Source organism: Balaenoptera musculus, chromosome 7, assembly GCF_009873245.2.
Source record: "Balaenoptera musculus isolate JJ_BM4_2016_0621 chromosome 7, mBalMus1.pri.v3, whole genome shotgun sequence".
NCBI lineage: Eukaryota > Metazoa > Chordata > Mammalia > Artiodactyla > Balaenopteridae > Balaenoptera > Balaenoptera musculus.
In genome coordinates this window covers 5004527-5147966 of record NC_045791.1, presented here as the reverse complement: position 1 = coordinate 5147966, position 143440 = coordinate 5004527, and the positions used below count along the sequence as shown (strand labels likewise).

Here is a 143440-nt window from a genome sequence, read left to right as displayed (position 1 = left end):
CAATGTGTTCCAGTACGAGTGGCCACAAGCATGGACTTTGGTTTGGGTGCAATTCTGAATCCTTCACTCAGTAGTTACTGATCTGAGGCAAGTGAGTTAACCTCCCTAAACTTTCATTCTTTTTTAATCTGCAAAATGGGCGTACAAGTGGTATTGGACTTTTAGGGTGTCTTGAGGGTTAAGTGAGGTTAGGGTCTCAGCTCAGGCTGGTGAACGTCAGCTGCTGTCCCCACAATACTCCTTGCTGTGGCCCCTTTTCTCTTGGGGAACCTGGAATGAGGGAAAGGACTGAGTGGCCATTGAACGGGGTTCTGGGAGAGGCTGAAACCTCCTTTACTTTGCTGTGTCCCAGAGCCCCATTTCTGCCATCAAATAATTAAAAGAGTGGTTTGCAAACTGTTTCTGAAACTATTTTTCAAATCGTGCCCTAAGCTTCCATGAAGATCCTGTGGGGAATACCTTGGGGGCAAGAGGGTGTAGGGTGGGCTCTTCTACCCTTCCCCTTAACAGGGGCTACTTTGCTTCTGTAAATGCTATCAGATATTGGGTTCCACAGAAGATTTCTTTAAAATACATGACACACTGTTAAAAAAGTGTGAACATGAACATTTGTATAATAAAATTTGGTAAAACGTTTGGACACCAGTGTATTAAAAAGACTTCATCATTATCACCGTTTTAAACTGATAGGAACAGATACTACACTTGATCTTAGCCAAGAAGCAGAGAAGTGATCATCAACATTTAAAAAATGAAATTATATAGAAGGCTTCCACAGGCCAGGCCGTCTTCTAAATTCTGGGGACATAAAAGGGCATGAAAACATGGTCCCTGCCATCAAGGAGAGTAACTAGCAAACTTTCATAAAAATTGCTTTCACTCACATCTGTGTGTTTATCAAAGCCCATGGGGGTTGCAGATGAGGAAACGGGGGCTGAGCTTCCAGAAAGTGTCAACACCGTTAACCAGCAGGACTCAGCTCTGCCTTACCCCACCCCCTTCTTCCCACCTGAAGTCTTACAACCACTCCTACAGGTTATAATGTCAGTGGACTTGAGAAAAGCAAGAAAATACACCAAAATAGTAATACTGGTTGTTGTTTTTTTTTTTTTAATTTTTATTTATTTATTTATTTATTTATTTATTTTTGGCTGTGTTGGGTCTTCGTTTCTGTGCGAGGGCTTTCTCTCGTTGCGGCAAGCGGGGACCACTCTTCATCGCGGTGCGCGGGCCTCTCACTATCGCGGCCTCTCTTGTTGTGGAGCACAGGCTCCAGACGCGCAGGCTCAGTAGTTGTGGCTCACGGGCCTAGTTGCTCCGCGGCATGTGGGATCTTCCCAGACCAGGGCTCGAACCCGTGTCCCCCGCAATGGCAGGCAGATTCTCAACCACTGCGCCACCAGGGAAGCCCTGGTTGTTTTTTAATAGAGGAATTTTGTGTGATTTATATTTTCTTCCTTATACTTTTCTGGGTTTTCAAATTTCCTCTAAAGTATTATATATTACTTCCATTTTGATGCTTGTATTATTTTTATGATGAGAAAAAGGCCTTTAAAAATTATTGAAAAGTAACAGAACCGTTTGTATTCTGAGGTGATGCTGCCTGTCTTGATAGAACATGGATGTGATTTAATTTTTTCCCCTTTAGAAAAGAGTTTCATCATTTCATGGGAAGGTAAAGGGAGTTATAACTTAAAAACAGCAATACACGCTTCCCCTCCCGATCATGTTATTCTATCAGAGAAGCAGAGTAAAACCAGCTGGATTTATCAGGGTACCTCCTGGAGACACCCACTGAATGAAGATTCAAGAAATGCACCTGAATGTGGATCAAATATGCACTCCCTCCAATGTGTTGGGAAGGTTATCTGACTCTGGCACTGCAATCTGACAAAAGTGTTAAAATCTTATCTCAGCTGCTGACTTTCAGCAAGTCATTTAACCTTTCTCATCTGCAAAATGGGAATGATGACACTTTCCTGGCCGGGCTGTTGTGAGGCTAATGGTCTGGTATGTAGCTTGCTTCGTCTGGTCCTGACATATAGCAGAAGCTCAACCATGATGGTGATTTTTCTGTGATTCCCTGGAGGCAGTCCCCAAAGGCAGAGAGCTCACTGTGGCTTCCCTTGTTTCTCCTGCTCTGGTGTGGCTCACCCCCCAGGGTAGCTGCCACAGCTGCTGGGGGAGGCACCTGGATACTCCTCATCCTGAGTGTCACAAGGGGGTCTGAAGATGCCTGATAAGGGGCCAAGGGAGGGGAGTCAGAGTGAGGGAAAAGGAAGGGTATACAACTGCAATTGTATAACTATAAAAGACAGTATAAATGCATAGTTTTCTCTCTTCCTTCTCCTCTCCTCTCTCTTCTTCATACATGCCTCACTCCTCAGTACTCCGTGGAGAAGAGGGCTTAAGGCAGCCGGCCTCAGCACTTCTCCGGGAAGTCCAGCTAAAAGGCAGCGTTCTTCTGGGTCTCAGGTTAAATCCTGGGCTCAGCTCTGCTCATCTCCTCCCATGGGCACATGGGTCCTTGGCCCTGCCTGCCAGGGATTGGGGCATCTGGACTGCCCACCCTGCTCTGGCCAAAGGCACGAGGGAGTGGGTGCTAGTCATTGGGCTGAATGTCTAGCACCCACTCAACACAGCAGTGAGAGCAGCATGAGGTGAGCGAGCCCGGGAGGCAGGCGCGATGGGTGTGGGGAGGAGTTTGCATGGGGGCGGAGGGGGCAATGGCCACCTGTGATCATCTGCCTTGCAATCATGACCCGTATACATGCATCTCATCTAACCTTCAATAACCACCCGGGAGAGAGGCCCTCGTACCATCTTACAGAGGAAGGAACGCTCTGGACACTCCCCCTGGCGCTGGGCAGTTGGGGGCGGGGCTAGGAGGTGGTTCTTGGGGGGAGGGGGGCTCCACCCCAGGGCGTGGCTGGTATGTTCAGGCCCCTCCCACATCCTCGCCCTCGATTAGGAACCAAGGGGCTGGCGTGGGGCCTGGGCGTACTTGGACTTACTCGCACTGTCGCGGTGAGCGTCCAGGAGAGTGAGCTAAAGCCTTCTTCTTCCCAGCCCCGCCCACCTCGCCCCACTGACCCCCCCCCCCCCCCCCCCCCCGCTTGAGCAGGGTGCTGGGCTGAAGTGGGGCTGCGCTGCAGAGGCGGCGGCCTGGGCGCTGACCCTCTGTCTGCCTTCTGTTTGTCCTGTCCGGTCCCTCCAGGCTTTGATTTGGACGCAAACACCCCTGCTGGTTACAGATGCGTTATCAGCAGCAACACCTTGGTGTGACTTCTTTATCAGATCTTTTTTTTCCCCAGACTGAGGATTGTACTACAGAATAGAATAAACCTTTGGGAGGATTTGAAGGCAGGCGAAGATACTCTTGCAAAGACGCCGTCACCCTTAACAGTCTTCAGCGTAGGAAAATACATCTGTGATAACCATCGCCATGTTTAGGCTGCACTGCGCCCACCCTGGAGCCGGCTGCCTCTGTTGCAGTGATGGCTTTGCCTCTTCCTAGCTGTGGGCGAGGCCTTAGCCTTCCTGCATCTCAGTCAGCTGCAAAGTGGGGATATTAATAATACCTGCCTCCTAGGGGCCTGGTGAGCAGTGCCTTGTGTGCATTAAGTGCTCAATTATAAGAATAACAATAACTAGTATCTACATGTCAATTTGCAGAATACAAAACGCCTTTACATGATCTCTCTTGAGTTACAAACAGCTCTGGAAGTAGTGTTGACTCCCATTTTACAGATGAAGAACCTGAGGCTCAGAGAGATTAAGAGCCTGGATCTCTGTGACCTAGCTTTTAAGTGGAGGAGGCAGGACGCAAACCCAAGATAGTGATTCTACATCTGCAGAGTCTTAAAAGGCCTCAGGCTTTGAGGGTCGCTGGACTTAGCACTGATGCTTGAAAAATAATGTGGCCTCTCTGTGCCTCGGTTTTCCCACCTGTAAAATGGGGCTGCTGCTGTGGGTCTGCAGAGTTGCAGGCAGAAGATGTCTGCAGTGGAGGGCGATGGTCATCATTACACAGCCTCATGGGTCCAGTGGGCCTGGTGGACTTCTCTGCTATTGCTGTTATGTCTGGCTTATCCTGTGTGTCTACAGAAGGAGAGCAGAGACCTTGAAGGCTGGGAGTGGGTCAAGAAAAGATAAAACACTGCTCCAGCCTATTATCTCAGCTTCAGATATCGACATTGGCAGACTTTTCTGTGCTTGTGGAGGAAAAGCACTGAAACTCCTGCCAAGAGCAAAAACTGATTTGCCCACATGCCGTCCAGCCCTCTGATCTGTGTCCTTGGAGACAAAATAAGGAAACTACCTCTTTGATTCAAAGCTATTTTTATCTGCCTGTGAGCAGTGCTTATGGCGCATTATGCATTTCATAGGGAAGGGGGCTACTGGCGGTGGAGATAACCATAGCCTTTGGCCCAGCCCTATAGATGAGTCCCTTTTGTCTCCTTCAGTAGTGCAGGAGGGGCCAGGTTTGGGTCTCAAGCCGATGGCGGCGGAGAAATGGTGTCTGCACTTCTGCCTGGCTGGTGAAGGAGGCAAAGTTGTCTTGAGTGCATCCTGTCCCCAGGATCTTGCGTGGCCTCAGCCTGAAGCGGCTTGAAGCAGGATTTTGGTTCCCTGGCCACAGACTGAAGTCAGGCTGTGAGAGCGCTGAATCCTCGCCGCAAGACCAGTGGCCGGTGACAAGGCCCTGGCCCGTCAGCTTTGTAGAAATGAATTTCCACATAGAGACGGAAAGTAGTGGAACAAGTGAAGTGTTTATTAGGAGGAAAAAGTGTATGTGTGAATAGACTCACACGGGCGGGCTCAGAGAGAAAGTCACGCCCTCGTGGTAGTTTGAATCGCTTTTATGGGGCATTTCTTCTGGGTTTCCTCTGGTCAATCATCTTGCTTTGCCTGGTTCTGAGTCCATATTTGGTACATCTCAGGGTCCTCCCCTGTGCGCATGTGCATCTCTTAGCCATGACGGATTCCAACGAAGAGGCCTATGGGTAGGTTGACATCACCTACTATGGGATGGCACCCCTTTTTGAGCCCTGAGGAGCCTTTCTGTGCATGTGTAGACAGGAAGGTCTCTTTGGCCTCAAGAGTGAGGTATATGTGGTCTCTTTATCTCTTATCTGGGCAGGACTCAGCTCCTCTCTGCCCCTGCTCTTATCTTTACCTTGGAGCATCTGGTCCACAGGGGACAGACTCCAGCTGCGCAGCATGGGGCCCGTCTACGTCCTGCCTCACCCAGGAGTGTGTGCTGTGGAGCAGGGGCCCCAACCTCTGGGCTGCAGACTGGTACCGGTCCGCGGCCTGTTAGGAACCAGGCCGCACAACAGGAGGAGAGCAGGGGGCGAGCGAGCGAAGCTTCATCTGCCGCTCTCCATCACTTCCCATCACTGGTATTACCGCCTGAACCATCGCTGGCATTACCACCTGAACCATCCTCACCCCCGCAGCATCCATGGAAAAACTGTCTTCCACGAAACTGGTCCCTGGTGGGGACCACTGCTGTGGAGCAAGGAAGTCCTGAGTGGGTGCCCACGTCTGCTCTGTGGGCTCTCCTCTCCTGCCTTCCCATCCCTGGCCCCAGCACCCAGCTATTGGTCTATGTCGGCTCGCCCTGCCTGCCATCAGGATCCAGCTGGACGCTGACTACTGATCTTCAGTTCACCCCCAGCTTTGGTCAGAGGTTATCCCCTATCAGCCCTGCCTGCAACTTTTCTGGGAAGGGGGAGATTCAGGCTGTAGGGGTGCACATTTTGCTGGGCCTTGAGTGGTCAGTAAGACTAGGGTAACCACAAAGGAGAAGGAGGGAATTTATGGCTGGGGGAAGACTGCTCGTAAAAACCTGGAGTTGGACTTCAGTGTAGCAGGATAACCTTAGAGGTATTACACAAGCTCTTTGTACCAGACTCCCCCAGAAGTGACTGCTTCCTGTGTGCCTTGGCTCCAGCGCACAGAGGCAGGTACAGTCTGGAACTTAGTGTGACGGTTAATTTTATACGTCTGCTTGATTGGGCCGCACGGTGCCCAGACGTTTGGTCAACCATTCTTTTGGGTGTGTCTGTGAGGGAGTTGAAATTAACATTTGAATTGGTAGACTGAGGAAAGCAGCTTGCTCTCCCCCGTGTGGCTCGGCCTCAGCAATCAGCTGAGGACCTGAATAGCACAAAAATGTAAATGCCTTCTGCCAGACTGCCTTGAGCTGGGACATCAGTTCATCCAGCCTTTGGACTCAAATGGAAACACTAGCTCTTTCTAGGCCTCAAGCCTGTTGGCGTTTGGACTGGAACTGCACCATCAGCGCTCCTGGGTCTGCAGCTCGCTAATGTCACATCTTGGGACTTGTTGGCTTCCGTAATCACACGGACTGATTCCTTAGCAATTTCTTTATACACACGCACACACACCCTATTGGTTTGTTTTCTGGAGAACACCAACTCATATACCAAGAGTCACAGTGTGATTTCAAAATATTCCCCTAAAACACATAGCAGAGACACAGTCTTGCAAGCCTAGGTTTTTTTTTTTTTTAAATTTATCTATTTTTATATTTTTATTTTTGGCTGTGTTGGGTCTTTGTTTCTGTGCGAGGGCTTTCTCTAGTTGTGGCAAGCGGGGGCCACTCTTCATTGCGGTGCGCGGGCCTCTCACTATCGTGGCCTCTCCCGTTGCGGAGCACAGGCTCCAGATGTGCAGGCTCAGTAGTTGTGGCTCACGGGTCCAGCTGCTCCGCGGTATGTGGGATCTTCCCAGACCAGGGCTCGAACCCGTGTCCCCTGCATTAGCAGGCAGATTCTCAACCACTGCGCCACCAGGGAAGCCCCAAGCCTAGGTTTTTAATAGTTAAGAGCCTGGCTTTTTGAAAGAGAAGGACTCAGCACATGAAGTTTATAGCATAAAGATAGGGTTGGGAAGCTTGTAAAAGCAGATTTCCCATCCTGAGGGGGTCATGTTTGGTAGAAGGAAGATGACCAGAGGGGTGTGGATGGAGCCCAGAGGGTGGGAGTCCCTGGGAAGGGCAAGTGCCCTGCCCCCTCCATGTCTGAGCTGGGAGGGGGTGTTGATAGAATGCACTGGGTTATTGAATGTGGGGGTCAAGGGCTGGGTGATGTGTGCCTGACCCTTCCTGGGGAGAAGGGGTACAGAATTCTGAGCTGAATGAACATTTACCCAATTGTCTGCTCAATTTTTTTTTCGGGACCCTGAGAGTTGCCCCTACAAATGTTGACTTTTGAGCTCCTAAATAAAAATCAATTTGCTTATTGAGTTTCTCTCAGCTCCTCTCCCTGCCTCCAATCCTCCACCCCAAGTTATGCCAGTGTGGAGCTGCCACCCTTTAAACATGTCTAATAGTGTGTCCGTTAGGGTGCTTTTGATCATGAGCAGCAGGAAAAGCAGTTCAAACTAGTTGAAACAATAGAGAGACTCCTTTGACTAGCTCAAATGAAAGTCCAGACTAGAGTGGGCTTCAGGTAAGTCTTGCTCCAGTCGCTCGGCAGTGTCACAAGGCCCATTTCCCCATACTGCCTTCCACAGTGCCAGATTTAACAAATGAGTGCTTCATATCCGCTCCCAAGATGGCAGACTGTAGCTTATTGAACGACTTGAGTCTTCTCACGTCCAGCCAGAAGGAGCCTTGGTTCTGGTGCTCACAGCCATTAGTTCCTGCCAGGACCAGCAGTGACACTAGCCCATCTCCATCCCAGTGACCGGATGCAGGAACTGGCTCAGCCCAGGAGGCCAGCTCCGAGCTTGGAGGCTGCAGAGGTGCTGCTTCCCTGAGACCCCATGGGTGGCTGGGTGGGATTAGTGCTGTTGGGAAGGGGGAGGGGGAGTAGTGCTGAGGGGGCAGCAACAAGTGTTCTCAACAAATGGGATCTTGCATTTTCATGTTTTATCAAAATTCATTTTTGCTACCAAGCTTGCAGTTTTCTCCTAATTGGTAAGGAATCTATCATCTGAGCAGAAATGGCTAAATTCTTACCTGTCAAGCGGGAGTTAGTAAGGTTCTCTCTTTACCTGTGGTTGAGGGAGGGCAGGCTACCGAATCACGTGTCCTGGCTGCACCCACACTGGCCTTGCTCTGCTCACCTGTGGAAGGAGTCGGGGGTCCCTGCTTTGCGAGGTCCTTGTGAGGACGAGCGGCACGTCTCTCAGCATGCGTCCTGCCCCGTGCCGAGGCAGTGGTGAGGGAAACTCTCTCGGGATACGCTATCGGTTCATACAGCTGCCCATGAGGCTGCTCCCTGCGAAGTGCTGTGTGGGTCTTGGTGACAGACGGATGGCAGATGCAGAGGGTAGAAGGGAGGAGGGGGCACAGGGGGCAGAGACTGTCGGCCAGGACGCTGTGAGCACCGGCTGGAGGGGAGGGGCCCCGTGAGGGCCCCAGCGTCATCCGCTAACCGCCCGCCCCTCTTGATGAGAACTTGATGGCCCGTCTTCAGCTCACCATCCAATTGAACAGGAGGCACTGAAGGTGGACATGCCTCCACGTGGTCACTCCTGGCGTGGCGTGGCCAGGGGTCCTGACACTGAAGGCGCCCTGCTTGCTGCAGGAGGGGTGATCTGCAGTGCTCAGTCCAGGGCTGGCCCTGGCGTCTCTGCCCCTCAGGCCTTCCAGGTGACCCGTCAGTGCAGACACGTGGAGGCTGCGGGGTCCTCGGGCACTCAGAGCCACTGCAGTGTGACGGGGATGGGCCCAGGCCCCCACCAGCCCCACAGACAGATCTGGGCTTGCAGGTGGAGGTGCTCTTGACCTAGATGTTGACATTAACCTGGCCTCCATTTTCTCATCTACCTGTAAGAATGATCCTGTAACAAGAGATTAACACGGGGCTTTTCGGTCAGTTCCGGTTGAGACCCCCAAATGCAGAGGACAAGTGCATGGTGAGTGTCCCACGTTTGAAAGTAGGGCCAGTAGATACACGGTGGGACCTGCACCGGCAGTGGCAGCCAGGGCTTCCAGGCCTTAGACAAACACCCGCGGGGCCTGGGCGCCGCTCTCAGCCTCCCGGCTGGGGGCCCTGCTGCCTTGGACCTGTTTTCTCTGTCTGTGCCGGCTTCCTCGGTGACCTCGCCAGGCCCGTGTGCTCAGGCCCCGGGTGTGTCTCCAGCCCGGCCTCTCCTCGGCTCTGGACAGGGATACCCGCTCCTGAACTCCAGACCACCATCCTCCCTGTCTCGGGACGGCAGCCCTAGCCCTCCAGCTGCTCAGGCCGAGCGCCCCAGGGCTGTCCTGGCCTCACTTTCTCTCTCACATCACTTTCAATGAACTAGAAAATCCATTTGGCTCGATCGACCTTGAAAACATGTCCTGCTGTGACCCTCTCTCACCGCTTGCATTTCCTCCTCCGGGACCCAAGTTCACCTGGGTTACCGTGCTGGTCCCCAGCTGGTCTCCACATCCACATCCTCATTCCCCAGACTGCCTGCGATCCTTTCACAATGGACGACGCGAGACGCCTCTCCTCTGCTCAGAGACTCGCCCCCCACTCCTCCTCTCTCCTCCTCTCTCCGAGGCCTGTGTTATCTGGCCACGCAGGACCTGGTTAACCTCAACACCTACCTCTCGCCCCTGTCCCACTTCATTCTGTCGACACTGGCCTCCTTGTTTGCTTGGTGTGTGCCAGGCCTGATGTGCCCCAGGGCCTTTGCACTGCCCCAGAATGCTTTCCTCCATGGTCCACCGTCTCACCTTCCCCAAGCCCTTGCTCCAGCATCACCTTCCCCCTGAGGCCCACCCTGAGGCTCATGTTTAAAGTGGCAGTTCCCTCTCCACTGCGGTCTCACTCTGCACCCTCTCTCTGGAGTTTCCTTCACAGGACAGTGGCATTCTAATGCTGTGCCATCTGCTGCACTATTGTGTGTCTCATTATTATTATTTTTAGGTTTGGAGATCTTTATTATGCAAAAAGGTAGTTTGGGGATTGTAACTGACTGTTTTATTTATTTAGTTAGTTATTTAGTTATTTAGTTAGTTAGTTATTGGAGTAGAGTTGATTTACAATGTTGTGTTCGTTTCAGGTGTGCAGCAAGGTGAATCAGATATACACATATGTCTTCTTTTTCAGATTCTTTTCCTGTTCAGGTTATTACAGAATATTGAGTACAGTTCCCTATGCTATATGGTAGGTTCTTGTTGGTTATCTATTTTATGTACAGTAGTCTATTGTGTGTCTTTTTATCTCCTCCAGCAGAAGGGCCGCCCCACGAGGGCAGGGATTCTTGTCTGTTTCATTCACTGAGGTATCCCTGGTCCCCACAGTGGTGACTGGCACAATGTAAATGCTCAAAAAGTACCTGGAGAAAGAATGGGCACCCTCTTGACTTTAAAGGGTTGAGTGTGAAGGTACGAGAGGAAGTTTCCTTTGGGGAAAGCGGTTGGCCTGCTGTAGGGGAGGGGTCGCTCCACATCGTCTCGAGCAGGCCAGAGGGGCTTCAGGAAGACCCTGAGCCTTTGATAGGTGCCCCCAGGAGGGGGCCACATTAGCCACTTGGCTAAGTCAGGCCTAAACTGACACCAAGTGGAAGGCTGCCTGGGGAGGGTGGCGGGCAAGGACGCACCGCAGGCCGTGTTTCCATGCACTGACGTGCCCGAGCCTGGGACATTCGTCCAGAGGGGCCAGCGAAGGGAGAGCTGGGCTCTCAGGTGAGGTCAGCTATGCCTGGAGGGGCTCTTCAGGGATCTCCGAGGCTCCGGGGACACCCCTCCAGTGAGGTGGGGCCTGACATTTCCCGTGCAGAGAGGACCCTGCAGGGAGTCCTGCCTCTGAGCCCCCTGGGGAGAAGGGGCAGCTCTCACCAAGCAAGGGTCTCTGACTGCGACTTAATGGGGCACATCATCGTGGAAGGAATGCTGTTTTGGACTAAAAGAGATAGGAAGACGTTTTATTATATCAGCAAGATCCGGAGACTTACAAGACCCACTTGAACTTTCATCTAAGGGAGTAGGGCTTGGGGCGGGAGACGCAGGTCTGAGGGGCAGTGAGAGAAGGGTGAAGATGCTGCTTCCTGGCTCCTGTTACAGCCGGGCCAGAGCCCTGCATCTCCCTGAAGCAAGATGCCAGGCTGCACTCCAGGGGCACCCTGCAAGTCGGTGAGGCTAGTTGTGCCCGCCTTGGTCCACACTCTGCCTCTGGCTGTGTGGGAAGTTGAAGACCCCACGGCAGGAGGGTTGCTGTGTGCTGTGCCTACCGCCCCCAAAGGGGAGCAGTGGGGGAAGGGTGCCCCTCTTCCCCCAAGCAAGAGGGAGAAGGTTTCGGGGGAGGCACTGGATTGTAGGGAACGCGAGGTCTGGAGTCTGACTGTGGTTGGTGTACGAGGACCAACTAGGTGATGCTGCAGTAAGGAACACCCCCAAAGCTCACAGCTTCACCCCACGATGCTTCTTGCCATTCATACTCCTTGCCCAGCATGGGCTGGTGGAGGTTTCTGGTCACATAGTCACTCAGCGACCCTCCATCAGCTTTTATGTGTTCTCCTACGATTGCCCTGGCTGAAGGAAAAGATGTGGCGAGTTGTGCATTGGACCTTAACGCTTTCTCCTGGGAGTGACACAGCTAGCTCACAGCCGTCCCCATGTCGTCGTCCAAAGTGAATCGTGTGACCACGACTTTGAGGAGGAGCGTGGGGGTGGGCCTGGAGATGGAAGATTGCCGTGTGCCTATCTGGGGACCAGCACCAGTGACCCCCACTGCTGGGAAGGCCCAAAGGCAGGAGGCTATTAGGGATTTGCCAGGTGGAGGGCACGGAGCCTGAAGGAAACACGGTCCCCTTCCACCAACGGGGGGATGAAGGGTGGGTGCCCAGCACCAGTGAGGGTGGCCTTGAAGGAGACCAAGGGCCCCAGCAGAGGGGCTGAGAGCAGCCGGCCCAGGAGGGCATTGCCTGTGCCAGGATTCCAGCCAGCGGCCACTGAGGAACCTGCAAACTGTCCAAGGGAGTCAGTCAGCTTCCCCAGCTGGGCCCATCCAGTCGACTTTTCCTATCACTGTGTCCCCAGTCCCACTCCCCGAGACCACCCTCCAGAGCCCTGGAGCTGCCCTAAACAGCAGCCAGCAGCGGGGGCGGCTGGAGTGAAAAGGGCAGGAAGTTGCAGGCCAGGCACCCACTTCCACGGCAGGGCCAGGCCAGGGCAGGCCTGAGCTGGTGGAAGGAAGAAGCTTTACCTGGGCGAGAGCTCAGGCTTCCAATATTAAAATGGATTCCATGGAATTTGGGGACTACTGGCCCGGCCTGGTCTTCTGTTATCCTGGAGAGGCTGAGAGGCTAGGGGACCCACCCCAGAGTCCTTCCCGAGGGCAGAGAGGACAAACTCGTGGCGAGATTGGGGGGCACGGCAGGAGAAGGAGCAGGTTACCCACCCTCTGAGGCAAATGGTCGCATCCAAACCAGGGGAAACACCGTCTACGCGTGGCCCGTCTCTCAGAGCGCCCTGGCTCGGGGCGACACGCGTGAGTGAGAAAGGGCTCCCTTCGCATGTGCTGTGTAGGCGGTCGGGCTGCAGCTCCCGATGGCCAGGCGGCTCTTGCGAGGGCCGCTCCAGGTACCGCGGAACAGCTTGCCCCCAGCCCCCCACGGCCCCCAGCTCCTGAGATCCCCAGGCCTCCCCGCCCTCCCCGCCTCCCTTTCTCTCCCTCTGTGCCCAGGCCCTGGCCTGGGGTCTCGGGTCCTGCTGAGAGGACAGACGTTCTCACGCTGTGGGCCCAGGGCTGTGCAGGGGAAGGGCTGGAGTCTGGGGAGTTGGGGTGGGGAGTGACCCACCAAGGAGCGAGCTGGGGAAGGGAGGAGGGGGTGGCCTGGGCAGGAGAAGGACTGAAGCCCTCAGGGCTGCGGGAGTGGGTGTAAGCATCAGGCTGGGTGGGGTTGCTGGCTGTGGGCAGGGGGTGCTGAGGACGGCTGGGGCCTGGGCTGAGATTTCCTCCTGCAGCTTCTCCCCGTGGTCAGAGGGTGCTGCGTGTCCAAATCCCTGTCCCCGCGGAGCCTGTGCTCCAGGGATGGGAGGCAGATTGGGAACAGATGCTAGCAGGTGACACCCGCTATGGAGGTCAGGGGAGCAGGGAAAGAGTTGGGGGGACCATGGAGGCCAGAGGAGGCCTCACTGACAAGTGGAGGTTTGAGCCAAGTTTCCAGGGCATGGGGGTAGGGGGGCAAGGCCCCGCCTGGGAGGCAGAAGGCAAGGCTGCAGCCGGTGTGTTCTGGGCGCACGGGAGCCGTGGCTGCTGTGGCCTGAGGGGCGTGGGGGCCGGTCCCGTGGTCCTGATGTTGGCTGTTGCCCTGTGTGAAGTGGGGGCCCTTGTAGGTTTTGAGCAGAGGGTGGCGGGACCTGATGTAGATTTTAACAGGTTCATTCCACCTCTGGGTCAAGCAGACCTCCGAGGTGGGCCGGGGTGAGGGAGGGGAACCAGCCGAGGCTCCTGCAATCCTGCAGTGAGAGCACAGCTGCCCCGGGCCAGGTGGGGTGGCGGGGACAGTGAAAGATGGCGATTCTGGATGTGTTTTGGAAGATAAGCCAAGAGGGATGAGGAAAAGGAAATGCATGGGCACGTCCCCAAGGTGTTGGTCTAAGCGGGTGCGAGGACGGGCGTGCCGTTCAGTGAATGGGGGCTGGCGTGCAGTAGGTGTCGGGGACAGGTGACCGAGAGTCTAGTCTTGGACGTGACCGTCAGGGCTCCTGCTCTGCATCAGGAGGAGGGGGTTGGATGGCCGAGGCCTTGTGTTTAGGGGCGAGGTCTGCAGCTCAGTGCGAACCTGGCGGCCCTTGCTGTGGCGCTGGTATTTCAAACCCTGGTGAGGGAGGCATCCCTACGGAAGTGGCATGAGATGTGCTCCAAAACCGAGGCTCTGGGCATCTGCCCACAGGCTGGAGGAGAGCTGAGAACAGCAAAGGAGGCTGAGAAGAAGCAGCCTGGAGCTGGTGTCGGGCAGGTGGCTCGGGAGGGTCTGGCGGGGTGAACGCGGGGGGATGCGAGGGTCAGAGCCCGGCCTAGGCCCAGGAGACCGGCAGCATCTCTCTGGGAGGGGGGGTTGCGTCCCCTGCAGCCCCAAAGGGCTGGAACAACCCCCTGTCAGCCAAAGACAGAGACCTCGGGTAGAGCAGGGTCCCCCGGGGGAACCGCCGAAGCAGTGACTTGGGACAAATGGGGAAGACCCTGTAGGCTCCGCTGTCTGCCGGGTGGGCCAGGCGGCGGAGTTCAGGCAGTCCTTCTGAGCCGGCTCTGGGCTAGGAAACAGGTGCCGGGGGCCGGGGGCCGGGGGCTGCCGTCAGCGCTGGGAGGGGCGGGAGCAGAAGGGCCGTGTCTGGGTCGGGCGAAGCCCGCTGCCTCCCCACCTGTTTCACAGATGACGAAACTGAGGCTGGGAGGCTGTGTGATTTGCTGTGGTCACACTGCCAAGTGCAGGCTTGGGCTCCAAGACCGGGAATCTTCCCACTGCTGGCGCCCACCCCCCCCCGTCTCCTCAGAAAAGCAACAAACGGCAAAGCAACTTGCAGAAGATCGCAGATGGTCTGAGGCCATTTAGACAAGGTTTAAAATGTGCCAAACAGTGCTCGGTACTGCTTAGGGATGTAACATCCCCTGAGTGGGACGATAAACCCCAACGCAGGAGAGCGGGTGGGCAGCGGTCCACGCCAGCGGACCGGAGGCCTTTGTATTCTAAGCTGGGTGGTGTTGCCAAAGTTCGGCCTCTGTACCCCGGTGCCGGATGAAACCTCGGAGGCAGAGTTTAGGGTGAAGTAGAAAGAAAGAGCTTTACCGCTTTGCCAGGCAAAGGGAGCCACAGCCTCAAGACTGCGTCTCACCCTGAGAGGTTAGTGAGGAGTCTTAGCACGTTTGAAGAGCAGCGCATGCCCACCTCGTGGACGTTCTTCTGATTGGCTGGTGGTGAGGTCATCGGGAGTCAGCGTCATTAACCTTCTGGTTCCAACCGGTCTGGGGTCTACGTGCGTGGGGGCAGCATGCAGTTAACTTCTCCCACCTGATGGGGGTTTCAGTATCTGCAAAACAGCTCAAAGGACATGACTCAGAATATTATCTATAGTCCTTGAGGAAGAACTAAAGATACTTGACTTTGTTTAGTGGCTAAAGTATTATTTTGTCTTCCTTTACTGTTTACCTTTCTGTATTTTCTCACTTCTCTGATTAAATTTATTCTTTTTTTAAAAAATAGATCTTTATTGGAGTATAATTGCTTCACAATACTGTGTTGGTTTCTGCTGTACAACAAAGTGAATCAGCTATATGTATACATATATCCCCATATCCCCTCCCTCTTGAGCCTCCCTCCCACCCTCCTTATCCCACCCCTCTAGGTGATCGCAAAGGACCAAGCTGAACTCCCTGTGCTATGCTGCTTCTCCCCACTAACTATTTTACATTTGGTAGTATATATATGTCCATGCCACTCTCTCACTTCGCCCTAGCTTCACCCTCCCCCCGCTGTGTCCTCAAGTCCATTCTCTATGTCTACGTCTTTATTCCTGCCCTGCGACTAGGTTCATCGATACAATTTTTGTTTTTTTAGATTCCATTCTGACTTACTTCACTCTGTATGACAGACTCTAGGTCCATCCACCTCACTACAAATAACTCAATTTCGTTTCTTCTTATGGCTGAGTAATATTCCATTGTATATATGTGCCACATCTTCTTTGTCCATTCATCTGTCGATGGACATTTAGGTTGGTTCCATGTCCTGGTTATTGTAAATAGTGCTGCAGTGAACATTGGGGTACATGTCTCTCTTTGAATTATGGTTTTCTCAGGGTATATGCTCTGTAGTGGGATTGCTGGGTCACATGGTAGTTCTATTTTTAGTTTTTTGAGGAACCTCCATACTGTTCTCCATAGTGGTTGTATCAATTTACATTCCCACCAACAGTGCTGGAGGGTTCCTTTTTCACCACACCCTCTCCAGCATTTATTGTTTCTAGATTTTTGATGATGGCCATTCTGACTGGTGTGAGGTGATAGCTCATTGTAGTTTTGGTTTGCGTTTCTCTAATAATTAGTGATGTTGAGCATCTTTTCATGTGCCTCTTGGCCATCTGTATGTCTCCTTTGGTGAAATGTCTATTTAGGTCTTCTGCCCATTTTTAAATTGAATTGTTTGTTTTTTTGATATTGAGCTGCATGAGATGCTTGTAAATTTTGGAGATTAATCCTTTGTCAGCTGCTTCATTTGCAAATATTTTCTCCCATTCTGAGGGTTGTCTTTTCATCTTATTTATGGTTTCCTTTGCTGTGCAAAAGCTTTTAAGTTTCATTAGGTCACATTTGTTTATTTTTGTCTTTATTTCCATTACTCTAGGAAAGATCAAAAGAGATCTTGCTGTGGTTTATGTCAAAGAGTGTTTTTCCTATATTTTCCTCTAAGAGTTTTATAGTGTCTGGTCTTACATTTAGGTCTTTAATCCATTTGGAGTTTATTTTTATGTATGGTGTTAGGTAGTGTTCTAATTTCATTCTTTTACATGTAGCTGTCCAGTTTTCCCAGCACCACTTACTGAAGAGGCTGTCTTTTCTCCATTGTATGTTCTTGCCTCCTTTGTCATAAATTAGGTGACCATATGTGTGGGGGTTTATCTCTGGGTTTTCTATCCTGTATATTGATCTATATTTCTGTTTTTGTGCCACTACCATACTGTCTTGATTACTGTAGCTTTGTAGTATTGTTTGAAGTTGGGGAGCCTGATTCCTCCAGCTCTGCTTTTCTTTCTCAAGATTGCTTTGGGCTATTTGGGGTCTTTTGTGTTTCCATACAAATTGTAAATTTTTTTGTTCTAATTCTGTGAAGAATGCTATTGATAGTTTGATAGGGATTGTGTTGAATCTGTAGACTGCTTTGGGTAGTATAGTCATTTTCACAATGTTGATTCTTCCAATCCAAGAGCATGGTATATTTCTCCATCTGTTTATGTCATCTTTGATTTCTTTCATCAGTGTTTTATAGTTTTCTGAGTACAAGTCTTTCTCCTCCTTAGGTAGGTTTATTCCTAGGTATTTTATTCTTTTTGTTGCAATGGTAAATGGGATTGTTTCCTTAATTTTTCTTTCTGATTTCTTGTTGTTAGTGTATAGGAATGCCAGGGATTTCTGTGCATTAATTTTGTATCCTGCAACCTTACCAAATTCATTGATTATTTCTAGTAGTTTTCTGGTGGCATCTTTAGGATTCTGTATGTATAGTATCATGTCATCTGCAAACACTGACAGTTTTACTTCTTCTTTTCCAATTTGTAGTCCTTTTATTTCTTTTTTTCTCTGATTGCCGTGTCCAGGACTCCCAAAACTATGTTGAATAAGAGTGGCGAGAGCGGATATCCTTGTCTTGTTCCTGATCTTGCAGGAAATGCTTTCAGTTTTTCACCATTGAGTATGATATTTGCTGTGGGTTTGTCATATACGGCCTTTATTATGTTGTGGTAGGTTTCCTCTATGCCCATTTTCTGGAGAGTTTTTATCATAAATGGGTGTTGAATTTTGTCAAAGGCTTTTTCATCTATTGAGATGATCATATGGTTTTTATTCCTTAATGTGTAAATATGGTGTATCACATTGATTGATTTGCGTATATTGAAGAATCCTTGCATCCCTGGGATAAATCCCACTTGATCACGGTGTATGATCCTTTTAATATGTTGTTGGACTCTGTTTGTTAGAATTTTGTTCAGGATTTTTGCATCTGTGTTCATCAGTGATATTGGTCTATAATTTTCTTTTTTTTGTGATATCTTTTTCTGGTTTTGGTATCAGGGTGATGGTGGCTTCATAGAATGAATTTGGGAGTGTTCCTCCCTCTGCAATGTTTTGGAAGAGTCTGAGAATGATAGGTGTTAGTTCTTCTCTAAATGTTTGATAGAATTCACCTGTGAAGCCATCTGGTCCTGGACTTTTGTTTGTTGGAAGATTTTTAATTATGGTTTCAATTTCATTACTTGTGATATGTCTGTTTATATTTTCTAATTCTTCCTATTTCAGTCTTGGAAAACTGTACCTTTCCAAGAATTTGTCCATTTCTTCATGGTTGTCCATTTTATTGGCATATAGTTGTTTATAGTAGTCTCTTATAATCCTTTGTATTTCTGTGGTGTCAGTTGTGATTTCTCCTTTTTCCTTTCTAATTTTATTGATTTGGGTCCTCTCCCTTTTTTTCTTGATGAGTCTGGCTAAGGGTTTATCAATTTTGTTTATCTTCTCAAAGAACAAGCTTTTAGTTTTATTGATCTTTGCTATTGTTTTCTTTGTTTCTTTTTCATTTATTGCTGCTCAATCTTTTTGATTTCTTTCCTTCTACTGACTTTGGGTTTTCTTTGTTCTTCTTTCTCTAGTTGCTTTAGGTGTAGGGTTAGGTTGTTTATTTGAGATTTTTTCTTGTTTCTTGAGGTGAGATTGAATTGCTATAAACTTCCCTCTTAGAACTGCTTTTGCTGCATCCCATAGGTTTTTGGGTCATTGTGTTTTCATTATCATTTGTTTCTATGTATTTTTAAATTTCTTCTTTGATTTCTTCAGTGATCTCTTGGTTATTTAGCCTTCATATATTTGTGGTTTTTACTCCTGTAATTGATTTCCAATCTCATAGCATTGTGGTCAGAAAAGATGCTTGATACAATTTCAATTTTCTTAAATTTTCTGAGGCTTGATTTGTGACCCAAGATGTGATCTATCCTGGAGAATGTTCTGTGTGCACTTGAGAAGAAAGTGTATTCTGCCACTTTTTGGTAGAATGTTCTATAAATATCATTTAAATCTATCTGGCCTATCATGTTATTTAAAGCTTGTGTTTCCTTATTTATTTTCTGTTTGGATGATCTGTCCATTGGTGTAAGTGGGGTGTTAAAGTCCCCTACTATTATTGTGTAACTGTTGATTTCCCCTTTCATGGTTGTTAGCATTTGCTTTATGTATTGAGGTGTGCCTATGTTGGGTGCATAAATATTTATAATTGTTATATCTTCTTTTTGGATTGATCCCTTGATCATTATGTTGTGTCCTACCTTATCTCTTGTAACAGTCTTTATTTTAAAGTCTATTTTATCTGAAACAAGTATTGCTACTCCAGCTTTCTTTTGATTTCTGTTTGCATGGAATATCTTTTTCCATCCCTTCACTTTCAGTCTGTGTGTCCCTAGGTCTGAAGTGGGCCTCTTGTAGGCAACATACATATGGGTCTTATTTTTGTATACATTTAGCCAGTCTGTGTCTTTTGGTTGGGGCATTTAATCCATTTACTTTTAAGGTTATTATCAATGTGTATGTTCCTATTAGCATTTCTTAATTGTTTTGTGTGTCTTTTTCTTCTCTTGTGTTTCCCACTTAGAGAATTCCTTTAGCATTTGTTGTAAAGCTTGTTTGGTGGTGTTGAATTCTCTTAGCTTTTGCTTGTCTGAAAAGCTTTTGATTTCTCTGTCAAATCTGAATGAGATCCTTGCTAGGTAGAGTAATCTTGGTTGTAGGTTTTTCTCTTTCATTACTTTAAGTATATGTTGCCACTCCCTTCTGGCCTGAAGAGTTTCTGCTGAAAAATCAGCTGATAACCTTATGGGGATTCCTTTGTATGTTATTTTTTGTTTTTCCCTTGCTGCTTTTAATATTTTTTCTTTGAATTTAATTTTTTTAGTTTGATTAATATATGTGTTGGTGTGTTTCTCCAGGGTTTATCCTGTATGGGACTCTGCACTTCCTCAACTTGGGTGACTATTTCCTTTCCCATGTTAGGGAAATTTTCCACTGTAATCTCTTCAAATATTTTCTCAGACCCTTTCTTTTCCTCTTCTTCTTCTGGGCCCCCTATAATTTGAATATTGGTGCATTTAGTATTGTCCCAGAGGTCTCTGAGATTGTCTTCAATTCTTTTCATTCTTTTTTCTTTATTCTGCTCCTCAGCAGTTATTTCCACCATTTTGTCTTCCAGCTCACTTATTCGTTCTTCTGCCTCGGTTATTCTGTTATTGATTCCTTCTAGTATATTTTTCATTTCAGTTATTTTGTTGTTCGTATCTGTTTGTTTGTTCTTTAGTTCTTCCAGATCTTTGTTAAACATTTCTTGTATTTTCTCAGTCCATGCCTCCATTCTATTTCTGAGATTCTGGATCATTTTTACTATCATTACTCTGAATTCTTCTTCAGGTAGATTGCCTATTTCCTCTTCATTTACTTGGTCTTGTAGTTTTTTACCTTGCTCCTTCATCTGTGACATATTTTTTCCCCCCCTTTTTTTTTATGAGTGGGATTGTGTTGCTGTCTTACTGGTTGTGTGGCCTGAGGCTTCCAACACTGCAGTTTGTATGCTGTTGGGTAGAGCTGGGCTGAGGTGAGAACCTCCAGGAGACCTCACTCTGTTGAATATTCCTTGGGGTCTTAGGTTCTCTGTTGATCCAGTGGTTCGGACTCAGAGCTCCCACCACCAGATCTTCAGCTTGATCCATGCAGGGTGGATAAAAAAAAAAAGGAGAACAATAACAAAGTAAAAAATAAAATTAGACTAGGAAACTAACAGCTATGTTAGAAAAAATATAAAAATAAAAATATAGATGAAACAACACAACAACAGGAAGTTTAAATTTATACTTTGACTAAAGTTTTTCTACAGACAATAGGCAGGTGGAGGACATGAGTGGGGGTCTATTTTGGGAAGGCCTCATACGTTACAGTGGTGCAGACACAGGTGCTGTCATGCTGTTCTTTTCCTTTTCTTAGGTCTGAATTGTGTCTGAGTAAGTGAAGGGAGGCTGACTCAGGTCCTCCTTGTGACCTGCCTCCTCAGCAGTCCAACCAGGACCAGGCACCAAGGAGGGGAAGGAACTGTGAGCCCTTCCTGGCTGCTTGCTGGGGGTGGGTGGGAGGGCTGGGCCTCTTCAGAACTACCTTCCATGGTCGGGGGTGAGCCTTCCACCAGGGCACAGCCAGGCTCATGTTACCTGACTCATGCTCTCTCTGGTCATAGGCAGCTGTCCCTTCCCCACGGTGGCCTCTCCTTCCCTTCTCAGCACCAGGGAAAGGACCCCTTTGCCCTTTGAGATCCAGGTGCTCCAAGTGGCCTGCGTGTTCCACTGTATGAGTGCTGCGCCTTTATTGGGGACCTGCTATGTGTCTTGTCTGCTTGTGGCACAGAGGCCAGGGCTGCACTGGAGCTGCCGCAGAATGACACCCAGGAGCCAGTGGTCACATTTTTAGAAATTTTGAGAGCTGGTCACCAAACTGTGGGTAGCTTGAAATTGACCATGGGGAATATTTACACCGTGAGAATTGGTTCTTGCCACACCTCAGGGATTTTCCCCATTTACTTTAGAGAGCTGGCTGTTAAACCTCTACCAGCACAGCCCCATGGAGCTCCCACTGTGAGCCTTCCAGAACTTGGTCCCAAGTTTCAGAGCCCAGCTGTCCACTCATACTCCCTCAGGCGTCCAGAGGTCCCTGAGGCCTGCCTGGCTGCAGTGTAGGGTCCCTCCTATGCTCTGCCCGGCAGTCACATTCCAAGCATGTAGAATAAGTGTGGGCCCCTGAATTTCACAGGCTGGAGGTCCCTTCTGTCTGGGCCTGGCCAACCTGGAGAAGCGACTTAGCCTCTGGAGCTGCAGTTTCTCCCTGGTTACACGATGTTAACGCCACCTACACATAACCCCCACTCGGGAGGCATGTGCAGCTCCAGGAACCCCGTGGGTCTCCAGCAGTGACAGCCTCCAGTGGTGGGGCTGGTGGGGATGGTGGGGCTTGTCTGGGAACTTCCAGCAGAGTTACTTTGAGATGTCTCTCCCCCTCTCTTCTCCATTCAGTGCCACTGGTGTACCAACGGATACACGAAGTACAAGAACTCAACCTGCTAGACCCCTTGCTGATGGAAAGAACCAGCTCTCATGTCATCCTGGCACGGGGGGTGTGCAGTGAGGGAGCAGGTGTGTTCTTAGGGGTTCTAGGAGTGTTGGCCTGAAGAGCAAGAGCATGGGCTGGGGATCGTAGGTTCTGCATGGGTGTTGCGCATGTGTGCATCTGCGCATGGGAGGCCCCAGATTTCCATGTAACAAATCTGTCGAATTCTGGCCCCACTGGCAAATGGAGAACATGGTTGGTTCAATAGGTCCTAAACCCAAAGCTGCCTCTCTCTCCGGTCCAGTCCTCACAGAGTCTCAGTGCTGGACATCCAGTGGGGACCTCACACTGGCCAAGTGGCTGAATGACTGTCTTAAGGACTCCAGTTGTTATGAACTGAATTGTGTGTCCCCTCCCTCCCCCCCACTCATACGTTGAAACCCTAGACCTCAATGTGACTGTATTTGCAGATAGGGCATAAGGATGGGGCCCTGATCCCATAGGACTGGTTTCCTTACAAGAAGAGGAAGAGACACCAGCCGCCCCCTCCCACCCCCCCGCTCTCTGCACACACAGAAAAGGGCATGTGAGGACACAGCAAGAAGGCAGCCATCTGCAAGCCAGGAAGAGGGTCTCACCAGGCACCAACCCTGATGGTACCTCCATCTTGGACTTCCAGCCTCCAGGCTGTGAGATAGGGCTTTTGTTTAAACCACCCAGCCTGTGGTGTTTGCTATGGCAGCTGAGCGGACTAAGACAGGGGATATTACTCCCTTTTATTGAGGACCATGGGCTTTTCAGACATTATTCACACACATTATTTATTTATCTTTGCATGATTTACATGCATTATTTCACTTAGATTATCCCCATTTTACAAATGAGGTGAGGTGAAGTGACTTGTCCAAAGTCACAGACAGTAGGGTCAGAATTTGAGCAAAGGAGGCTGTCACCTGCCCAACACCACACCATTCTTGGGGTCCCCACATGAAGCCCCTTGGGTCTGGGCACCTGGCCCCTGCAGCCTGCAGTGCTGTGACCTGAGGCGACCCTGCCCATGAATGGGGCCAGGGCTACTCATTCTTTGGTGCACTGGAAATTAGGCTCAAGACTAAACCTCTGGAAAGTGGGGCTCCCTGTGCAGCGCCCTGGCAGTTTGATGGATGAAAAACATTTCAACTTTTCCTGTAAAAATGTCTGTTGTGCAAAGATAAGGTAATTCTAGCACCTGCAGCGGCGACTTCTTAACTAGTTCATGCAAGAATGATGTGCTCATTTATAGCCTTGGAGCTGGGTGCAGCATGGCCCCGATCAACAGCTGGGGTGATGCCAGCCTGGCCAGCACCAGTCCGGACCCAAAGGCAGCACGGGAGGGGCAGGGCCATTGTCTGTCCAGGGCTGCCCTCTGGTGCCACATGCTCTGGCTGTCTGCAGAGAATCCAGACTTCAGAACTGGAGGGCTTAAAAGGGGACACATGCTCACCTTGGAGGTCAGGGGTTTGAGTGTGACACTGGGGCCTGGGGCCTGGGGCTGGTGGGGCCTTCCCTGCCCTGTGACCTCAGGCAGCTCTTTTCATCCATGTGATGGGAGGAAGGGTGAAATGAGCTCAGCATTTTGGGGGCCCTGGAGCCCCATCCAGCTGCCAGCTGGGGAGGGGCTGTCCCCTGAGTGAGCACAGCCAGCATGGGTGCACAGGGCAGAGTCTTCACCTGTCGACCTTCATGCCCTCCTCAGAGGTTGCCCCCTGCACCCTGGCAAAGGTGGGGTGGTGGGCAAGTCATCCCCTTATTTGGCCAGGAGAGGACCCCAATTTCCAGTAGAAGGTGCCTCAGGGACCACCAGTTGGAAGGGGAAGGTCTGATGGGGAGCTTGTGCTCAGCCTCTGGTCTGACCCCCTTTGCAATTCCTACCAGGTGTGGCCCCTCCCTCTGCCCTGGACAGGCCACACTCTCTTCATCTCCTTTGTTAACGCCTTGCTCCCCCTCACCCCTCCCTACCCGGACCGGGAGCCCCGAGACCTGAGGATGATGGGTCACCTCGGGGTGCCCAAGGCATCATAGGGGCTGGACCTGGGAGACACTGCAGCCCCACTCCACCCTCCCTCTTCTCGCCCCAACATTCTGGGTTCTCGAGCTCCAAAGGGCTGTGAGGGGCTGGCCCCAGCTCTGGGCTTAGCTTTCTCTAGCAACTGGCTTTCTTTGGGGACCCTCATCCTCTCCTCCCACCTCTGGACCTGTCCTATCACAGGACCTCATGCTCTCACCCCAGTCTGCAAAACATCCTTTCCCCACCTCCAGGGTCAGGAAGCCCAGCGTCTTCTCTGCTCCTGTGTCGGCCGCACCTGTTGGCTTTCTGGCGGGGCCCGGCCCTGCACACTGTCCAGAAGGCTGCTTGCCTGTGTGCACCCTTCCTGAGACCTTTCTCCCCTGTCACCCCCCAGGACCAGCGTGCTCAGGAGGGAGGACGTGTTAGCAATTTGGGGTTCCCCACTCTCTGACAGTGGGCTGTGCTGGGGTTTCATCTCAGTTCCGATGCCTTCAGCTGGGTGACCCAGCCTTTCGCCTTGCTTCTCTGGGGACCTGTGTCCTGTGTAACCCATGGGGGACAGGGTTATTGTGAGACCCAGGGGGATACCTCACGGTGCCCTCTGACTCAGGGCTTGTTCACAGCAGGGCTCTCTGGACGCAGCCTACCTCTGTTTGGCCTAACCGCAAAGCCACCGTCAGGCTCAGAGGTGCTGGGGAGACAGGCCATGTTTTGCTCTAGGTAGCAGTTTCCTCCTGTGTCTGGGGTGGAGAGGCAGTTGCCTCCATGGTCTCTGGATGACCCAGCTCAGTCTGGAATGGTGGTGAAAACATCAGGCCCCAGCCCAGGCCTCGACCCCGCCCCTAGCGCTGGCGCACTCCCACTTTATGATTCTTGGAATTCACTCTCGGAGAAAATGCAAAATTCACTTACCCTTGGGAATCCCTTGGCAGTGCTGGGCTACATTTCAGCCCAGCCATCCAAGGGCCAAATATTCCAGCTGGAAACTACACCCATCCTGAATGTGATCATGACAAATAAGACGGGGAAGTGGATCAGAGATATGATTTCTGATGAGTACAATTACAGGGAGCCATGGCTCTGTCCTGTGGAGAAGACAATAAATTAACTGCACTGCCATGTGGGAGACATGGCACCCTGAATCCACACAGCGCCCGGCCCTACTGCAACCATGTAATTGCATCATGTTGCCAAGAGAGTTGGGGCAGGGATTTAGTTACTCTGCAGAGTGACTGGAAACTGTCCCTACCCCTCTCTCATCTCCTGATCACACTGGGGAAGATGTTGCATCATTAGGCCCTCAGCTCAGCAGAGGAAGTGCCAACAGCCAAATCACAGCTCTGTGGGCCTGTGTCCACCTCTGTGCAGAAACCTGCTGAGCGAGTGTTATGGACTGAATGTGTGTGTCCCCCTACAATTCATGTGTTGAGACACTGACCCCCATCGTGATGGTATTTGGAGGTGGGGCCTTTGGGAGGTGATAGCATTTAGATGAGGTTTCATGATGGATTAACCTCCATAGGAGAGGAGAAAGGGAGACCAGAGCCCACCCTCTCGGCCACGTGAGGACACAGCAAGAAGGTAGCCAGCGACAAGCCAGGAAGAGGCTGAATTGGCAGGAACCTTGATCTTGGACTTCCCAGCCTCCAGAACTGTGAGGAATCAGCGTCTGTCGTTTAAGCCACACATCCTGTGGTACTTTGTTGAGCAGCCTGAGCTAAGACAGCAAGTCAGAGTCCAACAGAATGCAGCCAATGGCTGTAGGTAAGGCGGGCCCTGTGGTCCTACAGCTGCCCGAGGAACCCCGCACAGTCGACCGGTGCTTTTCACCTTTTATTAAAGAGCTGTCTGAAGTGAGGGACTGGGGTTCTCCCTACCTGTTCCATGCATACTGTTAGCTGTTTTAGAAGTGTTTTCCTTTGATGCGCGCAGCAATAAGCATTTTTGAGGCAGGTTTCAGGTTTCAGAATCTAAAGGATGGGGCAGCTGACTGTTCGCTGGGTGCCTCCTATGGGCCAGCTGCTGTCCTCAGCACTGGACAAAGTAAACGAAGCTCCCCGCCTTGGCGCAGCTGCCTTCCAGCAGGGAAGAGACACGTAATAAATCATGGACGTTACATAGCGTGTTCGAAGCAGATAGTGCTTGAATAACTTAGAGCTGAGTCAGGGGGATCAAGAGGGCTGGGATGGGTGAAGGCAGGAAGTGGGGTGCAGTTTTGTATAAAGTGGTCAGGGTGAGCCTCAATGACAAGGTGACGTTGGGTCGCAGGAGGTGAGGGAGTTAGCTATGTGGAGTGGGTATCTGGGTGAAGTATGTTCTAGGCAAAGAGAACAGCCAAGCAGAAGCCCTAAATGGGACCCGCTGGAGTGATCCCGGAACAGCCAGGAGGCTGGTGCGGCTGCAGCAGAGTGAGCTGGGGAAGCAGTAGCTGGGGTCAGAGAGCCCGCAGCAGGTGGGGGCTTGTAGGTCATGGTGACGACTTGGGCTTTTACTCTGAGATGGGAGCCAAGGGCGGGTTGGAGCGGAGGAGTAACATGATGGGAAGTTTATTTGATGAAGGTCACTGTGGCTCTGTGTATGGAGGCCAGAGGGGAGCAGGCGGAGCCCTAGGGGTGCTACTGCAATAATCCCGGTGAGAGGTGAAGGTGGCTCCCCCCAGGTGAAAGCACAGAGGGATGTGGTCGGATTCCGGATATATTTTGACTATCAAGCCATCAAGACTTCCTCATCAGTTGGGAGCGGGGTGCAATGGAGCAGGTGAGGCAACCATGACCCCAGAGTTGTTCACCTGAGCCATCGGAAGGATAGAGCGGAGTTGGGAAGGTCAAGCAAGTTACGGGAAGAATCATGAGTTCAGTCCTGGGTGGCTGAGCTTGAGATGCCCATCAGATACTCAAGTGAGACTGTCAAGTAGGCGGTAGCCCAAGATCCTGGAGTGTAGTAGGGGTGGGTCTGGTAGAGGAATTTAGATTTCCCAGGTCTCTCACTCCATCTTATTCCATCATGATTTTCTCTCTTCCAGTAGTTTTGGGAACTGGACAGTAGAAGGGGACTTGTGCAGCAAATGCCATATTTATTTTGGGATATGAAAGCCAGAATTTCCCCAATCCCAGAGGCCCTTTCCTCGAATGCTACACAGCCCTCTGTGCAAACATCCATTTGGCAGGCTCTGCGCACTGCTGTAATTGTTCATGCCACCCTGTCTCTGTTTAGACTGTGAGATTCTGGAAGATAGGACAGGACTTTTTATCCCTGGCTTCTCTGTGCCTGGCTCTTGAGATGACCTGTGGCAGATACTCAGTGAATGACTGTTTAATGTTACCCAGAGAAGCACAACAATGGAACCCCAGTACAGGAAGCAAGGATTTGACGTGCCCCAATTTAAAAATATTTATTTATTTGTATTTATTTGGCTGCGTCGGGTTTTAGTTGCAGCATGCAGGATCTTCGTTGCAGAGCGTGGGCTTCTCTAGTTGCGGCGTGCGGGCTTCTTTCTAGCTGTGGCACGGCGGCTCCAGAGGGTGCGGGCTCAGTAGTTGCAGTGTGTGGGCTTAGTTGTGGGATCTTAGTTCCCCGACCAGGGATGAAACCCGTGTCCCCTGCATTGGAAAGCAGATTCTTAACCACTGGACCACCAGGGAAGTCCCCCTGTTTCTTTTTATTGAAAACTTTGGTGATATTTTGGGCTCAAATACTTTGGCCAGATATATTTTAGAATCAACACTTTGTCAAGTGCCATGAAATACCCTGTTGGATTTTAATTGGAATTACACTAAATCTACAGCATAATTTGGGGAGAATTGATATTTTTATGATATTGAATCTTCTTATCCATGAACATGGCAAAAATCTCCATTTGTTTACATTTGCTTTAATTTTTTTCCATACTGCCTTAGAGCTTTCTCTGTAATGCTGAGCTCCTGCTGCACAGGCGGTGTATCTCAGTCTATGAAATGATGCCCTGGGGTTGTGCAATGTACACACTTCATGGCTGCCCAGAACAACTATGTGTGCAAGTCTTGCACAACTGTTCTTAGAATTAGTCCTAAGTATCTTATGGTTCTTGTTGCTGCTAGAAGTAACTGTACCTTTCAAAAATTTACAGTTTTTAATTTAATGTTGCTAGTGTGTGTGTGTGTGTGTGTGTGTGTGTGTGTGTGAGGCCACATACACATATCATCTTGTATCCAGTGAACTTGCTGAACTCTTTTACTAGTGCTAACAGTTTGTAGATTCTTTTAGATTTTTCTATGTAGACAACCATAATACCTGCAAATAATAAAATATTTGTTTCTTCTTTTCTAAACCTTATATAAATTTTAAAAAGTATTATTGTACTGGCACAATGATGAGTGAAACAATTACAGTAGATCTTATGCCTGACTTTAAATAAATTATGCTAATCAGTATAATGTTTGCAATAGATTTATAGAGATAGCCTTCATCCAGTTAAGAAAATTCCCTCCTATTTCCAGTATGTAAAGAGGTGATTTTCATTGATTTAAAAAAATCCATCTGTAGTGAAATTATCATCTCCCCCCTTTTCAGCTTTTTAATGTGGTGAATTATTACATTGACATATTTTCTAATATTAAATCAATCTTGCTTTCCTGGTGGCAAATTGGTCATGATGTGTTGCTGTTTTTATTCATTACTGGATTTGGTTTCCTAATATCTTATTTATGATATTGACATCTATGTTCACGAGTGTAACCAACTTATAATTTTTCCTATTTGTATTACCCTTGTCTGGTTTTGATATCAAGGTTACACTAGCCTCATAAAATGAGCTGAGGAACATTCCCTCTATCCATTTGAATAGTGTGTAAAATATTGGGGTTGTCTATTTCTCGACTTATTTTTGGAACTCACCCTAAAATCACCTGGCATCTGTGCTTTATTTCTTTCACTCTTTGTCTCTAGTCCCCCCTCACATCCCTGCCCACCCTCCACCCCCATAGATTTTAAAATGCTGATAACTTTGATGGCTATGAGTCTACTCAGCTTTTCTATTTCTTCCTGAGTCAGTTTTGGTAAGCAGAATTTGTTAGGAAATTGCCTAAGTTTGCAAGAAGTTTTAAATAATTCTCCGATTTTTAAAACTGAGATCTTGTTTTTCATCAGTTTCTGGTCTTTGTCATTATCTACCTTCTTCTTTCCTTGGGTTACACTGTTGTTTTTCTCACTGAGTTGACGTCCTGCTCATTAGTCTTCAGGCCTTTTTCCTAATGTAATATAAGCATCCACAGCTCTTAAGTTTCTGTTTAAGTACCATCACAAGTTTTTGTATTATTGTTCATTTTTAAGGATCTTCTAATTAACAGGCTGATTTCTGTTTTAGCCCACGAGTTATTCATTGATTTGTTTCTATATACTCAAATGTATGTTTCTGTTTGTTTCTAGTTACTTTTTTGATACTGATTTCTAACTTAATTGCATCATGCATCATCCTTAAAATTTGTTGAGGCTGGCATTAGGCCTAGTATATGATCGATTTCTTGTTAATGTTCCAAGTGTTATTGAGAATTTTGTACCTTTGATTGTTGTGCCTTGTGATTGTCCAATGGATCAAGGTTGTTAATTGTGTTGCTCAAATTTCCTATATTCTTACAATTTTTTGGTATGTTTAAATGGCTAATTACTGAGAAGTGAATTAAAATGTCTCAGTATGGTTGTGGATTTTTTTCCCTCATAACTGGGTCAATTTTTGCTTTATAAATATGAAGCCATGTTTTTAGTTGTCTATAGTTTAGAATGTTTACATCATTTTAATGAATTCTTTCTTTTCTCCATTAGAGTAGTCTCTACTTTTCTTAATAATGCTTTTCTTTTGATTAGTATTTCACTGGTATTTTTTTTTTTTTTTACATTCTTTACTTCTAATTTTCCTGTATCCTTATGTGTGATTCCTGTAAACAACCTATTTCTGGATTACTCTTTTAATTTAACCCGAATCTCTATTTTTCATTTTTAAACAGGAAAGTTTAGTCAATGTGCATTTACTGTGATTACTGATCTGTTTAAGTTTCCCTCTAGCACCTTTTGCACCTCATTTTGTGCCTTCTGTTTGTCTTGCTTTTACTTGAACTTTCTCCTTTCTTTCTTGCCTTTTACTGGCACAGGTGAGTTTTCTTATGCCTCTTTCTCTTCTGCTTGTTTGAAAGTTATGCATTCTCTTTCTATCATCTCATGATCACACGGAAACTTTTTCATCTTTTTTACACAAACTTTTTTCCCAGTTTTACTGAGATGTAATCGACACACAGCACTGTGTAAGTTTAAGGTATACAGCATAATGTTTGACTTACATATATTGTGAAATGTTTACCGTAATAATCATGCATGTTTAGTTAGCATGCATCACCTCATACAGATACAAAAAAAAAAAAAGAAAAAAGTGATTTTTTTCCCCTTGTGATGAGAACTCTTAGGATCTACTCTTTTTACAACTTTTCTGTATATCATCAGCAGTGTTAACTGTAATCATCATGTTGTACATTATATCCCCAGGACTTATTTACCTTATGACTGGAACTTTGTACCTTTTGACCCCCTTCATCAAATTCTCCTACCCCCACCCCAGACTCCCTGCCTCTAGTGACTACAAGTATAATCTCTTTCTATGAGTTTTTTTTTTCCAGATTCCACGTAAAAGTGAGATCATACAGTATTTGTCTTTCTCTGTCTGACTTAGCATAATGCCCTCAGGGTCCATCTATATTCTCTGTCTGACTTATTTCACTTAGCATAATGTCCTCAAGGTTCATCTATGTTGTCACGAATGGCGGGATTTTCTCCTTCTTCTTTTATTTTTTTTGGCCATGCCGTGTGGCATGTGGGATCTCAGTACCCCGAGCAGGGATCAAACCTGCGTCCCCTGCATTGGAAGCGTGGAGTCTTAACCACTGGACCGCCAGGCAAGTCCCAGAATTTTCTTCTTTTTAATGCTGAATAATATTCTATTATATATATGTGTATATATATATCATATATTCTTTATCCATTCATCTGTCGATGGACACTTAGGTTGTTTCCGTGCACTGGCTATTGTAATAGTGCTGCTATGAACATGAGAGTGCAGATATATTTTTGACATAGTGTCTTCATTTCCTTCATTTCCAGAAGTGGAACTGCTGGATCATATGATAATTCTATTTTTAATATTTTGAGGAACCTGCATATTGTTTTCCATAGTAGCTGTACTAATTTACAATCCCACCAACAGCGCACAAAGATTCCTTTTTCTCTACATCCTGACCAATATTTACCTCTCGTCTTTTTGATAACCACCATTCTCACAGTTGTGAGGTGATATCTCATTGTGGTTTTGATTTGCATTTCCCTGAACAACTTTTCGTGTACCTGTTGACCTTCATTATATCTTCTTTAGAAAAATATCTATGTAGGTCTTTGCCCATTTTTAAATTGGGTTATTTGGTGGATTTTTTTTTTTTTTTTTTTTTTTTTTTGCTATTGAACTGTATGAGTTCTTTATACAATTCGGATATTAACCCCATATCTGATATATAATTTGCAAATACTTTTTTTTCCATTCTGTGGGTTGTCTTTTCATTTTGTTAATTGTTTCTTTGGCTGCACAGAAGCTTTTTAGTTTGATGTGGTCTCACTTGTTTATTGTTAATTTTGCTTTAGGTATCATATCCAAAAAATCATTACCAAGATCCATGTCAAGGAACTTTTTTCCTATGTTTTTTCTAGGCGTTTTATGGTGCCTGATATTACATTTGGGAATACTCAATGGAGAAGACAGTCTCTTTAATAAATGGTGCTGGGAAAATTGAATTTACACATGTAAAAGAATGAAACTAAACCCCTTCCTTGCCCACTTACAAAAATTGACTTGAGGAGCTTCCCTGGTGGCGCAGTGGTTGAGAATCTGCCTGCCAATGCAGGGGACATGGGTACGAGCCCTGGTCTGGGAAGATCCCACATGCCGTGGAGCAGATGGGCCCGTGAGCCACAATTACTGAGCCTGCGCGTCTGGAGCCTGTGCTCCGCAACAAGAGAGGCCGCGATAGTGAGAGGCCCACACACCGCGATGAAGAGTGGTCCCCCACTTGCCACAACTGGAGAAAGCCCTCGCACAGAAACGAAGAGCCAACACAGCCATAAATAAATAAATAAATAAATAAATAAATAAATAAATAAATAAATAAATAAATAAATAAATAAATAAAGTAAATGTTCCATATAAAAGGACAGCTCCTACTTGATTTAAAAAAAAAAAATTGACTTGAAATAGATTAAGCACATATACTTTTAACATGTCAACAAGTCTAAAAGTAATCAGCCCTGCACCCTGTCCCAGGATACTACGAGGACCTTAAGAGTGCTTTAGCTCGAATCACCCCCCTTCTGCTTAACTTATTTACTTATTGCCTGTTAGCTCTTTCACCCCTCTAGCTTTCCTGGCTCCTGCTGTACTCGCAGTGTCTAGAACATGTTCTGGCACATAGTAGGAGCTCAGCAGAATGCTGAATGGACATGTTATTATTCATCCTTTAAGTCCGTTTATTTTATATTTCCCATGTTAGTCGTCAGTGTTGTTATTGTTTTATATCCTTATTGAGTGACTGCTGCTTGCTCTCTTCATTAAAGACACAGCAAGAAATTTGTCAACGAGAAGAAATGCATTCTCTCCCAAACTAGGGTAAGACTTATGCTTTGATGAGTTCTTCATCGGGTCTCAAGGTTACTGTGTCTTCCAGTTGTGGTTTTTTCATTTCGAAAAGCACCTGCTATTCAGGGCCCTTCAAGGATTCCACAGGCTGGGAAGAGAGTCCGCTGTAATGTGCCGGTTTGCCTGTCTGTCACGGGGGGATGAACCTTCAGCGTAGGGGCCAGGGGCTCTGGGACAGGGCTTCCTGTTCTCCCTCTCTTTCTCCCATCATCCCCCTTGCGATTGGATGGTTCCCGGGAGCATGCAAATGTGCTGTATTCTCCCATCTGGGAAGCAGCCCTCCCTGATGCCGCGTCTTCCTCTAGATCGTGCCGGAGATGGGGCATGCTTCCAGCCGGAGCTGGCAGGGCTGTGGGGGGATTGGCTGCATCACAGGGTGTTTGGTGTTCTCTCTCTGCTCTGCAGGGATCTGAGGCTGCTCCGTGTGAAGCTTGTGCTCCTGAGTAGGAAGGATCATGGCTGGGGAAAGGCTCAGGCTCCTTGGACCATTTGTCATCCTTGAACGAATTAGGGGAGCTTGGGACATACCTTCACCTGGATCAAGATCTACTTTCCCCTGCTGCATCCAGACCTCTGGGGTCTGCAGGGAGGTGGGCTCACCTCCCAGGCACAGAGCCGTTGTGGGAGAAGCCCAAGGATGCATTGAGGGACATCGAGACCTAGGTGGCCTAAGGCCGGTAGAGCAGTCAGAGGAGGGGGCCTGGCTCAGAGGGACATCAAACCCCAGGGCAGGGATAGAAGGGCCCTGAAACAGGCTGTGGACAGCTCTTGTCCCTTTGACCGGTCACTGCTTCAGGTGAAGCCTTATCTTGCTGGCACCAAGTCTCCAGGGTCTGCAGCGTGCCGAGGCTTCACTGTGGTTCCCCTCAGCTTAGCAGGCTCAAAAAGCCAGGGGCTTCCCTTCTAAGCAATGGGTGCCCATAGTAGGGACAGCTCGCCAGGGGGCCGCCTGACCCCCACAAGGGGCCAACTGGATAACTCTCGCCCTCGGCAGGCGTGCCCTGTGAGCTGCACTCAGCCTCCCTGAGTCTCACCTCCTCCCCCATCCCATGGGGACGCCTCCTCCATGAAGCCAGGACAGTGAGTAGAGCATGTGTGCCAAGTGTCAGGGGAGAGCCCGGTGCACGCTGAACCCTGTCTAAGGTCTGTTCTCTCCCTGTCACCACTTTTGCTTGTGATCTCAGCTGAGTCAGGGCCTTTGTCTGATCATTTGCTGAGCAGAGTTAATAATCCACATTCTCCTAACCTCCCAGAACTACTGAGAGAAACAAGTAAAATGGTGGACTTGTTTTCCAACATGGCCCAGCATCTCCAGTTTAGCTCCAAACCTGCCAGGCTGAGTGGGATTTCTCCTCTTCCACGTTCGGAGCCCTTGGAATCCACTGTGTTCTTTACCAGATGACAGTGTTTGGCTACTAAGGGTCAGTCCATGTGTCACCTCCCCTTAAGAGTTCCCCACCTCTCCCCCCAACAAGATTAGGTGAGGCCCTTCCCCGTGACCCCCCTCCCCAGTCCCCATGCCACCTTCCACACCAGAGCTCATCGCCCTCTGCTTTGCCTTCTTGTCTGCCCTCCTGAGCAAGATCAGGGTCCAATTCTGACCCAGGTCTTTGGATACAGTACAGGTCTGACCAGAGCCCGTAATGGCTTCTTAAACAAATAGATGCATGAATGAATAAATGAGGTAGAAGACGACCTGTGAGTGGCAGCCAGCTCAGGGAGGGAAAGCTGAAACCGTGGGCTTACAACTGGTGGGTCCTCTCTGGGTGTGAAGACGCCCCGGGGATTTCAAGTTTTCAGCTACCCTTGTGCTTAGCCCGGGGCAACCGTGAAAGACACCCAGGCCCTGAGTGGAAGGCGGGCTCCTGGGTTCACACTCAAACTCCTGTCCTGCTTTGGTCTCACTGCTCTCACCTGTCTTGGGTCTCCTCGCTGTAAGTAGTGACATTTTGCACAGGCTGGAAGTTCAATGTTGAAAATAACATGGGCTCCATGTTGGGTTCATTATTATTCCTTATCATCATCAGGGCTGTTTCTGATACTGACTCTAATTCCTCACCACCCATTCATCCCGCACCCTGCTCATTGGCCTTGCTACCCAACCGCCTTCACTGAAACTGGCCTTGAGCCCCCGTGTCATCAAACCCAGGCTGCCCATCCTCTTAGGAGCGTCACACCAAGTGACTGGCTTCCTGGGAGCCGTCCCACCTCTTGGCTCCCGGGGACCCACTCTGCCTGCGTCTCCCCTCTCCCTTCTCAGACTCTCTTTGCAGCTGTGCGCATGTTCCCCTGGAGCTCGCCCATTACCATGGTCCCAGCACCACGGCAGGCGCGTACTTGTGGGCTGGCCCTTCTCTGAGTCACAACTCAGAGGCTGCCCCTGACTTCTCAACCTTGACATGCCCCAAGCTCAACTGCTAATTTTTCCCTTGAAATCTGTCCTCTCCTGGTTTTACTCAGTTCTGTAGATGGCACCCAGTTCCTCAATGCCGACTCTTAGAAGTGGTCTTGATTCCTCTCACCCTCTCACACTCTACATTTGACCCACCAGCAAGTCCCAATGCTTCTGCTTTCACCTGGGCCTCAGATCTGTGCACATCTCCCCATTATTGTCTGGGTGCCCGCATGAGGTGTAAGCTCCATTTGTTAAACAAATGCCTGAATCTCATTTCGTCTACCAAGGAACTCTGTGAAATAGGAAGAGTAGAGGTTAGAGACGAGGGCACAGAGAGACCTGGGACCAGGATCCTGCCTCAGGTCAGAGCCTCTGTTCCTTCTGCGGGTTGCACCACCTTCCTGGTAATGGGTTCAGCACGGGAACACAGGCTTAATCGCACCCCAGGGTTTAAATTCAGGCACAACCCTCCCTACATTCTTAAAGGCTGTGAGGCTTTAACTGTTGTTTGTGCCGCAGTCTCCTTGACTGTGGTTCAGGAATGTCTGTCACACTGTTTTATAAGGCCGTTGCGGGGATTGCGGGAGCGAATATGCAGAGCGCCCTCAGTTCTGTCAGCGCACTGACCGCCCCGGGGTCGGGTGTTTATCACCACAGTTGCTGTCTACTGCGGAGTCCGGCACTAGACTTCTCTGTAGAGATGTCTACCCTTGCTGGCTTGCTTCACTTCCCTTTCACTCCTCAGCCCACTCACTTATGGTCCTCCCAGCTCTCTGCTAGGAGTTGCTCCTGGGGTCATCAGGAATGGCAGTGGCCATTAGTCCTGTACCCTGGTCCTTGCATCTTACCTTGTCTCACAGAGTACTCAGCTCCTTCCCTCCTGAGGCAGCCCCTCCCCTCTGTGGCCGGGACACTCCCAGCTTTTCTCCACCTCTCCCTCTCCCTCCCTCCCTCCTTCCCTCCCTCCTGCTCTCTCTCTCTCCTTTGCTGGCTCCCCTGCCTCCACTGGACCCTAAGGACTGGCTTCTGTCCCCCTTCCTGGCTCAGGGTCTGTTCTTCTGGGAGATCTCATCCACCCACATAGCACCACCCGCCAGCCATTCACCACCCTGTCTGCAGCCAGCTCTCCCTCCTGCCCAGCCTGCTCTTCTAAGCTCCAATCTAGACCTCCTTGTGGGGTCAGCAGTGCCAGCACTGAATATGTTTCAACTGAGCTGGACTTTCCCCCGAATCTGACACCTTTATCTTTCCCCAGGGACAGGGCACTGTCCTCCCCCCCAAACCCAGGAATCCTTCTTCACCCATCCCCTCTCCTTCTACACTCCATCACCTCCTGTGCCATTTTGCCTGCTTCATGGTTCCCAGACTATCCACTTTCCCCATCTCTCCAGACCTCCCTCTAGTCCAAACATGTAATTTCTCACCTGGATGGATTACTTTGCCATTCTAATCCATTCTCCACAAAGCAGCTTATTCAAGCCTTTAAAAACTCTCCTCGGATCGTGTCACTTTGCTACTTAGAAGTCTTCAATCCTTGCTGGTAGCTCTGCTGATAAAATCCCAGGTCCGTGGTGTGTTTTCTCACGACGGTGCCCTGGCTCCCTGAGTCCACTCACCACCGGCCTTTTCCTGCTCCTTGAAAGTCCCATGCTGCCCCCTCCTCCAGGCCTTTGTCTGGCTGTCTAGCCCAGCCTCACCTTGCTGTGCTTCCCAAGGTCACGTGCTGTGCCCTCAGACTAGGTCAGGGATTCTGTTCTCTGAAGCATGTCCATGATGCCTTAAAGAGCTGTACCTGTGATTTTGTTATTTGCCTGAGGCCACACCCTCCAGTCTCTTGTTTTTAAATCCCAAGGAAATACTGGTATTTCCCACATCACCCTCTTCTCTGGGCTCTCAGCCTGGGTATCTGTCCACCCACCTGAAACATCCACTAGGATGTCCAGCAGGTACCTCAACAGGGAACATGTCTGAAAAGCAAGTTCCTGATTCCACCTGGGCCAGACCTGCCCCTCCTGCAGTGTCCCAGTGCAGCCCTCCTTGCTCAGGCCACCCCTGACGGCTACTCTCCTGCTTTCACACTTGGATTCAGTTCTCACCTGTTGGCTCTACATCCAAATCCCAGGACATTTGACACCGACAGATACTCCTTTGTTTAGTATTGCCCTTGTGTGAACTAAATGTTTGTGCCTTCTCCAAAGTCACATGTTGAAACACTTATCCCCAGTGTGATGATGTTTGCAGGTGGGGTCTAATTAGGTCACAAGGGTGGAGCCCCCAGGATAGGATTTGTGCCATTTTAAAAGAGGGAGAGACATGAAATGTCTCCCTCTGCATGCATTCACCAAAATGACCAGGAAGAGAGCCCTCGTAGAGATCCAGACCATGCCGGCAGCCTGATCTTGGACTTCCAGTCTCCAGAACCGTGAGGAATAAACACCTGTTGTTTAAATCATCCAGGTCTATGGTATTCTGTTGTCGACTGAAAAAAATGCACAACCTAAAAGTTGAGAATTATGCTTTATTTGGCGGACAAAACTGAGGACTTAAGCACAGGATGCAGACACTCAGATGCTCTGGGAGTCTGAGCAGTCGCTCCCAAAAGGAAAGGGGGGGAGCCAGGATCTATAGGAGTTTTTGCAACAAAGACCAGGTAGTCGGAACATCAAATGACTACTGTTAGTTAAAGAAAACCAGACATCTCAAGTTAATGAATTTAGCACTTTTTTATGAATGGGAAGATGCAAGAGTCTGGGCTCATTGAAATCATTCCCTTGATGTGCACCTCAGCTCTCTGGGGCCAGTATCCTGTGCTTTCTCATCCTGAGTCTCCTCAGGGTGCACCATCGTCAAGGGGTGGCTGCAGCGGCTGACTGCTAGATGGCGGGCATCCTGTTTCCATCCTGAGTTCCCTCAGGGCTCACCTTGGGGGAGGCTGTATGGCGGGCATCCTGTTTCCATCCTGAGTTCCCTCAGGGCTCACCTTGGGGGAGGCTGTATGGCGGGCATCCTGTTTCCATCCTGAGTTCCCTCAGGGCTCACCTTGGGGGCGGCTGTAATGTGATGGCTTGATGGCTCCAACATCCTTTGTTTACTGATAGGCGGGCACCATGTTTTCATTGACACTGTTATGGCAGCCCGAACTAACAGACATCCCTCTTCTACGTGACAAAATTATTTTCAGTAATAATCATGAAATAAAGCAAATAATAAGGTCCAAGAAAAGAAGTGCAGAGTGCGAATTTTCTTAAACTGAACTTTGTGTATATAATCATGCCAGTAAAAAATTAGTGAATTTCAATAAAGCAGAATCAGCCAAAAGAGGTACAGTTCAGACAACTGCTACAAGATATCAATGATGCAATGTTTTATTTCCTTTATTAATTCTTTGGTTTTAAAACAATCACTTAACAATTACAAAAGGCTAAATTTCAGTTTAAAATATATTATTTACAATTGGTAATAGTTTGTGTATAAATTAAAATATGTTCTTGTAAAACAAAAATGTCACACCTCACAGTTTGCACTCTTTTAAATACATTTTAAACACAAAAAAACGTATTTTAAACACAAAAAACTATCCCACGTGGTCACAGGGAATGACAGAGTTGAAGGAACTCACATTCTGTGGCCTTGCCTTCGTAATTGCTGTGCTGTCAGTATTTGTTTCAACTCTGCAGTTTAAACGCAGGGTCTGGAGCCCTCATGTGGGCCCTAAGTGAGCTTGTGTGGTTGGCAACCATGGAAACTTATGCGTGACCTGGTCCCAGAAGTTGGGGGAGGTCAACCTTGCAACCGACAGTTCTCTGAATTAACCTCCACGTGGAACACATTGCTGACTAAAGAATACATCATAAAACGTGCAAATTTGAAGTTTACGGCTGTATTAATAAAACTCAACAGTAAATGCAGCATTCTTTAAAAACTGGACAAAGAAAATATTATTGAAGGAGAACTATTTTCTCAGTGATAATATTTAGAATCGCCCATTCTTGGATCTTGAACTCTCTCAGGGCGATGCACCCTTTTGCCTTCACTGGGGGCAGACTGCTCCCGCCCGCTACCTTGGCACCTGCCTGCAGGATCAGACTCCTTCTCACAATCCTCCCTGCCACTGTGGTGGTCCCAGCTGTGATCTTTCACCCGATTCCTGTCATTGTCACTGTGTGGGCTCAACCGTGTCACCCTCCTACTTCCCTCCTACAAAATTCACACGTGGCAGTCCCCACCCCAGAACCTCAGAATGTGACCATATTTGGAGATGGAGACTTCAAAGAGGTAATTAAGGTAAAATGAGGTCATTGGGGGTGGGCCCTAACCCAATATGACTGGAGTCCTTATAAGAAGAGATTAGGACACAGACACATGCAGAGGGACGACCGCTGGAGACACAGAAGATGGCCGTCTGTGGGGTTTGCTATGGCAGCCGGGTTGACACTGTGGTCACCTAAAAGGGTCGTAGGCTTCTGTCCTCACCCCTCTGCGGTCCTTCCCCATCACAGCAGCACAATGATCCTCCAGGTCGGACCGTGTCCGCCTCTGCTCCACCCCTCCAGGTCCGCCTTGCCCCAGGCCCTCTAGCAGGCTTCTGACTTCCTCCCCAACCCTGGCTTCCCCTCCCCCGCTCCCTGCAGGCCCCAGGGGCCTCTGCCCTTTGCTGGTTACTCTGCTGGATACCTTCCGCTCAGGTGTCCACACTGCAGCTTCACCACGACCTTCCCCCTTAAAAAGCCACCTCCTCATGTGGCATTGCAAACTTCACGCCCTCCATCCCACACTTCCTCTCTCTCCTGCCTGCTTTGCACCTCCTATTAGCACACAATCTCACATTCCTGCCTGCTGTATCTCACATTCCTGCCTGCTGTATCTCACCTGGTGGTGGAATGAGGTCACCTGTCCTGAATTCCAGAGCCTAGGACAGGGCTTGGCACAGAGCAGGTGACCGGTAACCATTCATCGATGGAAAGGATGAACACATGAATGAATGTCCAGCCCCTTGCAAGCGCCTCTGCCAGAGCAGGGAACAGCCCTGACTTCTTATTAAATAGCTCCATCCCTGGGGCCTGGGCTAACAGCTGGCACAACTAAATTTTGAATTCAAATGTGCTGATTCCCTTGGATTTCACCACACTCTCTGAGCAGACTTACAAATACAGCTAAGATTGCAGAATTAGTCCCCCAGGACTTGGCTCTTTCAACTGGGGAAGTGAAATGGGATTTCAGAGCAGGGGTGGAAGTAAGAGGCTTGAGGGGCTTTGGCAGGGATACAAGGTTTGAGGAAGTTTCTGGAAGTTAATTCACCCATAAAGCCATCTATTATGCCTAAAATCCAGACACAAGGGTTTGGGGGTGGGGATGTCTAAGCCACTGTGCATTTCCTTTGGGACATGCAGCCTGGGGAGAAGCCCACACAGCCCACCAGCCACATTTGGACACCCCTCCCCAGCCTGGGGCCTGGATGGGAGACAGGATTCTATCAAGAGCCAGCTGTCTCCCCCCCCAGTCCAGGGCCTTTATCGGTGAGTAACCCTGAAACTCGCCCCCTCCATGGGGATCCTCACCCCTCCCTGGACCTTCAAGCTTTGGCCAGGCTAAGCTGCCAGTGGCCTGGAAAGGCTCATTGGAGAAGGTACAGTTTTCAAAGCTTCCCAGAAAGGGCTTTAAAGTCTGACGTGCCGGTTCCTCCCTTGGGCAAGGACTGGCACGTTCTTTCCTCCCGTGCCTCAGTTTGCTCAGCTATAAGCTGAGGAGGACCTTGCCCGCCTGGCAGGTGCATGTGAAGGTCCAGAGCAGTGTAGAGAAGCAGCTGTCCTGGAGTCAGTTAATGTGGGGAAGCAGCGTGACCTAGGACAGCACTGAGGGGACACAACCCCGGAGGCTCCAGTCCTGGCGTCCAGGCAGGGCACTGAACAGAGAGTCAGAGGCACTGGGCACGGGCCTTGCCGCCTCTGCCTTCCTGCCCAGCAGCTGTGCCTGAGGCCCACAAGGCAAGCGCGTGGGCCGTTAGACCCAAGGGCTTGAGAGCAGTCATCCTGAGGCCGCTGACGGCAGGGATGGGGGGACCTTTGTGTCTGCCCGTCCCCTCCTGAGGCTGGGGTCACTCTCCTCACCAGGGGCCTCTGTCTCACCAGGCAGTTCGTCTATTCCAGTCCAAGGGCCCATCATCAAAGCGCATTTCATGCAGACTGCTGAGTGTGTGGGATTTATCCAGGATCCGCTTTCTTTAAAATAGTATCAGGGTCTCCTTTTGTTAATTGCAGAGCCATTACTAAGGGAACGGAAAAGGGCAAGCTTCCTTTTCTGGGGGCAAAATCTACTCGAAATGAAGAGATTCTCTCTTGTTGGCGATGGGACGCTCACGGGGATGGGAAATCTCAGAGGGGACCCCAAATGGTTCTGCATCACTTTGGGCTGCACTTGACCCTCAGAATGGCCTGTCCAAGCCTGAGGAACCCTGATGATGTCCAATCAAGACCACAGTGATGGGGCTTCCCTGGTGGCGCAGCGGTTGAGAGTCTGCCTGCCAGTGCAGGGGGCATGGGTTCGAGCCCTGGTCTGGGAAGATCCCACATGCCGCAGAGCAACTAGGCCCGTGAACCACAACTACTGAGCCTGTGCGTCTGGAGCCTGTGCTCCGCAACGGGAGGCCGCGACAGTGAGAGGCCCGCGCACGGCGATGAAGAGTGGCCCCCGCTTGCCACAACTGGGGAAAGCCCTCGCACAGAAACGAAGACCCGACACAGCCAAAAATAAATATAAATATAAATAAAAATTAAAAAAAAAAAAAAAGACCACAGTGATGTGGTGGAGGCCTCTGGGGCCAGGACCTCAGAGAGCCACTAGGGTGACAAGTGTCCCAGTTTGCCTGCCCAAGGTCTAGCTGGACGTTCTGCTCACTCTGGAACAGTGTGGCCTCTGCACCTCTGCACGCTGATCCGTCATCCTCTCTGCTACATGCCCTCTGACCCTGTCACACCTTTGCCCTTCCCGACCAGGTGGGAGGTCAGGGGCCAGGGTTCCAGGGGACAGTGTCAAGTAGGCCAGAGGGGAACCCATTTGCGCCCCCTGACCCTGGAGTGCTGCCTGGGGCTGGGGAGCCGGCAGCCGGGGGTTAAATGGCGCCCGCATTGACCAGAAGGCAGGGGCTGCAGCTTCTAGGGAGCGAAGCCACTCCTCCTGGGGCGCGGGGCACAGGAAGCTCTTCCAAAGTCTTGGGAGAAAAGTTGTGTAATTACCTTCTGGGTTAAGGAATTATTTAGTCTGCTTCTTCCTTTACTGGCCAGGCCCTGTGCTGGGGGCTGGGAAACGGTGACGCATAGAATGCTGTTCTCATCCGGGGGTCGGGGGTTCAGGTCTGTGGGAGGGACAGGCACTTAGCAGAAAGGACACTGTGAGGGCTAAAGCCCCTGAGGGAGAAACGAGGTGCCGTGTGTGTGCACACGTGCATGTGTGTGAGTGCACACTCTTATGAGCCCCGTCCAGGGGGCGGGGAGGGAGACAGAAGAGGGCCCCAGGGAGAGGGCAAAGCTCAGAGGCAGGGAGATGCAGGGATGGCCTTGACCGAGCTCAGCCATCCTGGGAGGGTCCTGAGTGGCATCAAGGAGCCACATAAAACCCAAGAAACTTAGAGTCCATTGTAGACTAAGACTTGGGGCTGCCTCTCACTCACTCTTATACCTTCATTCTCTCTTTCTTTCTCTCATTTTCTCTCTCACTCTCACCCACACACTCTCTCTCTCTCTCTCTCTCTCACTGTGAGGCAGGCACCTAAAGGTTTTCCACATCCTCAGATGTCACTGTGAGACGAGAGATGTTAGGAAAGTGGAAATTTTGGGCCTGGAAAGCGATGGTGCATCCTTCATTTATTAAGAGTGAAGAAACCGGGTACCAAAATCTTGCTAACTGCTTTGATGTACTAGAAACAGAACTCTCTTTTTGTACAAAAACATTTCAGGGTATATTTTGAAAACTTCTAGGTGAAAATTTTAAAAAATCTTATTCAAAAACCCACACAACTTTTATCAAAGTTATGAATACATGGGGTTTAAAGAGTCTCACAGCCCAACAAGTTTTGTTATGCAAAACAGCAGTCTCCTTGCCCCACCCCTTAGTTTCCTGCTCCCCAGAGAAAACCAATTTTCAACAGTTCTTTTGATGTTATGTTCACAATTCTAAGTAAAATGCTTACATTGTTAACTTTTAATTTTCCAGTTCTGGGCATTATTCTTTTACTTCTTACCATGGAAAGTGGGGAATTATTTTTCATTCACACGCATTCTAGGCAGCACCACACACATATTCTAACACTTTCCATCCCCCATTATCAACAACATAGTTACATCCTAATTCTGCATGGATTCTGCATGGATTGAGAACACAGAAGTTCCCACACTCCTAGGAAAAGACCCATTGTTCTGTAGCCATGGTAACAAATAACAGCAGAGCAGGTTTTAAACTTTTTCAATGGAGAGACAACAGCTGACTTCAAGGAACATGCTTTGCAGCCAACCAATCAGTGCCAGCTCCTAGCTGAAACTCAGCCAATCAGAGATGGACACAGTCAATTAAGTGGCCTCTGTGTGCCAGCCAATCAACCATATTGTGTCTCATCCAGTCACCTGCAAGTGATGACGAATGACATCATCCACAGTCTGGATGGGTGGCCAGTCCTTGCACTCCTGGCTCCGTGCTCTGGGAGACTGCTCGAACAGCAAAGCCCTCCTTTTCTCAAGCGAGCAGTAAGTTCAGCTTTGCATTTTATTTTAGAGTTCAAGGATAGCCCCATCATCCTTGACAAGATGAACATTCATTATTTACAGTGTGACTCTGTTAAGGCTTTTCACAGGCAAGCCCTTTCTTGCATAACATTTTGTTTTACCTGGAGTTAATGATTGCTTTATGTTTTTCATTTGCTTAGTTTTCTTTTCCTTTCCTGCATAACTTTTGTTTTGTTTAGTTTTACCTGGAGTTAATGATTGCTCTGTATTTTTCATTTGCTTAGTTATCTTTTCCTTTCTTGCATAACTTTTTTGCTGTACCTGGAGTTAATAATTGTTCTATATTTTACATTTGTTTGATTTTTTTCTGTACTTGTCTCTAATTTATCCCCAAACTCTTCTCTATTGTCCATGCTTCTTCCCTGTTGGTGTAAACTTTCTCTCACTGTGTTCCAATACATTAGCTGTTCTATCAATTTTGTTTTCCTGCAAAGTGTCCCTTAGAGCTCCTGACCTCCCCAGCTGCTCTGGCTAACCTGGCCCTGCTGGTTCGATCATCTTAGGGTCTCCTTCATGGCCCACCTGGGAACCCCTTTCCATTGTCTGTCCCATTGGACCCCTTTTTCCTGCAGCCCTGGAAGGGTGATGCCTCACTTTGGAGAAGCCCATCCCCTGAGGGCTTGCTGAGGAAGGGTGCAGGGGAGGACAACCTGAGTGCTTGCATGTCTGAAAAAGTCTTTAACCCCTGATAAAACCAAACTACTGGTATAGAGTTCTCTGATCAAGATTATTTTCCTTTAAAATTTTGAAGGTATTGCTCTATTTTTTTTCTGGCTTTCAGAATTACTAATAAGACACCTGTTGCATTCCGACCCTCAAACCACTGTATCTAACTCATATTCACTTGTTTTTATATCCTCTCTGAGAGCTTGTAGGATCTCAGTTTGTCCTCAGTATTTGAAACATAATGATGACAAGCTCATTTATCCCACATGTTCCCATTCCTTCAGGTTGTCCTGTTGCAAGTTCAAGCTCATTCACCAACTTCTCTTTTTCCTCCCTCTCCCCCAATCCCCCTGCCCCAGACTCTGAGGTGCTGGGGTGGAGCTTTAGAGCCAGTGGGGAGGGAGCCTTGCAGCAGGCCCCTCTGCTGAGTGTGTCTGGCCCAGGCTGGGTCCTGGTGATTGCCATCTCTCCCTGCCGGCATCTGATGGTACTTCCATGTCCTCCTTGGTCTGTGGTCACTAACAACCAACACTTAACTCTGTGTCTCCTTCTGTGAACTCTGAGGCCACTGGGCTGTTGATCCTGTAACAGACACAGGACACTGGGTCGGGGGCTGCTTTAGGCCTCTCTGCCGCCTCCTGGGGTTCCCACAGGAAATGGGATGCACATTCCCACAGCTTTGGGGGTATCCTCCATTTTCTGGGGGTTCTATCAATCATCCCTGCTTTGGGAAGTGACCTGGGGTGGGGGGCTGCAGGGCAGGAGGTCTTTAGCAGCACCCAGCCCTGTTGCCTTCTTCCCTGCCCTCTCCTCCCCCAGCCCAGGGGCCCCCATGGCTCTGTATGTGTGTGTGTGTGTGGGGTAGCTGGTGAGGTGGTACCTGCCCATCCTATCACTCATGCAGGGACTCCATCTCTTTTTTTAAAAAAGTAATTAATTAATTAATTAATTAATTTTTGGCTGCGTTGGGTCTTCGTTGCTGCACGCGGGCTTTCTCTAGTTGTGGTGAGCGGGCGCTACTCTTCATTGCAGTGCGCGGGCTTGTCATTGCGGTGGCTTCTCTTGTTGCAGAGCTTGGGCTCTAGACGTGCGGGCTTCAGTAGTTGTGTCTCGTGAGATCTAGAGCGCAGGCTCAGTAGTTGTGGCGCATGGGCTTCGTTGCTCTGCGACATGTGGGATCTTCCCAGACCAGGGCTCGAACCCGTGTCCACTGCCTTGGCAGGCGGATTCTCAACCACTGCGCTGCCAGGGAAGCCGCAGGGACTCCATCTCTCATTGGTCAAACCCCGTTGCTCCTGCAGTGCTGTCTCTGTCCGGGGCTCAGGCGTCCCTTGGCGACACTGCAGGAGGCTACCACGTGGTCTCTCTGCTCCTACTCCTGCTTGCAGCAGCCCCAAGGGGCTTGTTTGTTTGTTTGTTTAACTTGTAGCCCACGTTGGTCCCTTCCCCTCTCCCTGTCTTCCGATGACTTCCCTCCGATGTTCGTGTTCAATGTCTACTGGCTTCTGTCACCTCCGCTGCCCTTCTCCTTGTCTCCTTCCTCCAGTGCACTGGCTCCTTGGCTGCTCCTTGAAGCTGCCGGTCTGGCCTCGGGGCCTTGGTGTTGCTTTCCCGGCGGAAGCGTTCTCCAGCTCCTCCTCTCCACTCATTCATGTCCCTGCGAGTTGTCACCGGACTGCATCCTTCTCGACCCTCCCAGAGTTTCTCTTCCCCTTCCAGAGGACAGTGGAAGAGAGCCCATGACACGGGGAGTGTGGGATCGTGTGTTATTTCACGCGGGTTTTGCACTGGCTGCACATGGGCTCCAAGGCAGAGGATCCCCTGGCTGGTCTTGTCATCTCCAGTCCTGACTGAGCTGACGTGGGGCAGGCACTTGGTAAGTTGTTCGCATGAATGTGAACCCGGAGCTGAGCACTGACTCACGCTGCCATCTTCTCCATTCTGCCATGGAAACCCTTTGCTGTGAGTGGGGCCCACCCCGGGCCCTCCAGGCTGTGTGCTGAGCCGGGGAAACACACACCGGCCAGAGAAACAACATTCCTTTACCAGAGCAGCCTAAATTCAGTGTGTGCTAATTAGACCTCTCAGTGTCACCCTGTTTCCTCTAAATCTCTGAACCAGGAGAGGTCCCTGGTTCCATCCCCTCCCATCCCCAGCCAGGCTCTGCCTGTCTGCTAACCTGTTCCCCTGGTGTTCTGCCATGGAGAGCGGGGAATTAGCAAAGTGCCAGGCACCCTCTATCCCATGCCCGTGCCCGTGCCCAGCCCTTGAGTCCCCTTCTCCTGGCCCCGCCCAGCCTGGCCTTACCTGTGCCTTCATTCTCTTCTAGTTTTATTTGAGGGCTTTATCTGCAGTCACACAGGCTGTCCTGTCCCATGTGTGGGAGCCAATGGGAATACAGGGAATTAAACTCCCCTAAGTGGCCCTCAACAAGCGAGTCTCAAGACTTCTGTATAACTTCTCCAGCTCCCTCACCCTGGGGTGGGATGAATCTGAGGCCTATATTTTACACTGTTTCCCAACAGGATGAAGCTGGTGGTGTGCTGTTAAGTGTTTATCAACCAGTTCTCGGGGGTGGGGGGGCGGGGTGGGAAGAACCGGATTTGTGGTGTTTGCAGATTTCCATGGTGTAAAAACTCCCACCATGGCTAATATCAGCCAGCACGTGACATCACTGAAGGTGAAGCTGGGAGGAGATGCACCCCATGAACCGATGTGAACAAAAGAGCAGGTGTGAACCCAGGGAAGATGTGAGCAGAGGGCAGGTGTGAGCCTAAGGGCAGGTGTGAGCCTGAGGGCAGATGTGAGCCAGCTCCAGCTCGCCTGGGACCGAGGTCTCGTCAGTACATATTCCTGCCTTCCCTTTCCTATCTCCCTCCCCTCCTGCTGGGATCCCTGCTCCTCCCAAATAAATGATTTCCACTTGAACCCTGTCTCAGGGCCTGCTTCTGGGGGAACTCAATCTAAACAGCCAGAGTTAGCTCCAGAAGGGGCCATGGATGTTGTCCATTTTTAAGATGAGGAAACGGAGGCCCAGAGAGGGGAGATGACTCCCCAGGGCCCCAAGCTGGGTAGCAGCAGATCCAGCTTCAGAAGTCCCAGGGTCAGGGGTCATCTTCAATTACCATCTCAGCAATGTGGAGTTGGGGGTCACACCCCAGAGTGCATTGCTGTCACGTGTCTGTGCCTGGAGACAGCCCCTTTGCAGGGAGGTACTGGGCAGTCCTGCAGCCCAGGGTCACGGCAGGACAGAAGGGGAAGAGTAGGGGCTCAGAGGGTGAGGCAGGCAGGGTTCAGAATTCTCGCTGTGCCTTTCTAGGGGGAGCCAGGATGTCACGTTTACATCAGCAGCCTTTCCATCTCTGTAAGGTAGTGATGGTGATTCTGACCTAGAGAACCTCCTGCAGACATTCCCTTAGTGCCCAGCGCACAGTAGGTCCTCAGTGAGTGAGGATGTGGAGAACGGTGATGAAGAGGCCAGGTAGAGGCAGTCACAGTGTCCCGCCATAAACTGGGCTCCTCATCTGCACAGAGGGAGCAAGAAACAAGCCAGCAGCTGGCTGGGGGCGTGTGTGAGGTGACCTGACGGATGCAGGTGGGCCCTCCACTGGCAGGCAGCCTGAGGCGCACCATGAGGCTGCCACGTCCAGCGTGCTCCGGGGGCCAGGGCTGTCCTGGGCCCTGAAGGTGATGACGGTCCCTCCACATTCATTCCTCACCCAGCTCCTCCCGGGAGAAATGGGCTCAAGCGCGACGTCACCTCAGTCACGGAGCTGTCGCGGCTACAGATGGATGGTGGTGCCGTGGGCTGATTACTGCTGCAGGTAAATGCTGGGAAGGGGTGCGGGGGGTGGGGGTTAGGCTGGATTTCTGTACTGCACATTTGCAGATAATAACATCATATTTTTAGAAAGCGTTTTCATCCAATTCCCCATGGCTGGTTCCCCTTTGTTCTTCTATTTCCTGGTGAGATGTTATGCAATGATTGGTTAATTTGAACTTTTGAACTTTTATCGAGGATAATTATCAAAAGATAGCCATTGGAATTAGTAGGACTTTTTTTTTTTTTAATCAGATGGAGTGACAGCATTTTGAGATGAGGCCATTCTGGACAGAGAGGCAAAGTCTCCTGGGAGCCCTGCACTGAGGTGAGAAGGACTCGGGTTCCCCTTGTAGCCAAGGGCCCTCCCATCACAGAGACTGTTCCCACGTTCTGAGGACTCCATGTGCCCCAGCCTGCTCTGCAGGTCAGTGCATGGCAGAGGATCAGCCCAAGGTGGGAGGTAGGTGGATTTGGGCTCGTGGCCTGCCTGCTCTCACTGCGGTGTGACTCGACGCCTTTTGGTTTCTCTGGGCCAGTCCCCTTTTCTGTTGGGTGGGCTGTGTGTCCACCTTGGGTGGTCATATGGACTCGGGAAATCACAAGCTACAGCTCCAAGCTCCATGCTGACACAGGGTGGGCACAGGGTGTCATAGTTCCCTCTGCCTCTTGTCAAATTGCCTGATGGCAGTTTTTATGGAGCACCTATTGTGTGCACATCCCTCTGCAAGCCTGGCCCCTGTCCTCTGCGGACTTGGATTCCTTCCCTGGCCCCTTCCTGCATGAGGAAGAGTGCAGGGTGATGTTGACAATAGCCCACCTATAGGAGCGACTCCTACCTGCCAGGCACTGTTCTCAGTATCTACGTGAATTACTTCATTTAACCTTGCCAGTAGTCTTTCCCCCATTTTACAGGCATGGAAGTTGAGCATAGGGAGAGTAAGTAACTCATGGGAGGCCCCAAGGCCAGACTGATTGATAATGGGGGGGAGGGGTTGTTGATAATGGAGGAGGTTGTACATGTGGAGGAGCAGGAGGTATATGGGAAATCTCTGTACTCTGTGCACAAAATTGCTGTGAACCAAAGACTGCTCTAAAAAATAAAGGCTATTTTTTTTTTTTAAATGGCTGGTGTCTTGCAGTGCCTGGTCATGGTAGAAGTTAGGCATAAAGCAGAGGACCTGGGGATTTAACTCAAGGGCTCTAGGAATCCATGGAAGAGTCCACAGCAGAGAGGGCATGATGGGATTTGTTCTTTAAGCAGATGCCTCTCATCATCAGGCAGGGAACACTGTGGGGCCCTGTTTGTCTGGGGTGGGGATTCCTGTGTTCCTGTGTGGGGAAGTTTTTGCAGAAAACCTCTGCCCTCCCATTCCTAACCAGCCCTGCTAAGCCATCTGGACCCTCTGAGGTATCACTGGATGACCCTCCCAAAGGACTTCATCTCGTACCCACTCCATTTTCAAAATTAATTTTTCTCCAACCATACAACTTAGTTTGGAAAGTCTTGTAGAAAAATATTTTCATCTATTAATTATGTTCTCATGGGTTCCTTGGAATGCAACAAGAGATGAGAATCCTTTGAGCTCAGCATCTTGCCTTTTTCCTAAAATTTCCCCTAGATTTAGGAGCCCACTTAACAGAAGGAGTAGTCTAAATATTCCTATTACGCATCACTTTCCCATCTGAAGAAAACTAAAAACCGGACAAAATATATAAAACAATGGTTTTCCAGCACCGGACTGTGATCCATGGGGAAGAGTAAAGAAATGACGTGAACCGTAAGACATGTCACTTACCGCCTGTAGGGAGTTTCAGCCACTGCGCAGGGAAGTCGAATCCAAGCAGAGCCTGGTGGTCTTCCTGAATTGAAGAGACAGCTGGGCCTGTGAGAGGCTAAGGCAACTGGAGTTTTCAGGGCAGGTTTTGAAGAGGAGATCTATGGAGGGTCCTCTTAGGTCTTTAGCTGAGTACTGGTCAGCATATGTATGTCAGGAAACAACCCAAGTCCAGGGAAAGAGCCACTTGAAAGGAACAGAAGGAACAACCCTCAGAGCTCACAAAGGGGGCTGGGAAGAGTTTGTGTTCCCACCAGCTGGTGGAAAACCTTGTAATTCATGGGGAACTGGATAGAGTACCTAGGAGGGTATATCCTCTGAAGTTAAACAAAATTAGCCCCAGAATAATGGCTGCTCTAGTTCTGCCTAACAAGTCTTAAAGGTAAGCCTTGACAAGGTCAAACTGCTTCCAGGTAACTAAACTGTATCTTAGACAAAAGTTCAAGAATATTCAAAAATAAAAATATTCAATAAACAACAAAGTAAAATTCACAATATCTATCTAGGCAACAATTACTAATTATTCATCAAAGCATGAAAATATGATGCATGACAAGAGAAAAACTAATAAAAACAGAACTGCAAATGACACAGATAATAGACTTATTAGACAAGAGCATCAAAAGAGTTATAACTTTGTTCCATATGCTTTGGTAGGTGGAGGAAAGATTGAGCATGTTAAGTAGAGGTAGAGAATATATAAAAAACACAGGTCAAGATTCTAGAGGTAAAAATGAATATATCTGAGATGAAAAATACACTGGACGGGAGTAATGACAGATTAATGCTGAAAAGACTGATGAATTTGAAGAAATAGCAGTAGAAACTATCCAAAATGAAAGAGAAGGAACAAATCAGACTGAATAAAATATGAACAATGAACTGTGGGAAAACTTCAAGAGATCTAAACGTGTATAATTGGAGTCCCCAAAAGAGAGGAGAGGGGGAAGGACAGAAAAAATATTTGAAAGAATAATGGCTGAAAAATTTCCAAGTTGGATGAAAGCTATAAACTGGCAAGAAGCTCAATGAACCCCAAACAAAAGAAATAAGAAAATTACACCAACGTGTATCATAATCATTTTGCTTAAAACCAGTGATAAAAAGAAAATCATAAAGCAGTTGGAGCAAAAGACCTGTTATGTACAGAGGAACAAATATGAGAATGAAAGTAGACTTATCACTGGAAACAATGCAATGGAGAAGACAGTGGAGTGACAACTTTAGAGTGCTGAAAAAAACACCCTTGTCAACCTAGAATTCTATGCTTGGTGAAAATATCTTCCACAGTTAAGGTGAAATAAACTTTCTTGGAATGTCAAAAGATGGAAGAATTTATCACTAGAAGACCTGCACTACAGGGTATATTAAAGAAGTCCACCAGGAAAAAGGAAAATGATTCCAGATGAAAATGTGGATCCACAAAAAGAAATGAAGAATATAAGAAATTGTAAAGATGTAGGTAAATATAGAATATTAAAAAAAAAGCTTTTAAAAGGAAAATTGACAGTTCAATGTAAAAAAATGATACCATTGTATTTTGGGTTTTATAACACATGCAGAAGTGAAATATATGACAAAAGGAGCAAAAAGATGGGAGGGGGAGAAATAGAAATATGCTGTTCTAAGGACCTTATACTATATGTGGAGTGCAATAATATTAATTAAGAGTAGATAGTATACCATAAACTCTAAAGCAACCACACACAAACACAAAGAGTTATGGCCAATAAATTGACAAAGGAGGTTAAATAGAATCATTAAAAATATTCCATCCAAACACTCCCAAACTCATTCTACAAGGCCACCATCACCCTGATACCAAAACCATACAAAGATGTCACAAAGAAAGAAAACTACAGACCAATATCACTGATGAACAAAGATGCAAAGATCCTCAACACAATACTAGCAAACAGAATCCAACAGCACATTAAAAGGATCATACACCATGATCAAGTGGGGTTTATCCCAGGAATGCAAGGATTCTTTAATATACGCAAGTCAATCAATTTGATAAACCATATTAACAAATTTGAAGGAGAAAAACCATTTGATCATCTCAATAGATGCAGAAAAAGCTTTTGACAAAATTCAACACCAAGTTATGATAAAAACCCTCCCGAAAGTAGCCATAGAGGGAACTTACCTCAACATAATAAAAACCATATATGACAAACCTAAAGCCAACATCGTTCTCAGTGGTGAAAAACTGAAACCATTTCCACTAAGATCAGGAGCAAGACAAGGCTTTCCACTCTCACCACTATTATTCAACATAGTTTTGGAAGTTTTAGCCACAGCAATCAAAGAAGAAAAAGAAATAAAAGGAATCCAAATCAGACAAGAAGAAGAAAAACTGTCACTGTTTGCAGATGACATGATACTATACATAGAGAATCCTAAAGATGCTACCAGAAAACTACTAGAGCTAATCAATGAATTTTGTAAAGTAGCAGGATACAAAATTAATGCATTGAAATCTCTTGCATTACTATACACTAATGATGAAAAATCTGCAAGAGAAATTAAGGAAACACTCCCATTTATCATTGCAACTAAAAGAATAAAATACCTAGGAATAAACCTACCTAAGGACCTGTATGAAGACCTGTATGAAAAACAGTATAAGACACTGATGAAAGAAATTAAAGATGATACAAACAGATGGAGAGATATACCATGTTCTTGGTTTGGAAGAATCAACCTTGTGAAAATGACTATACTACCCAAAGCAATGTACAGATTCAATGCATTCCCTATCAAACTACCAATGGCATTTTCCACAGAAGTAGAACAAAATATTTCACAATTTGTATGGAAACGCAAAAGACCCCAAATAGCCAAAGCAGTCCTGAGAAAGAAAAACGGAGCTGGAGGAATCAGGCTCCCTGACTTCAGACTATAGTACAAAGCTACAATAATCCGGACAGTATGGTACTGGCACAAAAACAGAAATACAGATCAGTGGAACAGGATAGAAAGCCCAGAGATAAACCCATGCATATATGGTCACCTTATTTTTGATAAAGGAGGCAAGCACATACAATGGAGAAAAGACAGCCTCTTCAATAAGTGGTGCTGGGAAAACTGGACAGCTACATGTAAAAGAACGAAATTAGAACACTCCCTAACACCATACACAAAAATAAACTCAAAATGGATTAAAGACCTAAATGTAAGGCCAGACACTATAAAACTCTTAGAAGAAAACATAGGCAGAACATTCTATGACATAAATCACAGCAAGATGCTTTTTGACTCACCTCCTAGAGAAATGGAAATAAAAACAAAAATAAGCAAATGGCACTTAATGAAACTTAAAAGCTTTTGCACAGCAAAGGAAACCTTAAACAAGGCAAAAAGACAGCCCTCAGAATGGGAGAAAATATTTGCAGATGAAGCAACTGACAAAGGATTAATCTCCAAAATATAGAGGCAGCTCATGCAGCTCAATATCAAAAAAACAAAAAACCCAATCCAAAAATGGGCAGAAGACCTAAGTAGACATTTCTCCAAAGAAGATATACAGATTGCCAACATACACATGAAAGGATGCTCAACATCACTAATCATTAGAGAAATGCAAATCAAAATTACAATGAGGTATCACCTCACACCAGTCAGAATGGCCATTATCAAAAAGTCTACAAACAATAAATGCTGGAGAGGGTGTGGAGAAAAGGGAACACTCTTGCACTGTTGGTGGGAATGTAAACTGATACAGCCACTATGGAGAACAGTATGGAGGTTCCTTAAAAAACTAAAAATAGAATTACCATATGACCCAGCAATCCCACTACTGGGCATATACCCGGAGAAAACCATAATTCAAAAAGAGTCATGTACCACAATGTTCATTGCAGCTCTATTTACAATAGCCAGGACATGGAAGCAACCTAAGTGTCCATCATCAGATGGATAAAGAAGATGTGGCACATATATACAATGGAATATTACTCAGCCATAAAAAGAAGCGACACTGAGTTATTTGTAGTGAGGTGGATGGACCTAGAGTCTGTCATACAGAGTAAAGTAAGTCGGAAAAAGAAAAACAAATACTGTATGCTAACACATACATATAGAATTTAAAAAAATATATGGTTTTGAAAAACCTAGTGGCAGCAAAGGAATAAAGATGCAGACATACAGAATGGAGTTGAGGACACGGGGAGGGGGAAGGGTAAGCTGGGACGAAGTGAGAGAGTGGCATGGACATATATACACTACCAAATGTAAAATCAATAGCTAGTGGGAAGCAGGTGCATCGTACAGGGAGATCTACTCGGTGCTTTGTGACCACCTAGAGGGGTGGGAGGGAGATGCAAGAGGGAGGAGATATGAGGATATATGTATATATTTAGCTGATTCAGTTTGTTTTAAAGCAGAGACTAACACACCATTGTAAAGCCATTATACTCCAATAAAGATGTTAAAAAAAAAAAAAGAGACTCCTGGGGAGGGCGCTGTAGAAGGTCAAACAGTGATCCAGTGCCCTGCAGACCGCAAGCCCACATACAGTGGCTGGTGCTTCTTGGTCAACACTGACTTGTCTTCATTATTTCTCCCTTATTTCTTACAACAACCTCATGAGGTTGTTACAGTTACTCCCCTTTACAATGAGGAAGTTCAGGCCCAGACAGGTGGGCCAATGTGTTTCTAACAGTACAGAGCTATGAAGTGAGGGTGCTGTCATCCTAACTCCACAGCCAGAGTCTTTGAAGCATCTTGGAAACAACTTGCAGGCAGAGGCTACACAAAAGCAGAGGGGGGGGGGCTTCCCTTGTGGCGCAGTGGTTGGGAATCTGCCTGCCAATGCAGGGGACACGGGTTCGAGCCCTGGTCTGGGAGGATCCCGCATGCCGCGGAGCTACTGGGCCCGTGAGCCACAATTACTGAGCCTGCGCGTCTGGACCCTGTGCTCCGCAACAAGAGAGGCCGCGATAATGAGGCCCGCGCACCGTGATGAAGAGTGGCCCCCGCTTGCCACAACTAGAGAAAGCCCTCACACAGAAACGAAGACCCAACACAGCCATAAATAAATAAATAAAAATTAAAAAAAAAATTTAAATTAAAAGCAGAGGGGGTGCGTGTTCATGGTTGGAATTGTAATAGATGGTTGAGGTATACATATGATTTTAAGCACTTTACCCAACTCTCCCTTGTTCATCCTTGTGGTCAGCATTTATTCTCTGGTCGAAGAAACATTCAGAGTGGGTAGTATTTTTGAAAAGAAACAGTGATTGCTGGGAGCCTTCATGGGTTCATTAAAAACAAGTCATGGGTTGGGCTTCCCTGGTGGCGCAGTGGTTGAGAATCTGCCTGCCAATGCAGGGGACACAGGTTCGAGCCCTGGTCTGGGAAGATCCCACATGCCATGGAGCAACTGAGCCCGTGAGCCACAACTACTGAGCCTGTGCTCCGCAACAAGAGAGGCTGCGACAGTGAGAGGCCCGCGCACCGCGATGAAGAGTGGCCCCCGCTAAAAAATAAAAAAAAAACAAAAAAAAAACCGAAAAAAAAACAAGTCATGGCTTGATGACATTCAGTTTCATTGGGCAGATACACTAAGCCATAAGACCCAGTGCTCTTAAATAAAGGGCACTGTGAATTCTATAAAACATTTGGCAACGTTTATAAATGTGTTACTGTGGACAAAATGGGAACAGGGGTCTGAAGGAGGGTGACCGCAATTAGATGGGCAGAAAGTGGGCTGAGCTCCGTGCCCGCAGCCTGAATGATGAGCCTCGTTTGGTTCAGATGCATTTTCTATACTGTGGCTGCAGGCTCTGTGGCTGTAACAATTCATTTTAATCAATGACCTAAATCACGGCAGGCTCATTTATACTGTGGAAAAGAACCTGGGGGAGAGAGCTCTTGTGTTGAATGAGAGATTCCAAGGAGTACTGGGATGGTGCCTGCACCAGGAAGGTGGGTCTCAAAGGCACAGTTGTGGGCCTGCTGTGCCCACAGGGAAGCCAAGCCATGGTTTGTCATGGGGCTTGGACGCAAGGGTTATGATGCGAAGTTTAAGCTTTCACAGAAGGTTCATGGTATTTTATAATCAGTCCTGCTACTTAGACTACAGACACCCTCCTCAGGGTCTCAGAGGACTTAATCCAGAGAGCTTCTGATGGGTCTTTCTTCTTTCACACCCACTTTCCCACTAGCCCACTCAAGTGTGCCCCAACTACCCATCTACTGTCATTCACCAATCTGCCCACTCATCACCCATCATTCAACTACCTATTCATCTATCTACCCAATCTTCATTCACCCATCCATCCACTTACCCACCCATTATCCATCCATCAGTCCATCCCTCCATCCGCCCGTCCATCCATCTTCCCACCCACCAACCCACCCACCTGTCTATCTACCCACCAACCCACTCACCTATCCATCTACCCATCCTCCTAGATACAGCATCCAGCACGTGTCTGCTCTATCTCAGGCAGTGTACCGGGTGCTGGAGAGCTAACAGATGAGTTAATGCAGCTCCTACCATTAAAGAGCTCATAGCCTGTTTATGGGTGGGCATGTGTGTGAGTGGGAAAACAGAGGACAGACAGTCAGTGAGGGCATTATAAAGTGTGGAAGTGAGATCAGGCTGAGGCTCTGGGCAGTTTAAGGGCTCTAGAGGCCCCAGACATGATTATTGCCTGATAAATGTAATTCTCTTATCCCCGAGGCCTGGTGTTCTTCAGTTCTTCCTCTTTCTACCATCCTTGCTTCCTCTTGACCCACCCTTCCCTTTTCTAGAATTATGAGAGCTGACAACAGCCAAGGGTTGGGGGAGAATAAATGAATTTCCGGCTAGTATATCATTGCAGAAGCACAGACTACTCTTTGCAGGTTTCACCCTGACCAGTAGCCATTTATCTGGATAATACATTTATTTATTGCTGCTTGACCATTTTGCATTGAGATATATGTGCAAACTTAAAGCACCAATGATTTGCTTGCAAACATCACAGGTAGGAAAAGAAAATGAAATTGGGCATATTAGATTATTCGGTATTGAATTCAACGTCGGCAGCCTCCCATTTTTCTCCATCTCCTGCTTTTTGTACAAATCAATTTACATGACTTTTGCTGGAAATATTATTTAGCATCAAAATCTATGGGTAAAACCCAGCCGTGGTCATTATTCTCGTACCAGCAGGCAGTGAAATGTGGAGCAGGGCTGCTGCTGGGCTGGTGTCCGTGTGGCTGTGCTGCACAGGCCTTCCTCCCATCCCTCATGCCCACAGACACGTGCACACAGGCAAACGCGTGCACGCACACACACACACACGTGCATACACGCACACACACGCACACACGTGCATACACGCACACAGTGCATACGTGCACACACGCACACACATGCACACACGTGCATACGCGCACACACGTGCATATGCGCGCACACACGCACACACGTGCATACACGCACACACGTGCATACACGTGCACACAGTGCATACACGCACACACACGCACACGCGTGCACACATGCACACGTGCACACACACGCACACAGTGCACACACGCACACACACGTGCATACACACACGCACACACATGCATACATGCGCACACGCACACACGTGCATACACACACGTGCACACACGTGCATACACACACGTGCATACACGCACACACATGCACACACGTGCATACACGCACACACACGCACGATGAACCAAAGTCACTGTACTGTGATCGGGGGGATTAAAAGAATGAGTCATTGACGACTAGCGAAGGTCAGGCTTGTCTGTAAAAGCTGCCTGGGCTTGGGGAAATCACAGAGGGGGGCGCCTCTGGGTTCTTTCCTAGGAGGCTGCAGGGGTGATGACGCCCCGTCTTGGGTGTATGAGGATTCGAGCTCAAGTGTGGAGATGCACGTGTTCAACAGTGAAGCTCTCCTAAACCTACCCCACCACCCGGACCCCAGGCATGCGCAGGCCGCACATCCAGTGATGTGTGTGGGAGGGCGGCCACCGTCCAGGCCGCTGTGCCGACAGAGCCCCTGCCCCTACCACCGCAGCACGTGCGGCCAGGGCTCCTCGTTCCTCTCCGTGGGGCCTCTGCACCCACTCCTGGCAGCCTTCCTGCCTTCCTCCAAGTTCAGCCCCTCAGTTTCCTTACCCCTCCCTGAGTGCCCTTCTGTTACCAAAAGCTCAGTCTCTCTGTGCACCGGGGCCAAATCAAATCTCAGAGACAGAGTTTTGGGTGAAGTGGGAAAGAATAGCTTTGTTGCTTTGCCAGGCAAAGGGGGCCACAGTGGGCTGCTGCCCTCGAAAACTATGTGTCCCAGCCCGGAGGATTTGATGGGGGGTTTACAGCAATGGTTCAAAGGTGGGCTCTCTGACAAGATCGGGGGTGAGCAGGGCTTCCACTCCTTAATCTCATCTCAGGGGGTCTGGGTCTCCTCATCTTGAGGAGCTTCTCTGGTCCCTTTAATCTCGCCTCCGGTGGTTTCCTGGCTGCTCCTCCCTTGATTAGCAACTGTTCGAAGCTGCCCTTCGGAACTCGGGGAAGGTCATGGAGGCTGGAGTCTTGCCTGCGGGAAGCAGGGGACACACGGGCCTCGTGCCCGGGAGCCCCTCGGGGCCCCGCTCGGCTTCGCTCCCTCTACCGAAGTGATTTCTCTTCTAACCCAGGCCCCAGCCAGTCACGGGATCACGTGACCCCTATTAATTTTTTATCTTTTTTTAAAACTCACTTTCATAAGTAAGTTTACCTGGCAGGGTAGAATGACATATAGGCCAAGACATGGAATATTTAGACTCTCAAGGTTCTAGTTGGCTTTATCTCTACCTGGATTGTAGCTCCATGCAAGGCTCTATGTGGGTCTCAGTTTCCATATCTGGTAAGTGGGGTAATTCTGGCCTTGCTTACGTCATCAGGTTTTTTGGTTGGTTTTTTCTTTAAAATTTAAAAAAATTTTTGGCTGTGTTAAGTCTTTGTTGCTGCGCGAGGGCTTTCTCTAGTTGTGGCGAGCGGGGGCTACTCTTTGTTGCGGTGCGTGGGCTTTTCATTGCGGTGGCTTCTCTTGTTGTGGAGCAAGGGGTCTAAGCGCGTAGGCTTCAGTAGTGTGGCACGCAAGCTCAGTAGTTGTGGCACGCGGGCTCAGTAGTTGTGGCTTGTGGGCTCTAGAGCACAGGCTCAGTAGTTGTGGTGCACGGGCTTAGTTGCTCCGCGGCATGTGGGATCTTCCCAGACCAGGGCTCAAACCCGTGTCCCCTGCATTGGCAGGCGGATCCTTAACCACTGTGCCATCAGGGAAGTCCCACGTCATCATCATCAGGTTTTATAAGAATCACACGAAGGAATGAATGTGAAAACAGTCTGCTAAGTTAATCCACATTCTAGAGCAGTGATTAAACATGGACCTGGCGGGGGCCCCTGGCTTCCACCCCATTTACTGGCTGTGTAACTCCGGCAAGTTGCTCAGTGTCTCTGATCCTGGGATTCCTCCTGGGTAACACTTACTTCAGAGGGTTGTTCTGATGAGGGGTGGGGGGCAGTAACCGTTAACTGTGACCTGGTAGCCTCACGCTTCGCTCAGGGCCTGCTGCATTCTGAGCCTTTAGTGGTTGGTAGGGATCACTTTGCAGTTTTAAAAGGTTACTAAAGCATGTGGAAGTTGGATGATTGAGCAAATGGGATTTTACTTTATGAATCAGGAAAAGTTCTGAAAAGCTGGGATCTTTCCTAGGGATCCCAGAAAAGGGGAAAAGGGTTCGTTTTCTCCGTGGCATCTCCTGTCCTCCTCTGGGGCAAAATGAACACGAGGGAGGTAGGGGAGATTCTCAGAACCAGCCACCCAGAACCTGGGGCCCCGTGGGCCTGCACCTCCTCCCAGGTCTCCCCTGCCCATCCTCCGGTTCCTGCTCCCCGGGTGCGCCCTGAGCAGGCAGGTAGCCGAGCAGGGCCTCACAGTCCCTCCCACTTGTCCTGTAAGCACCCCCCCCACCCCAGCTGGGTCTGCGACCATGCCTCCGCCTCTCCCCCCTCCCTCTTCAGCCTCCCGCCCCTCCTCCCCGGTGGCCCGCAGGAAGCCCGTCTAATGAGGTGCACTTGGCTGCCTGCTGGGGTGGGCAAAACTGCTCTGTCAGCATTTCTTCAGCGTCTAATAAACCACAGAAAAATTCCCTGCAGACAAAAGCTCGGCACTGAGGCCCTCTGCTTAGAAAGTCGTTTCCTCCTGAAGTTAGAGTGAAGTCAGTTTCCAGGGCTGTCCCCCACCCCACGGTTTCCTTTTGGGAAAGGACGTGGAGGGCTGAGGAAGGAAGAGGGCAGGAGACAGCCACTTGGAAATTTCAGGCTTGCCCTCCCTTCCCCCACCTCCCTGTCCCCTCCTCCCTCCCCTTTCTCCCTCCCTCCCACTTACAGGGTCTGTGGCTGCAGTGGTGTTACGGTTTAAAAACCTGCAAACTCCACCATCACACCTTCTGCCAGAGTGGAGCGTGGTAGTTTGTTGGAGCAAAGTGTTTCAGTCCCTGAGACGGCACACCCGACATTTGTGGCTCCTTTACACGTTGCCACTTGGTTCTGGCTCGAAACCGTGGAGTTTTTGGAGTCAGGTGGACCTGGATTATGTTTCCAGATCTTCCTTTTAGTAGATTGGGGGGCATGGAGATTCTCACATCCCTGTACACAAACGTGCACGTAGTTGGTGCCCAATAAAGGTGCCGTATTGCCCTGACTGGCATGTGTCTCTGAAGCTTCTCTAGAGTGTACAGGGGGCTCTCACACACATCCTTTCTTTTGGACACTGCACAGCCATTAGGAAACGACCTATCAAGTCTGAGGTAGCGTCCGAGATAAACACAGTGGGACACTGGTTAAAGCGGTGAGAAGGTGAGAACGTTTTCTTGTGTAAGTGCTGCTGTGGGGCTGGTGGGGGGAAGGGGGGGCAGCTGAGCTTCATTCTGACTTAGCAGAGGTTCCCGGTGTTCCAATACGGGAGTAGCAGGGGCGGGTGAGTGGGGGTCTGAGCAGAGTCAAGCGAAACACCGCGAGAAGCAGGTGAGAGGTTGGGCGGTGTTGGTGCCGTGTCTGCTGACTGGCACTCATCACACTGGGACAAGGGCCCCAGCCTGCCGGGCAATTGCATTTCAAAGACTTGGCTGCAGGTCCTTGAGAAAGACACTCCAGGGTGGTAGGAGATATCAGTACATATACATCTCAACAGAAGGATGGATGGAGGAAGGATTTACAATTTTAAGCTTTCTAAAGAAACTAGGGGTTCAGGAGTCCGCAATCAGGTGCTGGCTGAAACAAATGGCAGATCCTTTGGTGGCCTCGAGCTGTCTTCAGCGGTATTTCTTAGGGGACGTGGCCTTAGGCTGCTAGAAGCTGTGTTGGAGTTTCTTCAGGTTTCCTAGTGTGGGTGTGGGCAGGTGGAGGAAATGGTTTATGTTGAAAGCTGCAGTTCTTCTCGGCCCAGGTGGAAGCCTGGTCTCAGCAGGCTCAGAGGACCCTGGCTAGAATCAGTCAAGGACAGAGCAACGGTGTCAGCAGGAGGCCAGGAGTTGCTACTCCTCCCATTTTACGGAGGAGCAGACAGAGCCTGGGGGAGACCCCCACCGCTCACACACGAGTGATCAGGGTACCACCGTCACCCGGGGCCTGTGCCGGGTTTGCGCCTCTGGATGGAAGGAGATGTGACAATTCCATGTGACACTCCAAGGAAGGGCAACGAGCGTTTGTCCACCAGTCCCAGAGCTGCTCAGAACCAGGCCCCGAGCCTCCTGTGCCCCGTTCTCCGAGTCCCGAGGAAGGGCTCTTTGCTCCCTTGTTTATTCCCGGGGTGGGTTTGTTTTCCTCGCGGTGGGGAGAGGGCAGTGAGGTGGCCCCTCTAAGTCACAGGGAGGTAGCTCTGTGCTCACAGCGGCCTCTTCCTTCGGAGCCCTGGTGTGGCCTCCAAGTTTTCAGGCTGGGACAGGGGGAACAGGACGTGGGACACCCTGAATCCTGCCCTGGGTGGTCCCATCACGGGCCAGATCCGGGGTGCGTGCTAGAGCTCTCTCGTCCCTCTCAGCCTCCAGGGCACTGGGCTACAGTGCTCTCTGTCTGGTCTGGGCTGCCCCACCTCACTGGTGAGCAGATCGCCATGGAGCTGACCTCGAGGCCGGCTGGGCCCTGTTTCGGAAGAAGAATGCAGGGTGCAACTGGCTCCAGCACGCCGGGGTCTCCTGGACCTCTTTGGCGGCAGCTCTGTGTGGTGGGTGCCACTGTGGCTGGGCCCAGGCACCCGCCTTCTGGAAGCTCTGGGGTGGTGAGGGGTGCAGCTTCCTCCTCTGTGTCTTCCAGCACTGCCCTAGAGTTCCCCTGTGTCCTGTTCTCCATCTGAGGAGCTTTCTCCTTGGCTCTGCTCACGTTACATCAGCACCCACACAGCTGGGGTGTCCAGTGCAGGACCAGACGTGTCTGCTGGAGGGAAGTGTCCCCCGATGGGGGTGCTGGGATGGCCAGCTGAAGTGGGTGTCAAATGGGAGTGCTGGCTGAAAGCAAACCCGGAGGCTGTGCCTGGAAGGGGCTGGTCCAGTGGGGAAGAGTGGGGTCCCAGCCACAGGAGGCTGGGAGGGGCAGAGCAGAGGGGGCTGGGAGCCGGGGCAGAGAGTGAGTGCTTGGGGAAGGCAGCTCAGAAGTTGGACCCCAGGGCTGGGCCAACAGGGTGTCAGGCTGTCACCAGGCCGTGGTCCAGGGTCAGGTTCTCAAAAGATGACCGGCTGGAGGGGAATGAAGGACGTCGCGCCTCAGTCAACAGAAGCGCTGAACTGGCTGCGGGAGCAGGTCGTTTCAGACCCTGGGGGTCCTGGTTGGCAGGAGCTCCCCTTTGTTAGAGGTCCCGTCTGGTGCTGAGCACTTTCCTGCTCTGGGTCCTCTGACGGGTTGTTCTCTGGAACCCAGGGACCTTTTGAATGAAACTCCAGGGCCCACCGTCCAGACTGGTGGGCACAGGGGAAGAAAGCGGCATCAGACTCATGCCGGGTTGTATCGTTTGTTATTCCTTCTGGGTCATTAGTCCCTGGGGAGCTGGCTTCCCCGGCGGTGGAGGGCAGCGGGGGTGGGGAGAACCCCATTTGTTATTCCCTTTCTTCCCAGCGTAGGGGGGCCCTCCTCCTTGAGCCCTCACTCAGGGGGGCAGTCACCAGCTCTGGGCCTTCCAGGACGTACTTCACGGTGACCAGGTTCTCTTGGGTAAGAAGGCAGGGGTGCCAAGCAGTGCTGCCCGCAAGCAGGAGATGCTCACGCCAGGGCGGGACTCTCCCTGTGCTGGGCTGTATACCAGCTTGAAGATGCCCGCTGGTAGTAGGCGTCAAATGCCTGCATCAGAGCTCCCTGCGGCACTGTTTAAAATACAGACCTAGGGACCCACCCCGGGCCCAAGAGCCGGCGTGGAATCAAGTAGCCTTCAGGCTGGGGGGCCGGGAGTAGAGAGTGGCAGCCTCCTTCCCAGCCTGAGTCTGATGCTGGCCCGGGCATGGGTGGCGTGGGTGCTGGACCGCAGAATGCTCACCCTTGAACCTAGCCCAGCACTCAGAGGGGCCCTTCCCGGTGCAGGGGGCATGCACAGAAGTCAGGGATGGGGCGTCTTTCCTGGCGTGTTTCTCCAGCAGGGTTCTGGCTGCTCCCAGGTCTGCCTGTCTCTCGGTTTCATTCTATGTGTCTTAAAAGCACCATTCCTTTTCAGAGGAAGCTATTTTGACTTCAACATCTGGGCCATTATTATTTTTTTCTCCTCCTTCTCCTTCTTTTCTTCTTCTTCTGGGATTCAGGAAGGAAACTCCCCCCTCCTTTCCTAAACTGCAGCGTCCTGAGGACCATTAGTCCGTGACCGGAATGGGCAGGGGCCCAGCGTCTGCACATGGCTGGCTGGGGACACAGTTTCCCAGGACCCACCCAAGATGATCACTCTGTTTCCTACCCACATCTTGATTTCCCTCTTCTTGTTCCAAGGCCAAGGGCACAGGTTTTAGGTCCAGCTCAAAGCTGGCCGACTTTGGACCTTCCTGTCTCAGATGGGGAACACCCTGAGGCCCCCGACGCCCCCTTTGAGAGCTCGGCTTGCCCTTTGACCTCCAAGGCTTGCAGTGCCGGGATCCAGGCTTCCTCCCGGGAGGGGCTTTGGGTGTGTGGCTCTGAGATGGAGGGTGGACCCATCGGCAGGCGGGGCCTCCTTTTCCCTGGGTACCAGTAAGAGGTGGGTCTGGGCTTGGCAGGGCCAGATCCTCTGGGAGGGACACTAGCAGCCAGCCCCCCGACCCCCGTTGGTTTCCATACATGTCTCCCCCAGGCCTCTGTGGGGAACCTGCAACCCCCTGGAGCAGGGCAGGACCATCCTCACTGCCCAGGTGACATGCCTCTTCCCTTGGCTCAGGAAGACAGACCACCAGGGTGGGGGCCACACCTTGTCTGCCTGAGCCTTTGATGATCCCTCAGCTTTCCCAGCTCCGTCAGGGGTGGTGGGAGGGCTCCTTGTGCCCCGGATGGATGTCAGATCCAGGTCAGCATCCTTCCCACCTCTTCCTGCTAGGAGGCATTTTGATTTGGGCTGCAATCTTCCTACAAAATCTCCCTTTTTTGTTCTACGCTGGCCTCTGGCTCAGCCTGGAGGGAAGCAGTACAGTGAGGTGGAAAGAGCCCAAGCCTTGGGAGGAAGCTGACCCGGGTTTGAACCCAGCCCCGGTGGTCGCTCTCCGGAGCAGGGAGTTTGCATGTTTTGCTCATTTGAGAGCCCCCAGCTCCTAGACCACGTGGTGGGTGCACAGTGCATATCCACTAAACTCACACACACACACTTACATGGTATTGTTACCAAAGAACAGATTGGTAAGAAACAAACACCAAGATAACCCCAAACCTCCGGCTTCTGCCCAGCCAGCTCTCCCTCGCTCTGTATCTGTGCATTGAAGCTTAAATCTGGGGGGCTTAAATGTGATCTCGGGTGGCCTCAGCCTGCAGCTGCTTGAAGCAAGATTTCGGTTCCCGGCCAGAGATGGAAGTCAGGCTGCGGCAGTGAGAGCACTGAACGCTAGCCGCTAGACCAGTGGCCGGTGACAAGGCCCTGGCCCGTACGGCTTTGCAGAAATGAATTCCCACAAAGATGGAAAGCAGTGAAACAAGTAAAGTGTTTATTAGGAGGAAAAGGAGTACCTGTGGATAGACACACAGGTGGGCTCACCTTGAGAGTCGCGCCCTTGTGGTAGTTTGAGTCACTTTTACGGGGCATTTCTTCTGGGTTTCCTTTGGCCAATCATCTTGCTTTGGCTGGTTCTAAGTCTGTATTTGGTTTATCTCAGGGTTCTCCCGTGTGTGCACGCACATCTCTTAGCCAAGATGGATTCCAGCAAAGAGGCCTATGGGTAGGTTGACATCACCTACTATGGGGTGGCCACCTCCCCCTTTTTGACCTTCAAGGAGACTTCCTGTGCATGTGTAGTCGAGGAGGTCTCCTTGACTTCGAGAATGAGGAACATGTGGCCTTTCATCTCTTATCTGGGCAGGGCTCAGCTTCTCCTCCCTCCTGCTATTTTGGACTATCTGTCCACAGGGGACGAACTCCAGCGGCTCAGCCCGAGGCCCATCTATCTCCTGCCTCAAATCCAGGCAGACAGACGCCTCCTGGGCAGCCTCTCAGGAAGTCGCAGCGGGGCGGGGGCTCCCCTCCTCCTCACTGATCGTAAGTCCCTCCTGCCTGGTCTGCAGTCAGCCTGCCCGGATTCCTTCTCCTGCTGGGTCTGGCACAGCATGCTCTCTGTTCCCAGGAGCCCCCTTGGGGGGCCCCTGGCCTGGGTGCCCTCACAGTGCACAGCAGCTGCGCCTGTCTCCTGTGCACAAGGAAAGCCCAGCTAATCGCACACATGGGCCCCTCTGCTTGCAGGCCGATTTGCATTGTGGGTGTATCCCTGGTCTCACAGGGGTCTGGTTCTGGCGCTCTGCCCTCTATGTTCCTCCTAAGCCATGTCTGCTTCCCACTCTGGCTCCTTGTCTTCTGGAAACTATGAGTTTGGGGCCTTTGGGAGGTGCTTAGGTCACGAGGGTGGAGTCTTCATGAATGGGATTAGTGCCCTTATAAAAGAGACCCCACAAAGTTCCCTAGCTCCCTTCTGCCAAATGAGAGTCCTAGAAATCTGTGACCCAGAAGAAGGCCTTCACCTGACTATGCTGGCGCCCTGATCTTGGACTTCTAGCCTCCAGAACTGTGAGCGACACATTTCTGTTCTTTATAAGCTACCCAACCTGTGATATTTTGTTGTAGCAGCCCGAACAGACTAAGACGGTCTATCTCCCCACCTGCCGGACCCCTGAAGGCAGCTGCTGTGTCCTGTACTTCTTTGAATCGGCCCTTATGTGAGTGTGTCCTGCATTTATGTTGAATGCTCTGAGTACAGAGGGTTTCAATGACTTGAAATCTAGGGCAAATGACTTTTCAAGCCTGCAGATAGGAACACTAATCTTTTAATCTTAGTGTGGCAGTATGCAGGGTTTAATTGAGTTGTGTGGGGACGGTGACAATCCAGGCAGCTTAATAAATGCCACGTGGAGTGGAATCTCAGGCAGAGCTTGTTCTGTGAGCAATTTTGAACTATCACGAGGAGGGAGGTAATACAGAATGAGCGCGGGGCGCGGTATCTGGGGCTGGAGTACCCAAGACCCAGCCTGGAGATCCCTTTTATGGGTCTAACGGTGCTGGTTTGGATGGACACACTCAAACAGCATGCGCACAGAGAAGCTTGAGTCCTTGGCGAAGTGAAGGGTCATGGGTGTTTTTAACTTGTGTCTGATGATGAAACACAATGAATCCTAGGACCCACTGATGATGGATGCTTAGTTTCTCTGCACATGGAAGTAAAGGATGGGCTTTTTTGACCCAGGACCTCAGGCAACGTCCAGGGGGTAGGAGAGGAACTCCTCCAACGGAAACGGCAGCTTTTCATCCGAACATGCTTCTTAATGCTCACCCCAAGGTGGCCTTCCGTGGGCACCCTGGCAGCGAGGGGCCCCTCGGGCAGGATGCCAGTCAGAACCTGCTGGGAGTGTTGTTACCATGCAGATTCCCAGGCCCTGCCCAGGCCTACTGAACCGGAGACTTTGGGGGAGGAGGTGGGGCATTCATAGCTTTTGGAAGGTTCCCAGGTGTCTCTGGGGTCACCTGCTCAGCCGGCCTGCAGAGTGACATTTGGGATCTACTGCCAGGGCAGAAGAACGCCCAGCAGATTGACCTTGGAGGCAGTGTGACTTTCATTAGTGATGTATGACAGTGTCACCTCCCTCCCTCAGCTAGTGACCTTTCTGCCTAAAGGTAGAACTTATATTGACTGAATGCCTACTATGTGCAAGGCCTCTGCAACTCTGTGAGTTAGGAACTGTCACCATCCCCATTATACAAATGACACAGCTGAGGCACAGAGGGGCTTGAGTAACTGGCTCGAGATGGAACCAGGGCTGGAGGGTGGCAGAGCCCGGCATTCCAACCTGGCCTGCTAACTGCACGCCAGCTGCTACCTGCGCTCTGGACTGTCTCTAGGTGCGGTGTCCTATAGTCCCCAGAGGTTAGCAAGGGCTGGAGTGGCATTCCAGGCACTGCTGCTACTGGCTGAGTGTCCTTGGAAGGCCACTCCCCCCTCAGGCGCTGGCCCCATTATTCCATGGTTGACTCTCAGAGCTGCCCCTCAGGCCTGAGGCCCCCCACTTCCTTTGCACTTGGTTTCTTGGTTCCACAGGGAACTGAGCTGTCATCCAGGTAAAGAGATGGGGCTGCCTTGGTTTCCCTTTCTAATTTGGGCTCCCACTTCTGAAGAGAAACACCTTTCCTGCTTCCTCATTTTGTGAAATAAGTTTTAAATTAAACTGTATCTGATACTGTGCTCATTGTAGTAAATTTGGAAAATCAAAAGTGTAATGATACAGAAAATTCACCCACAGTTTTCCCATTCGCTGTTAGCATTAGCACATTTTTCTATCCAGTTTTTTTTTAACTTGTTTTCTCTTTCTTTTTTTTTCTTCCAGTTTTATTGAGATATAATTGACATACAGCACCATATAAGTTTAAGGTGTACAGCATAATGATTTGTTCTTTCTCTAAACTGAGCGCATACTGTAAATAAAGTTTTGCATTCTGGTTTTGGTTCAACATTAAATCAAAAACATTTCCCCGCATCATTAAAACAGCTTTTTTGTACATATTTTTCATAGTTGCATTATGTCCCATTGATGTGATAATTTATTACTTAACCACTTTCTACGTTTGGGTTGCTTTCCCATTTCTTGCTTGGATGTGAATGCTTGTCAGACATCTTTATGTGTCAGTTTTTATCCACATCTTTGAGAGATTATGTAGAAGCATTATCTGTGGGTTGTTACAAAGGCTCTTAATACAAATTTGCAAATTGCTTTCCTGAAGACTTGTGCTAACTCATCTTCCTGCCCTTGTGAGTTAATATTTGACCTCAAAGAGATGCTATGGGTCCTCGATTCTGAAGTGACCCTCCAAATCAAATTGGGGCAGAAAGGACATGGGAACAGCCCATTTCTCCATGATGGGGAGCCCCCCCAGGATGTTCAGCCTCTGTTAAGGGAGCACGTGGTCTGTTGGCCTAGGAGGATAAAGCTCACCTTTAGCGGATTGGGCAGGACGTATCTGCCTGTTAAGCCTGCTCTTTGTAATAGATTTCATTTTAGAAGGTCCACTGCCCACCTAACGTCAGAGAATTTCACATAGGAATGGCTTTTAGATTTTGATGTTTCTGCTCAATCACTTAGCGGAGTCATTATTTTAATTTTGCTTTTTAAGTGTTCCAACTTTCCATGCCCCTTCCCTGCTCAAGATCCAGCCCCAGAGTGCCTGAAGGAGGAGCGGAGGGCTGGACACCACTGCCGGTGTCATCTCAGCGCCACGCGGGCCCCAGGACGTCTCGGCGTGCACGTGCGCACACACGGACACACGCACGCATGCGCGTGCACCACCTGGAGCGTGTAGGAGAAGGTGAGCTGGAGTCTGGGCACTGCCACGCCCCCTCCCTTTTGTGCTCGGGATGGAATTATCCGTTAACCCAGCACTGGTTTTCTGTTGGACCTTGGTACCTCTTCAGAAACCTACTCAATGCTTTACCCCAGGAAGTCTCTGCCATTCAAAATAAATTAAAATGATACTTTGCACAGAAAACTGAAGCGCATCTCCACCCCCATCTAGCATACGTCATAGGCTGTTGTGCTGCGAGCTCGTTGTCCCCCCTTCCCCGGCCCCCGTCCCCTGCCTGTCCCTTCCCCGAGCTTCTTGCAGGAAGGAAATGGAAATGAGAGACTGGGTGACCGCTGGTGGGCTTTACGTGGCCCTCGGTGATATTTTGAGGTGTAGTGGTCCATGCAGGGCCTTTCAGCTCCCACTTCACCAATGGCTGCATTACCTGCTTGTGCTTCAGGCTGCTGTGCCCCTCCCCATCCTGAACTCATCTGGAGCTGCTAGTAAAGTGTCAACTGTCATGTCTTGGATTGTCCATGTCTCTTCTTGCCTGCCTGTAGTGGGATTTTTTTTTTTTTTGCTATAGGCTCCTCTAAGGAGTCATTTTCCAAGGGTAAACTTAGGAAGCTGATGGGAGCCGAGGGAACTTTTGAGGATGGGGAGGCAGGTGGCAGGTGGCCCTCTGGGGGTGAAATACCCACATCTTCTCCCTGCTCCTGCCTACCCTTCACCAGCTCTGTTCCACGGGGGACCCAAGCCATTAGCGGCCACAAGTTGGGCCCTGGCTGATGGGGCTTCTTGAGACCCAGTGGACTCTCTCGGGAAAGTACGCGGGATTCTCACGTCCAAGGCCTTCTCCCCACGTGAACTGTGAGGTCCTCAGAGTGGGCACCACCCCTGGCAATGCTGCCTCTTCCCTCGGTGCTGACTTCTGGAAATGCATAACTGACCCTGTTGCCCATCCTCATTCACCAACAGTTACGGAACCCCTCTGAGTAGGCGCCGTTCCAGTGCTTGGCGTCCCTTGCTTTCATGAGCCTACATTCTTGGGGGAGGCAGAGGGATTAAACAGTAAACACACTGTGCTTCATAATTGATACACTGTGGTGGAAGTGATTAAGTGTTTGTAACAGAGATGAAGTAGGACAGTGTCAGTGGCCTGGGGGTGCCAACTGTAATTTTACCTAGGTGCCACGGCGAGCTTCTGGCATTTCGGCAGAGTCTTGAAGGAGCTGAGGGTGTTGACCGTGAAGATGTCTGTGGAAAGGATGTTCCAGGCAGAGGCGGCAGTAAGTGCAAAGGCCCTGGGGCAAGCATGAGCCACAGTGAGGCCATGTGGCTGGAGAGCTCAAGGGCACCTGAAGGCAAGGCATCGGAGAGAGCTGGGGCCAGGCCCACAGGGCCTGCAATCCTTCGCACAGACTCGGGCTTTCACTCTGAGTGAGGCAGGAGCCTGGCTGGGGTTGTGGGGAAGGACTGTGGACGCCCCATTGGGAGGAGAGGGCAGTGATCCAGACGGATGCTGACAGCAGGTGGGACGAGGGGGTTAGCTGTGGCGGTGGTAAGTGGCCAGATGCTGAATGCATTTCGAAGGTAGGGTTTCTGACCCAAGCAGTCAGAAGCACGGTGTTGCCATCAGCAGAGATGGCAAAGGCTGTGTGTGGCACAGGTTTTGAGGCAAGAGGTGGGCATGCAGAGCTGGAGGAGGAGCCCACCAGCACCCAGGAAGCTGAGCTGATGGATGGGTGGCAGGCTGCGGGCCAAGGCTGGTGTCAGCATGTGGAGGCTCTCTGCCGAGGCTGCTGTTTCCTCTGTGCAGCGGGACAGTTGTCAGGCGAGGGTGAGGTTGGTGAAGGTGTTGGAGCATTTGGGGAGAGACAAGCAGGAGACAGCACCGCATTGCTGTGTAGAAGGGGGCAGCCCTGGGGCACGGCGGGGACACACGTGAGCTTCGTGCCGTGGTGGGTGAATGGAAGAAAGCAGCAAAGCAGGATGATGAAGGGATGAAGGGGTCACCCGGCAGGCAAAGGGCATGGTCAGCAGGTGCTGGCTGAGGCCAAGGAGGCGTGCATGGAAGGTATGAAAAGAAATCTGTAAAGACAGCGGGGGCTGGAATGGCCAGGTATGAGTTCTTCTTTGCTTTATTACATAGTTGTATGTGTTTCCCCATTTCTTTCTTATCTCTCATCCACTCCTCGCTAATATAAAACACAAATGACAGCATCTCAAATGGGAATGGTGACTGAGCTGGAAATGGGATGCATGTTCTCCAGAGACAGAACCATGGCCTTTGTCCCTTCCCTTCTGAGTGGGTTTGCATGAGGGGTGTGGGGAGGCGAAGCCGCATTGCCCCTGTGGTTTGGATGAGGCTTAGTTGGCAAAGGTGGAGACTGCCCTGTCCATTGCAGCCTCTGGATCTCTCCTGCACTCCCTTCTGCATCGCTGCAGGTCAGGAGCCCAGAACTACACTTCGTAGGGTCCCCTTTCTCAAGGTCTGGCAGGGGCAGCTGAAGGGAGGCCCTGGTGTGAGGCCCCGGGAGGTGGAAGAGAAAGGGACCCTGTGCCTGCAGGGTGGCAGTGGGTGACAGATTCTGAGAGCCGGCTGCTCAGTGAAGGGGGCGCCAGCACAGTTTCTGTGGCCTCCTTGACCCTCGCTCCCAGCCTTCCAGCAGTCGTGAAAGCCTTCAGTTCTCTGCTAATAAGTGGGATACCTCGAGAGGCTTCTGGGCTGTTCACCAAACCCCTCCTGATGCACCCTGGAAGGCTGCTGTTGTGGGATGCTGGGCCACGTGCCCCGACTGTGCCAGGGCGGGAAACATGGTTACTGATAATCCCTGGACAAGTGGACACAGGCGCCCCACCTGCCCTCTCTGTAGGGAGGGGTGGAAAGGCCATGCGGGGCTCCGGGGTCGCTTAGGGAATGGTACAGCGTCTACATGCCGAGTTAGATGGATTTACAGATGGTGTTCTCTATGTTTAAAGTTTCCTCATAAAACCGATGAGTAGTCTTAAAATATTTCTACTAATAAACTGTGGATTGATGCTAATAGTAATAACAAAAGCAGAAGCCATAAGAAATGACAGAACAGGCACTTGTACTCCCAGTAGGGACTTTTTTTTTTAAACATCTTTATTGGAGTATAATTGCTTTACAATGGTGTGTTAGTTTCTGCTGTATAACAAAGTGGGTCAGCTATACATATGCATATATCCCCATCTCTCCTCCCTCTTGCGTCTCCCTCCCTCCCACCTTCCCTATCCCACCCCTCTAGGTGGTCACAAAGCACCGAGCTGATCTCCCTGTGCTATGCGTCTGCTTCCCACTAGCTATCTATTTTACATTTGGTAGTGTATATATGTCCATGCCACTCGCTCACTTCGTCCCTCCCCGTGTCCTCAAGTCCATTCTCTTCGTCTCCAGCAGGGACTTTTGTTGCTTCCGCATTATGGAGTGAAAACATTGCTGAGCTGGTTAGACATTATATATTTGTATCATTAATAAAATTGTAAGAAATTATGTAATTTTAAAATAATTGTCTGTGTACTGTTTATCTCGCCAGTCAAGGTGATAGTCTCAGTGTGTGTAATTGTCCAGCAGGTTAGGAGAGAAGCACATGGTGATCATCCTTGGATGGAGAGACCCGTCAGTGTCCTCCCGTGGTGGGGGTGTGGTGGGGGGCAGCTCTGAGGAGTGGGGTGTGTGGACAGAGGGGGAAGTTAGATGCAGAAAGGCTATCTTTATCTTCCCATTGTATTCTCTAACTGGTAGTTTTCTACCGAAAGCTAATTATCTTTGGATATAATTCTATGTTTAGACACTTAACTAAATTCTCTTATTGTTCAAGTAGTTTTTCAATGCATTCTCCTGGTCCTTCCACGTATGCAAATAATAATAATTTTGCTTCCTTCTTCCCAATTTTTATATTGAGCCACTAGCCTCAGATTGAACTCTGTATCAGAAAAGAATAGAATTTGAATGCACGTGTAAGCTATTCTAGAACTTAAAAAAAAGACAACATCAAAATTATTTCATGGAGCTAGCATAAAATTCAGCCCAAAACCTGATAAAAAGAACACAGAAGTAAAAATTCATATTGATTGATGCAAACTCTTGAAATTAAGTTTTAGCAAATGAAATCTCTAAAAATATTTTTAAAATAATGCAGTACAACGCATTCCAAGAATGCAAGAATATTTTACTGCCAGGAACTACTTAATATTAGAAAAAAGAATTGGGAAGTAATTTCCTGTATTAAAGAGTCTCAAGGAAAATAAGACACCATCTATGATTATCTCCATTAAAGCCAAAATGGCATTTGATAAAAATGTACAGTCACATCTAAAATAGGAATAGGTAAACACTCCCTCCATGTAGTAAGAGAAAGAAACTCAAACAAGAAACCAGCTTCCATGGAACAGGGACACACTGAGAGCCTGTCATTAATGGCAGAAACAAGGTAAAGGTGATCATTTTCATCATGATTCTTTGACACTGTCCTGAAAGGACTAGTTAATAGAGCTAGAAAATAAAAAGGAATAAGATATAAAAATTGGGAAGAAGGGAGCAAAATTGTCATTATTGTCAGGTGACTTAGTTGTGTACCTGAAACAAGCAGGAGAACCTAGGGAGAACATTTTGAAAAATAAGGGAATTCAGTAAATTGTGTGATTATGGAATTGATATACAAAATATTTCCCTAAAATAATTCATTTGCTAATTTCTTCTGTATTCTACATATTTTTCCTACATTCAAATTAGGTAACTCATGTTTTCCTGGAAAGTCATCCATTTCTTCCAGGTTTCATATGTATTTGCATGGGTTGGAGCAAAATTTGCTTTTATTATGATTTATACATTTTTTTCTGTGGTTATTTCCCATTCTCACTTCTCATCTGGGGCAGTTTGCTTGTGCTTCTTTCTTGATTGGATCAGTGTGCTGCGAATTCTCTCTTTGCTCCTCCCCCATCTGTTTTTCCGCCCAGCTCTGTCCTATCCGGTTCCAGGAGGCCAAGCTGGGTGGCTGAGTCACCTGAGCAGCCTTGCCGGCGGGCGGGCGCCCAGGTAGGTGGGGCAGCAGGAGGAAAGCAGTGTCACGGCCTTTCTAGGCCAGGTGCACTGCAGCCCCTGCCCTCACCTGGTTCACATCTACATGTCACTTCCTCATTTCTTCAGTCCCGGGGCGGGGGGTGGGTGTGTGGGCCATGACTTCACCTGGAGCTTGTCCCAGGTACCCTTCTTCCCCTCACCCTGCCCACACCTCTGGGAGTAGGTGGGCCCTTGAGGTCTGTAGGTGCCACTGTTTGTAAATGTCCCATAGGTGTTGAAAAGGCGGGAACGTTCAGTTTGCTGGGCAGGGGTCGAAACTTGTTGATTCATTTTGTGACCTAAACCCCTACCCTTAATCTTCTGTCATTGCATTTCTGTGATTGATTAGATACAGGCAGAGAGAGGTGAATTCAATCTTTTTGCTACTGTTGTGTTTCTATTTCTCTGTGTATTTACTTAGTTTTTCCTTTATAATTTGGTGCCGTATTCGTTGGCACATACGTTTTCCTGACAGTTAGGGCTTTATTGCATATTATCCTCTTTATCATTATAAAGTGTCTTCCTCTCCATAATGCGTCCCCTGAACTGTCTTGACTGATTGTGCTTTCATAGCCCCAGCCTTGCTCATCACGGCTTTGCCCATCCATTTACTCTCAGGCTTCTCAGCGGCTTTGCTTAGGTGCAGCTTTTTTTTTTTTTTCAGCAAGTAGATTTTTCAAATATAATCTTAAAGGTATGAATTTATCCAGTTATTGATATATCTGTCAAGTTTGATCTTAGTTCTATTGTCTTTTTTATGTTACTTTACTGAGTGTTAATGTTTTGTGTGTGTGTGTGCATGTGTGTGTGTGTGTAGTTGGAATGTTTTCTGCCAGTAATATGCAGATTGATTGTCTTATATTTTAGTTTTATATTTGTACAAATATTGAAAACTCCATTTCTTGATTTATCAACCTTCAGCCAGTTTTTGACAACCCAGAATGAAACATGAGAAAAAGAAAAGATTTAGACTTTCTTCCAAATCCCTTTCCTGCCTATAGATCCAAGTTTGGTTAGTTTATATCATTCTCATGTGGCTAATGTCAGAATATTGACCTGCTGGAATCATATTTTGACTCTCTTTAGCCCTGATTCTGTAAGTAACCCACTGCCAGGCTATCTCTAGTTCTTGTACCAGGCATCTCCAAGTATGTCTTGGCTGGTTGTTTTTAGGACTTTCTAGAGACCTTCATGAGTGCAATATTTTGGGTACTTGCATATTTGAGGTTGTCTATTGCTCAACTTAGTATAAATTTTTTAGGTCACATTTTATTTCCCACAAATGTTGAATATGTTCCTTTGTGGTCTTCTGGAATTTAGTGGTGCTGGGAAAAATCTGAAGGCAGCCAAATTTCCTTCTTTGTAAGGAGTTACATGTTTTATTTTTATTTTTTGCCTGGATGCCTAAAGACTTTCTTTTCTATCCTTGATAAAGCTTACTAGGATATGCTTTAGTGTTGCTTTCCTGTATCATTTTCTTCTGGAATATGGAGTGCCCTTTCAATCTGTAGCTGCAATTCTTCCTTTTTTTTCCCAAAAATATTTCCTTCTCATTTACCTTTGAATATTTTTATTTCCGTTTGGTAGGTTCTCTATTTTAGGGATACCAATTATCCATAAGTTGGATACTTGTTGTTTGCTCTTCATGTCCACTAATTTTTTTTTAAAAAGTAGTTTAATCAATTTGTCTCTTTATTCTGCATTCATTTTGATTATATTCAGTATTTCCTCTTTGCCAGAAATGTGATAATCTACCCTGTCTTTCCTTTGCTATTTTTTTTTAATAAATTTATTTATTTTTGGCTGTGTTGGGTCTTCATTGCTGCGCGCAGGCTTTCTCTAGTTGTGGCGAGTGGGGGCTACTCTTCATGGCAGAATGCGGGCTTCTCATTGCGGTGGCTTCTCTTGTTGCGGAGCACGGGTTCTAGGCACGTGGGCTTCAGTAGTTGTCGTTCGCAGGCTCTAGAGCCCAGGTTCAGTAGTTGTGGCGCAAGGGCTTAGTTGCTCTGTGGCATGTGGGATCTTCCCAGACCAGGGCTTGATCCCATGTCCCCTGCATTGGCAGGCGGATTCTTAACCACTGTGCCACCAGGGAAGTGCCCTCCTTTGCTATTTTTAGTTTATTTATTGGTTCAGAAAGTCACTCCATTTGTTTCCTTATCTCTTTAATCTCCCCTTGTTATGCTGGTATACCATTTTAATCATTTAAACAATCTGTAAATCCTCTATAGTGTACAGAGCCCTTCCATATTCATTATCTCGTGTAATCCTTATGATAATTTTGAAGAGCAGGTATTACCTGTTCCCCCCAACATTTTATTCTAACAAATTCCACGTGTGGAAATGATGACAGAATTTCACAATGAATCTCCATCTATCCATGCCTAAATTCCATCTACATTGTCCCATATTGCTTTATCGCTGTTTCTCTATCCCTCTTTCTTTCCACCCATCAATCCTTCTTATTTTTGATGCCTTTCAAAGTTGCAGACATCAGTACACATCCCCCCAAATACCTCAGCAGAGTCATCTATTCTGGAGTTCTTTCATTGCCTTTCATTGTGAAAGCAGTCTTTGCTGTTCCCTCCAGACTGCTGGGCAGACCTGCACCCAGAGTGCTTCCTCCTGGCTCTGAAGAGGGATGCCACCACAGCACTCAGGACTCCTGCATCTCCTCTCCTTCCCCGCTGTCCTCATCCTCCCCGGCCCCCATACTTTCTGTGATTCTTCAGTTGGTTCCTTAGCCACTAGGAGCTGTGCCACTGCACCAATTCCAGCTCATGTCACTTCTCCCTTTTTTCTCCTTCGCTTTCTGAAATGTATGTTACAGACCTCAAATTCATAATAAGTTAAACTAAGTTTTATTCACGTAGTAGTTATTAAATGTGACACAGGCCCCTCCTGGTTGCTGCAGTGAGCGAGGCTGGGATGGCCAGCAAGGTCACTGCGCACCCACATTTCCAGCACTGCAGGACCTCTCAGAGCAGGTGATGGTCCTCTGTTCCACTGCCTCTGAAGAGCCCGGGGCTGGGGAACCAATGCTGAGCCCCAAGGCACAAATGCCGATGGAGCTGTTCTCCACCCCTTCTCCGAGGGAATGTCTTTCTCGGCCCACTCAGGATGCCACTCCAGTTCAGGAAGGGACCTACCAGAGGAAGGAAAGGAGACGAGAAAGAGCACTGTTTTCCCTCGGCTCATCCAAGTGAGCCTGTCATCCAAGGAGAGAATCACGTGGCACAAAAGACAAGCAACTTTAGAGAGAATTGGTCACAGGACAGGACCCTGAATTTCCTAGGGGACAACATCCCCAGTGACCAAACAGGCACAGATCAGGGTGCTCAGTGGTCATGTCTGGAGAGTTGCCACTTAACTCAACCAAGGAGCACAGCTAGAAAGGGCATGACAAGGACCAGAGTGACCAGGGCAGGTGACACAGGGTCTCGCTCCCCGTTGGGAGGACTGCACCTCAGCTCTGCCTTTGGAGGCCAGTTGGGCCCTAATAAAACTGAATAAGCATCAAACCTATAACCCAGAAATTCTTGTGTGAGGCACCCTTCCCAGGGGAAGTCCTCCGTGGGAAGATGTGAACATGGCCATGAGCTGAGCATTGTTTACAGTACTGAAAAATCATAATGTCCACCAGGAAGGAACTGGCTGAATAAATCGTGCTATATTCACATGCACACATTCTAACAGCAATTAAAATAAATGAGCTAGATTTATAGGAATCAACTGCATGAGAGCTTAAAGCTACAGTATGAATATGGTGAGTGAAGAAAGCATGTTTCAGAATTATAAATTCAGTACGACTTTATGGAAATAGTAAAAACAATAAAGCTTTGCTACCCTGTCTTTTTGGATGCATATCCATAGAGCAAAATAAGACTGTTAGGATGGGAAGAACACATACCAACTTCAGATGGGGTTTGCCTGTCGGGCCAAGAAGAGGGAATGGGGCTGGGGAGGGGTACCCAGCAGATGCAATCGTAGCTGCATGATTTTATTGCTTTAGAAATCTCCCAGGCTCTTTTGGAGATGTTAACATCTGTTAATTGCGGGTGGTGGGTACACAGGCAGTAGTAGTTCTCTTTGTAATTTTTCATGGTCTGGAAGTATCATGCTTTCTCTTCCCTCATTTCAGTAAAAAAGTCCTGGAGCCCTTTGTGGTGGAGGGGAATGTGTCTGAGCACAGAGGCTGGGGCAGAAGAGCCGGCTGCTGAGTTCCTGGAGGGCTGCGTGGGCCCTGCTGGGCTGTGAGCCCGTGAACCCAGGACCAGGGTAATTCATTCCTGATTCCCTGACCTGGCCCGGGGTAGTACGGCAGCTGTTCAGGTCACCTTGTCTGGAATGAACAGACCGCTGACAGGGGTGGTGTCCCCCTTGCTCCTGTCTGCAGGGCCCACCCGGGGATCTGGCTCGAGGGGCCATCCACGTGCCTGTTGAATGGACAGGCCGTGAGCACGGGGTGGGGGCAGGGTCCTGCAGAGGGTCGGCCCCCTCCTGGGCCCTAGCCAGGGAGGGCTTGACAGGGGAAGGAGTGGGCACTAGCCCAGAGAGGGGGCGCGGGAGGGCTGCCTGCTTCTGCTCCCCGTTCAGGCCTCTGTGACAGACGTCGGAAGCGAGTGGTCCCAGGCCCACAAGTCCTCATGTCTCTCCCTGCCTCAGGGATGCAGGAGCAGAGCTGCAAAAGGCTTCCAGAGCCTGCCCTGGGCTTAGATGTGGGAAGGAGGGCTGGCAGTAGGAACCACCACCACTGTAACAACAATACAATGCTGGAATTTTGGATGCAAAATGTCTCAGCTGTAATGTACCTGGCATCTCCTCCGTCAGGAAGCTGATTTCATCCACTACTGGGCCAGGATCAGAAGGGGCGCCTTTGTGTGAAGTTTGAAAATAGATATTGGTGCCTTCAACCTAGAGCCCTGGGGAGGGCGTTAGTGGGTATTTGGATGGGCCAGCTCTGGGCAGCTGGCGAGGCCAGGAGGAGAGCCCAAGTGGGCTCTGTTTGTATTTATGGGATCTGATCTTTAAAATAAATCATCATGAGTCTTATTGATGCATTAATTCATGAAGTAGGACTCCATTTCGAGTTGACTCTGTGCCAGGCCCTGTGCTGGGAGGCTGGAAGGAACCACAGGGGTCCCCACCTTTGTGAAGCTCCCTCTGGGAGCTGGAAGACACTTTAGGTTAGAAAGAGCTGGACGGAGCCTGCAGGGAGGGGGCTGCGGGCAGGCCCGTGTGTGAAGAAGGCCGGGGGCTTGAGGGAGTGCAGGCTCCAGGGCTGTGTGCGTGTGTGTGTGTGTGTGTGTGTGTGTGTTTGTGTGTGTGCGCGCGCGCGCGAACGCGCTGGTGGGCCTTGTTGGCCGTATGAGTGTGCGTGTGTGTCCAGAAGGACCCTGGTGACCTGCGAGATGGCCGGGCTGGTCTCCTGTGGGTGGGGCGGTCACTGAGGTAGTGACAGGGTCAGACTGGCTGGGCCGGAGGGCAGAGCAATGGCAGAGGGCATGAACTTGAGTCAAGGCTACATGTGGGTCTGGGCTGTGCCAGTTGAGACCTATCGCTGGGCCACCCTGGACCTGGGCAGCATGGGCCGTCCAGTTTCTGATGAGTGTGGAATCGGTTCCTCCCCGACTCTGGAAGCAGGACCGAGCCAAGGTGTGGAGGGCAGGGGACAGAACAGGCTGACGCAGAGTGATGGAAGGGACCGGCCCAGGACTGACTGTTCTTTGCAAACAGGCTCATTCCTCATAGGGGACCGCAGGGCACCAGGGCCCCAGGGGTGGCCCAGCAGGGAAAAACAATCACCAAGTCAATGAACCCAGGTCTTTGGTTAGATACCTGCTGTGAGGGATACACAGTTTTTTTAGCTTTAAGGAGGCCCTTCGCTTCAAAAGGGCCAGCTTTTGAAAGGACCGCATGGAAAGAGTCAGAGGCAATGGAAAAGGCAAGCTGAGAAATGCATACTTGCACGCCGAGATCCAAACACACTTCTCCCGGACGGAGTGAATTCAATACAGGAAGAGACTCTCACTCAAAGAAGTAATTAGATTTGGAGGATAGAGATATAAATCTGGGCCCAAGTGAAGATAATTATGTTAGCTTTTATATAACACAATTTATGTTTACTTAAAAAAAATAAATGTCAATTCGTTTCTTTGTGGATATTTGTATCTTCTCATATTTTGGGCTCCGCCATTGCCTGCACAACCCCCGAGGCAGTGTGGCGGAGCAGTAAAAAATATCAGGGAGGATTCAGACTCATTTCTAGTCCTGCTGTCTGCCCCTGGGCAAGCCTCTTCACCTTTCTCAGCCTCGGTTTCCCTGCTGCTAAAATGAAGGGTCGCACTAGATAATCTCTAAATGTGTGGCCTGGTTCAAAGATGAAATCGGCCACGTGCAGGAAGCACCGGATGTGTGTAGAATGGTACCTGGCTGTGCTTTGCCGTAGAATTGATATAAAGGACAAACATAAACATCAAATAAAATAGGAATAGAAAAGTGATACTAAAATCTTTTAATCTCAAAAGTTTGCATCCCCTGAATTTCTAGTTCTTTTTAAGAAAATTTGCTGTCAACTCCCAGCATGATTCACTTCTTGATTTTCCCCTATGCCTGAGTTCAATACCAAACTCTGCTTTCTATAAAAGCCCGGAGGCATGAAATGGATTAGCTCTTGGAAAACTGGGAGGTGAGTCTACTTTTTGACTGATTATAAAAGTCGTATATTTTAATAGGGAAATTTTTTAAAGGACAGAAAAACCTGAAGAAGAAAACAAGAATTATCTTTAACATTACTATCCAGAGGAAAGTGTTGTTAATATTTTATGTGCTTCTTTTTAAACTTTTCTGTGGCATGTAAGTTCAAATACAGAAATCTTAAAATAGCAGAAAACTACAAATACAACAAGCACTATATATCCACCATATTGAATTAACAACTGTCAATATAGATCAAATTTATCACGTCTATTTTACTTTCCAAAGAATTAAAAAGCAGCGTATAGTTGACATTGTCTTGACCCCTACCTTGGGCTCATTGCAACAAGTACTGTAATTCTGTGAGTATCTTTACAATCTATTTTTGGGGGGCTTGTATATTATGTACTGGTATCTATGAATAATTTAGAATATTGTTTCCTATGCTTCAAAAAATGCATATAAATAATATACTAAAAGTTTTGTTTTGCAACTCTTCGTGATTAAACACTATGTTTTTGAGAAATGTCAATGGTGACATAGAGATCTAGTTATATTTAAGTGCTGAATAGCATTTTATTGAATAAATATTCCGTGTTTTGTTCATCCATTCTGTGAGTGGTTTGAGTTTTTACATATGTATGTATGTTATTTTTTACTGTTATGCTTTTTTCAAGAAATATTTCATGATGAAAATTGCCTTGTATCATTGACAATTCTTAAAAACATTGGTTTCGAATGTTGAATATTATTCCATTTCATGGATGCAGTAAAATTTATTTAACCATTAAAGATGTGGTCTAGCGTCGTTCAGGAGAATCATTGAGCTATCTAATACCGTGGACCCACATGAATAAATTTGAATTTGAAGGAATCCATGACATCTATGGGATTTCGGCTGACTTAAATACATTTCCAGCTTTGCCTTTTACAAGCTGGGTGAACTTAGCAAGTTCCTTAACTTCTGGGAGCCTCCAAATTCCCACCTGGACCGGGGTGGGGGCCATAATAATATAATCAGTTCCCAGGGCTCTGGGGAATATTGCAGGCATGGTGCCAGGCATATCACCCACCAGCACTTCTCATCACAAATAGGGTTGTTATTGAGAGTTGTTGAGAATTAGGTTTCCTCTCTGGAACTAGTTTTCTCTTGGGAACCTTGAAGTTACAGGCGCTTTGCTCTGGGGATATACACATAGCCTAGTCCACAGCTTTCAAACTGCAAGGTGCACAAGCATCTCCTGAGGGGCTCACTGAAATGCAGATTCTGATCGATGGGTCTGGGGCTCCAGAGAGCCTGCATTTGTAAGCAGCCCTGTGGGTGGGTGATGCTTGCTGAAGCTGCTGGACTGGTCAGCAGAGGAGGTTTGACCACGTGGTCCTCTTCCACTGGCTCACTCTCCCCTGGGCTCGGTCTTCTTCCACATCTGTGGGCGGCTGCACGTGGGTGGGGGCTGTGGTTGGCTGAAGCCACAAGAAGACCCTCCCTCCCTTCTCTCCTCCCTTCAGGGGGGGCAGTCTGGGGGCTTTCCTGTGCCTTAGAGTTGCTGAGAAGTGCACATACTTCCATTGGTTTCGTGGTGATAATGAAGTCCTAAAGAAAAGCTCCTTTTCCTTTTCTCTGTAATACCCCTAAATCAATTTGTTTTTGCAATCAGGGATACAAGGTGGAAAAAAAAGATTGCCTCGATTAGGTGGTGTGTCATCCTGTTGTCAGTTATGAATAGTTAATTTTACTTAAACTGAAGGGACTCAGTAAACATTTTGATATTATTTAATAACCTGAAGGTTTTTTGACCACTAATTAAGCATAAAAGAACAAATCTAACCTATGGGTCAAGGATGACGATTGTGCTAACGAGATGTTACAACGTCCATATAAAAATAAGAGATTCAGCCAGAGAACAAAATCCTTGCTGTCTGCAGCTGCTGGAGGCAGTGGGGAAGGGAGTTTGCTTCCTCACTTTCTCCCCGTCGCCTTCCATCCACAGACACCCTCTCCCCAGTCGCTGCATGGTTGCCAGCTGGCCAGAGGCAGAGAAATGAGAAGTGATTCCTGCTGTCTGCACTTCATCCCCTCCTGTCCCTGCTCCTCTGGAGATCCAGGCGGCCGAGCCCCTGGGCAGAACCATGGCCCTCCTCTATGGCGCCCCTCCCCACCCCCATCACCATCTGTCCCCATCCCTCCTGGACCCTGTTCCTGAGCTGTTTCTTGCTGTAACCCTGCAGGTCTTCCATCCCTTTTGCTCTCTTTCTTTACTGTGTTAATTGAGAACACCAGGACTCTCCTTCATCTTTGGGTCCCTTCCCCCTCCTGCTTCTCCCTGACCACGCTCAGCCTCATCCCTTCATCCTCCCAAGAGGATGAGAGCTCCCATCTCCACTCAAGGCCGCGTGTCTTGGCCCCTCTCCTGATGCTCGTGAGTATGTACTTAACATCTATCCTCTCGACTCCACTGAACACTATGAGGTCCGGAAGGTCAGGGACTGATTTCTTACTCAAGGCTTATTCTTAGTCAAGAATTTCTTATTCTGATCCTCACGCCCAAGTGGCCTTCAATAAATATTTGTTTGGGGAATGAGTACCATCAACCTTCACGTCCATATTGTTAAATCTGGCCTCTTCTCGATGGTTCATATACCAGTTGGCATCCATGATATGTGCCACGAGCAGCCCAGACCCAAGGTGTACAAAACTGAAGCCGTTGTCTTCTTTCTTCAGTTGGCATGAGTCCACTGTCCTCACTGCTTGGTGTTCATTATAGAAATCTGGACTTATGATTGGCTTTCTCTTAAATGAATCAGTGTCCTGAGACTCAGTCCCACTCCATGTCCCACCAATTTACTTCCGGGCTGTTCCCTCCCCTAGGACTCAGTGATGGGTCCCAGACTAGCCTTGAACCCAGAACCTGGTTCACAGAGCCAAGGCATGGTCATTAGCAGCTGTGCTTCAGCCACAAGACCTCAGGGAAAGCCAGGGTCGGGTGCCCACCCAAACTCCACATCTCTGTGTTGCCAAATAAATAAAGAGGGCAGGTGGATTCCCCCTCCATCATGGTATCCAGGTCTCCTCAGTGCCAGCAATAATTTGGCAAGTAAAAATTCCAAGGTCACCCTATTATTTATAGTAGGAGCTTCATCTATTCTAGACACCTCTGCAAATTGGAACAATAATTCCACCAATTAACAGAAAATAAAGATCACAAAAATATCACACAAAAACTGTCTGCAAAAGGACATAAATAGTGTAGTCTTTGAGATAGAGAAGCTGCCCCACTCTTCCATAATACTTAATAGTGAGGAATGTCCAATGCTCTAAGGCAAATAAACTCACTCCCTCAAAACTTAAACTCAGTACAAAGATCAGCATTCATCCCATCTTCATCCAGAGCACCTTCAGCCTCAGTTCAGGTACTTAGACTCTGGTTTTCACTTTTCTTTTGGATTTTTCCCCTTGAGAATTTCCCCTAATTTCTTATAAGCTCAACTATCCATTTAAAAGGATATCACCTCTCCCTTTCTCAACATTTCTAAGTACTTTATATAGCAGGATGATTTTTCTAGTTAACTAAAGTATTCCTAAATATAAGCATGTATTAGATCGCAGATATAAATACAATAAATAAATCTGATTGACAAGACAAAAAAAAAAAAAAAACAACTTAAACTCAGGATGAGGAGTGGATGGGGAGAGGATCCCAGACTCCAGTTCTGGACCATTATCATAAAGAGCTTTAGAAATATGAAAAAGAATATTATATTTCTGGCTGAATGTGTAAGCTCAGTTCCCAAATTTAATGAAGATCAAATAAAGCCACCAATAGAACCATTAGTCAAGTCCAAGAAAATAGACAGGGTTTGGGGAATCAGCATTCTCTGTTGGAGACAGCCTAAACTCACGCCCTTGCTTTGCCAGGGAAAAGGCTATTGATAAATGATTGGGGTTGATGACTTCGCAAGGCAAAGACATCTGCTTTTACTTTTTACATGTTCTCTCATTTCGGCTCCTTGGCTCGAGGCTCCCACAAGAGCCCGTTTTGTGTCTGAACTGACGAGATAGTGAATCAAGGAATCCTGCTGCACCGGGAACCACCCTGTGTTCCACAGAGAGAGCAATGCTCCCAGAATCTAAAGGGTGGGCTCTATGCAGGGAGCCCTGCAGGCACGGCTTAGCTTCCCCAAGGGTCAAGCGAGGAGGGAAGGGCTTTCAAAGGTTTGCTGCATCGGTTGTCAGCTGCAAGCGCCTTTGTTTCGGCAGGGCCAGGAGAGCACTGCCCGAGGCCAAGCTCCCCTAACTCAAGCTCAGGCTCCCACTTTGGCGCCAGTTCCAATCACAGGGGGCACAGCGTGGCCAGGAGCTGTGGCTGCCAAGGCTGGGCAGCAACCAGAACTTGGGGTGTGGAAGAGTGGTTGTTGAGAGCCTTCTGGACGGCACTCTGGGCCACTTGGTTTCTTTCTTTGGACAGTTCTCTGCTTTTACTGCCACGTCTCCCTTGGCCCAGGTACAAAGAAGAAAAGGTTGCCCACCATTCCAGTTCTGCAAGGATCAAGTCATCCTCTACTGCTGTCACCCACCCCATGACAGTGCGCCCTGAGGGGGGGTTCAGGATAGAGCTAAGCAGGGTGTACTCTGTGCTTTGGATGAAAGGGGCCCCTAGCTAGTTAGACGCATACCTCAGGAAGAATTTCAGTGACCCCAGATCTTATATCTTCCCGTAGATAGAAAAACACTAAAATCATTAACTTGAGATGTCTATTCTTTGTGATTAGCAGTCGTCCTTTTATGCTGGACTGCATGTTTTTCCCAGCAAAAAAGTTCATATATATCCTGGCTCCTTCCAGGAGCCGTCTGCTTCCTCTTTGGAGCAGTTCCTCAGAGCTACTGAGAGGCTGTCTCCCAGGCTGTAGTCCTCAGTAAGGTCTCCACATAAAACTTAGCTCACTGCTCTCACGTTGTGTGTTTTTCTCAGTCGACACTGGGACGCCTGCCCTTTATGCTGAACTAGGCCACCCCGCTCCACTGCCCACGGCCTCACTTTCTTCCTCAGCCCCCTCCCATCACTGACCTCATAAAGCAACACTCTGCCCAAAGGGCTGCAGTCTGAGCAGACGCAGAGTTGTCTGTGAGGACGCAGGTTCATGCTGAGGCAGGAGACAGGTGGCCCCAGGCTGAACATTTTCTCCCCTGTGGACAGAAACTCCATAAAAGCAGGATGATGGAGGAGGCTGGGCCCCGCCCAGATAAGAGATAAAAGACCACATATGCCTCATTCTCGAAATCAAGGAGACCTCCCCGACTACACATGCGCAGAAAGGCTCCTCGGAGGTCAAAAAGGGGGGGGAGGGCGCCACCCCATAGCAGGTGACGTCAACCTTCCCACAGGCCTCTTCGCTAGAATCCACCTTGGCTAAGAGATGCTCACACAAACAGGGAAGGACCCTGAGATGTACCAAATACGGACTCAGAACCACACAAAGCAAGATGACTGGTCAAAGGAAGGAAACCCGGAAGAAATGCCCCATATCAATGATTCAAACTGCCACGAGGGTGCAACTCTCTCTCTCTGAGCCCACCCGTGTGTCTACCCACACATACTGTACTCTTTTTCCTCCTAATAAACACTTTACTGGCTTCACTACTTTCCGTCTCTATGTGGAAATTCATTTCTTCACAGCTGACAGGCCAGGCCCTTGTCACTGGCCACTGGTCCCTGGTGGTCTGGTGGCCGGGATTCAGTGCTCTCACTGCCGCCGCCTGACCTCAGTCTCTGGCCGGGAACAGGAATCCTGTTTCAAGCCGCTGCAGGCCAAGGCCACTCGAGGTCAATGCCACCTCTCGGGACTTCATGCCCTACCTTGGCCAGTTAGGGCCTCGGGCCATGGCTGCGGCAGCGTCACACCTACCCTTCTGCAATGCTTTGCCTGTCAACCTTGCCGTGGCTTGTTGAATTGCCTCCCTTACCAAACTGGAGGCTCTGTGAGGTCAGTGACCTGCTTCTAGCAGCATCACGGTGGGCAGGGCCCCCCAGCCTGATCCCTCAGTTTCCTTCGCCTGCGTGTTCCTACCCCAAACGGGTTCTGTGGTGTGGGGGCCTGTGCTCCCCCTCCTGCTTGCCACGGGGACCCTGACAGGCCTACCCAGAGCTGTGTGTCTCACGTGGGGCCCAGGGAGGTCTCTTGGTCACATGAATACATAGGACTTTAGGACCAACAGCTGGTCAATGGCACTAGGAAGTCAAGACCCTGGGACCCTGGGGAGGTGACTCTTTAAATACAGAAGGCGGGGAGGAGTTCAGTTACTGCCCTTGGCCTCTGGGTGGAAAGGCTCATGCTGGCGGTGGGGGATGTGGAGGTGTTTGAGCTGCACCTGGATCACCCCACCATGACGCACCGCTAAGGCCCTTTCCATGGGTGCGCAAGATGGGGCTCTGCCTCTGTTCTGTCCCATTGATTTATTTGCCTGTTTACGACAACACCATACTGTCTTCAAATTACCATAGTTTAGAGTGAGTCTTGAAATCAGGGAGTATGGGTTACCTGACTTTGTCCTTCTTTCCCAAATTATTTTGGATATCCTAGGTCCTTTGCTTTTATGTATGAATTTTATAATCCGTTTGTCAATAGGTACAAAAATCCTGTTGAGATTTTGATTCGGATTATGTTGGATTAATTTGGAGAGAACAGACATCTTAATGATATTGAGACTTCTGATGCATGAACATGATATATGTCTCCTTTAAATTCTCTCAACAATGTTTCATACTTTCCAAATCTTTTTGTCAGATTTATCCCCAAGTGCTTAATATTTTCTGATGCTATTATAAATGGTATTTTAAAAATATCAATTTATGACTTTTTATTTTTAGTATATGGAAATAAAATTGGTTTTTTTTTTGTATATTGCTCTTGAGACCTACAAATGTATTAAGCTCATTTCTTATCTAGTAATTTTAAAAAAATTCCATTGGATTTTCTACAAAGATAATCATGTCATCTGTGAATAGAAATAGTTTTACTTCTTCCTTTCCAATCTAGATGCTTTTTTTTTTTTTTTCGCATTGTACTGACTTGAACTCCAGTGCAATGTTGATAGAAATAGTGAGAATGAACATCCTTGTCTACTTCCTGATTCAGGGGGAATGTATTCAGTTATTCTTTTTTTTTTTTTTTTTTAATCAGGAATGGATATTAGATCATTTCAAATGCATCTATTGAGATGAACATATGGTTTTTCTGTTTCAGTTTATTAATATGGAGATTACATTGGTTGAGTTTTGAATGCTATACCAATCTTGTATTCCTGGGATAAACCCCACTTGGTCATGATATATTATTCTTTTTATATATTGTTGGATTTGATTTACTAAAATTTTGTTAAGAATTTTTACATCTATATTCACAAGGGATATTGAGCTCTAGTTGTATTCTCTTCTAATACCTTTTTTCTGGTTTTATTACATCAGGGTAATGCTGGCTTTATACAATCAATTGGGAAGTACTCCCTTCTCCTCAGTTTTCTGGAATAATTTGTGTAGAACTGGTATTATTTTTTTCCTTGAATTTTGGGCAGAAGTTATTAGTGAATCCATCTGGGCCTGGAGTTTTCTCTGTGGAAAAGCTTTAACTACAATTCTCTTTTCTTAATAGATATAAGGATAAATAAATTATCGATTTCTTTTTGAGTGAGCTTTGGTAGTTTGTTTCTTTCAAGAAATTTGTCCATTTCATCTACATTTTCAAATTTATTGGCTAATTTAGAAAATGGCTTTCTGTAACAAATTACCATGGCTTAAAACAACAGAAATGTGTTGTCTCTCAGTTCTGGAGGCTAGGAGTCCAAAATCAAAGTGTTGGCAGGGTTGGTTCCTTGCAGAGGCTCTGAAGGAGAATCTGTCCCATGCCTCTCTCCTAGCTTATGGCAGTTGCTGGCACGCCTGGGCCTTCCTTGACTTATAAGTGCTTTACTTCAATCTCTTCTTTCCACCTACACATGATGTTCTTCCTGTGTGTTTCTCTGTGTCCAAATTTCCCTTTTCTTATAGGGACACTGGTGATTGGATTTAGGGCCCAATCCAATCCATTATGACCTTATCTTAACTTGATTACATCTGCAAAGACCTTATTTCCAGTAAGGTCACATTGACAAATGTCAGGTAGACAGGACTTTTTGAGAACACTATTCAACCAGCACGTCCTTATCACACTTTTATTATCTGTAGTCTCTATAGAAATGCCTCTTCTCTCACTCAGGATTTTGGTAATTTGCAACTTCTCTTTCTCTCTCTCTTTTTTCTGATAAGTCTGATTAGACATTTAATAACATTATTACTTTTTTTCCAAAGGAAATGGCTTTGGTTTCATAGATTTATTTCTATTGATTTTCTGCTATGTTTTTATCTGATAAGTCTGATTAGACATTTAATAACATTATTACTTTTTTTCCCAAGGAAATGGCTTTGGTTTCATAGATTTATTTCTATTGATTTTCTGCTGTGTTTTTATATTTCTATTATTTCCTCTCTTCTACTTACTTTGGGTTTAATTTTCTCTTGTTTTCTATCAGTTCTATTCTATCAGTTTTACATTCATGTAATTCCAAGCTCTGATATTTGGGGCATAAATGGGTACAATTTTTATGTCCATGTGATGAAATGATGGCTTTATTATTATGAAATAATCATTTTGGCACAGGGTAATATTTTTTGCTTTGAAATCTACTTTATCTGATCTTAATATAGCCCCTCCAGCTTTCTTTTGCTTAGTGTTAGCAAGGTTTATCTTTTTTCCATGCTTTTATTTTTAATGTATTTTTCTCTCTATTTAAAATGTATTTCTTGTAGGCAGCATATAAGTGGGTACTGCTTTTTCATCTAATCTGCCATTTAATTGTGAATATTTATCCATTTATATTTAATGTGATTATAGATTTTATTGTTTATTATTATTTTTTTATACATCTTCATTGGAGTATAATTGCTTCACAATGCTGTGTTAGTTTCTGTTGTACAATAATGCGAATCAGCCACATGCATGTATGTATCCCCACATCACCTCCCTCTTGAGCTTCCCTCCCACCCTCCCTATCCCACCCCTCTAGGTTGTCACAAAGCACCGAGATGATCTCCTTGTGCTATGCAGCTGCTTCCCACTAGCTAATCTATTTTACATTGGGTAGTGTATATATGTTGATGCTTCTCTCACTTTGCCCCTCCCTATCCCATGTCCTCAAGTCCATTCTCTATGTCTGCGTCTTTATTCCTGCACTGCTACTAGGTTCATCAGTACCACTTTTTTTTTTTTTTTTAGATTCCATATACATGCGTTAGCATACGGTATTTGTTTTTCTCTTTCTGACTTACTTCACTCTGTATGACAGACTCTAGGTCCATCCACCTCACTACAAATAACTCAATTTTGTTTCTTTTTATGGCTGAGTAATATTCAACTGTATATATGTACCACATCTTCTTTATCAATTCATCTGTCGATGGACATTTAGGTTGGTTCCATATCCTGGCTATTGTAAATAGAGCTGCAATGAACATTGGGGTACATGTCTCTTTTTGAATTATGGTTTTCTCAGGGTATATGCCCAGTAGTGGGATTGTTGGGTCACATGGTAGTTCTATTTTTAGAAGGAACCTCCCTACTGTTCTCCATAGTGGCTGTATCAATTTACATTCCCACCAACAGTGCAGGAGGGTTCCCTTTTCACCACACCCTCTCCAGCATTTATTGTTTTTAGATTTTTTGATAATGGCCATTCTGGCCGGCATGAGGTGATACCTCATTGTAGTTTTGATTTGCATTTCTCTAATGATTAGTGATGTTGAGCATCTTTTCATGTGCCTCTTGGCCATTCTGTATGTCTTCTTTGGAGAAATGTCTATTTAGGTCTTCAGCTCATTTTTGGATTGGGTTTTTTGTTTTATTGATATTGAGCTGCATGAGCTGCTTGTGTATTTTGGGGATTAATCCTTTGTCAGTTGCTTCATTTGCAAATATTTTCTCCCATTCTGAGGGTTATATTTTCATCTTGTTTATGGTTTCCTTTGCTGTGCAAAAGCTTTTAAGTTTAATTAAGTCCCAGTTTTATGCATAAAATCTGCTTAAAATCTACCTGCAGGAGCTACATGGAGAAGTTCAGATACACATCCTCTTCAATTTGTCCCATCAGAAATATGCTCTCATCTTCCAAAACCCTTGAAACTCTAATTTTGTTACTTGAAAGTCAGAGCATAATTTTTCTATTGAGATTTAAATTTTTCTTTTACCTTTAGTGCAATTAATTTGTCAATGAGTCATGACAAATTCCAGCTAGTGGTTTCACTACATGAGTAAAAATGATCACTTTTGTAAATGTTTTATTTACACACTGTAAATATATTTATCTGCTCACTTCTAGTGCACACAAATAATGCATCATATTTAGGGATGTTGAAAGATCGAATGAGGAATTCCCCGGCAGTCCAGTGGTTGAGACTCTGTGATTCCACTGCAGGGTGCACGGGTTTGATCCCTGGTCAGGGAACTAAGATCCCACAAACTGAGCGGCAAAAAAAAAAAAAAAAAAAAAAGCATTGGATTTTGAATAGGGCACATTAGCTTTTTGGAATCCAGCCATGTCAACCAAGCTCCCCTTTCCTCTTAACTCCCATTTTGTAAACATTAAATAAGATATGTGAAGTACTAGAAAACACTTAGTAGGTGTTACTAACCCTCACTCACCCACCTCTTCCCATCCTCCCTGGAACTTGTCTATTCTCCCCCATTTTATGTAGTTTATTCTAACTGAAATAAGCCGTGACCATCAGGGTTATTTCTGAAATATGTTAAAATCCCTTTATGGGGTGAGCATTGGGTAGGTAGATTAACAGTGTCTTGTAGTCAGTTTTTTGGGCTGCATTTTGCCATATGGAGTTGTTTTGCTTCAGGGAATACATTTTTCCTAGTGGTGGATCTGAGTCACCAGCACATTTATGGAGTCATAGCTCCTTAGGGTAGCAAAGATCTCAAGGGAGCCAAGAGATGGTACAGCTCTGGCTCCCTGCTAGAGAAAGGGCTGAGTTGGCAGAGCCTGGGGAGGGAAGGCAACTGGAGTGGGGTCACGGCGCTGGTTGTGGGAACGCTGGATTTAGTGTTCCTGTCTCCTGGTTTCTGATGCTGTGCTTTTTCTTATGCTGTGAAGAGTTCCACCCTTGCAGAGAAGTGTTTCACACAAGTGACAGGGATTATTAGAATCATCTGAGTTTCCTCTGGACTGAGACTCAAGTCGTGGGGGACTCAAAATGCTTTTAGCATCATCTCAATTCTTTTGGCAGCAAAGAGGATAAACAGAATCACCCAATTGTGTCCATTCTCTTCTCATGTGAGAGACAAAGCCTGCCAAGTTAAATTACGCCCTTAGTCCCTGCTGCTATGAATTCATAGTTCAATGTCTCCTTTCCCCCTCATTAAAAAAAAAACAAAACCAAAAACAAACCCACATGTTCTCTATTAACAAAAATGTAAAAGCCAGAGAGTTAGAAAGAGGAATTTTAAAATTCCCATAGTCCCTCCTGCCAAAGACTATCACAGTTAACATTTTGGGATACTTTTCCGAATTAAAAAAAAAAAAATCTAGTTATGATTTTATTGCTTTCTGTTTTTTTTTTTTTTTACATAGTTGTGATCTTATTCCATATAAAATTTCATATTCTGCAGTTTTTTCTACATTATAACAGAAGTCTTTTCCATAGTTATTATAACTTTATAAAAATAATTTTAGTGGCCGCAGAGTGTCTTATTCAGGCAATTTAGTAGGTTACTTAACTGATTGGACATTTAGCTTTTAATGTAACTGAATTCTAGAACTGAAATTAATAGAAAAAGATTTAGTATATTTGATACTGTTTTCAATCTTAATACATGAACATTATAAAAACATGGACAAAGAGAAAGGCTCAAATCCAAGGGAACAGAAAATAAAAAAGCAAAATTCTTCACCTGGCCTCTTTCAGCACACACTTTGTAGCCCATCACCCTCTTTTAACCACTTATGATTTTTGTGTCTCTGGAAATTTCCTCTCCGACTCTAAATAAGGGTTGTCAAGCATTCTAAACCTTTTCCTAGTAATTTAGTCCAAGTGTTGAGTAACAGCAAAAGTTATGTCCAACTAGCAAAGTACCCTACTAAATTGCCTAGATAAGTATTATGTAGCCACTAAAGTTATTTTTAGAAAGGCTTTCTAATAAACCAAGCATGCTTCTATTCTTGATTTGTCAACTAAAAAGCATATATCTAGTCTTCAGTGTTACACTGAGGAATTTAGCTCACTTCAAGTATCCTGTACTCACCTTTGCCTCCTCTCATTTTTTAATATTTATACTTATTACCTGAGATATACTTGTTATTCTGGTAAATTCAATTGATGGGCTTATACCTCTATTTCTTGGGCCATCCACTCTGGGAGGCTGACTCCTCTCTAACACTTGAGGGAAAAGCTGGCCCCCCTCTGCTTCTTCCCATCTTCTTGTCCTCTGTCCCACTCTCAATCTCTTCAGGTGTACCACTTCTTCACATGCCAGATTGATAACATTTACATTTTGTTAAGCTTTCAGTGAGGTTGCTCCTGACCTGAGATTGTTTTTGGAGCTGTGGTGACCAGAGTTGCACTAAAATGAAAAATTCAGGAGTCGAAGGACCAACACTGTGCATTTAAAGAGAAGGTGGGGCCCAAGCAACCCCACTCCATGACTGCATCCCCTGAGGTGTGTTTGCCCATCACGATGGGTCCAAGAGCAAGAGGGGGCAGCTGGGCGGGCAGTGGCTGTGTTCCCCGCTGCCCGTCGTTCGGAACTCTCACACTGGCTGGAGGAAATGTCGTTCGCACTGGGATAAGGAAAACACGGGCAGCGGCTCCCTTCCGCCTGCCCTCCCTCCCTGCCGGCGCAGAGGGTTCCTCCTTCTCAGGGGCTGTGTGCACGGGCTGGGGGCTCCCTCTGAGCTGGCTGCTTCCCCGGCTGGCTGTTATCCGCCCGGGGGAGAGGCTCAGGGTTTGAGATCCTCAGCATCCTGGTCTGGAGACCAGAAGAATAACGCCTCCCTCTGACAGCACACATGGGGGATGTGTGTGGGACGTGTCCGGGGTGGAGCCTGGCAAAACGTTGGCGCTCCTTGTGGTGAGCAGAGCCTGCCCTTCGGCCAGCCCTGGCTCCCACCAGGCCACAAGGGCGTCCAAGGTTGCTGTCACTGTTCCAGGCCCTGGGGATACGGCAGTGATCAGAAGAGAGAAGACTCCCTCTCCTTAGGGAGCTGGGAGTCCTTAAAGGGAGGCAGACAAGAAGCGAAATCGATGCCATCAATTGTGTGGAGAAGGTGGTGAGTGTGATGCAGAAAAGCACACAGAGAGGGTCTGGGAAAGCCGGGGTTGGGCGGCCTGGATCCTGCCCTCCCCAGGGCTCCCACCTCCCTGCTTTCCCAGTCCCTCTCTCCTGCATCCGTGCCTCTTCTATTTCCTAATCTTCCCAAGCCCTGCACACGATGCTCCGGGCACTGTCCCGAGGGAGCGATGCTCAGACCGTGGCAGTGAGAGGGAGGGGAGCGATCGCTGAGCCCTTGCTGGGTGCTGCTGGGCAGGGATGGGGGTGGGAGACGAGAGGAGGAATCCTGCACGAAGGTCTTCCGGAGGGTGAAGGCAAACCCCTGGCCTCCAGGAAGGTTCCCCTGTGCGTGGGATGAAAGAGGATGACCCTTTCCTCCCTGCTGGGTGCTGGCCATGGAGAAAGGGTGAGCTGGGGCAGGTCGCCGTGCGGCCGGGGCAGGGGCGCTCGCCACCCTCCAGCCTCTCGGCGTTGCTGGGAAGCTGCCGCCACAGGCAGAGACCGGGTTCCAGGCCTCCCCCGCCACCAGCTTTGTCACTTTAGTCCTCAAATAACCCAGCAAGCCTGGTCGGTGCGGCAGCAAATCCACGTTCCTCCCGTTGCTGTGCCTGGCGCGAGGCTGCTCAGACATTCCGTAGGCGCCGGCTGAAGGTGCCAGGCCCTATGGTGGGACCCCGCGCTGCACGCCCCCTGCACAGAGGCCGGTGGTTATAACTGGCGCCCCTCATTCCTCACCACCACAGAGGAGAGAAGCGTGGGCGCGGGCTCGGAGCATGCCAGGGGAAGATGGGGGGTGGGGACAAGAGGCCACCGGGCGGGGCAGCGTGGTGCCCACTGGAGGAGCTCAGAGCGGGGCCCAGGCACCCAGGCTGATGGGAATCGGGGTGTTTCCAGGCCAGCTGGGGATGTCTTTTCATTATTCTTTCGCTCAAAATAGAATTATCTTTCGAAATCAATTTTGATAGGCAGCCCAGGCATCTTGCCTGGGCTGTCTGAAGGAGCTGGCTTCCTCGCCTACACATACTTTCTTTTCCTTCCAAAGGAAGGAGGAGGTAACATTCTGCTGGTTTGGAAGAAAGTGGGAGAGGAGGGAGGAAGGCAAGTAGGTGAACTTAGAAGAAGGGACAGGAAAGGGGGGGGGCAGGGGAAGCTGCTATGAAAGCAAAGGGCCGGCAAGCCCGAGGCCAGCACCTTTGCAGCTGGAGCTGCAGACCCGCGGTGCTGAGCGCTGGCCCACTTCGCTCTACGTGCAGGGCATCCTGGCCTCCAGGGCCGCCCCGGACAGTGAGTCTGTGGACCCCCAGGAGCCCCTGGGGCGCAGCGCACAGCGCAGGCGTCATTGTGAAAACCAGAAGAAAAGTCAATGTGGAAACCAGGGGAAGGGAGCAAAGGGCAGAGAGAGGAAGAGAGTAGAGTGATGGGCGTTCGCTGGGGGAGGGAGGGGTGGTCATGCACAGCACTCGAGGGGCTACAAGCCAGACAGCAGGAGCCCAGGCCTGGATTGCCACCGCCGTGCTCAGTTTCCCCACTTGAGAGGGTGAGCTGGCGTGGACCCTTCCCGCCCTTGCTTGGGTGGTCCAGGCAGCAGAGGCTCCGCACTGCCCCTGTCACCCTCTATGGCTGTGCGCCCTCCCTCTGGAACAAGGACAGATGTAGCCACCTGCCCTCACTGTTCTCACTGGGGTTGCTCTGCGTGAGCCTCCAGGCCAGGGGGGCTCCTCTCTGCCAGGTGGGCAGCCCGGAACTAGAGCGTCTCCTTTGTGGAGGTGCCCAGAGTGGACCAAGCCCCCTGCCCCGGCAGGGCCTGGAGCTGGGAAGCACGATGTGGGCAAGTTATTTTACAAAAACAGCAGCGCCACCCTTGCTAGGTCTTGAAGCAAAAATGAGGGAAATCCTGCCCATGTCCCACATCTGGTGAAGATAGCCCACTAAGTGCTCAGCACAGCGCTCAGTATAGGGTGGACTTCCCAAGGGGAGAGCAGGCGCCCCAGTGACCACAAGCTGCTGTGTGTCCGGGGCTGACAGACATCCCACCCCTTAGTTACGGAGCCCTGAGTAGGGGCTGGGCCGGAGGTTGGCTTGTCTGGAGACACGTCCAGCCCCTCGACTGCCTGCTGGCTCCGGCCTCTGGCTCCTACTGCCCTGCAGTCACCTGTGCTCAGCAAGAGTCAGCCATGCCTTGCCCTCTGGACACACCAGCCAGCCACTGAGCTCCAACTGCATGGGTCTGGTCCTGGAGAACGGCGGCTTTGGGGGGTGAGGATGACATGAGCGGATAAGGACAGATCTGCTGGCCAACGGTTGGGCAGAATGAAGCACAGGGGCCTGTGGAGGCAGATAGGAGGGGGTCCAGGTGCGCAGGGCAGAGCTGGACATGAAAGAAATGGGACAGTCATGGGCAAGGGGGACACTGGAACAGCAGGTGCAGAGGCTGGAGGTGAGACAGAGCGAGGCAGAGCTCCGCGGTTGTAGGATCTGGGGGGAGGACGGATGGGCTGGCAGGGAAGGTGGGGCTCACATCCCAAAGGCAGGGTGGGCGAGCCCGGGGGTCTGACTCAGCCCCCCGCATGGGGCGGGCCCGGGGGGAGTGCGCCTGGATGGTAGGCTCTCGAGCTGCTCCGCCCCGGCCCAGTCCCCAGGCCACCTTCAGCTCAGAAGAGAGCGTCTGCCCCTTCCCGACCCCCCACGGGGCTCCTCCATGTGCGTGCATTGAGCTGCCTGTCACCTCTGTGCCATCCCCACCCCCCTGGGCTGTGAGTCCCTCTGAATCCCCCCCGCGCCTGGCACCGTGGCACCTCTGATGTGTGTGTGCTGAATGGATCTGCACAGCAATCAAAAACTAAAAACTTTAGGGAAAGGTTTCCAAAAGGCAAGAAGGGGCTTCTTTTTTTATCCCCCAATCCACTGTTTTTTTTTTTTTTAATAAATTTACTTATTTATTTATTTTTGGCTGAATTGGGTCTTTGTTGCTGCGCACGGGCTTTCTCTAGTTGCAGCGAGCCGGGGCTACTCTTTGTTGCGGTGCACGGGCTCTAGGTGTGCGGGCTTCAATAGCTGAGGCTCGCGGGCTCTAGAGCGCAGGCTCAGTAGCTGTGGCGCACGGGCTTAGTTGCCCCGCGGCATGTATGATCTTCCCGGACCAGATCTTGAACCCGTGCCCCCTGCATTGGCAGACAGATTCTTAACCACTGTGCCACCAGAGAAGCCTTGTTTTTATTTTATTTTTTAAATTTAATTAATTTATTTTTTAAAATTTATGTATTTATTTATTTGACTGCGTCAGGCACGTGCAGCACATGGGATCTTCTCTGCGGCACGGGGGCTCTTAGCTGTGGTACACAGGCTTCTCTAGTTGCTGTGCGGGCTTAGTTGCCCCGCGACATGTGGGATCTTAGTTCCCCGACCAGAGATCGAACCCGCATCCCCTGCATTGGAAGGCGGATTCTTAACCACTGGACCACCAGGGAAGTCCCAAAGGGGCTTCTTTTTAAGCAAGGAAAACGGAACTTACACAGAATTCTGTCTCCTATCAAAATTTTATTTAAATGACAAGGAAAGGAGTAAAAAGAGTATAAATTCCCAAGAACATGAAGAGGCCAGGAAGGACACGGTCCTAGGCAAGAGGAGTTTGGCACACTTTGGAAGCCTGCACGTGGATGGAGAAGGGGTAAGTGGCTTTGCAGACCCGAGGAAGCTGAAAGCTGGCCATCTGTTATTGGTACAAAACCTCAGAAAGGCTCTAGAGTTGAAGGAGGGGTTTTGGGGAGGGACTGGAAACGAGAACTGGATGAAAGTTTAAGGAAAGCCACCCCCATTCGAGGCCTGATACTGGCCCACCTTGACCGGCTCTTGGCCTGGGTCTGCACTGCTCCTACCCGAGAGGGACGGGCTGTGGTTTCTGTGCCCGTGGAGATCTGGGAAGTAAGGCTGAGTGGGGTGAAGTCACCAGAACCTGGTGAAATCTGGGTTGTGGAAACCAGATCCCTGTCGTCAGGCCCAGGGCAGCCACGGGGAGGTAAGCAAGACCTGGAGGAGAGCGCCCAGGGCTGCCCTGGGGCAGAGATGTTCTGCCCCTGAGAACTGCTTGGGCGCCGAAGCAGCTGTTGGTTAAGGCCTGCACTTTTCCTGGACCGCAGACGGCTTAATCCAGAGGAGTGAGACACGGGCGGTACCATTTACCTTTTACCTCTGCACACAGCTGACTGCCGGAGCGTTTCAGCCGCCCTGGCCTGGCAGCAGCCGCTAAGTTGGTTATGGAAAAGTGCAGCACACTAACGTTCTGGCGGGATTTTCAGGAGAGATGAGCGTTTGCCGAGATTGACTGCGAAGTAAACTCGGCATTCTCTCAGCGTTACCGCGGCCTCGGCCCTCAGACCCAGTCGGTCCGCGGTTCCCGCCAGACAGAACCCGGGTCTGTGCGTGCAGCCATCCCCGCGAAGCAGCATCGCAGGTAAGACGACAAGGTGGGCAACGTGGAGCCGGCGAGAAAAAGCAAGCCGGGCACGTCCTTGAGAATTCACCTGGCCAGCTGTCCGCCTCGGGAGGCTCAGACGCAAATGCGGTTTCACTGTTTCCAAGGCCGGGAGAGCTCAGGGAGTGGGGGAGGGGGGAGCGCCTGCGGTGGCTCCGGGACGGCCCGGCTCCCAGGGACCAGCGGGGGCTCCCTGCACAGGCCCATGGCCCCCATGGATAGTGTCCGGAGGGAAGGAATAGGATCTCTTAGGTGTTAAGTGGATCAGGGAGAACCATCTCCATCCTTCTAGATGCTCAGGTTGGAAGTCTCGGGCCATCTTGCCCCCTCTCCTCTGATCTCCCATATCTGCAAGTACATCCAGAATCGGACCTCTCCTCCCACCTCCCTCATTCGCCCTGGTGCAAGTGTCCAGACACTCCGGCCGAGGTGACCGCCGTGGCTGCCCACGTGGCTGTGCTGCTTTCACTCTGTCCCCTGTTGTCTCTGCCTGGCACAGCGGCGGGAGGGGCGCTGTTACACCTGAGCCACACCGGGACCCTCTTCTGCTCCCACTTCCTGAGCGAGACCCGAGGTCCTCAAACACGTGAAGACGGCCCTCCCGGCCCTCCCTGCAGCCTGCCCCCAGCCACAGGCCCACCTGACCTTGTGGGTGCCCTGCTCACGGTGTCCCAGAGCCTCTGCCCTGGTGGCCCTCTGCCGCGGACGTCCACACGCTTGCTTCCTTCTTCCTTTGGGTCTCAGGGGGCACCAGGGGCTTTCTGTGTCCCCCGATCTGCGCAGTTGCCCACCCTGCTTGCCCTCCCCATCACCCACCCTGTGTGTTTCTCTCCACTGCACTTGCTATTAGCTGGCCCAGCTTATCTTCATTTGCCTGTTGGCATTTTCAAGTCTCCCCACACGGGACCAGGAACAGCACATGAGCAAGCACTTGGTTTGTTCAGTCAGCTACTCTGTCCCCAGTGCCTGTACCCCGCATACCCTGGCCACTGTGCAGGCTTCCACACTAGTCCACGTGGCAGCCCTGTGAGGTCGCCTACAGCGTGCAGCTTTACAGTCAAGGCTGCAGGGAGGCCCAGCCACGCGGCCAGAAAGGCCCTCCCCGCCATGTGCCACTCCTGGGTTCTGGTTCCTTGGCCAAGCTTCTTAAGCTCTCTTAGCCTCAGTGTTCTCATCTGTAAAATGGGGCTGACAACACACTTCCCTCAGTAATAGCAGTGTTAATGGGTGGCCTCCAAAGTGGGTGGGGCAGTGGGGTCAGCATTCCTTCCTCAGTCCTCAAGGGCAGCTGCCCAGGGGGGTTTCTCTTTTGGATTCTGGAGGAACACTCCCCTGAGCTCTGGGCGCTGGGCTGCTCGACACTCTGCCTTGTAAGTGGCCCTGAACACACCCACCCGTTCACGAATTCAGAGGTGGGTGGACTGTGCAAAATCCATTTCCTACAGGCTCAGAGCTGACCGGTGTTACCTTCCCACTCACAGCTGGCCGGGAAGTGAGAGTGAGGGACTGGCATCTCCGTCACGTGCCCTGTGGGGCTGGCCGGCTTCTCCACTTGCCACCTGGGTTTGACCAGCGGAGGACCAGGGACCGGTGCTAGGGCCTCCTCCCTCCCCTTTGGCCTGCTGGGGAGCTGGGATCATCCAGGCCCCACTTCCTTCCCGGGGATGGACTGCCTTCCTTGCCCTGCTCAGTGGGGAGGGTCAGGGCCACAGCACTTTTCTCAGGAGTGCCCCCGCACCCCAGGGCATGGAGAGGCTGGCCTTTCTAGAGCCTCTATCCTCCCCACGCCTCACTGCATGGTCAGGCCGTCCTATCTTAGAGGGGACGGTGAGAACAAAAAGCTCCTGAGCTTCTGCTGACTTAGCCGGCAGGACGGGTCCAGAGTGTCAGCCTGGGAAAAGCCGGGGGGCTCCACGTTCTGCTGTCAGCCCGTGCTGGCTGGGCTCTGCTGCTCCTTAACACGGCACCCTCCACCTGCTGTGTACGTGGTGGGACGCTCCACACCCAGACAGAGCGAGTGTGGCTGGGCGCATCCTCCAAGAGGGGCCGCCTGTCTCCTTTGCTCATCAAGGAAGGGACACCTGTTCTCTCTGCGGGATGAATGCAGCCCTGGCCTCTGAGCTTGACGGTCTGAGCTTCGTGTAAGTTGTTCTGAAATCATGTGGCTTTGGTAAAGGGGGCCTTTTGGCTCCTTTGTCCAGAGCAAGGCGTTATTGATTAGAGTGCCACTGGACTGGAAATCCACTACATGGAAAACGGACGCAGACACTTCCTGTGTCACCTCATTAAACATCCATCTATTGTCGGCCCATGGGCTCTGCTCCTTAGAGCCTTGTGACACCTGACAGCATCTTCCAAAGATTCAGGACATCACAGATATGTTTCAGAAAGACGGGAGAAGTGCTAAAAGGGGCAGGTCCAGGCCTGGGAACCCTGAGCAGCCCAGGGGAGCAGGGAAGTAGGGAGGGCATGGAATCGGGCTCTAGACCAGGCTTTGTTGGGGCCAAACTCTTAAGGTGCTTTCTCATAGCCTTGCAGCTGGCCACTCTGGTCCTGCATCTCTTGCTGAGTTCTGGAAGAGGCTGTAGTCAATGAGAGAGACAGAGAAACAGAGGGGCAGTTACCGTGCCACATGGTGGAGGCTGTGATGGAAGATCCAGAGTGGAGGGCTGCAAGAGGATGGGGGTCGGGCTGCCCACCCCAGTCTTGGGGAGACCTGGGCGGAGCAGGCCAGGGAGGCTTCCCTGAGGAGTTGACAGCTGAGGGTGAGCTGGAGCATGAGCCTGGGTTAGCCCAGCCCAGAGAGGCAGGCAGCAGCGGCGCAGAGCCCAGAGAGCGGGAGGATGGGGGCAAAGCCTGGAAGTGCAATCAGCATGTGTGTGTGTGTGTGTGTGTGTGTGTGTGTCTGTGTGTGCTCTGGGCAATGAAGAAGGGTGGAATGAGGAGGTGGGAGGAGTCACACAGGGCCAGGAGTAGGGTGTCAATGAGTTTGGACTTTGTACTGCAGACAGAGGGGGGCATTGTGGGGGTTCAAGCTGGGCGTGATGAGGTCAGATTTGAATCTGACACAGTGAGGGGTGTGTGAAAACCCAGAAGGAGGCTGTGGCGGCAATCTCAGCCAGATGGGATGAGGTCCTTGATTGGACACTGAAGACAGTCAGTGTTCTTTGCAGCAGTCATGGGAATAGAGGACACCAGAAGTGTCCCAGCGGAGCCCTCCTGGGGCAATCCTCCCCGGTGGGGCCCGGTGGGGCTGGGTAGGGTGGCCAGAGGCTCTGGGACTGTCAGCTCAGAGCATTCCCATGCTGCTGCAAGCCTGGCAGGCAAAGTGCTTAAATATTTATTACAAACATAAATTGACTTTGGAGAACTAAATTCTCAAAAAGGAAAATGAAAGGGGAGGGAAGATGGGACCTCTGAATCCCAATCTGTAGCGCCGGCCTCTGCATATTTCATTAACTCCTCAGAGTGCTGAGGGACCAGATTTTCAGGATGTGAGGATGTCTGGCTATTCACACTCTGATGCTCCTTGTGGCAGCAGCTCATTATTCTGGGGCTGTGTGAGGAAGGTCAGATGCAAAGATGCTTGAAAAAAGGAAGAGTGAATGAAATCATAATGGGCAGGGGAGGACTTTTGCTGAGCTGCTGAAGGAATAATAGATACGAGAAACTAGCTGAGAATCAAAATGAACATCCGGAAAAGGTAATGGGGTGTTTGGAAAGAGCACTGGCTGTGGCCTCAGCCAAATCTTCATCTTTTTACTACTCTGAGAACTTGAGAAAATGTCTTAATGTCTCTGGACTCGTGAAGTACAAGTAATATGATCTACAATCACCATCGCTATCATCATTATTACCATCATTATCGTCATTACTTTTATATTCATCATCCATCATCATCACTACCAACATATCATCATCACCATCATTATCATCACCATCATCACCATTACCATTAGTACCACCACCAACATTGTCGTCATTACCACTGCCATCATCGTGACCATCACCATCATCGTCACCCCATTATCACCACAATCATCATTACATCATCACTATCTTCCCCACCACCATCATCACTGTCATTATCACAATTCCCATTATCATTATCATCATTACTACCATTACCATCCCTGTCACCATTGCCATCATTATCATCATCACTGTCACCTTCATCATCATGACCAGCACCCTCACCATCACCACTACCATTATCACCATCACCATCATCATCACTATGATTATCCATGATTATCGCCATCATCTTTATTACAATTTTCAACATTTTGACCAGTTACTGTGTGCCCCACCCATGAACTGATGTATTTCTCAACACAACCGTATCACTATAGACTGTTGTCTACATGTCCCATTGCACAGGTTAGGAGACTGAGGTGTAATAAATTAGGCTTAAGTTGGCCAAGAGCCGGTAAGTGGCAGAGTGGTTCTGCCTGACAGCATAGGCGTCTCCTGGGTTGAGTGTTGCTGTGAGCATTAACTATGGTGATGTTTGCACATTGCTGGTGAGAAGTAGGTCCCATCACCTGGGGCTTCTTGTTGCATGTGTCTTTGTTGGTGAAGAGCAGTTGTGCCATGGCCTGGTCCGGGGGTGGTAGGTCAGATTTTGCCCTGATAAGCATAAACAAAATCCAAAGACATTTTGGGGATCCTCCTATGTGCTGAGCAATGTGCCAGGAAACGCTGGGCCCTGTGACCTTTGGGACAAGCACCAAGATGCATGTCTGCAGCCTGGTCAAAATGATGCTTAACCTGTGTGAGGGGCAAGCACTGGAGGGGCCTGGCGACACCCTCTGCCTGCTGCCCAGTGAACCACTGCCCAGTGCCTGCTGTGGCACCTCCCAAAGTCAGAGATGGAGAGAGAAGAGCTTGGTCAGAGACCGCAGTGGTGCTGGCAGAGGCAAAGGCCTGGTGCCTCCTTCTCAGGTGCCCGGATCCATCAGCAGAAATGGCTTGAATTGGAGAACTGGTCTTTGACATTTTGAGAGCAACTGACTAATGAATTTGAATAAATTTAGATTACTTTAATAAAGCACACTCTACAGAATGCATTTTAAGGGCAGAAGGAAGAAGCGAAGGGCCCTGCAATTATTCCAGCCCACTGCATAATTTATTTCATGCACTGTAGTGTCACCTTAGACATCACAGGAGTCATCTACCATGCTTTTGGCACGGTAGGGGAAAGGGGCAGAAAAGGGAGACTTTTTTCTTATTGGTTTAGTCTTATCTACTTTATTAAAGGATCTAAATTTATTTTCAAAACCCATCAGAGTCTTACCATCCAAAGATGAACCTTTTGTTAATAATTTGTAAGTGTATCCTTTGTCTTCTTTTCCTCTTAATATTTTTATTAAGAAAAAGAAAGGGAACAAAAAGAAGCAATTTAAGGTTAAGAAGTGTCTGGGGGAAGGAGAAGCCCTCAGGGGACCTGAGGGCAGCGTGATGTTGAGTAAAGTGGGTCATCCTGTGGTCAGGTAAATGCAGGTTAAGGCTGCACCTTGCCCGTAACTTTGACAGCTACCAGGAGTCTCTGTGCTTCAGTCTCCTCGTCTTCAAAGTAGAGATCGGAGTATCCACCCGCCAGGGTCTTGGTGAGGTTAAGTGAGGTACACTGTAGGAAGCACCCGGCAGGTACCCCAGCAGAGGCCGTCCCTCTCCTGCTGGTGGCCTGGGCGCTCGGGGCCACACGGAGGGACATGCTGGGCTTGATGGGGGGCCTGGGATCAAGTCATTGCCCAGCATGGATGGTGGACTGTTTGCATGCACTCTGTACACACACACACACACATATACACTTACACACACACACAGATAGAGTGGAGCTGGCACACAGCTAAGGAGGATGGGAGGACCCGCTGAGAGGTCAGGACGCCTTCAAAAGGCCGCGAGTGCTTCGGAACCAGCACGGTGTGTGGTCCTCTGTTGGCTTCTGAGCTGTGTTCGCTGTGGCATCTAGACCCTTCCATCCCAGACCCCTCCCAGTGGGGGCTCTGGGGGGGCAGAGGCTCCACACTGTCACAGGTGCCCCAGGTCCAGCAGAGGCCGTACCGCAGCCGAACAAAGAGGCAGCTCGCTGCCATCAGGAGTGTGGGTCATGGTGGAGCTCTCCCCTCAGCACAGCCATCAACTCTGGGGGCGCCGTCATCTGCAAAGGCCCAGAGAGGCTCTGAGACAGCTCCTGCCACTTGGGAGTTGCATACGTTGGCAGGCTGAGGGCCTGCTCTGGGAGATGCTGGGCATGAAATGGTAGCCTCGCCCGGAGCGGACCAGAGAGCGTTCCAGGCACAGCGTTCGCGGCTCCCAGGGGCCCAGGTGCTGGAGAGGAGATGTCAGGCCGTGCCAGCGTCCCCTGAGAGGTGGGCTGTGCTCCATCATCCCATATGCGTTTTTGGAAGCGCACTTGCAGGGTGGGGGGCATTGCCCTGCCACCATCCCCTCCCCGTGCCCCTGGGCTGGCTTGTGGCTGCTCCAACCAACAGAGGACGGGAAAGCTCGGCCTGGGGGAGCTAGCGAGCCTTCCCAGGGGAGAAGGGTGGTCGAGCCTTCCCAGGGGAGGGGGGCAGTCTGGGCCTCGTGCCCTCTCCTCCCGGGCCCTGGCTCTTCCTGCTGCCGTGGCACACTTGTGGGTGACACGGGAGGGATGCACCCAGTGCTAGTCTGAGCTCGGGCCCTTCTGAGGTTCCGATGCCGCTACCCAGTCCACAAGCTGAGAAACAAGGCCCAGGCGGTGAGGAGCCATCTCTAGAGCTCACCCTGGAGCCCATGCGGCTCAAAGCCATCCTTCCTTCCACCTAGGTTGTAAAAGTGTGGAAAGTGGGGATTTAAAATAAAAAAAGTAATAATCTGGACAGGTGCATTCAAAAGGTGAGCTGTGAGGGAGGGGGCCGCACACGTCTTAGGGAGCCGAGCTGCTAGCGCGAGGTCATGGGAGCTGCTCTGATGAGGGCCGGGAGGGTCCAGTTCCACTTGTGGCCGCCTTCCCTCAGGGCTTCGGCCTTCCTGGCTGCAGCGTCGGGAGTTCTGCGGTGCGAGTGCCTGGGCATGCGTGTCTGGGAGTGTGTGTGAGTGTGTGCCTGTGGACGTGAGTGTGCCTGTGAGTGTGGATGTGGGGGGAGAGTGCAAGAGGGGGCTCAGGGCAAGCCCAGCCCCCAGGCCTTCCTGCGTCCTCCACGACTGGCATGGGGCTGGCTTGGGGACAGGTCTTGAGCTCGTGTTATGAGGAGGCAGCAGTTCCGTGTCAGGTGCAAGGTGGCCCAGGTGGAAGACAGGTCCCTCCCCCAGAAAGAGCCCGGTCAGACGTGAGACGAGGGGGCCAAGGTATGGGAAGTGACGGTCCGGCAGACAGGGCAGGGGTGGACCAGCCCCAGGCGCAGGGGCCCCCAGGCCGCTGGACCCAGCTGTGGGCGCATCCTCAGGTCAGGGACAACCTCAAGAGCAGGGGCGGGGCGGTTGCCAGAGGCACGTGCAGAGGTGGCGCTGCAAGGGGCAACGAGGGCACAGAGGCCAGAGGCAGGAGGGATGCCCTGTGGGGCCTAAAGACCTGGCCCTTCTCCTGGGGTACCGGCGGGTGGCCTTGGTCAGGGGCCACGGGCAGATGTGCATGAAGACTCGGTGGGTCAGCAGCGGGGGCTGAGGAGCTGGGGGACGTACACGGTGCCGGAGGCAGGATCTGAACAGTGGCGGGTGGGCGGAGAGGAGGGAAGAGACGAGAAATACCAGGAGGCTCCATCTTCAGCAACTGGTGGCCAAGTGGGCATGGTGGGTGGAGCAGAGTCCGAGATGACAGAAGAGGCTGACACGGGATGGAGAAGGGGTGTGCGTGGGCTCCCCCCAGGGCGGGGTGGACCCTTCTCGTCCCCGGAGCACCTCCAGAGCTGACCGTGGTCAGGAGCGCGTGTCCTCTCTGGTCCTGGGCGGGGGAACCGGGACTGGCTTGCTCTCTTCTCTGGCCATGCACCATGTCCCGTGTGCGCTGAGTGTGCCTCGGGCGGGGCCTCCAGAGGGCAAGCTGCAGGGTGGGTGTGGGTGTGGGTCAGGGTGCACAGCTTGGCCTTTGCCGGAAGCAGGATGCCCTCTGCCTGTGCCCTGTGTGCGCGCAGCTGCACGCTGACCCTCTGAACTGCCGAGTGGAGCCGTCCACGCTCTTGTGCCGGCCCCTCAGGACCAGCAGCGAACCGGGTGCATTTCTCCCTAGGGGAGCTCACCCCAGTCCATTTCTGGAGCAGGGAGGCGGTGACGGAAAGGGGAAAGCCCCAGGAATATTTTGCTTGTTCCTTAACAGCAGGGAGACTGCAGGTTGCTGTTGACAGACATTTCCTGGACACCTACTGTGTGTTGGTTTCTGGCGGGAGCATTACTGAAGTTCCCTAGCTCCCCAGGTGAGGTGCAAATTGCAGAGACATTGAGAGGTTTGTGGAGGGTTCCGAGGCATGTTGACCCGGGCTGCTGCATGGAGCAGTTCTTCACCCCGGGAGCGGTTCTGGAAGCAGACCTGCTGGCGTACTTCAGGGCCGGGAGAGTAAGAGCAGGCTTTGGTACCTGGAACCTCTGTGCCCACTTTCAGAAGCCCCAAGGGAGCGGATGCTGGGCAGAGTCTCTTCAGGAACCCCCGAGGTCCCTGCCTGCTCCTTCTGGAGGCTCCAGGGCAGAATCCCTTTCCTCACCTTCTCCAGTGTCCTGAGGCTCCTGTGTTCCAGCTTGTGGCCCTTCCCCCATCTTCATAGTGCCTCACCCTGACCTCTGCTTCCGCCACCACATTGCCTTCTCTCTGACTCTTCCTGTGTCCTTCTGATGAGGGCCCTGTGGTTACACCAGGCTACCTTCACAATCAGAATAATTTCCCCATCTCAAGATCCAACCGCATCACATCTGCACAGTCCCTTTGGCCACAGGACGTGACGTTCTCCAGTTTCGGGGATTAGGGCATGGACATTTTGGGGGGCCATTATGCAGCTTCACACAAGAGCTGTTACTGTCAAAGTCCTCCTTCCCAGGGTGGGGTGGTCAGGGCACTATCCTGACTGCGTGGAAAGGGGCCCTGTGGGAGCCGGGGAAGGGCAGAAGCCAGTGCATCGGTGAGGGAGTCCCAGGGGAGCGTTGGGCTGCACCCTTCCTCCTCCTCCGCTCCAGATGCCAGACTCCATCTCCCTCTGCTGTAACCCTCCAGGGGCTTCCGTCTCACTCAGAAGGTCCTCAGGCCCTGGCTCACGCCTGTATTTGCCCCACTTGTAGTCTCCTGAACATCCCAGGGACACTCCAGCTCAGGGTCTTTGCATGTGCTGTTCCCTCTGCTGGAAACACCCATCCCCAGACATCCCATGCACCTTTCCAGTTCCAGCTCATGTTATGTGACGGCAGGGTCCTCCCTGACTAACCTCCCGCACCCCACTCTTCCTCTGCTTGATTTTGCTTCTTGACACTTCAGTGCAACTGACATACATTTATTTGGTGACTAGTTTTGCTTCTGTCACCCCAGGGGGATGTCAGCTGCTGAGGACAGGGACGTTGTGTTCCCAGTGCCTGAAGCGGTGCAAGGCTTGGTAAATATCAAATGAATGAATGTCACGCACTTTGGGGCAAAACTCCCCAAACAGGAGGTCCGACATCAGTGAGTTGGAAAAGATTGTTCTGGATTGGGATTCCTCCTTCAAATTGTTGGGCTGCCTTCCTCCCATCTCGATCTCAAAGCTTCCTGGGAAAGGTGCCCTGTGACCCCTCCTCCGGGGTGGTGAGGGCCGTGGCCACCCACCGAGGTAGAAAAAGAGGCTTTTTGAAAAGTTGGGCAGAATCAATACCTCCAGGGCAGGGCTCCTCAGGCATCTTAAGCTTCTTATGGATGGACTTGGGACCCGAAGGAGAAAAGATGCTCTCTCAGACTTTAAATTCTACATTTTCCTGCCATTAGCCTGTAATGTGTTTCTCAAAATTCTTCTATTTTAAGAAATTAAGCAGGAGGAGAAGAGGGTGAAAAACAAAAGAGAAGGGGGAGGGACCAGGAGGAAATGAGGACACCCCGAAGGCAGGAAGAATGGGGGGTGGGCGGCGGTGAGGGGAGGAGGGAGACAGCCTGAAGCCGGCGCTTTCGTCTGTCTTTTCCTCTCTGTGGTGGCTGCAACTATTTCTCAGCTGAGGGCATCTGCGTGGAGGCCCTGAAGACACCCGTGCTTGCAGCTGCACTGGAGACGAGGGCATTTCTCATCGAGGCACAAGGTCCCAGGCTTCTGCTGGCACTCAGGGTGCAGTGAGTGCCCAGCCTGACCCGGCCAGCACCTTCTGTCTCTAGGAGGTTAGACAGAGCACCCTGCCCACCGGAGCTCTGCAGGAACAAAAGTCAAGAGATGTGCTCCTCAGGACTCCCTGGTGCCTTCTGGGTGTCGGGGTGCTTGTCAGAGAGGCATTTCTGGGCCCTCCGTGAGCACACACACCACAGCTCTTCAAAGGAATGGGGGGGTGGGTCCTCCAGGGAGCTGCGGTCTGGCTTTCCTGGTGGGCATGGACACGCGCAGGTGTGAGACGCTCCCACATTTTGTCCTGGAAATTGATCCACTAATTTCAATTAACCTTAGAATCATTTCCCTTAAAAAAAGTCATCAGGATCAGTGGGAGATGGTGCCTGCTTACGGATGGGTGATGCAGTCCCAACTGCTGAAGGAGGTGGGAAGGAGCCCTGAGAGGTATATTTGGGTTCAGTGCTGTCTGGGAAAAGAAAGTGCAAAGGCCCTGAGGCCGCTCCTGGCTTGTTTGAGGAACGGCAGGCAATCCAGAGGGGACGATGGCTGGGGGAGAGTAGGAGGCGTGCTCAGAGGCCCTAACCGTGAGGGCTTCGCCATTACTCTGAGTGAGGTGGTCTGACCTACAGTGTGGAAGGACTCCTCTGGCTGCTGCGTTGTGGGGAGGCTGTCAGGGGCAGGGAAGCGTGGAAATGCGTTGGGAGGCGTGAAATGAGGGTGGGCGTGGACCAGGATGGAGGGAGAGCAGGCTCAGACAAGTGGTTGGATCCGGGTATTCAATATTCCAAGGGCAAAGCCACACGGATTTCCTGATGGAACGGATGGGGACTGGGGGAGGAGCATGGCAGTCAAGGCTGATTCCCGGGTTGTGATGGCAGAGAGCTTCGGAAGCAGCAGGTCTGGGAGGGGACGGGTGTGGATGACAAGGATGTGTGATGGGGAAGGCATGTCCAGGCTGGGGGGTGACGGTGGGCGAAGCGGAGGCATTGCAATCACGCCTGCCTGAGCGTCTGGAGAGAGAAGGAACGAGCCTGCTGTCGGTACCACATTGAGCACCGCTGCTTGCAGCTCTCATGCAGCAGCAGGCAACCCAGAGGGGAGGGAGGCTGGGGGAGAAGGATAGGGGGTGTGCTCGGAGGCCATAAAGCCACCCGCCGCCTCTTCCTTGCGCAGCTCTAAGCCTTACCTGCTGAGGTGTTGGGATGCTCGCAGCTCCAAGACCTGCTCCATGCAGAGTCACGTCACTGAACTCAGGTCCTCTGTCCAGCCATTCGCAGCCTCAGGCCACGCCCTGGAGTCCTCATGGTTGTGCCTTTGCCCATAAGCGTGTCTCTCACTGGACTTAGGGAAGCTGGGACCCTGGCTCTTTCCCCACCGCAACTTTCACCCCTGGGGTGGCGCCCAGCCTTGGTCAGCTCAGCCTTCACTCATATTGTCAAGACGGATGGGATACGTGTGTTTTGTTTCCGTCCTGGACCCAGGGCTAAAGCTCTTGTGATTTTGATCTGGAAGTGGGTTCTAAACCGAGAACAAATGCCCAGCTTTGCCGCCCCTTGACTCTGCCAGCTGGGGTGTGTGGTGGGGTTCTTCTGCCCCCTGGCTGTGTTAGGACCCCCTACGACTCTGCCCAGGGAGGCCCTCTCTGCTCCCTAACTGCTCAGGCCACACGGGCTTTAGTTTGTTTCATAGTTTGTTTCATATTTGCACCATGCCTTTCAGCTGAGATGTTTTTTCTTGTAGCTTCTGGTTGCTTTTTTTGTTCTTCTTGTTGTGTTGTCATTTTTAGCTTTTGCACTGTGTGTTTTACCCCAAGATTTCCCAAGACTTGTATAGATTTTCCAGCATTTCTGTAATTGTCCGCTGGTCTGTCTGCTCTGAGGTCTCCTTCCCAGCACTCTTCCTCCATCCTTGTCCCTTTGTTCTTGTGGGGATTTGTCCCCAGCCTGCAACACAGCTATTCTCCTGGGTGACTTTTACCTTTCTCTTGGTTTAGAGCTGTTGTTGTCTTCGTATTTCTTGTTTTCCACTCTCACTTTGCTGGAAAAAACTTCCTAAGAAAGTGAGTTTTAGAGTTAATTTTTTTAAGCATTGTGTTTCTAAAAACATATTTATTTTGCCCTCACATTTTCCGATAGTTAGGCTAGGTAAAGAATTCTACAGCTGTACACTTTTACTCAGAACCTTGCAGGAACCCTCTACTGCCTTCTGGGACCCTGTGCTTCCAATGTCTGATGTTGCTGTGACGTTTGAATCTTTCTGGATGATGTGTTCTTTTGTCCAAAAGAATCATATCTTCTTTTGACTCCAGCAAATTTCTCTGTATTACTTTCTGGATAATTTTTCTTCCTTTTATTTTATTTGTTCTATCTTTTTGGAACTTTTACTTGTCAGTTGTCAGAGCTTCTGGGTTGATCCTTTATATGGTTTATCATTATTTTGCTAATGTTTCCTTCTACATTTTGGGAATTTTTTCCTATTTATCTTTCTATTAAATTGTTTACTTTGGCAAAGTGTGCGTAGTATTCAAGAGGATTTTCTTGTTCCCTGATTTTTTTCTTTTAATGGCAGCCTGTTCTAGGGATGCCGCCTTTATCTTCTCAGATCTCCCCAGAATACTAATTTGATGTCTCTCTTCTTAAAGTTACCTGTGGAGATCTGTTTATCAAATTATAGCTATTTTGTCTGAGACTGCCCCTCCTTTTTATGTTGTCCTCTCTCTTCTTCTAGGTTTTCTTCATGAGTGGTGGTCCTGGGACCCCTCATATCGGAGAACAGGACACACAGGCAGCCTGGAAGCTCAGGTTTCTGGGATGTGCAAGTCCATGGTCAGGAATCCTGTAAAGGTGACACTGGCCATTCTTCTGAGGCTTGTAGGAGCCATGAGGGTTATCGTGGGTGCCAACCTGCCCCCTTGGCTCTCAGCAGCACGTGACACAGCTGGAGCAGGTCACCCCTACAGCCACTGTCGTTTCAGTTCTCTGTCCCCCTCCACGGACACCCTTTGCTCTCTTTTCTCCTGGTCTCTGATCATCTTCCTGACCCAGAAGTATGGAGGCCTGAGGCTGTGTCCTGGTCCTATTCTCTCCTCCATCTTCACTCACACTCACTCCAATGCCTCATTCTAGCTCATGGTTTTGAGACACAAGTGTCCCTCCAGCATGGAGCTCTCTCCTGACCCCAGGACTTGGCACCTAACTGCCTGTCTCATCTCCACCTGGATGTCTAATGGGCATCTCAGACTTGACCTGCCTTCATCCAGTTCCTCCCAGCTCAGCAAAGGGCAACTGTCCTTACTGCTGGTCAGGGAGAAATCTGGAGATTCTCTTGCACACCTCTCTCTGTCCATTCTCTCTCTCTCTGTGTCTCTCTCTTTCATACTTCACATCCAATCCATCACTAAACCCTATTAAGTGCCGTGTGTCCAGAATTCACCTCTTCTCTCTCCTTCACTCCTACCATGCCCACCCCAGTCTGGGTCACAACACTGCTTATCTGGACTGCAGTAACTTCTTAACTAGTTCCTAACGAGTCTCTGATTCCTCATTGTTTATGCGGGGACTTCTAAGTGTCTTCCGTGGCCCTTTATAGCACCTCAGTTATGTATTTGCCCTACATGCCCCAGGCTATAGCCAGGACCAAGTCTTGCTCACAGAGGTTTTCCCAGCCCTTAGATCAAAGGACCCATGGAGAGGCCACAGGTCATATTTATTCAGTGAGTGGCTGTTGAGTCTTTGCTTTCAGACTTCTGTCTGTCTGCACTGCAGCCATTTTTTCTTTACCAGGGGAGTGAGTCCCGTTTTGTTCAGGTATCAGCTTCGGCAATGCGCTTAGGGGATGGTGGGCTCCCAGACTAATGGGGGGTTCACAATTGGTTCCAATCAATTGTAATGATCCCACTTCTCCGTCGGGGGCTTGTTCAGTGGTGGGTGTGTAACTCAGTTCTGGAGAGTGAGGCCTGAGGGAGTCAGCTCGGGACTTCTGGGAAAATCTTTTCTTCTCTCGTAAAGCCATTGAGCCTCACAGGAAAAAGTCTCTTTCTGCCACTGTCTGCCTTTCTTCCTGCTTTCTGTTATGTGAGGATGTAATGCAGCCATTCTGTGCTCATGAGGAAAAGGTCAAGTGGCCCAGAGTCCTGATGTGTTGGAGCCACAGAATGAGTCTCGGAACCACTCAATTTCAGATTTCTTGCCAAAAACACAATAAACACTTTAAACCATGATTATCACTGTTGTGTTTCTTGTACCCAGATGCACCCTAAATATCTTACCCCCCACCCACATGCCAGAGGCAGAGCTGGGAGGAGGAAGGGGTCTCAGGTGTCCTTAGCCAGTCCCTGGATGCACACAGGAGGTCCTATGTGGGAAATGCAGAGCAGAGGGGCTTTGCATAAGCAAATGTGAGGACTGCTGGGGGAGGGGAGAGACTGGAGGGAAGAGTCTCAGCCTGGGACAGTCTGGCTGAAAGACCTTTCCATCCAAGAATGTGTACTATGCCATGGCAAGGGCTTCTGTGCAGTCACGAGGGCCTGCCTGTCTTCCCAGACAGACGAAAAGCCTGCTGCTCAGAAGGGCCTGTGCATTGGGTGATTATGTGCCCACCGGGGTGTGTCTAGATCAAGGGGAAGGGGTTGAGTTTGGTATTTAATCATTGTCAGGTGATAACTGTGGACAGCTACAAGACTCAGAGATGAGAAATCCCAGAGATGAGAGAAAGAATTCAGCGGGAGGAGGCAGGCAGAGCTATTGAGGACTAGGAATGAGAAAGCTCCTTAGAGTTTCCTGAAATGCTGAGGAGGGCTTTAGATCTTCAGCAGCGCTTGCATGGGTCAAGCCAGCCTTCTGTAGACTTAAGCGTTAGGGAGACCTGAGCTGGTGTGGCACCTGCCCCTGGCATCCCCTTCTGTTCAGCCAAATTGCTTTCAGCTGGTGACTGAGTGGCAGGCGGAATAATGCCCCTTGCCCACAGGTCCCCACCCAAATTCCAGGAGTCTGTGAATATGTTCCTTTACATGGCAAAGGGATTTTGTGGATTTGATTAACTGAAGGACCTTGCACGGGGAGATTACCCTGGATTATCCAGGTGGGTCCGATCTAATCCCATGAACCCTTAAAAAAGGAGGAGGAAGACAGAGGAGGAAGGCCAGAGAGACACAACATAAGCAGGACTCGACTTGCTGTTGTTGGTTTGAAGATAGAGGAAGGGGCCATGACTCAAGGGATGTGGGCAGCCTCTAGCAATTGTAACCAGCAAAGCAAAACCAAAACCAAAAATCAAACCAAACCAAAACCGGGGTCCTCAGTCCTACAACCACAGGAAACAGATCCTCCCTGGAACCTCCAGGAAGCAACCAGCCTTGCCAAAACCTTGACTTCAGTCCAGTGGTACCAGGCTAGGGGGACTTCTGACTTCCAGAACTCTAGAATGATGACTTTGAGTTGTTTTAAGCCACTAAAGCTGTGGTTATTTTTTACAGCAGCATGCGGTAAAGGATTCTCTCTGCAGGCCTGAGTTGTACAAACCCTGCCCTTTCCAAAGTTCTTCAGGACTCGCACTTGCCCAGTTCCTGGGAGATAACCTCTGAGTCCTTGGAATATCCTGCCTGCTAAGAGGGTCTTTGTCTACCTGAGGCTTTGGACCATGCCAGACAGTTTATGCTAACAGTGTGACTTAAGGCTATCTTAGTCTGCTAGGGCTGCCACAACAAAGTACCACAGACAGGGTGGCCCAAACATCAGAAAGGTAACATCTGGCATTCTGGAGGCTGGAAGTCTGAGATCAGGATGCCAGCAGGTTTGGTTTCTCCTGAGGTCTCTCTCCTTGGCTTGCAGATGGCCACCTTCTTGCTGTGTTCTCACATGGTCTTTCCTCCGTACTTGCACTTCCCTGGTGTCTCTGTGTGCCCCAATTTCCTCTTCCTATAAGGGCACTGGTCATATAGGATTAGGGCTCACCCTAACAGACTCATTTTATTCTAATCATGTCTTGAAAGTCCCTGTCTCCAACCAAATACAGTCACATTCTGAGGTGCTGGGGGTTAACATTTCAACATATGAATTTTGGGAGGGGACACAATTCAGCCCATGACAACAAGGAATGCCTGTCTTTCTTTGCCTAGGCCCTGGGCATTGCTGTATATAGTTTGACCTCTGGGGGTGGGGGCTGGAGACAGAATAAATAAGGTCAGTCACATGGGCTCTCCATGCTGGTTTGACTGACACCAGTAAACACCCCAGATGGCCATACTCCACAAATGTGATCACACATCTTAGCTGGGAGAACTAAGGGCTGTCCATGTGATACCACTTGGAGTGGGCAGCTGGAAGCTTGTGCCTGGTCTCTCCCGGACCTGTTGTACATAACCTTTCTCCTTTGCTGACTTTAACCTGTATCTTGTCACTGTAATAAACCATAACCGTGAGTATTAACAGCTTTTCTGAGTTCTGTGAGTCCTTTTAGTCAGTTGTCAACTGAGGGAGGTCCTGGGAACCCCCCAATAGAAGCAGCAATAGAAAACCAATACATATGGCAAAGAAAGCCAAACTCTGAAGGGAATCAAGCTGGTTAATCACTTAAGATGTTACCTTCTCCAGAGACCCCTGGTGTGGGTGTGGGACCAGGCTTCACTGCCATGAGTGAATGAAGGGGCTGAAGAAGGGGTTCTGGGCACCACAGCAGAGTTGGCAGGGGGGGTCTCCCTCCTGGTGGAAAGCACTGTCACAACCCCCAGGGCCAGTTTAGTTCCTGCTCTGTGTTTTTCTTTTAGAGAAACGTGTTCTAAAAAGACTCTGAATCCAACTCCGTGAGAAGAGCTTGGTTCCCCTTCCTGAGGAGCCCCAGGCTGAGGGCCAGCAGCATCAAGGTTGCAGGCTGTCCTGCCAGCCTCAGGACACGTTGGAAGAGAGCTGGCGTCTGCAGTCCTGGTCCTGCTCCCTCCTAGTAGCTCCTGGGACCAGCAGCGGCGTTGCTCTGCCCCCACTAATCCTGTGGCGCCTGGCCAGGTGAGCTGTGTGTGCGTGAGATGCTTCTTTGCTAGGAGCTTGTGAATGGCAGAGCGTGCCGCCTGGGAGACACACAACTCCCCTGCAGCTCCTCGGCCTTGTGCCTTCACGACATCTGGCCCTTCCTGCCCTGGGTGTTCTGCTGGCTGGGCCTTTTCTTTCCTTCCTTCTTCCCATCGGCTTGTGTGGGCCCCTCTGCTCTGTGCCCAGGAACTGTAGCTCTGACTCATCCCTGATTGCAGCGCTTCTGCATTTTCCACATGTGTGAAGCTGGGATGTTCAAACAATTAAGTCAAGATGAACACGCTGCAAGGTCATGGGGTGACAGAAGAAGTCATTTGACAACACTTTCAGATACTTATCCGTGGACAGAAAGACCCGTCCAGGACAACAGCAGTGAGACGAGAGCAGCACAGAGCAGCTTACCCAGCCAGAAACGGTGCCGAGGGAGCTGGGGTGTGTGAGGAGGGTGTGAGGGCATGGGGGCGCCTCCCCCAGCAGGAGGGCTGAGGATGAGCGTGTGGAAATGTGCCTCTCGTGAGGAACACACAGCCTGGCCGACCGCGCCCTGGGCTTCTCTCTGCGGAGGCGGAGGGATGGTGGCAATCTGCTCCCTCTTCAGCGGCCCTCGGCTGTGCCGAGTAACACGCGCCTTCCCAGCTGGTGGCCAGCCCCAGGAGGCGGGCGACCCTGAGGCCCTGGTGGATTCCTGTCCCTCAGGCAGGACCTCCTGGGATGCTGATTTTCTCCTCCCTTCTCTGACTTCTCTGGTTCTCAGGAAGAGAAGGGGGCAGGGGTTCAGGGAGTGCCAGCTGGGTCCTGCAAAGGTGACTTGGCATAATCATCTTCTCTAATCTCGGCAAGGTGGTGCCACCACCTTTACTGCCAAATGTTGAGGCTCAGTGAGACCCAGCATTTGGAGGGGCTCTGGTTTGCCTCCTCCAAAGTGCCCTCCCTAAATGTCCTGGTCTGATCTAAGAGGCCCCTGCTGTCCCCTCTGGGTCCTGGGAGCTGTCCTTGGAGGGAAAGAGAAGTCTGCTGGGGAGCTAGAGGCTGCAGAACTCCCCACCCGGGCTCCCCAGTGGTCCCCTCTGGGGCTCCTCTGGGAGCCAAGCACCCCTCCAAGCATGGCAGTGCCGCGTCCCCTGGGCCCAGGTGCCCAGCTTCTCTCCAGCTCTGGAGAGGCAGGTCAGTGGCTGCACAGGCTTTCTGGGCTCTCGTCCCTGTGCCTGCCCTGGAGCACACAGGAGGGGCCCCCCTGGACCCTGCATCTCCTCCTCTCTTCTCTCCAGACACTGTCTCTGGAAAACGGGCCGTGTGGATCCAGGCAGAAATCCTTGTGTGCCGCCCTCTCGGGCCCCTCTGGCCCCTCTGTGTTCTCCCTCTGTTGTGATCCTTTCAGGCCTGGACCCCTGGCTGTTCTCAGGTGAGTGGGGCATCTCTCCCACCTCTGCACCTGAGCCAGTTACCCATGCTGTGTCACAAGCCCCCCAAACTTAGTGGTATATGACCCCCATCAGTTACACTCACAATTCTGTGGGTCAGGAGTCCAGACAGGACACAGTGGGGAGGGCGTGTCTGCTCCATGAGGTCTGGGGTCTCCTTGGGAAGGCTTGAAGGCTGAGGCTGAAATTATCTGAAGGCTCACGTGCTTGACACATGATGCGGGCTATGAGGGGGACCTCGGCTAGTGGTCACCTCGGCATGTGGCCTCTCCCAGTGGCTGGTCTGGGCTTCCTCACAGTATGGCGGCTGGGTTCCCAGAAAACCAGGTGGAAGTGGTATTGCCTTTTATCACCTAGCCTTGGAAGTCACATGGCATCACCTTCCAGATCTTCCCAAGTTCAAGGCAATGGAAACACAGACCCCACCTTCTCAATGCCAAAGTCACACTGGGAGAAGAGAATGTGGGCTGGGAGAGATTGTGCTGCCACTTGAAAATGCAGTCTGCCCCTACCCACAAACGAAGTAAGTTCATCATTCATTCCCCGCATTGTCCAAGCTCCTCGTGTATGCCAGACATCTGCTAGCTGCTAGGGGAACAGAGTAAACACTATGACACTGTCCTAAACCCTAGAGCGTGTAGTTGAGTGGGGGAGGCTGAGAGAAAACATAGCAGGGCTCAAGCTTCTCCCCACTACAAAACATTGTTAAAAATCCAGCAGTTCCAAGGGCTCTGGTCGGTATGCCTCGAATCCATGATATGGGACCTGACCAGGGATTTCAACACACTGTCCCTCTCTCTTTTGTGCTACCTGGTTATTACGCTGGGAGAACCTCAAAGAATGGGCCCAGGCTCTCCTTTTGTAGAAGTCCTGACACCTCCCACAGAGCAGGCACAGAAAGCTTTAATGACCTATTTCCTTTCTCTCTCTCTCTCTTTATTTAGCCCACACTCACTTATGTGTTCCTTCAACACACATTCATCAGCCATTTTCAGTGTCAGATGCAGTGTGACTCACAGAAGTTACCGGCTGATGGAGACCAGGTCTTGCCTGGACCCTCTGGCTAAGAGTCCTTAGCAAGACCCTCAGACCCCCTAGCCACTCACACAGCCTACATACTCCCTGGTTCTGGGGATGAATCTGGTCCATGTGAGTCCTTGGGGGAAGCAGAGCGGGCCCTGGGGAGTAAGAGGGTGGATGGTCCCAGAGGAGGAGAGAAGAGAGACCCGCAGGTGAGTCCTGTACTCTGGAAACTTCTGTGGGCGCACGTGGGTTGGCCTTGGGGTTAGAGCAGAATCTGTGTCTCTGCCCCATGCAGGTGGGCAACCTCGGCTCACTCACGTCTTGTTGGAGAAACACATCACAGTTTGGTGAAGCCTCTAGTCTCCTTTTCAAAATAATGGTTTAAACGCATCAAATAAAATCCATAGGGTTATCAAGAAAGCCAATTATATTTAAATACAGTTATCAGAACATTTAAAAGGCAAATCTGAGATTCAGTATCATATGTGTTTCTTCATTAACACATTTTACAGCAAGTTCTACTACAGTTCTAATGACTACCATAATTTCAAAGTAGTGAGGAGGCAAAGGATATTCTGAGCTGTCTGCCACACCTGTGATGTGAGAGAAAACACCTGTGATCTGTTAAAGCGACAGTCACAGAACTGCTAAGCCTGCTCGGGTTTGTGGCTCATACTCATCATGGACGGAAGTGCTAACTTCAGCCAGAGGTTAGCGAAAATAAAGATGTAATATTTTCCCTCCCACATCGGGGGCTCCCCTGAATCCTATCCTAAGCCTCCTGGTGATGAGGGTGACTCAGTAAACGCTCCAGACCCTGCTTTGCTCCAGCTTCCCTGGGCCCCTCCCGTGGTGGGGATCCCCATTCTGTGATCCCCTCTATTCAGTCTGAGCCCAGGACGAGGAGCCCCCAGAGATGCATTCTCCTCCTGTTCTCAGCAGACACTCCTCAGATTACACTGACATTTGGGGCTTGGGTTTCAGCCACATTTTCTAAATTTTGTCTTCATTTGCACAGAAACCTGAGAAGCCTCTGAGGTCTGATTGCATCATTAATCATTGTGGGAGTCCTGTGCTTGCATGCCCGCGTGGGAAATCTGTTCTTTGTTTCCTTTTTCTCCTTGGATTTTGGCTCCCTGCCTCTGAATGAGGATTAGGCAAGTCCTTGCTTCTCTGTTCTGCGTCTGCTGTCACCAGGTCACCCCTTTCCCCTCCCCAGTCATTCCGATTTTCCTCCATTCTCAGAAGAGGATCCCAGCAGCGGTTTAGTCAGTTTGCATCCCCGCTGTGGTCCAACGAAGGGGGAGGGCAAGACACACACACACACACACACACACACACACACACTTTCTTTGTTCTTTGCTAAAAGCTGCTTAGCTTACTGCAAACATGCTAATTAATTGGGGCAAGATTCAATCGCCAGGGAAAATTACACAATGGAGATAAATGGTTTTGTAGAGGAAAATGTCAGAATTGCTTTGTATTTTTCCCCTTTCCTTGTCCACCAAATATTTCAGGGAAGAGGAGATGGAGGTGTGTTAGCTTTCAAAGGCTGTTCTGGTTTGACTCCAACGGGGCTCTTTGTCATCCGAGTGGTCCTGTCCTGGTGGGTGGGTTGTTCACTGTACAAGAGGCTGAAATCCAGCCTCCTCTCTGGTTTCTGACCAGGTCTGATCTCACCTCGTGGGTCCTCTAGTTGAAAACCAAGGTCTCCCCTGAAGGGCAGGGCCCTCACGTCCTGCCTCAGGGATATCTGCCCATCTGAGTCCAAGGTGAACCAGCCCTTCTCTTAGAGAAGGGTAGACCTGCCCTCACACTCACCTTCCCAAATACCCACCTCTGGCCCCATCCCCATCCTAGACTGAGGAGGAGAGGGGGGAGGGGGCTTGTCTTCTTGTTAGTGGAGCCCTCCCCCTCCTCCAGGCCTCCTCTGCTCCCAAAACCCTAAAGAAGCAAACACAACTGTCCAGAGTGCCTGCCCCTCTGTCTGGGTTGTCCTCCATCATGGATGGGAACACACCGTGGGGCCTCACTGAGCCTGGATGGGGTGGGACGCTGAGAGGCTCCTGGACACACACACACACACACACACACACACACACACACTTCTCTAAATGCAACATCCTTTCACTCCATTTCCTGAGCTGCTGAGTCTGAGGCTTCTGCATTTAGAATTCGTCTCTGCAATGAGTCTCCCCCAGGCAGGGGGTGGGCATTCCCCACCTCGACTTCATATTTGCATAACTAAAGGAGCCACCCAGGGGTTTTGTTGGGAAAAAAGGGGCAGCTGCACCTCGAGGTTAATTCCCATCTCCCTGTAAAGCAGACTGTGTTGGCAGTTTGTGTTTAGCTCCAACGTCCATCATAAAGAGCACCCTGATGGGAGAGGCAGATGACTGGGATTGGTTGGGACAAAAGCAGGGAAGGCTCAGTGTATTTCAGACAAGATCTTCTTTTTGGTCCCTCTGCTTTGGTGATGAAGAGCCGAGCCCAGCGTGGCCCTGAGGTTGTCTGATCTCTTTGTACAGGAGAGAAAAAGAGCCCCTCCCATACAGGGCTTGGTCTTGTCTTGGGCAAACAGCCCTGTCCTGGACTTGTCATTTACTGGTCCTTGGGCATGAGTGTTGCTGGAAGGGGGACTCTTATCTTACACTCAGAAATGAATAAAGCAAAAGACTTTATTGGGAAGGGGCGCCCAGGCGGAGAGCAGCAGGGTAAGGAAACCCAGGGGAACTGCTCTGCCATGTGGCTCAAAGTCTCAGGATAATGGGGTTAACTTTCTAGGTTGTCTCTGGCCAGTCATCTTGCTTGTGCCCATATTTGGTCTGACTCAGGATCTTTCCTGGTGGCGTGTGCATCTCTCAGCCAAGATGGATTCCAGCGTGAGGGTTTCTGGGAGTTTGGCAGGACATATTATGAGCTAGTGTCTCCTCTCTCCTTTAGGCCCTTCCTGAATTCTCCCAGCTAGTTTTTGGCAGCCGCACCGTGTTCTTTATCGGGACCTCTTGTTGTGAGACAACTCATGCAAGCGATTAGTATCGTGCCTGGCCAGGGCAGGCGGTTTGGGTCAGTGGTTCCCTAACATGAGGATATGAGTCCAGGTTCTGGCGCCCAGAATGGACACGGCCAGGTCAGAGGAACCCACTGCATACATTCAGGTTTGAGGCTGCTCCGCGGAGCGTCTGGGTCAGAGGAAGTCTTTGTTAATTGTATGGAAGGAAGGAAATGAGAAGGGGCAAGTGGATGCAGGTGATGTCCCACTGACCTAGGAGTGCGTCTCTGGGCTCTAGTCTGGACCCGAAGTCCAGGCACAAGCCCCCCTGCAGCTGCATCACTCATCCGTGGAAATAAGATATCTGAGACCTAGCTCCAGGGCAAATGTGCAGACACCTTCAAAGGGAGTGTTTCAGGATGACAAAGCTATTTTCATGCTCTGTTTGAATTACTTCCTCCTGCCCCAGCATTTTGGTTCTTACATGGGTCCAAGTGAGAAGGTGCCAGCGGGAGACCCAGTCAGGTGTGCCCTAGCTCCCATGCCCAGGTTGAGGGCAGAGAAGCCTTCTGGCCAGTGGCATCAGTTACTGTCCTCCAATCCCTGAGCAATCTGGCCCTGCATCCCTGCTGCAGGAAGGGGTGGCGGTGACTCGAGGATGCAATCATCTGGAGGCCTCTAGAAGAAGCTAGAGAAGACCAGAACTTCCCACGAACTATGTTTCACATGGCTGCACTAAGGGCTATCATGGTGACGGTCCAGCCAAATGGGCAGGACCCCATCGCTTTTCTGACCAAGCCTGGGAAGCCACGTCTGTTGCATTCCGTTGATGGCAGATGAGTCTCAGCCCCACTCCCTAAACAGTCCAAGGGGTGGGCCTGAGTCCATGGCTCTCGGTGGCAGGAGTGTCCAGGCAACCCTGCAGAGGAGCGTGGGGTGGGAGATACTGTCGTGATATCACTGGAAAATGCACTTGGTGGGCAACACTGTGCAGAATATCCTTCCTGCTGTTCATGCTGAGCCAGGATTTCCCCTCCACTTCTCAGAAAATCCACAGCCCTGATTAACTCCAACTCTCCACCCACTTCGTGCCCCCACTGGAATGGCTAAAAGTGCTGGAGGAAGCACGTGAGCCCCCTGGTTAGTCTCCCTTTGACAAGTCTTGAGAGCTGCCTAGAAACCACGCAGGATCTCCCTGTCCTTTCCTGCAGGACTTCTCTGGTCTTCTCACCTGCTTGAGAGGTAGTTGAACCTCTGCAGGCTGGTCCCTTGCAGGCTGCCCTCCGGAGAAATCAGAGAGGGTGACATGAAGGCCTCCTTTGGGTGGGAGTGGAAGACGTGGGTCAGGGCACCGTCTTCCTTTCACACAGCCGCACCCTCTGGGTTTGGCCCCCAGCCCCAGTCACGCTGGGAGGGAGTTGGGGGCCCCCTAACCATGAAGACTGCAGTGGCAGAACACAGGTCAAGGGACCACCATGTTAGTCTATTGTAGCCCATACCTTGGCAGTCCCCGATCTTGCCAAGGGAGGGGCTGGAACTTCTCTGACCAAATGGCTTAAGAGCCTGCAACCTGAGGGCCAGGCCCTCTCCAGGAACCTGGTTCCTGCTCTGCTGACTGTGGGCCACTGCCCCAGATGGTGAGGGGGACAGGGGATCAGGTACCTGCTGCTGATTTGATCTTTGAGACCCCCCCTCACCTCCATCACTGCTCCAGAGGCCTGGCCTCATGCTACCTGGTCATTCTTCTGACTGCTGGAGCCCCTGTATCTCCTCCTTGGTTATCAAACTCAGGTTCAGTTGCTTGCTGCTCAAAAGCCAATAATCGAGAGGCAAGTGTCAATAGAAAGAAAAGATGCTTTAGTCAGAAAAGCTGGCAATCTGGGAAGATGGTGGACTTGTGTCCAGGGACCACCTCCAAAGATTCTGCTCAGCCATGGCAGTTGTTAAAGGGGAAAAAGGGGGAAGAATTTCAGTGAACCACTGAGGCAGGAGGTTGGGGTCTGCATCATTCTCCATTGTGTGCAGACTGGCTGACTCTCTCTTCAGGTGGTAACTTGCCTGTGTGACCTGCCTGCAGGATTGCTAAGGGGGCTGGTGAGGGTAGAGAGCTGGCCATTCTTTAACTACTTAATTCTTCATTCTTACTTCTTTTTATCTAGGAAAAGAATCAACAGGTTAATTAGGTTCTTTCCAGGTTAGAGGGGCACAGAAATGGGCAAACAGGAAAGGGGCAAAAGAACTGCCTTTACCTTCACCTCCTCTAGGTGCAAACGTGGTGTGACTTGTCCAGTTTTCTTTTTTTTGCAGCCAATCCCATATCTTAAACTTTCATCTCAACAAGTAAAAATCGACTTTTAACATCTGCTCTGCTAACTAAGCATCCTCTGGTGCAGACTTAGTGATATCTGAAGAACTTTCTAGAACTGCTTCTGAGGTGTAGACTCCTGATTAGGGTCCTTCAAATGCTGCCCAAGCATCTGAAGGTATAGATGCTGAAGTGGGCTCCTGGCACCTGGCTAAACAGTAACATGTCTTCTCAAGTGTCTTAAAATGTTACAGGCAATATAAGGTATGAGGACATGGGCGGGTACAGTTTTACCTTCAGGTTCTGACAAGTGGTCCTGAGAGAGAGCCCTTGCGTGTGTCTTAGCTTCGCATACAGTGGGTGCCATACTGAGCCGTGTAACTTGGAAGCAGTGGCTGAGCTGAGCTCTTCCCAGGTCTGGAATGGAGGAGGAGGAGGGGGAAGAGAAGGAGGAGGAGGAGGAGGGGGAGGGGGAGGAGGAGGAGGAAGAGGAGGGGGCGGAGGAGGAGGAGGGGGACGGGGAGAGAGGTGGAGGCAGTCCTCGTTACTCCCGGGTAAGAAGAATGTCATCACTGCTTTCCTCTTCCAAAGCCACCATGGCCTCCATTCCAAATGATTTCCCAGGGAAATAGGGATACAGAGGGGGCACACTGTGTGCTTTCTCCATGAGAGGAAGGCTGAGAACACACATCTCTATCCTGAGGCCCCAGTGAATCAATCTGAAAAACTGGGACACTGGTCCCTGATCCCTCCCAGCTCTGACACTCTGAATGCACGGTCTGCTGCGGCTGTTGTGTGGGCATTGGAAGATCTGTGTGTGTTGGGAAAGTGGGCTTCAAAACCAAGACTGCACCCACTCTGAGTGCTGGTGGATGGCTGGGAGGAGCAGTCCCCCTTCTGTTCTCTGGCTTCTAAGTAGTGCCCCCCCCCTTTTTTATAAACATCTTTATTGGAGTATAATTGCTTTACAATGGTGTGTTAGTTTCTGCTGTGTAACAAAGTGAATCAGCTATACATATACATATATGCCCATATCTCTTCCCTCTTGCATCTCCCTCCCACCCTCCCTCTCCCACCCCTCTAGGTGGTCACAAAGCACCGAGCTCATCTCCCTGTGCTATGTGGCTGCTTCCCACTAGCTATATATTTTACGTTTGGTGGTGTATATATGTCCATGCCACTCTCTCACTTTGTCCCAACTTACCCTTCCCCCTCTGTGTGTCCTCAAGTCCATTCAGTTCCCTTTTCTGAGGGAACCTGCTCCCCTTCTGCTTTTCCAGGGAATACATTTGTGACTTTAATGTTGCATTCCTGGGGATTTGCTTGGTCCATTAAACAAAATGATTTACTGTGATGGGGATTGTTTGCTGCTCGGCTGCCCCATGACAGAAACCCGAATGTGTGCCAGTGATCCAGACCCCCTCTTCCTGCCCCAGATGAACTGTGCTGTGACCGAGACACAGATGGGATCACTCCAACGTGTGCATTCACCTTGATTTAGGAACCACCATGCAGATATGACCAACAGCTGGTGTGTAATTTTTGTTAGTGGAATACATGCCCCCAGAATCCCATATATTTCTTAATCTCATACGATGTAATGGACACCAGTGTGAATTTGCCTGAGACCTAATACGCCATAACTCAGCTTGTGTTTTATAGCTAAACCCCGGAAATGAACTAATATACCCTCCAAGCTACAGATTTCCGAATATCATCTGTGTTAAGCTGTTGGAAATCAAGCTGCTTGCTCTGTGTAGGGAGGGGGTTACCTTGAGCCGCTCTTACGGCTACTGGCTACTGTGGGTCCTTCAGCCTGTGCAGGAGCCCACGGTGGCTGGGATGAGGAGGCCAGCATTCAGTCCTTTGAGGTCCCCCTTTCACAGACAAGTGTCATTTCTTAAACTCCTGGGTTGCTCTGCTTCTAGGTCAAGCATCCATGTAGATCAAGATGGAAAGCTTTCCCAAGTGCTGGATGGTCTGCAGGCAGGGATTGGCTGTTTCTCAAACCATTGTCATTGGCAAGGGTCTGGCCAAACAGAATTGCGCCCTGACCACTGGACACTGAAGAGGGCTTGGCAGCTGGCTAGGTCCCACCCAGCTGCCACCTTGAAGCATCCATGTGTGAGTCAACTGATGACCAGAATGACAAAGTGGTTCTGGTGTGTGTGACAATGGCCTGGTGGGGATCTTGGCCAAAGCTGAGAAGGAGGCAGCCCCATGTGACTAGCCTCTGAGTCCTGGCAGCAAGAGGACTCTCTGGGGTCGAGGCTGGGTTCTGCCCACATGGCATGTCCTTGCCTCCCCAGATACTTCTGGAGCACAGTGACATGGTCTGTTTTCATCCTGTCCAGTCAGATAGGGAGACTTTTCTAGAGGCCTTTGGTCTAATTCTACGATTCAGATTGTGACAATAGCTGGCACATGGCTGGCACTTCCTAAACGTTTAATAAATAATAATAATTATCCTAATGATAGGCCTCTGCTTGCTGGTGGTTTCTGCCCTCCCCCCTATCACACGCTGCCAGCTTCTCCTGAAGGTTGTTTCCCCCAAGCCGGCCCCTTTGCCTTCTTCCTTCACAGCTCAGTGGCCATGATCTGAACTGATTAAGACCTCGCTCAACCCCCCCCCCTCCAGTTGGATTTCACCTCCCCGGATGTCTCTTTACAAAGGCCGTGGGCAGACACAACTCCCTCTCTTTCTAGGATTCATGCTCTCTCTTCTGCAGCACTTCTGAGTGACCACACGGACCCCAGCACAGGTCACAGGATTCCCCAGAAGAGGTCAGGCTGGTTTACTGTGGAGACTGAACAAGACAGTTTTCTGGGATGTGCAGAGCAAGAACCGTCTTCTAAACATCAAGCAGGCATCAGCCCAGGGAGAGACGCCCCATGTCTCCAAGGGGGTCACAGACAGGGCACGGAAAGCTAACAATTATCACAGTCATCCTGCCTTCGGTTGACTGTGTGAATAGCTTGTAATTAGCAGGTTCTTTGTTGATGCTGCCAAAGGCCTTGGAAACTGTCTTATTATTTCCCTCCGGAGTAGAAGCTCTCTTCATGGATTGTGCAGTGGGAGGCCACTGTCCAGGCTTTGTTGGACTATTGTTTGATTTCTAAATTTTTCAGGATCTGAATAGGTAAAATTTTAATGGAAGTAAGTATAAGACTTTGAAAAAGTTGGCTCTTCTTTGAAAAAAAAAATGCAACTTTTCAAATTACGTGAACTTTTTTCCAAATAAGCAAGTCTTCATGTATTCATTTAAGAATATTTTTGAGAGGCTGTGTGTGATGGTTAAGTTTACGTCAACTTGGCTGGGACACAGCACCCATACATTTGGTCAAACACAATTCTGGGTGTTTCTGTGAGTGTGCGTTTGGATGAAATTAAAGCAGATTGCCTTCCGTAATGCGCACGGGCCTTGTGCAATCAGTTGAAGGCCTGAGTAGAACACAAGACTAACCCTCTCTCCCAAAAGAGAATTTTTCCTGCCTGATGGTCAGGAATAGAGATACCAACTTTTCGTGCTTCTTCAGCAATTTCCACTCTGCAGATTTTGGACTTGACAGCCTCCATAATCACATGAGCCGATTCTTTATAATAAGTCTCTCTCCTTCTATCTCTCTCTCTATATATGTATCTCCTATTGGTTCTGATTCTCTGGAGAAGGCTGGCTGATGCCCTGTGTGATATGATGGGAGGAGCTTTAGGCTCAAGTTAGACCTCCAGCTCCTCTATTCAGCACTTGAGACCCTTGGGCAAGTCACTGAACATCTCTGAGCTTTAACTTTTGTCACCTGGAAAATGGTTTCTTTTTTAGGGATTGGGTGATCAAATAAATGTTAGAGGAATGCATTCCTGGTCACACGTTCTGAGCCGAGAGCAGGTATAAAAGGAAAGTAGATGGCCTTCTCATAATTGAGTGTCTTCTTTTCAAGCCCTGTGTTAAGCTCAGGATTGATTGCAGCTGGACCTGCCCCCATGCAGGACAGACCTTTCCCTCCTGCCCTGCCCCAGCAGGCTGCTGCAGACGCTTCCTGTGGGCCCGCTCTGTGCAGGGGACACTTCTTCAGTGCTCTCGCCTCTGTTTTTGGAAAGCGAAAGGACCTTGGTCCTTGTCTTCTTTGAAGAAAGAATTCAACAAAGAGTACCAAGATTGCAAAGCAGGCACAGAGTTGACTAGAAGCACAGTACGTGTGGGAGAGCACATGGGAGAACTCACAAAGTGAGTTGTGCCTTTATAGGGGTAGCTTAGGTTGTTAATATGGGGTTAGTCTTCCAGGGTTTAGATGAGGGTGATTCCCCTTTTTCCTCCCCTGTGGTTGTGTCATCTGCAGTTTCTTATCTGGGCTTCCACCAGGCACCATTCTGAATCTTCCCCATGAGCACCCAAGCAAAACCCACCACGGGGGTTGGTGGAGCTCAAACCCACAATGCTTGTGGCATTATAATGATATTACAATGCGGCCAAGGTTCCTAGATGATGGCTTGAGACCCCTTCTGCACGTGTGTCGGGCTGGGAAATCCTCTTGACCACAAAAATGAGGAGGCTGGGGTGGGTCGCTTTGCCTTTCATTCAATCAGGGTTCTCGTTGGTTCTCAAAGGGTCAGCATGAAACCAGCTGCAACAGGTAAACCTGAGGCCTATTTATTTCCTACCTCACCTCTATTGGAAGACGTTCCTGAGTGGTCCAGTGCTGTTGTTTTCCATCAGCCATGCCCACTCTTCCACCTGTTTCACCTGGTTTTGGACTCTGTGTTCTGGCCCCTTGTAACTTTGGTCTCGACTCTCCGGGTGAACAACTAGCTAATTCATTGGCCTAATCCTCAGAAAGTAGCAGGAGAGATGCTGTCCTTGCTCCTTCTTGGTGCCGTTTCTAATAGTGACTTCCCGGAGACTGACTTTTGGCCTTTGTATCCCTGCTGGTGGACACTTCAGGTAAGGCAGGGGGCATTGGGCCCCTCTGTCCACTGCACTGCCTCCTCGGGCCATTCAGCACCAGTCCTCTGCTTGGCACTCCCTTTTCCTTGCCCTTGTCTGGCCCAGCCAGATTATTCATCAAATGTAACATACCAAGTGTATCTTACTTAACTTCCTTATTCTTAGAAGTCAGAGTTATTGATGTATAATTTCCATAAAGTATATCCCTTTAAAGTGTGTATTTCATTGAGTTTTGACAAATATATACAGTCATGTAACTACTACCACAAACAAGATATAGAACATTTCTATCACCCCCCAAAGTTCCTTTATAGCCCTTTGCAGTCAGTGCCTTCCTCCTACTCCAGCCCCTGACAGCAATTGACCTGATTTATTCCCTATATTTGGCCTTTTCTAGAATGTCATATAAATGTAAACTTACAGTACTATCATTCGTGTTTGATTCCTTTCATTTATACTAATATTTGTGAGATTCATCCATGTCATTGCCGTGCAACACTTCATCCTTTTATATTGCTGAGTGGTAGTCCATTGTTTGCCTATATCACAAGTGTTTGTTTCATTAGTTGACGGGCATTTGGATTGCTTTCATTTTGGGCTGTTATGAATAATCTTTATGTGGACGTACGTTTTCCTTTCTTTTGAGTGAATGCACAGAAGTGGAAGTGCTGGGGTGTATGGTCAGTGTATGTTTAACTTTATAAATAACTGCCAAACTGTTTTCCAAAGTGGCTGTGTCATTTTGCTTTCCCATCAACAATATATGAGAGTTCCAGTTGCTCCTCATTCTTGCTGGTGTTCGATATGGTCGTTCTTTGTAATTTTAGCCATTCTAGTCAGTGTGTAGTGATCTTTCACTGTAGTTTTAATTTCGTTTCCTGTTATGGACTGAATTGCGGCACGCACCCCCCCCCCCCCCCGCCAACCAATTGGTATGTTAAATTCCTAACCCCCAGTACCTCAGAACGTGACTGTATTTGGTGATAGCCTTTTAAAGAGGTAATTAAGTTAAAAGGAGGCTGTTACAGTGGTCCCTAATCCAATCTGACTGGTGTCCTTGTAAGAAGAGGAAATTTGTACACATAAAGAGATATGAGGTCCAAAGAAGACATACAGATGGCCAACAGGCACATGAAAAGATGCTCAGCATCACTAATCATCAGGGAAATGCAAATCAAAATCACAGTGAGACATACCTGTTAGAATGGCTTTTATCAAAAAGACAAGAAATAACAAGTGTTGGTGAGGATGTGGAAAAAAGGGAAGTCTTGTGCCCTGTTGGTGGGAATGTAAATTGGTGTAGCCATTATGGAAAACAGTATGGAGTTCCCTCAAAAAATTAAAAATAGAATTACCATATGAACCAGCAATTCCACCTCTGAACATTTATCTAAAGAAAATGAAAACACTAACTTGAAGAGATATATGCACCCCATGTTCATTGCAGCATTACTTATAATAGCCAAGATATGGAAGCAACCTAAGTGTCCACCAGTAGAATGGATAAAGAAAATGTCAGACACACACACACACACACACACACACACACACACACACACACACACACAGTCAGACAATGGCATATTGCTGAACCATAAACAAGAATGAAATCTTGGGACTTCCCTGGTGGTGCAGTGGTTAAGAATCTGCCTGCCGATGCAGGGGACACGGGTTCGAGCTCTGGTCCAGGAGGATCCCACATGTCACGGAGCAACTAAGCCCATGTGCCACAACTACTGAGCCTACGCTCTAGAGCCTGAGAGCCACAACTTCTGAAACCCGTGCGCCTAGAGCCCATGCTCTGCAACAAGAGAAGCCACCACAATGAGAAGCCCACGCACCACAACGAAGAGCAGCCTCCACCCATTGCAACTAGAGAAAAGCCTGTGCATGGCAACAAAGACCCAATGCAGCCAAAAAATACATAAATTTATATAAAAAAACAAGGAATGAAATCTTACCATTTGCGACAACATGGATGGAACTTGAGGGTATTATACGAAGTGAATTGAGTCAGACAGAGAAAGACAAATATGACACGATCTCATTATTTGTGGGATCTAGAAAAAAGGAACCACATACCACCCGAAACAAAAACAATCTCATTGGTTGCCAGAGGTGGGGTGGAGGTTGGGGGAGGGACATATGGGTGAAAGAGGTCAAAAGGTACAAACTTCCAGTTATAAAATAAATAAGTACTAGGGATGTAAGGTGCAGCATGGTGACTATAGTTAGTAATACTGTATTGCATCTTTGAAATTTGCTAAAAGAGTAGATTTTAAAAGTTCTCATCACAGGAAAAAAAATGCTTGTAATTATGTAAGGTGATGGATGTTAAATAGACTTATTGTGGTGATCATTTCAAAATGTACCTAAATATCAAATCATTATGCTGTACCCCTGAAACTAATACAGTGTTATATGTCAATTATACCTCAAAAAAATTTAAAAAAAGAAAAAAAAAAAGATACCTGGGAGGTGCAGGCACAGAGAAAAAGCCATGTGAGGACACAGTGAGAAGGGGCCTGCTACAAGGCCTCAGGAGAAGCTAATCCTGCTGGCACCCTGATCTTGGACTTCCAGGCTCCAGAATTGTGAGCAAATACATTTCTGTTGTTCAAGCCACCAGGCTGTTATTTATTGTGACAGCCTAGCCGACTAATACACTTGTCTAATGAGTAATGACTTTATGCCTTTTTGTGTGCTTGTTTGCCATTCACATATCTTTTCTGGTGATATGTCTGTTCAAATATTTTGCCCATTAAAAAAAACCCAAGTTGTTGGTCTTCTTATTATAGAGTTACAAGTATTCTTTATATATTCTGGAAAGGCCCTTTATCAGATATACGTTTGAAAATGTTTTCTCCCAGTCTGTGGACTTACTTTTCATTTTTTTTTTTTTTTAAAGAAGTGGATTTTTTTTTAAAATTTATTTATATTTATTTATTTATTTTTGGCTGTGTTGGGTCTTTGTTGCTGCACGTGGACTTTCTCTAGTTGCTGTGAGCAGGGGCTACTCTTTGTTGCGGTGTGCAGGATTCTCATTGCAGTGGCTTCTCTCATTGCGGAGCACGGGCTCTAGGTGCGCGGGCTTCAGTAGTTGTGGCACGAGGGCTCAGTAGTTGTGGCTCACAGGCTCTAGAGCACAGGCTCAGTAGTTGTGGCACATGAGCTTAGTTGCTCCGCGGCATGTGGGATCTTCCCGGACCAGAGATCGAACCCGTGTCCCCTGCATTGGCAGGCGGATTCTCAACCACTGCACTGCCGGGGAAGCCCTACTTTTCATTTTTTAAACAGCATCTTTCAAGACAGGTTTCAATTTTGTGAAAGTCTAATTTATAATTTTTTTTTCGGTTGTGGTCTGTGATTTTTAGGTGTTATTTACAACATTTTTTGGCCTAATCTAAGAACACAGATATTTTTCTTCTGTGTTTTCTTTTTATGAGTTTCAGATTTTGTTTTACGTTCCATTTAGTTTTTTTTTCCTTTGTTTGTTTTTTTTTGTATATGGTGCCAGAGTCATGATACATTTAAAAAATAAGGGTGTTCAATTGTTCCAGCATTGTTTGTTGAAAAGATTTTCCTTTCCCCATTGAATTTCTTGCTGTGTTGGTTGAAAATCGATTGATCATAAATGTGTTGGTCAGTGTTTGGACCCTCAGTTCTCTTCTGTTGCTCTCTGCCTCTAACTATATGCCAATACCACATGGTCTTGATTATGGGAGCTTTATAGCAAGGATTTAGGCCAGGTGGGAGATTCCTCCAACTCTTTTTTTTTTCCAAAATTGTTTTGGTTACTCTAAGATTTTTTCCTTTTCAATAGAAATTTTAGAATCAGCTTGTTAATCTGCACAAAAGCCTATACACATTCTTAATGGATTTGCCTTGAATTGAGATCAATTTGGGGAGAACTGCCATCTTAACAATGTTGAGGCTTCCAAACCATACATATTGTGTTTCTCTGTAGTTTTAGGTCTCCTTTTATTTCTCTCATCAAGGTTTGGGGATTTTCAGCATACAAATTTTGCACATATTTTGTTAGATCTATCCCTAAGTATTTGACATTTTTTAAATGCTTTGATAAATCATGTTTTTTAAAATGTCTATTTTAATTTTCAATTGTTTGCTGCTAGTTTGTAGAAGTGCAGTTGAATTTTCCCTCAACTCCCATTGCCTTCCTCTCCCAAGGCAGAATCTCCCTGGTTCTTTGCAGTGGTGAACAGAAAATCCAATTCTTGTTCTTTGTAGGGGAGGGGTGGGGCAATTGGAACACTCTTCCGGTATCAGTGTGTACTGGCTATCATTTTCTTTCTTTCAGAATTCTCTTGTGAAGGCTTTGATGAGGCTTTGTCCACAATGGTTAGATGAGAAGGACATGCAGAGCCCCCAAGCATCTTCCATGCCCTTGTACAACTCTTCCCCACCCCATGGGGCCTCCGCATTACCTCCTAGACTCAGTCCCAATGACGCTGAGTGGCAGAGAGACAGAAAAAGCAGCAGTCACAGCACTAGCTCATTATGGACTCAAGCCTGAGTCTGGAGAGCTTTCTAAAAAGTCTATGGAGAAGGAGTACATTGGGTTGTAGATGAAGATATGAACTGATTTCTTTCACTTGGTGTGGGACAAAGGGAAATCCCATTTTGAGACTGATTTTTACATGAGTTTCTTAATGAAGATGAAGGTTTTGTGGTGTTCTGTATTTTCTGAGATTTGCGCTAAAATCCAGCATCTGCAGGAATAAATAAGAGACAGACAAAACACTTGTGCAAATGGTGACCCTGAGAAGAAGGCTTCTCACTGGGAAAGCCTTTTCATCAAAGGCAAAATCGCCTTCTCAAGCCCCGAGTCCCACCTTTCCCTGTGCACTGCAGTCTCTGGTCACTTCCCAGCTCGGATTTCAGGCATGGGCAGAGCTCATCTGTGGACTGTTTCTCCTGTCTGGTATGCACGGTGCTGCCGTTTTTCCAGGTGGCCCCAACTCAGACATTTCTCCTCTGCATCTTCTTGGGCTCCCACAGGCAGGGCGAAGGGCTCTCCCCCCTGTTTCCGGATCCCCCTGTGATCAACACTCTGTTGGAACAAGCTGTTCACGCATCTGTCTCTATCCTTGGAGGAGGGACTGGCCTCCATCATCTCTGGGTTTATGGTGCCTCCACAGCGCTAGGCACAAATCAAGTTTGCTGGGTGGAAACAGGACATTCAAGGGTCAAAAATGTTGGAAACTTGGTTGGACTAGATTCCCAGAAACTGAATACCTCCCTGCGGCAATCAAGAATTCTTCTGGACCTTTCAGTGCTGGATGGATGAGCACTGGCTTGATGGCTTTGGCTTTTTCAGGAACAACTAGCTCGGTAGATGCCAGAAGCAAGATGAGGCTGCCAGAGAACTTGTGCAAACAGAGCAAAAGATGTAGCACGGCAGTGGCGAGGACCCAAATTCTTCCTGGGCCCCTAATGGGTTCCCAAGCTTTCCCTGCTGGCCTGTCTGATCCTTGCCTCTGCCCTGCAGAGTTATTGGCAGCCCCATTCATAGTAAAGAAAACTGGAATTCAAGTTACACAACTGTAAGTTAGTTCACTGGGAATGGAACCTAGATCTCCAGTCTCATCATCCAGTGCTCTTTCTAGCTGCAAGCACGGACTAGAGGCCGGGGCAACGTGACAGAGTGGACAGACACAGGCTCCGGGTCAGAGCAAATCTAGATGCAACCCCTGCTCGGCGGCTTAGCTGAGTGATGGTAGGTGAACCACTCCACATCTCTACAACTGTCTCCCCATCTGCAAGAGGAAATGACAGTGTCAACCTCATAGGCTCCAATGGATGTCACTCGAAATTTTGGGCTTGGTGTAGGCACACAGTAGGAGCTTAATAACATCTTTACTGTTTTGTTTCCTCTGGCTGCCATGTTTAAGAAAAGACATTGCCTGTGGATGTGGAGCAACAAAGGGATGCCTGGAACGGTGGGAGGTGGGGAGGTCCCCCTGGTTCCCCCCACCCTGGTCCCATGTGCAGCTGCAGAGGGGAGATGGAGGAGTGATGCATGCAGATGCCTTCTGAAGCAGAGAGCTCGGCTCTGGTTGCAGGAGACAGGCTTTAGTTTAGGAGTGCCCAGAAAGCTGTAGAATTGGCATTTGGTAGTGAGTATGCCGTCTCTGGAGGTATTCAAGCAGAGATTTCACAAGCACTCACTGGGAATGCTGGGAAGGGAATTTTGGGGTTTGAGAGATGACTGGACCAAACATCCCTAAAAGTCTTCCAAGACCAAGCATTTGTATTCATTCCTGTGGTCGGCTGAATGGCTGAATAATGGCTTCCAAAGATGCTCACATCCTAATTTCCAGAGCGTGTGAATATGTTATGCTACGGGATAAAGGGAAATCAAGGTTGCAAGATGGAGTTAAGGTTGCCGATCAGCCGACTGTGAAATAAGGAGATTATCCTGGATTGTCTGGTGGACCAAAGGAATCACTAGGGTCCTTACAAGTGGAAGAGAGACGTAGAAGTGAGAGTCGGAGAGATGCAACATGAGGGAGAATCAACCTCCCATCGCTGGCTTTGAAGACAGAGAAGGGGCTGTGAGCCAAGGAATGCCTGTAGCCTCTGAAAGCTGGAAGGGGCAAGGAAAACAGTTCTCTCCCAGAGCCTCCAGAAGGAATGCAGTCTCAGAGACACCTTGATTTTAGCCCAGGGAGACTCATTTCAGACTTCTGGCCTCCAGAACTGTGACATGATAAACTAGTGTTGTTTTAAGCCACCAAGTTTATGGTCATTTCTTACAGGTCCAATAGGAAACTCATACAATTTCATTTCCTATTTAGTTAGAATTTTTGTTTTCATGGGCAAGTAGCAACTCCTTCAAAATCTAGAGCTGTGACGGGCATTTCCATAGGGTTGGCAAGTACAGATTAGTTATAGTAATTTGACAAGGAATGAAGGTCATGGCCCAGAGTGGGGAGCTGAGGAAGGCAGCCTTTCATGGTGGGTCTGAGGCAATCAAAATTCTCTGTCACTAAGCTTTACAAATAACTTAGTAAATAATAAAATAAACAACATCCGCATATTGGTTCTTGAGTATAGGATGATAGCTCAGGCCAAGCCTGGCAGCTTGTAACAGGACCCCTGGCGTGTGGCTCTACAATTTGCTATTAGGATGGTAGTGTCATCTCAGAGCTAGACAGTCCTTTTATCCAACACCTCAGCCCCTGCACGGCATTTCAGACAAATGCTTGAATGCACCCTCTGCCATGTCCCAGCAAGGCACCTTGGGCAAGTCACAAACCTCTCAGGGCTTTGTGATGACAGCTCTGCCCTCCTGGGGTCTGTGTGGTGTGGTGTTTCCACGTGCCCTGCATCAACGGTCCCTTGTCAGGGCCTGGATTGTACAGCAAATGCACCAGTTGTATGGGATCTAACGTAATCTTCCCAGACATCCTGTGGGGTTACCGTCGTGATCACAACTTTAACATCAGGGGTCAGAGGGCCAGGACCTGAGAGCCAGGGTGTGGTGGCACTGGATTTGGCCAATGGCTCGTCCTCAGCTCTCCGTCCCCTCCTCCACCCCTGCCCTTTGGACACATCTCCTTGCAAAGCTGTGATGGGACATAAGGCAGCTGGGAGGGGATTGGGGGCTGAGTCTCGGTTTCTCTGTGACCTGGAGACCCTAGTGCACGGCTGCCTGAGGCCATGGCTAGGTTCTTTGCCTGTCCCATGCAGATATTAAAGGGGAAAATATTCATGATACTTGCTGGAGACAGTAAGCAGACTTTACTAAAGCGGGGCCTAGGTGATGGGTGTAGGGACCACTGCAATGGGGTCTTACCGTGGGGATGAGAGATGGGTCTCAGCTCCAAATACAGCCCGGGCAAGTGGGAGTTATAGCCAGGGAGCAGGGTACGGGCCTGCGGGTGGAAAATTACTACAGTGGAAACATCAGGGGTAAGACAGATTAAGGGGATCAGACATCAGCTGGGGGATGGTGGGGGGAAGGAACCCTTAGATATGAAGGGAGATCGCAAATTGAGTGTGGGCAGGGTTCTGGTTAGACGGACATCAGGATTCTTGCCGAAACTGGACAATGCAAAGAGGAGCACAGAAATAAGCCTAGGTGAAAAGTTCCGGGGAGCCTGAATAAAGTCTGGCCAAGGAAAGAATCTTTGTCACAGGCAAGGCTGTTCCCTAGGCTTGGCTGAGTGGGTAGGTTACCCACACACCCGGCCAGAGTGGGACAAACTCCCTCTGCAGACTGGGGAAGGAGGCTGTTGAACTTGAAAACTCCCTGATGAAAGAAATGGCATGGATCACGAAGTCAGGGGAAACGGGGCCTCTGCCTACTTGAGCTGCCTCATGAGGAGGTGGACCTGGACGTGCAATTACTCTTCTGTGTCCCTCACCCCTGTGTGCGAGGCCAGTGGGGACTGCCCTGTCTCATGCACAGAGCCCCTGTGGGCTCTCATGTGTCACTTGGGCAAAATGCCAAGTGCCGGATAAAGAAGTTCTCAGAAAGGGGAAGGGGGAGGAGTGGGGAGGGATGTAGGACATTTTTAGAGGCAGAAAAACAGCTCATGAAAAATCTTCCATTCACACAGGCCCCCTGAGTGCCTGGTGCTTTACGTAAGCTGCAGCCCTTTATTCTCACCACCATCCTGTGAACTAGAGCACATGATCTGTTTCTTAGGTGAGGCTCAGAGACAGGCAGAGGTTTGCCCAAGGACACACAGTGTGTGGAGGGCAAAGCTGGGAACCCAAGCCCAGGCTTGCCTCAGCCCCAGACTCACGCTCACGACCCCTCCATCCCACACTCTCCAGGTGAGCCTTACCTGCAGGGAGAGTCCTAAGGCAGCTTTGAAAAGCCTGTCCTCATTTGAAGGGTGAACTGCAGAGGCTGTGTAGTGGGAAACTCAGTTCTGCCTCTATTTTTAAGCCTCTCTTGGTGGCAGATCCTGTGCCTGGTTCCGGGGACACTGAGACCAGCAGGCCATGATCTTTTTGTGGGGCTTGCAACGTGCTGGCAGGAGGGGGACAATCAGGACATTGCTGCAGGAAGAGACAGCGTGGGGTTTGGAGAGCACAGAGCAGGGCAGCTATTCCTGCAAAGGGCCTGGTGGGGTAAGACATGAGTCTTGCAGAATGAGGACAAGGGGCCATGGGAGGGAAAGAAGTGAGGAGGGAGGGGGCCTATGAAAGAGAAGGGGTGTGTTCTGGGAGGGGAGGGAAGCAAGGTGGTCAGGGATCATTTGGGCCTCACATTCTAGGTTGGAAGGGCTGAGCCATGAGGCTGCAGGGGCACGTGGAGCCTGGACCAGAGGGCTTTGGATGCCATGTGGACCCAAGCCCTGGGATCTCCAGAAACCCCCCAGGAACGTTCAAAAAGACAGATTTATAGGTTCCCTCAAAGACCTGCTGAGTCAGAAACTCTGAAGCAAGGCATTAAGTGGTAGTGGATGCAGTTGTGTTAAGTAGGGGGAGTGACCTGACGAAATTTGTTTTCTGAAGGATTGTTCTGGAAAATTTTGAGCCTAACCTAGGGAGTCACATGGTTAGAAGCAGAGAGAATACCAGGGGTGCAGGCCCCCGGTCTCCCTGAGCATAGATGGGGTCTGAACCGGGCAGGCTGCCATGGGGATTGGTGAGAGGGTGAGTCCCAGGGAAAAAGCTGTAAGGGTCGAGTTGGGTTTGGGGTCGAATTTCTTATTTCTTATTCTTGGGTAAATTTATATAACGTCATAAATTTCAGTGTCCTCAGTTGTAAAATGGGGATACAAATGCCTCTTGAGTGGGACTGTCATGAGGATAAACTGAGGAAAATGTATCTAAAGGGTGCAGCATGGTGCCCACTCCTCAGATCACCTTCCAGACGTTGTTAATAGCTTAACACCCTGTGTCCTACTGAGCCCAGACCTTCTCACTGCAGCATCCCGGAAAGCCACTGTCCCTCAATCAGAAGGGACATGAGATCTGGAACCTGGGACTTTTTGCCAAGGTCATTGGCCCCATGTCTACATCAGACCTGGCCCCAGTGGGCCCCAGTAACTCTTGGGTGAAAATCGACTCCTGGGGGAGGACCCAGATGTGCCTGTCTCTGCTGCCCCCCTCTGCCAGTCACAAGTTCAGTGTTCAGCGTGAACTAAGGGTGATGTCTCCTTTTGTCTATTTACACGTAAGCCATTATTAGCAGCTCTTCGGGTTTATAGTTACCGGCTACTTTCAAATTGGAGTTCAGGACAGGGGGATTACATCCCATGATGGAGCAGGTGGTGGGTGAGGACGGAGGTGTTCCCATCCATTATTATGGATGGACCGTGGGTTGAAAGTTGTGATCTGTCATTCCTCTTAAAGGGCTCCTGTTCCTGTGTGGCCTGGAAACTGGGGGAACCTGTTTTCTGGAGCACCTACAGTAAGTTGTCACCTCCCAGGATGGCTTAGGAGCAGTTGCCATGGCAATAGATTTGTGCTCCTTTTCTGCTTTCAAAGGAAGCGGGGCTGCCCAGAAAATAAGGGAGCCTCCTTCCTGGAAGGTTGAGGCCTTTGTTCCCTGCTCTCCCCTCCCCCTCCAAGAATACACAGGAGCTCATTATGCTGCTTCTGCTTTTCATGTTATAATTTGGATAACAAAAGAGAGGCACAAGATGGATGGGAGCCCTTTCATTTCTTGGCATCATGGCCTAGCATGAACCTGCTTCACAGGCTGTGATTAGTTTGTGCAAGTTCAGGCTCACAAAGCCAAGCTTGATTCTACTCCTGTGGGTCAAATGGCCCTCTTTGGTTTCATTTTAGCAATTAACAAACAAACTAACTGACTAACTAACTAACTTTCTCTATCCCTCCTTTCTTCCCTCCCTCCCTCCCTCCATCCATCCTTTGCTCCCATCCTTCCTTCATTCCTTCCTTCCTTCCTTCCACAAACATCCACTGAACAGCCCTGCTCAGGCTGAGATTACAGAGATACAAAGAGAAGACATAAGGCTTGATCCCAAACCGCTAATGGTCCGAGTGTGAAACAGACATGAAAAGATACACTTCTGACAAGAAGCCGTCCAGGGCCCGAGAGTGAGCTCTTGTCTAGCACTTGGAAATGAATTGTCCGAGGAGACACACGTGCTGATGAAGCAAGAGACTTTATTGGGAAGGGGCACCCGGGTGGAGAGCAGCAGGGTAAGGGAAACCCAGGAAAACTGCTCTGCCACGTGGCTCGCAGGCTTGGGTTTTATGGTGATGGGGTTAGTTTCTGGGTTGCCTCTGGCCAATCACTCTGACTCAGGGTCCTTCCTGGTAGTGCGCGCATTGCTCAGCCAAGATGGATTCCAACGAGAAGGATTCTGGGAGGACGTGTGGACTGGCGTCTCCTCTCCCCTTTTGACCTTTCTCAAACTCTTCTGGTTGGTGGTAGCTTGTTAGTTCTGCGTTCCTAACCAGGACCTCCTGTTGTAAGAGAACTCATGCAGGTGGATACTATCTTGCCTGGCCAGGGCTGGTGGTTTTGGTCAGTGGTTCCCCTAACACTATGATTTACCTGGCAGCCATGGGGTCCCTAAATAGGAAGGACCCAGCAGACCCCAGGTAGGTTCAGAAGATGCCCATGAGCTGAGCCTGGTGTGTGTCTGTCTCCAGGGGGACTGAAAGGGAGGGTCTTTGGGGGAATGCACACAGTGCCCAAAATCTGGGGTGTGGGGTTGGTAGGGGGTCAGGCAGGATGGTGTGGGATGAGCTGGGGAGTGGGACAGGCTCCACTCCCACGAGGCCTAATTATTCAGTGTAAGGTGCGCGGGTCCTATCTCATGGCGCTCAGGAGCCACAGAAGGATTTTGAGCAGAGGAGTGCCACGGTCAGATCTGGTGGCCGCGTGGAAGAGGGACTTGGTGGGGGCTTAGACTGGGGGTCCGGGGGCCCGCTGGATAGGCTGCGAGTCCAAAGAGGGGAGGACAAGGAGGTCAGGGTGGCTGGGGTGGAGAGGGCTCTTTCTCCCTCGGCTCATTTATCCAACAAGAAACACCCAGCTTTGCTCCGTCCCCAGCCTGCACTGGGTCCTCTTACTCAGAAATCACACCATTCAACCCTGGCAACACCTGAGAAGAGGTGAGGCCCTATGCCCCTCATTTTACAGATGAGGAAACTGAGACTTGCAGAGATGGAGAAAAAGAGTCACACGCACAGTGAATGGCGAACGACAGCGGAAATCCAGGCAAATTCCCCCGTGCCCCCCAAGCCATGGGCTGCGTGGAAAATGGAATTTCCAGGGGCACTGCATCCTGTTTTCAGTAACTGTTTGAAGGAGAGTTGGAATGAGTGGACAGAGGTCTCCTCTCCTGCTGAAGTCAAGGCCACAAAACCCGCAGGCCTTGGCTGCTCAGCCAGCCCTGCAGCTGGGCCCATCCAGGCCTGCTTGCACCACCTGCAGAGGGACCCCTCTGACCCTCCTTGGTCTCCTTGGAGGCCAGACGTCCCGTCCTGGGGACTGATTTCAGCAGCGTCTTCGGGGAGCTGTGGGCTGATTCGTCAAACGTAGGTGCCTTCTTCCCAAGCCATCCCCATTCTTGGAACTAAATGCCCATGGCTCCCATAGGCCCTCAGGGAATGAGGCTTACAGGGGAACTTCAGGCCTGGCGAGGGGCTGGGCATGGGCTTTCTGCCTCACTCTGTGCATTTCTGCTCACTGTATGGTTCTGACGTGGTTAATACAATGTCGGGTCTCACCAGAGCGATGCCTGTTTTACAGATGAAGACACTGAGGTGATGTAGCAGCACCAGCTGTGAAGTGATGGTGCTGGAATTCAGTCTGCCCACAAAGCATCAGCTGACTCTCCCCAGGCTTTGGGCAGGTGTTGAACCCACCCACACCTGTGCAGCTGTCACTGTGGGCTCAGCTGGTCTGGTTTCTCATTGCCCCTGCAGTCTGGGGTCAGCTCCAGCACCTAGTTCTACTGCAAGTGGACAGTTTTACATGGTTTTCTCTGTCATGCTTGGAGACCCTCTCCCCATCTCAGGGGCCCGCTCTGTGACAATAGGGCCCAGGCTTGCTTCCTCCTACAGGGCCTGGCGCCATCCCAACCCTAAGACATCGCTTGGGGCTGGAGCTGTCCGGCACAACACCCAGCGAGGGGAGGAGAGACCGAGTTTATGAGGAGATGCTCAGGGAACGCTTTGACTGAGTACCACTGGGCTGCTATTTCCCCATCAGTCAGCTGAATGGGTAAGAGTGGACCGCAAGACCCTCGAAGCAATCCTAACCTGTATTTCTAAAGCTCCATGGTCTGAATGGCCACTGGGGGGTGAGCTCCTGCACCCTCACTCCAGGCACTACTGACTGCATATTCCCTTTCAGGGGTAGGATTTGCTTTTCTGATTTCCAGAACAGGTCAACAGAGTGCAAAGGCCTTCCTAGAATTTAAAACCAATGCACAGTTATGCTAAGTGAAACAAGTCAGACAGAGAAAGACAAATACTGTATGATATCACCTATAAGTGGAATCCAAAAAATACAGCAAACTAGCGAATATAACAAAAAGAAGCAGACTCACAGATATAGAGAACCAACTAGTGGTTACAAGTCGGGAGAGGGATGGGAGGAGGGGCAACATAGGGGTAGGAGGTTAACAGGTACAAGCTATTAGGTACAAAATAAGCTACACGTTTGTATTGTATAATATAGGGAATATAGCCAATATTTTATAATAACTATAAATGGAGCATAACCTTTAAAAATTGTGAATCACTGTATTGTACACCGGTAACTTATATAATATTGTACATCAACTATATTTCAATAAAAAATAAAAACAATGCACAAGTTAAGAACGACATTTTACAAAATTAAGGCATTGTTTCTTTCCCATTCTTAATCTCCTTTTTCTGGAGATTAGGACTACCGTGATAGGACCACTATTCTGTCAAAAAAGAATTCACACCCATCTTGGTGTCTGGGGCTGCATTCCCCTCTCCCAGTGTTCCTTGGAGGGACCTAAACTCTTTTAAGAATCTGACTTTAGCAATTTCTTGGTGGACATGGCCTATTGAAACCAAATCTAAATGCCAGGACACACTCGGTAATTTGAAAAAAGTCCTAACTTTTATCATTTTCATCAAGAGTAACTTATTGAAATGCTTGTATGCTTGAGTCAAACCTCTCTTTATTCTACTCCTACAGACACATATTTGGAGATTCTCTCTGGCCAGAGACAAGTTCTGGTTCTGCTGAGAGCAGCCCTTGTCTGTCCCAGGCCTACCATGATGTTGAAGGGCTAATGCTCAGAAAAGAGGTGCCAGATCTGGGCAGAGCCGCTTCTCCACCCCATCCTTAACCCCTGACAACTCCGTTCTCCATTCCTATGATTTTGTCATTTCAAGAATGTTAAATAAGTGGAACCACATGGTGTGCATTTCTTTGGGATTGGGTTTTTTCACTCAGCATGAATCTTTGGAGATTCATCCAAGTGGGTGCGTATATCAGCAGTGTGTTCCTTCTCATTGCTGAGTAGTAGTCCGTGGTATGGATGTACCAGTTTAACCATTTATTTGTTGCAGAATATCTGGGTTGTTTCTGCTTTGGGACTTTTATGAATAAAGCTGCTATGGACTTTTGAGTACAGGTTTTTGTACATGATCATAAGTTTCCATTTCTCTGGAATAAATGCCCAAGTGTGCAATTGCTGTTTGTTTGGTAGTTGTATGTTTAGTTTTTAAAGAAATTGTCAAACTTTTCTGGAGGTGCTACCCCATTTTACATTTCTACCAGCAATGTAAGTTTTGATTCTGTTTCTATGCATTCTCACTAGCATTTGGTACGGTCACTGTTTTTTAGTTTTGGCATTCTGACAGGTGTGTGGTGATATCTCACTGTGGTTTCATTTTGCACTTA

General features: G+C 49.4%; 1 pseudogene; it reads right to left on the bottom strand.

The window, feature by feature from the left end:
- Window positions 1-590: 590 nt before the first annotated feature.
- On the bottom strand, window positions 591-735 carry LOC118898596 (annotated as a pseudogene).
- Window positions 736-143440: the final 142705 nt, after the last annotated feature.